At 37.1% G+C, this 144,179-nt stretch overlaps 1 protein-coding gene across 2 annotated transcripts; it reads right to left on the bottom strand.

Annotated features, from left to right (window-relative positions):
* Positions 1 to 27,006: 27,006 nt before the first annotated feature.
* Positions 27,007 to 120,045, bottom strand: LOC149939179 (ATP-binding cassette sub-family C member 1-like). Of its 2 annotated transcripts, XM_090179776.1 has the most exons (25): positions 119,945 to 120,045; positions 114,858 to 115,034; positions 112,743 to 112,859; positions 109,194 to 109,331; positions 106,432 to 106,569; positions 106,304 to 106,365; positions 81,950 to 82,093; positions 81,278 to 81,448; positions 79,171 to 79,345; positions 67,106 to 67,360; positions 60,291 to 60,494; positions 59,034 to 59,180; positions 58,870 to 58,972; positions 58,614 to 58,801; positions 57,069 to 57,245; positions 50,703 to 50,870; positions 49,395 to 49,606; positions 38,272 to 38,389; positions 34,690 to 34,889; positions 34,058 to 34,184; positions 32,026 to 32,127; positions 30,583 to 30,729; positions 29,799 to 30,124; positions 27,778 to 27,972; positions 27,007 to 27,201 (listed from the first exon to the last, which is right to left on the bottom strand). In XM_090179776.1, the coding sequence occupies exons 1-25, from the start codon at positions 119,972 to 119,974 to the stop codon at positions 27,066 to 27,068; spliced, it is 3,957 nt and encodes a 1,318-aa protein (XP_090035902.1). In that variant the 5' UTR covers positions 119,975 to 120,045; the 3' UTR covers positions 27,007 to 27,065. The 2 variants fall into 2 exon arrangements, with proteins under 2 accessions (XP_090035902.1, XP_090035903.1); XM_090179777.1 differs by lacking the exon at positions 32,026 to 32,127.
* Between the last annotated feature and the right edge of the window lie 24,134 nt (positions 120,046 to 144,179).

Genomic DNA, 144,179 nt, shown 5'->3' with positions numbered 1-144,179 from the left:
ATGCAGAAGTCTGGAGAAATATTATTTTTCAAATCTAGTCTGGACGAAGTGACTAAAATGCAGTGATGCAGTAGTCTGGACAAAAATTATTTTTAAAATCTAGTCTGGACGAAGTGACTAAAATGCAGTGATGCAGTAGTCTGGACAAATATTTTTTTCAAATCTAGTCTAGACGAAGTGACTAAAATGCAGTGATGCAGTAGTCTGGACAAATATTTATCAAATCTAGTCTGGAAGAAGTTACAAAATTGCAGTGATGCAGTCGTCTGGACAAATATTATTTTTCAAATCTAGTCTGGACAAAGTGACTTAAATGCAGTGATGCAGTATTCTGGACGAAGTGACTAAAAAGCAGTGATGCAGTAGTCTGGACAAATATTATTTTTCAAATCTAGTCTGGACGAACTGACTAAAATGCAGTGATGCAGTAGTCTGGACAAATATTATTTTTAAAATCTAGTCTGGACGAAGTGACTAAAATGCAGTGATGCAGTAGTCTGGACAGATGTTATTTTCCAAATCTAGTCTGGACGAAGTGACTAAAATGCAGTGATGCAGTAGTCTGGACAAATATTATTTTTCAAATCTAGTCGGGACGATGTGACTAAAATGCAGTGATGCAGTAGTCTGGACAAATACTAATTTTCAAATCTAGTCTGGATGTAGTGACTAAAATGCAGTGATGCAGTAGTCTGGACAAATATTTTTTTCAAATCTAGTCTGGACGAAGTTACAAAATTGCAGTGATGCAGTCGTCTGGACAAATATTATTTTTCAAATCTAGTCGGGACGATGTGACTCAAATGCAGTGATGCAGTAGTCTGGACAAATATTATTTTTCAAATCTAGTCTGGACAAAGTGACTAAAATGCAGTGATGCAGTATTCTGGACGAAGTGACTAAAAAGCAGTGATGCAGTAGTCTGGACAAATATTATTTTTCAAATCTAGTCGGGACGAACTGACTAAAATGCAGTGATGCAGTAGTCTGGACAAATACTATTTTCAAATCTTGTCTGGACGAAGTGACTAAAATGCAGTGATGCAGTAGTCTGGACAAATATTATTTTTCAAATCTAGTTTGGATGAAGTGACTAAAATGTAGTGAGGCAGTAGTCTGGACAAATATTTTTTTCAAATCTAGTCGGGACGATGTGACTAAAATGCAGTGATGCAGTAGTCTGGACAAATATTATTTTTCAAATCTAGTTTGGATGAAGTGACTAAAATGTAGTGATGCAGTAGACTGGACAAATATTTTTTTCAAATCTAGTCGGGACGATGTGACTAAAATGCAGTGATGCAGTAGTCTGGAGAAATATTATTTTTCAAATCTACTCGGGACGAACTAACTAAAATGCAGTGATGCAGTAGTCTGGACAAATACTATTTTTCAAATCTTGTCTGGATGAAGTGACTAAAATGTAGTGAGGCAGTAGTCTGGACAAATATTTTTTTCAAATCTAGTCGGGACGATGTGACTAAAATGCGCTGATGCAGTAGTCTGGAGAAATATTATTTTTCAAATCTAGTCTGGACGAAGTGACTAAAATGCAGTGATGCAGTAGTCTGGACAAAAATTATTTTTAAAATCTAGTCTGGACGAAGTGACTAAAATGCAGTAGTCAGGACAAATATTACTTTAAAATCTAGTCTGGAAGAAGTTACAAAATTGCAGTGATGCAGTCGTCTGGACAAATATTATTTTTCAAATCTAGTCTGGACGAAGTGACTAAAATGCAGTGATGCAGTAGTCTGGACAAAAATTATTTTTAAAATCTAGTCTGGACGAAGTGACTAAAATGCAGTAGTCAGGACAAATATTACTTTAAAATCTAGTCTGGAAGAAGTTACAAAATTGCAGTGATGCAGTCGTCTGGACAAATATTATTTTTCAAATCTAGTCCGGACGATGTGACTAAAATGCAGTGATGCAGTAGTCTGGACAAATATTATTTTTCAAATCTAGTCTGGACAAAGTGACTTAAATGCAGTGATGCAGTATTCTGGACGAAGTGACTAAAAAGCAGTGATGCAGTAGTCTGGACATATAATATTTTTCAAATCTAGTCTGGAAGAAGTGACGAAAATGCAGTGATGCAGTAGTGTGGACAAATATTATTTTTCAAATCTAGTCTGGACGAACTGACTAAAATGCAGTGATGCAGTAGTCTGGACAAATACTAATTTTCAAATCTAGTCTGGACGAAGTGACTAAAATGCAGTGATGCAGTAGTCTGGACAAATATTAATCAAATCTAGTCTGGAAGAAGTTACAAAATTGCAGTGATGCAGTCGTCTGGACAAATATTATTTTTCAAATCTAGTCTGGACAAAGTGACTAAAATGCAGTGATGCAGTATTCTGGACGAAGTGACTAAAAAGCAGTGATGCAGTAGTCTGGACATATAATATTTTTGAAATCCAGTCTGGAAGAAGTGACGAAAATGCAGTGATGCAGTAGTCTGGACAAATATTATTTTTCAAATCTAGTCGGGACGAACTGACTAAAATGCAGTGATGCAGTAGTCTGGACAAATACTATTTTTCAAATCTTGTCTGGACGAAGTGACTAAAATGCAGTGATGCAGTAGTCTGGACAAATATTATTTTTCAAATCTAGTCGGGACGATGTGACTAAAATGCAGTGATGCAGTAGTCTGGACAAATACTAATTTTCAAATCTAGTCTGGACGAAGTGACTAAAATGCAGTGATGCAGTAGTCTGGACAAATATTTATCAAATCTAGTCTGGAAGAAGTTACAAAATTGCAGTGATGCAGTCGTCTGGACAAATATTATTTTTCAAATCTAGTCGGGACGATGTGACTAAAATGCAGTGATGCAGTAGTCTGGACAAATATTATTTTTCAAATCTAGTCTGGACAAAGTGACTAAAATGCAGTGATGCAGTATTCTGGACGAAGTGACTAAAAAGCAGTGATGCAGTAGTCTGGACATATAATATTTTTCAAATCTAGTCTGGAAGAAGTGACGAAAATGCAGTGATGCAGTAGTCTGGACAAATATTATTTTTCAAATCTAGTCGGGACGAACTGACTAAAATGCAGTGATGCAGTAGTCTGGACAAATACTATTTTTCAAATCTTGTCTGGACGAAGTGACTAAAATTCAGTGATGCAGTAGTCTGGACAAATATTATTTTTCAAATCTAGTTTGGATGAAGTGACTTAAATGTAGTGATGCAGTAGTCTGGACATATAATATTTTTCAAATCTAGTCTGGAAGAAGTGACGAAAATGCAGTGATGCAGTAGTCTGGACAAATATTTTTTTCAAATCTAGTCGGGACGATGTGACTAAAATGCAGTTATGCAGTAGTCTGGAGAAATATTATTTTTCAAATCTAGTCTGGACGAAGTGACTAAAATGCAGTGATGCAGTAGTCTGGACAAAAATTATTTTTAAAATCTAGTCTGGACGAAGTGACTAAAATGCAGTAGTCAGGACAAATATTACTTTAAAATCTAGTCTGGACGAAGTGACTAAAATGCAGTGATGCAGTAGTCTGGACAAATATTATTTTTCAAATCTAGTCGGGACAATGTGACTAAAATGCAGTGATGCAGTAGTCTGGACAAATACTAATTTTCAAATCTAGTCTGGATGTAGTGACTAAAATGCAGTGATGCAGTAGTCTGGACAAATATTTTTTTCAAATCTAGTCTGGAGGAAGTGACTAAAATGCAGTGATGCAGTAGTCTGGACAAATATTTATCAAATCTAGTCTGGAAGAAGTTACAAAATTGCAGTGAAGCAGTCGTCTGGACAAATATTATTTTTCAAATCTAGTCTGGACAAAGTGACTAAAATGCAGTGATGCAGTATTCTGGACGAAGTGACTAAAAAGCAGTGATGCAGTAGTCTGGACATATAATATTTTTGAAATCCAGTCTGGAAGAAGTGACGAAAATGCAGTGATGCAGTAGTCTGGACAAATATTATTTTTCAAATCAAGTCGGGACGAACTGACTAAAATGCAGTGATGCAGTAGTCTGGACAAATACTATTTTTCAAATCTTGTCTGGACGAAGTGACTAAAATGCAGTGATGCAGTAGTCTGGACAAATATTATTTTTCAAATCTAGTCGGGACGATGTGACTAAAATGCAGTGATGCAGTAGTCTAGACAAATACTAATTTTCAAATCTAGTCTGGACGAAGTGACTAAAATGCAGTGATGCAGTAGTCTGGACAAATATTTATCAAATCTAGTCTGGAAGAAGTTACAAAATTGCAGTGATGCAGTCGTCTGGACAAATATTATTTTTCAAATCTAGTCGGGACAATGTGACTAAAATGCAGTGATGCAGTAGTCTGGACAAATATTATTTTTCAAATCTAGTCTGGACAAAGTGACTAAAATGCAGTGATGCAGTATTCTGGACGAAGTGACTAAAAAGCAGTGATGCAGTAGTCTGGACATATAATATTTTTCAAATCTAGTCTGGAAGAAGTGACGAAAATGCAGTGATGCAGTAGTCTGGACAAATATTATTTTTCAAATCTAGTCGGGACGAACTGACTAAAATGCAGTGATGCAGTAGTCTGGACAAATACTATTTTTCAAATCTTGTCTGGACGAAGTGACTAAAATTCAGTGATGCAGTAGTCTGGACAAATATTATTTTTCAAATCTAGTTTGGATGAAGTGACTAAAATGTAGTGATGCAGTAGTCTGGACATATAATATTTTTCAAATCTAGTCTGGAAGAAGTTACAAAATTGCAGTGATGCAGTCGTCTGGACAAATATTATTTTTCAAATCTAGTCGGGACGATGTGACTAAAATGCAGTGATGCAGTAGTCTGGACAAATATTATTTTTCAAATCTAGTCTGGACAAAGTGACTAAAATGCAGTGATGCAGTATTCTGGACGAAGTGACTAAAAAGCAGTGATGCAGTAGTCTGGACATATAATATTTTTCAAATCTAGTCTGGAAGAAGTGACGAAAATGCAGTGATGCAGTAGTCTGGACAAATATTATTTTTCAAATCTAGTCGGGACGAACTGACTAAAATGCAGTGATGCAGTAGTCTGGACAAATACTATTTTTCAAATCTTGTCTGGACGAAGTGACTAAAATTCAGTGATGCAGTAGTCTGGACAAATATTATTTTTCAAATCTAGTTTGGATGAAGTGACTTAAATGTAGTGATGCAGTAGTCTGGACATATAATATTTTTCAAATCTAGTCTGGAAGAAGTGACGAAAATGCAGTGATGCAGTAGTCTGGACAAATATTTTTTTCAAATCTAGTCGGGACGATGTGACTAAAATGCAGTTATGCAGTAGTCTGGAGAAATATTATTTTTCAAATCTAGTCTGGACGAAGTGACTAAAATGCAGTGATGCAGTAGTCTGGACAAAAATTATTTTTAAAATCTAGTCTGGACGAAGTGACTAAAATGCAGTAGTCAGGACAAATATTACTTTAAAATCTAGTCTGGACGAAGTGACTAAAATGCAGTGATGCAGTAGTCTGGACAAATATTATTTTTCAAATCTAGTCGGGACAATGTGACTAAAATGCAGTGATGCAGTAGTCTGGACAAATACTAATTTTCAAATCTAGTCTGGATGTAGTGACTAAAATGCAGTGATGCAGTAGTCTGGACAAATATTTTTTTCAAATCTAGTCTGGAGGAAGTGACTAAAATGCAGTGATGCAGTAGTCTGGACAAATATTTATCAAATCTAGTCTGGAAGAAGTTACAAAATTGCAGTGAAGCAGTCGTCTGGACAAATATTATTTTTCAAATCTAGTCTGGACAAAGTGACTAAAATGCAGTGATGCAGTATTCTGGACGAAGTGACTAAAAAGCAGTGATGCAGTAGTCTGGACATATAATATTTTTGAAATCCAGTCTGGAAGAAGTGACGAAAATGCAGTGATGCAGTAGTCTGGACAAATATTATTTTTCAAATCAAGTCGGGACGAACTGACTAAAATGCAGTGATGCAGTAGTCTGGACAAATACTATTTTTCAAATCTTGTCTGGACGAAGTGACTAAAATGCAGTGATGCAGTAGTCTGGACAAATATTATTTTTCAAATCTAGTCGGGACGATGTGACTAAAATGCAGTGATGCAGTAGTCTAGACAAATACTAATTTTCAAATCTAGTCTGGACGAAGTGACTAAAATGCAGTGATGCAGTAGTCTGGACAAATATTTATCAAATCTAGTCTGGAAGAAGTTACAAAATTGCAGTGATGCAGTCGTCTGGACAAATATTATTTTTCAAATCTAGTCGGGACGATGTGACTAAAATGCAGTGATGCAGTAGTCTGGACAAATATTATTTTTCAAATCTAGTCTGGACAAAGTGACTAAAATGCAGTGATGCAGTATTCTGGACGAAGTGACTAAAAAGCAGTGATGCAGTAGTCTGGACATATAATATTTTTCAAATCTAGTCTGGAAGAAGTGACGAAAATGCAGTGATGCAGTAGTCTGGACAAATATTATTTTTCAAATCTAGTCGGGACGAACTGACTAAAATGCAGTGATGCAGTAGTCTGGACAAATACTATTTTTCAAATCTTGTCTGGACGAAGTGACTAAAATTCAGTGATGCAGTAGTCTGGACAAATATTATTTTTCAAATCTAGTTTGGATGAAGTGACTAAAATGTAGTGATGCAGTAGTCTGGACATATAATATTTTTCAAATCTAGTCTGGAAGAAGTGACGAAAATGCAGTGATGCAGTAGTCTGGACAAATATTATTTTTCAAATCTAGTCGGGACGATGTGACTAAAATGCAGTTATGCAGTAGTCTGGATAAATATTATTTTTCAAATCTAGTCTGGACGAAGTGACTAAAATGCAGTGATGCAGTAGTCTGGACAAAAATTATTTTTAAAATCTAGTCTGGACGAAGTGACTAAAATGCAGTAGTCAGGACAAATATTACTTTAAAATCTAGTCTGGACGAAGTGACTAAAATGCAGTGATGCAGTAGTCTGGACAAATATTATTTTTCAAAACTAGTCGGGACAATGTGACTAAAATGCAGTGATGCAGTAGTCTGGACAAATACTAATTTTCAAATCTAGTCTGGATGTAGTGACTAAAATGCAGTGATGCAGTAGTCTGGACAAATATTTTTTTCAAATCTAGTCTGGACGAAGTGACTAAAATGCAGTGATGCAGTAGTCTGGACAAATATTTATCAAATCTAGTCTGGAAGAAGTTACAAAATTGCAGTGAAGCAGTCGTCTGGACAAATATTATTTTTCAAATCTAGTCGGGACGATGTGACTAAAATGCAGTGATGCAGTAGTCTGGACAAATATTATTTTTCAAATCTAGTCTGGACAAAGTGACTTAAATGCAGTGATGCAGTATTCTGGACGAAGTGACTAAAAAGCAGTGATGCAGTAGTCTGGACATATAATATTTTTCAAATCTAGTCTGGAAGAAGTGACGAAAATGCAGTGATGCAGTAGTCTGGACAAATATTATTTTTCAAATCTAGTCGGGACGAACTGACTAAAATGCAGTGATGCAGTAGTTTGGACAAATACTATTTTTCAAATCTTGCCTGGACGAAGTGACTAAAATGCAGTGATGCAGTAGTCTCGACAAATATTATTTTTCAAATCTAGTCTGGACGATGTGACTAAAATGTAGTGATGCAGTAGTCAGGACAAATATTTTTTTCAAATCTAGTCGGGACGATGTGACTAAAATGCAGTGATGCAGTAGTCTGGAGAAATATTATTTTTCAAATCTAGTCTGGACGAAGTGACTAAAATGCAGTGATGCAGTATCCTGGACAAAAATTATTTTTAAAATCTAGTCTGGACGAAGTGACTAAAATGCAGTGATGCAGCGCAGTAGTCTGGACAAATATTATTTTTCAAATCTACTCTGGACGAAGTGACTAAAATGCAGTGATGCAGTAGTCTGGATAAATATTATTTTTCAAATCTAGTCGGGACGATGTGACTAAAATGCAGTGATGCAGTAGTCTGGACAAATACTAATTTTCAAATTTAGTCTGGATGAAGTGACTAAAATGCAGTGATGCAGTAGTCTGGACAAATATTTTTTTCAAATCTAGTCTGGACGAAGTGACTAAAATGCAGTGATGCAGTAGTCTGGACAAATATTATTTTTCAAATCTTGTCTGGACGAAGTGACTAAAATGCAGTGATGCAGTAGTCTGGACAAATATTATTTTTAAAATCTAGTCTGGACGAAGTGACTAAAATGCAGTGATGCAGTAGTCTGGACATATATTATTTTTCAAATCTTGTCTGGACCAAGTGACTAAAATGCAGTGATGCAGTAGTCTGGACAGATGTTATTTTCCAAATCTAGTCTGGACGAAGTGACTAAAATGCAGTGATGCAGTAGTCTGGACAGATATTATTTTCCAAATCTAGTCTGGACGAAGTGACTAAAATTCAGTGATGCAGTAGTCTGGACAAATATTATTTTTCAAATCTAGTCGGGACGAAGTGACTAAAATGCAGTGATGCATTTATAAATGAATATACAGGGTGTTTTTTTGTTTGAAAAATTTACATTTTAACCGCTAGGTGCTATAAGAAAATTGTCAATTAGAAAATTGTAGAGCGTCACCGAAAACGTACCAAAAGCGTTGGCACGAAAAAAATAGACGTATTTTTCATGAGAAAAAACGACTTGAAAAAAAAAAGAGAAGTTGGGCAAGCTCAAATTAGTTTTTTTGGATTCCATTGGGAGAGTAGTGTAACTTTATGAAAGTCAGAAATTTGTTAATCTGGTGTTTAATGCAATTTAGCTAGCAGTAAAACTCGCATTTGGGAAATTTTATATAGGTATAAGTACTATCCTTACAGAGCAACGCTTCACCACGGTGTACGAGTTGGAGACGCTCAACAAAGGCTGGATTTTTGCGACCCACAATTCCTCCGCAACATAATATTCACGGATGAATCCTCGTTTGTAAAAGACGGTGTTGTTCCCGATGATACATTTCACCTCGAGTCGAATGCGACCAACCACATGCCCGTAAGACGAACCGTTACCGTGTTATGACCGAATTTGTACTGAATCGCGTGGTTTTTTCTCTAATATTAAAAAAAATCCCCAAATGTTAAATTTAGCAATCCGGTCAAGTTGGGTATCGTTTCTGTAGTATGATTTAACGTTGAGTCGAATGAGACACGCCGCGGATCGCTGGGACTAATAGTTTCGGAGGTATGACCAAAAGTACACTAAACAAAGGTTTTTTTTCGGAATTTCACTAAATGTTGAAAAATTATTTTTAACTAAGTAAAAATGTGTTCGATTGTTCCTGTTCGATTCGGCACAAAATAATACGTACGATCCGAAAGTATGGGCCAAATGGTTGATATAATTTTTCAACATTTAGTGAAATTCCGAAAAAAACCTTTGTTTAGTGTACTTTTGGTCATGCCTCCGAAACTATTAGTCCCAGCGATCCGCGGCATGTCTCATTCGACTCAACGTTAGATTATACTACAGAAACAATACCCAACTTGACCAGATTGTTAAATTTAACATTTGGGGATTTTTTTTAATATTAGAGAAAAAACCATGCGGTTCAGTATAAATTCGGTCATAACACGGTAACGGTTCATCTTACGGGCATGTGGTTGGTCGCATTCGACTCAGGGTGAAATGTACCATCGGGAACAACACCAAACACGGCTCAATTCGGTGAAAGCAAATTTTGGGGGGCAACTGCCCCCTCCTGCCCCCAACAACTGTGTTGTCTACCCCGCATCGCTGCGGACTCATCGGATCGTCAAAGTAGACTTCAAAATAGAATTTTTAGGCCACATTGCAAGTTGGGACGAATTTTGCCGGTGAGCTACCCTCTTTTACCCGTACTAATATCTGGGCCGTCGATTGAAATTTATAGTGAGGTTATTCACCTATTATTCCATGACGGTCGCTATGCAGCCGTCAGAAATTATGCTAGAGCTTCCGTTTGTAAATCAAACGTTAAAAGTTGTATCAAATGTCAATTTATTTCAGAGAAAAGGGCGAGCCGGTCTACTGTTGGAATCTCTGGCTGAAATTTTGATTTTTGATATAGTTCTTAACGTTAGATTTTCAAACGGAAGCCCGAGCATAAAAGTTGTCTGCTGTAAAGCGTCCGCCATGCAATAATTGAATAACTTCACTATAAATTGTAATGGACTGCTCACATCCTGGATGTATATTAGTTTAATGACTTCGGCAGCTTAATCTGAGCATAGCCAGAGTTCCTACACAGTGGGCATGATGAAATTAGTGCATGTATATAAACATTTTGATGGAGTAATCCAGTTCTTTGGGTCAATTATATATTTAGCTCTTTTAATTGGGCCACTTATTCAATCAACCCTTATAATTGAATATTTTAAACTACCAAGATATTTGGGTTAAATTAACAATTTAACCTTACAATTTGGGCTATTTTGAATATAACCATTTTTTGGGTTAATATTGTAATACCCAAGGTTTTGGGTAATTTTAGATTGACCCACATTTGGGTAATACTTTTTGCCCAATTTGGGTATTTTAAGGCTTGTCCAACTTCTTGGATAGGTGAAATAGTGACCATAGTTTTGGGTAAAATTTTACCCATATTTGGTACTATTTTACCCAACCTTTTTAAGAGTGTAGGTAAAATTTAATAGTGGGCTTCAGAAATGGATCAAAGGCCGTGAAAAGGTTATACACTCAAGTATGTACATAACAAATTAACCCGTAGGGTTAATGCCAGAGGCATATAAATATGGTAACTTGACCAAAATACTAAAATAGCATAATTACTAAAACAACATTAACAATGTTCTACGCCCGAAGGCCATTGAAAGTTTTTGGGTGCCCTATTATCGGCTTATAACCCGATTGCACACCGATAACCATAGTTATTGGTTAACGCGGAAGTAGTGACGAATCGCCATTATGAGTTAAAATTATACGCAAGTGATATAAAAGGCAGCGTCCAACGAGGTAGTCCGTCGAGAGGGAAGATCGTCGGCTCCTGTTATCGCGGACCGCACATAGTTAGGGTTGGCGTCGAGGAAAGGGGGCCACGACCTATTTCATCCGGGTCGGATATAGTGTCACTTGGACCCAATAACCTCTTGGCATCCATACTTAAATTGCCTAATAGGCCGAGTTGGGATGTACCAAGTCTAATGACCAAGGGGGCACATAGTCTTGATAACCCCGGGTCAGAGGTCGGGACACTTTCGCTGGAAGTCGTTAAGTCCCGCACACCACGTGCCAGATCCAAGGTCAGAGACCATAAATAACCACTTTAACTTTGACACATTCAATTTTTAAAAGCAATATAACAAAAAAAATACTTTAACATGAAAGCATCGATACCGATGCACACATTTCTGGTTTTATGGCATTTCTCAATTCTTGGAATAAGAGTTCGAAATTAATAATGAAAGTAAGGAACTTTATAGGACTAACATTTAGGAACGGGCGGCTTATGACAATGCCTCAAAAGAAAAAACCGGGGAAGGACTATCGGACCAAGGACAAAAACGGGGTAGGGGAATAAAGACTATGCGCACTAGTCTTCTAAACCAATTTAGGGACGACTCTGCTACAGCGCCTTCGCAGAACTCCAACTAAGAATATACAATTGTCAGAGCGAACGGCCAGCATTCAAACTCAGGAAAGGTATTTTAAACGAAATGTAAGGGGCGAGAAACGTGAGAGGAATAATTGTTACTAAGAAAACTTAACGAAAGAGCAATATATTCCAAAAATTAATAATTGGACATTACAATCTTCTACGTCAAAATCCTACTTCTGGTCTCTCTCAACTCATAAAACAAGCGACTCGCATCGTTCCGTTATTCCGCTTGGCTTATCGGACCATGATCTCATACTCTGCATTCGACGGGCGCCGAAGCGGACCAGACTCAAAAATTTCCGCTAACTCGAACTTATCGCAACTTTGATGCGGAATCTTTTACTACAACCCTGGCGGAGGCTTTAACAGAGTTACCTGATGGTTCGGTAGATGAGATGTGGCTCTTCATTCAGAGCTGCTTGACTTCCACCCTTGATCAATACGCCCCAACTATATCGCGACGTTGTACTCTGAATAATCCACCTAGGTTCACTTCAACAATCCGCAGACTGTCGTACCTTCGTGATCACCATAGATCGCGTCGTACTGGAATGAATTCGCAATTCGACAACGAACGATATCGAATGTATAGAAAAATGGTTAATAATCAACTCAACTCCTCTACAAAATCCTATATTAGATGCCAAGTAGAACGCTGCGAAGGAAACTCCCGTCTCTTATGGAAGACGTTCAAGAAACATCTTACAACTCCCCGATTGCCAATATCACAGTTTTTACCTCTCCGAGGGGACAAAGTCCCCTAGGAGGGGTTATACAACCACCATGTCTGTCTGTGGGTCTGTCAGGCCTGCGAACGCGTTCGCATTTTCGGTGCAAAGTGTAATCACTGCGTACGCAGTTTCTCAAAGGGTTGGCAAAACCACCGTGTGACGGTGAGCGTTAACGGATGCATTTGCGGTTTGGTTTGGATGGTGTTTTTTCGCTCACCGTCGTGACGGTTTGGTGTATTACGTTTTTGTAATGTTTATGCGTAGGTTGTGAGTGTTGAATTTGTTGTGTTTGTGTTCTGATGGTTGTGCATGTTGAGTCTGTTGTGTTTATATGGGCGTTTTCTCTCCAACTTCTTCTTAATGACTTTGGGACGGACCGAGTGCTGAGTGTAATGCTACCTCTCAACGTCCAATGGCAGGGTTTCCACCAGTTGTACACGGTATTCGTCTTAGTATCAATTTGCGATCGCATCGGGCGGGATTTGAACCCGAAACCTCCTGATTGACCGGCGGACGTTCTACCACAGAACCACCGACACTTGTTACGCCCTATTGAAAATTAGACCTTCAGCTTTATCGGAAGCGTATTTAATAGAGTACGAAATTTTGGTTTAATTGAAATAGAATTGAAATTGAAATTATTGCATCGAAGAAATTCTAATTTAGCGTTTCTCTATTGATTAAAAACAAATGCGCCACCCAGGTTTCGAACCCAGACCATTCGGCTTGGCAGTCGAGCGCTCTACCACAGAACCACCGATAGCTGCTTAGACTCACTGAAATTAAGACAGGCATCGTAAGCATAATAGGTAATAAAGTCTTTTTTTATTAATGAATTTATGAAGGCCTAATCTGGTTTTTTTTAAAGGTTTAATCTTGTTTTAGCGCAGTCAGCCGAGATTAGAGGGTTAAAGGGTAGACCCTGTGAGTGGTCCACTTTGTTAGTTTTTTTTGTTATTTAACGACCTATATATAGTTGTGTTAATTCAAAAGAGATAATTTAACGTTAATTGCATTAAGAGCTGGCGGTTAGTCAAGTGGCTCTCTGTGCTTTGTTGATGGTAAGGTTTTTGCTTCTTGTAAATATATTTGGTGTGGATATTTGGATATCTAAGATTTCTAACGCAGTCAATGATTTCTTGGGTGTGCGAGTCATTATATGATATTGGAAATTGGACGGCATTGGTCTTTTTCATGCGGTATGTGTCACAACGTCCACTGGAAGTTGAAATAAAATGAGCGTTAAAGATGCGGCAAGTATTTCGTAAGCGAGAAAAATACAAATACCATCTGTAGATGTTTCTTTCATTAAAATTTGCTTAGTATTATATTCAACTGATAAACATGTACTGTAAAAAGGGTTAAATTCAATTGTGCATTGTTTTAGTGAATCCAACTCGCTGTTCTAACTACTTAATTTATAATATTCTGAATAAATTAAACTCGATTGTTTCGTCTCAATTATTTAAATTAAAATTAAAATTTTATACCGGGCAGGGTTTGAACCGAGAATACGTTTTTCGTAAATAACTCTGAATTGCGGAGATATCTTTGGGGGTCGTATCGAGAAATTAATACCACTAGGGACCATACTTCCGATGAGAGGTATATTTTGACTGGCCAACTTGTTTATTGGAAATATTATTATAAATGAAACTCCTGACATTGCCTGAGCATTGAATCGACATTTCACCGAAACCAAGCCTTGGCCTAGCGTTCTTTCATGGCGAACCGTTGAAACTGATCATACCTTTCAACTATACAACCAGTAACGATTAAGCAGGTGTTTGCTTTATTGAACAAGCTTTCTCGAAATAAGAGCACTGGGTCGGATGGAATTTCATCAAAGCTGTTAAAGGGGACAGTCATTTAAATAACTGAACCTTTAACAAAATTAATTAACTTGAGTTTCTCGACTGGAGATTTTCCGTCCGACTAGAAAGTAGCCCGTATTTGTCCTCTGTACAAGTCTTTGGTACAAGAACTAAAGATTAAATACCCCCGTACCGTAAATTAATATTATGATGATACATTTTATCACGCTGCCTCGGAGCACCGTCTCCGATCGCTTCAAATTATTCAAAACAGAGCCACCAAAACTGTCCTTGGTGCTAGCCGGCGCGGCGGTCACCCGCTACGCAAGCTCGTAATACCGTGAAGTGGTAAACACTTCCCTTACAAAAAAAGTATTAAGAATTCTTAAGAAATTTCAAGGGGGTGTGAAGGAGCTTTTGGGAATTTAAACGTTGGGAAAAAATTTCTCAAGAGTTCATAAGAAAATTAAACGGAAGTTTTGGGAATATCCTTCTTGGGAAAATTAAGTAATTTTAGTATGAAGAATTCTTAAGGAAATTAAAGGGAAGTTATGAGAATATTCGCATTGGGAAAAATTGGTAATTTTGGTATTAATAATTCTTAAGGAAATTCAAGGGAAGTTTTGGGAATTACCGTCTTGGGGGGAAATAAGTAATTTTGGTAGTATTAATTATTAAGTTATAGGAATATCCAAGCACCTTGAAAAAGTAAGCATTTTGTGTTAAAAATAATAATTCCTACGAAATTAACCGCTTTTATAAAATTGGGTTGCAAATATAGTGTTTTACAGCTGCTGGTATAGATATTAAAATAGAAAGAATACAAAACTGCTTAAATTTAATTTTTTTATTTTTAAACATTCGTTTTTCGACAAGGAAATGACTTTTAGCTTAATCCAATAAATTCAAATTTTTGTTAAATAAGCTTAACATAAAAATTTCCATCTAGTTCTATGTTAATTTTAACAAATTGGCAAGCTTGCCAAAATCTACCTTTCCTCGGAAGAATTTGTCCTAGGGTATATTAACTACTGAACACGCTACTCAATGATATTCCGCCAACAAAAGGGTCCTCCAAAAAATATCCCGGTGCTATCCCAACCAGCAAATGGTTTTTTATTTTAATTATACATATTACAAATGTTATTGTATTAAACATATTTCCAATATCAATAGAACAAAAAACTAACTTTAGACCCAAAACTTTTTTAAATTGCAAAAGCAACAAAATGATAAATTGATAATACAAATTTAAAATTATTACAAGGCTCACGAAACGTAAAATATACGTGCAAGAAACGATTTCACAAATAAAACCAGCCCATTATATTATAGGTCTTAAACAATCAAATTTAAAGATATATCTCCCCAATTATTTACTAAAAACGTAATCCCGGTTCAATCCCGCCCGATATAAAATTTTAATTATAATTAAAATAATTGAGAAGAAACAACCGAGATTAATTTATTCAGAATATTATAAATTAAGTAGTTACAACAGTGAGTTAGACGTACTAAAACAATGCACAATTGAATTTAACCCTATTTACGGTACAAGTTTAGCAGTTAAATATAATACGAAACCAATTTTAATGAAAGAAATATCTACAGAGGGTATTTGTATTTTTCTCGCTTACGAAATATTAGCCGCATCGTTAACGCTCATTTCATTTCAACGTTCGCCCTTGATGAAGATACCGTAGAATATCGATATCTGCTAGTGGACGACTCGTAGATGTCCTGTTGACGTTGTGACACATACCGCATGAAAACGACCAATACCGTCCAATTTCCAATATCATATAATGACTCGCACACCCAGGAAATCAATTGACTGCATTAGGAATCGTAGATATCCAAATATCCACACCAACAAAAAATTTATTAACAAGAAGCGAAAAACTTACCATTCACAAAGCACAGAAAGCCACTTGACTAAACGTATTATCACGACCCTTCAACTTTCGGGAGTGATCATCTTGTTATTTTTCTGCTTTTTATCGTTTTTCCCTAAGTATAGCCATCTAGGGACCACTCATATATTGTTTTTTGTTTCATTTCGTTTCTCTGGCCTATTCTGGCAGCCCCGTAGCTTTTTTATTTATTTACCCACCCCGATAAGATAAGGGGTCATCTATTTATCTAGTATATAAAGCCAAGTCAGCTTTGGACAATTATCAGTTTTTCTTTAGTTTTGATTCAATCGTGTCTTTAAGGGTTTATTGATCAGGATGTGGTATACAGCATCCGGTGACGCGGTTCGACGTGAAGGTTAAAGTGCACGGTAATTGTGCGGGTATTTCGCGTCGGATTCGTGGTTGTTCGTGATAATTCTTGGTGAAGAGAATTATGTGCGGTTCGTTCCTTGGTTTAAGGACGGTTACTTGAAGAACGATAAGTACTTTTAAACTATATTGTTTCATTCTTTTGTTATTTATTTTGAAGTGTATTTTGTATAACTTAAACTTAAAGATTCGGCCAACCATAGCCAATCTACTTAATTAGCTACCAATCCAAAGTTACCCCTGCTATATTCATTGTACACCCCTAAGAGCCCATCATAGCCTATACGTAATTACTATCCTCAGATCATTACCAATATTTATATAATTACCATAATTGAATCTGTTGTTACTAAGTCCAATAATAAACCAAGAGTTCAATTTTTGCATAACTACCATTGATTTCATTTACCTACTCTGTGACAATACCGACTCTAAGGATCCCGAACAAATAAATTCGATGCATACGGCACGGGGAAATAAGTATTTAAATTTCCCTCGAGTTTAGTGCGTGGGTCAGATTCTCAAGGTTACAATTGGAACTTTTTGAATCTTCCCTCCTTACTGATCTCCAAGACTCTCCCTACCCCCCCTGAAAGTGTCGTAATAGTATATCAATAAATGACAGAAGACGGAATAGTTAGGATTCTTTCTAAATAAACACAAACGAACCCAATTGATGAACTGCATTAAACATCTTAATCAGCCGAGAAAACGTTTAAAATAAATTACGAAGTAATGACGACCGACTTGAAAACCAGAGCAACTCGATATTTTCTTCATAAATGAACTATTAAGCTTGAAAACAAATACGCTAAACACAATAGATAAGAATATACGACTGAAAAAACTAAATAAATTAAAAAAACCAACGGGTTCTACCCTTTATCTTATCTACTGACTGCGCTAAAACAAGATTTGACCTTTAAATTTTCATACGTAAACAATGTAGACTTTAAAAAAAAATAAACATCTACGTAAGGTGTTTATAATCTTCCCACCCAGACAAATATTACGTTTATTTTTATCCCGGTTTTACTAGTATTTAAACTTTAGAGATGTAAACGTCAATGGCTCATACCCACAGTAATAAACATTGTATTCACAGAAATATGTTATAAAAATTATAATAATAACCCAATCAAACAACAAGGTAAATCAAATACTTAGAAATCCAGAAAATGTCAATCCTTATACCCACGGTAAAGAAAATTTAAATAGAAAAAACCAAATACACCTTACCGTTAACAATTCCCGGCTTATAACGCACACAAAAAAACCTTAACTGAATAGTGAAGGCTAAACAACAGCACATATCTCAAAATATAAAACCAACGTAACCACATTAATGAAAATGTATCAGAGATTTAAAGCCGATAAGAAAACACGTAAAATAACTGCATTTTAGTCACTTCGTCCAGACTAGATTTGGAAAATAATATATGTCCAGACTACTGTATCACTGCATTTTAGTCACTTTGTCCAGACTAGATTTTAAAAATAATATTTGTCCAGACTACTGCATCACTGCATTTTAGTCACTTCGTCCAGACTAGATTTGAAAAATAATATTTGTCCAGACTACTGCATCACTGCATTTTAGTCACTTCGTCCAGACTAGATTTTAAAAATAATATTTGTCCAGACTACTGCATCACTGCAATTTAGTCACTTCGTCCAGACTAGATTTGAAAAATAATATTTGTCCAGACTACAGCATCACTGCATTTTAGTCACTTCGTCCAGACTAGATTTGAAAAATAATATTTGTCCAGACTACTGCATTACTGCATTTTAGTCTCTTCATCCAGACTAGATTTGAAAAATAATATTTATCCAGACTACTGCATCACTGCATTTTAGTCACTTCGTCCAGACTAGATTTTGAAAATAATATATGTCCAGACTACTGCATCACTGCATTTTAGTCACTTCGTCCAGACTACTGCATCACTGCATTTTAGTCACTTTGTCCAGACTAGATTTGAAAAATAATATTTGTCCAGACTACTGCATCACTGCATTTTAGTCACTTCGTCCAGACTAGATTTGAAAAATAATATTTGTCCAGACTACTGCATCACTGCATTTTAGTCACTTCGTCCAGACTAGATTTGAAAAATAATATTTGTCCAGACTACTGCATCACCGCAATTTAGTCACTTCGTCCAGACTAGATTTGAAAAATAATATTTGTCCAGACTACTGCATCACCGCATTTTAGTCACTTCGTCCAGACTAGATTTTAAAAATAATATTTGTCCAGACTACTGCATCACTGCATTTTAGTCACTTCGTCCAGACTAGATTTTAAAAATAATATTTGTCCAGACTACTGCATCACTGCATTTTAGTCACTTCGTCCAGACTAGATTTGAAAAATAATATTTGTCCAGACTACTGCATCACTGCATTTTATACACTTCGTCCAGACTAGATTTGAAAAATAATATTTGTCCAGACTACTGCATCACTGTATTTTAGTCACTTCGTCCAGACTACTGCATCACTGTATTTTAGTCACTTCGTCCAGACTACTGCATCACTGCATTTTAGTCACTTCGTCCAGACTACTGCATCACTGCATTTTAGTCACTTCGTCCAGACAAGATTTGAAAAATAGTATTTGTCCAGACTTCTGCATCACTGTATTTTAGTCACTTCGTCCAGACTACTGCATCACTGCATTTTAGTCACTTCGTCCAGACTACTGCATCACTGCATTTTAGTCACTTCGTCCAGACAAGATTTGAAAAATAGTATTTGTCCAGACTTCTGCATCACTGCATTTTAGTCACTTCGTCCAGAATATTGAACACCGTTTAGCATATGTGAACTTGTCCCCGTGACATAGTAATTTTACGTTTAGTAGGAAAGTAGATTACTACCATACACTGCAGTCCAGACTGTCCAGACTCAACTGCGTTTTAGTCACACCCATTAAATTTAGAGTTGCTGATTACGCTGTATTTGTTGCATTCTTTGTTCAGAATTCGTAGGCCATCATTGGTAGAAATGAATTTGTTTAAATCATCGGCGAAGGACATCACCGTTAGGGGGCGTGGTAAAAATGGCAGAATTAAAGAGTGATCACGTAGTTCTTGGCGAAGGTGGCAAAGAAATGGTTCCAGGGACAGATTAAATAGGAAGCTTGACAAAGGATCTCCTTGAATTTGGACGAGAGGGTATTGTTTACTTTTATTCGCGTTTCGGCATTCCTATAGACAGCTTGAACGAAGTTATTGATTTTTTCCCCGAAACCAAGATGGTTTAAAATTTCGAGGAGGTAAGTATGTTTGACTCTGTCGAACGCCTTAGCCTGATCCAACGATATTTTGGCGAGATGATCGCTGGAGTTGTAGCTGAAGTGGTGAATTACATCCCTGGTGACATTTATATTCGATGAAATGTTTCTTTCGGGAGTGCTTGACGTCTGATCAGGGTCAATAATTTTTTGTATTTTTTTCTGAATTCGGTTCGCCAGACATTTACATAAAATTATAAAATCAACGTTTAGTAAAGAATATAAATAAAACTTATTATTGTCCATGGTGCTTAATATGATATGAAATAAAATTTTGTTAAAATACGAATACTCATGGAGTTTGTTATTTCAAAATTTTAATAAAATTTTTTTCTTTATCAATTAGTAAAGAAATTGGCCTCCAGTTCTGTAATAATTTTGGGTCATCATTTTTGTATAAAAGAATGTTAATTGCTAAGGTAAAATAACTTAGTAAGGATTTGAGGTTTAAAATAATGGAGTTTATTTTAAAAACTACAGGACCAATAATCGGCCAGAAGTGTACATAAAACTCATTTGTCAACCCATCTTTTCCTGGGGATTTATTTTTTGCTAGGATTCCGATGACTTGGTCGACTTCAGATTTTAAAAAAAGCTATTGCATTCTTTGGTGTCTGCTTCCGCTAACTGCGGTAGAATACGTATATAGTCTTTGGGATCTTCGGTCGGTTCGTCTGCAAATAAAGTTTTATAGTATTTAACCACCTCTGTGAACAGTTCTTCTTGTGTGGCTGTTTCGTCCCCCTTTTCGGTTTTGACGCTTATTAAATTATTAATATTTCTATTGTTTTCTTCTTTTAACAATTCCTTCGATGGGTATTTCGTGGTTACCGCATTTAGGATCCTGGTTCTGGTGAGTATTCCATCCACTTTTTTATTTTCGATTTCTTCTAGTCTTTTAGGTAATTTTATTTTTATTTTCAGGTACATGTATATCAGTTTCACGCATTAATTTAGAGATAATCTCTCTCGCTTCATCAATTTGGTGGCCTCTCGATTTGTAGGTATATTCTTTGGTGGCGCATTTTATTTTGAATTTCGTTTTCTCCCACCAGGGTAGGAGATTTTATTCATCCTCGGGTAATTCTTGAACACAGTTTTCCCAGAGATACTTTAGTGTGTTTTCATAGTGAATGCCATTTAGTAGGCAGTTGTTAAAGCACCAGGTGTCGCTTATTTCACGATTTATAATAAAAGGGGCTACGGTTAATTTTAACATTATTGAGTTATGGTCGGAACTGCTTCCTCCGAAGACCATTTTCACGTTTTCCACCATTGGCCATATTGTAGGAAAGACATAAAAGCGATCGACTTGAATCCGAGCTTCTTTGCCATGTCATATCTTTACCGTCAGGGTTTAATGTTCGGCAGACATAGAGTAACTTGAATCTGTTTACCAGCTTGAATAAAGTTTATAAATATTGTAGATATAACAAGTTGGCGAGCCAAAATATACCTCTCCTCGGAAGAATGGTCCCTAGTGGTATTAATTTCTCGACACGACCCCCAAAGATATCTCCGCAATTCAGAGTTATTTACGAAAAACGTATTCTCGGTTCAAACCCTGCCCGGTATAAAATTTTAATTTTAATTTAAATAATTGAGACGAAACAATTGAGTTTAATTTATTCAGAATATTATAAATTAAGTAGTTACAACAGCGAGTTAGACTTACTAAAACAATGCACAATTGAATTTAACCCTTTTTACAGTACATGTTTATCAGTTGAATATAATACTAAGCAAATTTTAATGAAAGAAATATCTACATATGGTATTTGTATTTTTCTCGCTTACGAAATACTTGCCGCATCTTTAACGCTCATTTTATATCAACGCTCGTAGACTTCCAGTTGACATTGTGACACATACCGCATGAAAAAGACCAATGCCGTCCAATTTCCAATATCATATAATGACTCGCACACCCAGGAAATCATTGACTGCGTTAGAAATCGTAGATATCCAAATAACCACACCAAATATATTTACAAGAAGCAAAAACCTTACCATCAACAAAGCACAGAGAGCCACTTGACTAACCGCCAGCTCTTAAAGCAATTAACGTTAAATTATCTCCTTTGAACTAACACAACTATATATAGGTCGTTAAAAATACCCGTAAATAAATAACAAAAAAACTAACAAAGTGGACCACCCACAGGGTCTACCCTTTAACCCTCTTATCTCGGCTGACTGCGCTAAAACAAGATTTAACCTTTAAAAAAACCAGATTAGGCCTTCATAAATTCATTAATAAAAAAAGACTTTATTACCTATTATGCTTACGATGCGTGTCTTAATTTCAGTGAACCTAAGGAGCTATCGGTGGTTCTGTGGTAGAGCGCTCGACTGCCAAGCCGAGTGGTCTGGGTTCGAAACCTGGGTGGCGCATTTGTTTTTAATCAATAGAAAAACTCTAAATTAGAATTTCTTCGATGCAATAATTTCAATTTCAATTCTATTTTAATTAAACCAAAATTTCGTACTCTATTAAATACGCTTCCGATAAAGCTGAAGGTCTAATTTTCAATAGGGCGTAACAAGTGTCGGTGGTTCTGTGGTAGAACGTCCGCCTGTCAAGCAGGAGGTCTCAGGTTCAAATCCCGCCCGATGCGATCGCAAATTGATACTAAGACGAATACCGTGTACAACTGGTGGAAACCCTGCCATTGGACGTTGAGAGGTAGCATTACACTTAGCACTCGGTCCGTCCCAAAGTCATTAAGAAGAAGTTGGAGAGAAAACGCCCATATAAACACAACAGACTCAACGTGCACAACCATCAGAACACAAATACAACAAATTCAACACTCACAACCTACGTATAAACACTACAAAAACGTTATACACCAAACCGTCACGACGGTGAGCGAAAAAACACCATCCAAACCAAACCGCAAATGCATCCGTTAACGCTCACCGTCACACGGTGGTTTTGCCAACCCTTTGAGAAACTGCGTACGCAGTGATTACACTTTGCACCGAAAATGCGAACGCGTTCGCAGGCCTGACAGACCCACATACAGACATGGCGGTTGTATAACCCCTCCTAGGGGACTTTGTCCCCTCGGAGAGGTAAAAATTAAAATTTGTATTCACGAAATTTAAAATCGAGCATTTGATTAAAACTTAAGTTTTAAATTGTATATCAGTTGTATAATTTATAGCGAATTGTTTTGGTTGTTTTTTAAATTTCACTTTTTCCAGGAATTCTTGAAATTTGGATGGCGTTAGTGCATTTTGATCTTGATTTAAGCCTGTAATTAGGGTTTTTGGTTTTTTTACGGCGTCTTTATCTATATTAATAATTTCATGATCGGACGCTGGACGTTTATTATTTGTTGAGGTAGTTTGTCTATTTTGTATGGGGGTGTCTGTTCAATTTATACTGGTGTTCGGCGAGTTGGTTTTTCCAGAAGTTGATATAATTTTCTTTGCTTGGGTATTTTTTGGTGTAGAATAACAGCTATTTTCAGTAGGGCTAGAGTTTTTATTTTCGGTTTCTGGATTAGCGATGTCAGCGTACGTATTGGATTTATAGAAATCAATTTCTTCAGTATTGACTCTATTTTCTAGATTCTGGTTTTCTTTTTCCGAGTTTTCACGATCGTAGGCCTTCTTTTTATAACAATGATCGATGGTGTGACCATTTTTGTTACAGAAAGTGCACATTTTGCAATGCGCTTTTTCAAAAAGATAAAATGCGATTAGTTATTTAATCTAAAATTTATTTTTTCAGGTAACTCCCCTTCTAGTAGAACAAAGACTTGTCTCTTGTAATTAAATATTGAGTGGCCTAATAATTCTTCTTGTTCTTTAGTGATATTTACATAGACCGAGGTGATTTCCGAGGTTATTTTTCAGTATTTAGATATAAGAGATTTTAGATACTCATTAGTTACTTCAGGAAATACATTTGAAATAATATTTTTTTCGGAGGATTTGGTGGCTTTTTCTACATGTATTTGCATTTTTCTGATTTGAAGCCAGACATCGCTAGTTCTTCGGCCAACTCTGGGGTTCTTAGGTACGCCATAACGCGACCTTTCGAAATACGAGCGCAATGGATAGTATTGCACTTACCCACTACGGCGGTGATTGCTAACGCATATTCGACAGCAGTTACTTCAGGGAAAGCGTTGAAAACCACAGCGTGCTCCCTGGTTAACGCTGGTGGTCTCGGTCTTTGGTATTCGCCTTTGTCCGGTGGGTCTTTTCCTGGTCGGACATCTTCGTCCGCAACTTTCGAATAGGACATTTGTCCCCATTTAATAAAATTTAAAGTGAACTTTTAAAATTTAGATATAATTGCAACATCTTCCAATCTTTTCCTATATTTTACGATTGTAGACCATTGGACCGAAATCCCATTCGTCCGAATGTACCATTCAACCGAAAACCGCGTTTTGCGCGGTTTTCATTCAATATACATCATAGGTTACGTGAAGATAGTATATCTAATTTGGACTAAACTATGTCTTAAATATTTATTATTTCGTACCGACGTGTATTTTTAGACCTTTTTCCCTTGAAATTTGATATTTTCCGGGTTTAATTTTGGAAAATAACCTTGATAAGACCCACCGTGAAATAGTTGCCTACCATATCTAACCCAACCCAACCCAACCCAACCCAACCTGAACTAACCTAACCTAACCCAACCTGAACTAACCTAACCTAACCTAACCTAACCTGAAATAACCTACCCGAAGTGAAAACGAACCAGATTTAAATTTCCCATTCAACTGAATCCCGCCATGTTGGGCTATAAACGAAAATACTTTTCGGTTCAATGGGATTCGGTCAAACGGGATTCGGTCCAATAGTATACAACCATATTTTACTGATGATAAATGTCCAATATCTCTCTCATTAAGCACGTTATTAACTCCAACTTCGGCCCACTTCTGATGTATACTTTGTCCTACAACCCCAAATTTTGAAGAACTGAGTCTACGGAAATGCCCACGTTGCCTTTGCTGGCCATTTGCCCGTTCCTTTGTTATTTTCTCAACTGCTTTAGGTTCGTTCTTTGAATTTTCTGTAAAAATTTAAAAACTTTTCGATAAAATTTAAAAACCACTGGCTTTACACTCATCATATATGAAATGATTTAAATATCTAGGTGGCTTTTTGTAACAATTATCAGTTATTATCTGGTTTTTTTAGATAACAATTTGGTCTTTTATTTATTATATTGTGTAACTAAGCAGAGTTATTTCAAGAAAGCATAAGAATTCAATGAAAGAAAATGCGTAGACTAGGTTACTCCATTTAACAATCTTACATTAAGAAACCAGAGCCAGCATCTGGTCATTGGCTTCATTGGTCATAGTAACGAAATTTATCCCTAATCTAAACTAAAAAAATTTCATTGCGACCATTAACACAACTACTACCATTAATATTGATTACATTTTTTGGTGAGTGGCATGAAATGGGGTGTCATTAAAACTCCAAGGTCTTGATACTTTAGTAATGTTATAGAATTTCGAATGTTCCAGGAAAGATATTAGTTCCTGGTATTAACAACAAATATATTTTACCAACTGTTATAAATATCAATGCGACCAATACTGTTTTATTCCTCTAATTAATCCCTTTTAAGGTTATGAATGATTTCGTAAGAGACAAATAAAGACTTATTGAGCAACGGTTTCCGGAAATTTGAAAGTTGGTTTCTACCAATTCAGAAGGTTTTTGACTAATGGTAGATAACAAACTTGCCAAACCATATTTCCAACATAAACCCTTATTTTCGTTATCCACCAACTCAGGAGTTGCCGACAAAACATAATTTTGGTATCTCACATGCTTAGCTGTTTCGCAAATACGACAAAATATTGGTTTGGTAGAGAAACCTTCTTTTGGCTTCGGAATTCGCATCAATTACTGATAACGGTCAGTACAAACCAGTTCAACAAGAGGAGTTTCAATGTTTTAAGATATTAATATTAAAAGAAGTTTTGAAAGTCTAATTGGAGCGGCACACTCACACTAGTCTAAAATTTTAGGGCTGCATTCCAGAATTTACAAAGCCTTCAACCATGCAAGTATTTGGGTTTTTTTTGTCAAAATGTATATCAGATTCCTTCTTCGAACAAAAGAAGTCTTCAACTGGATACATATTATACTTGGGCACGTCTTTGATTGAATTTCAAATAATTACAGATTGAAAAAATAAACCTTCATTTACTGCCGCCAAACATCTATTGCGATTTAAATAAAAAGAGCAATTCCTACATTTGACTCTTAACCCTACACTGTAATAATAATAATAATCAGCTAAGCTAATAGCCAAGGAACCACACAGGCCTTCGAGAACTAGTCTTTTGCGAAGCCAATTACCTGTGACTGGGTTTAATTGCTTAGTAAGGTGGTGGAAAGTCCTTCAAGCCAAGTTACTATAATCGTTTACCACAACAAGTTTTTATAGAAAGGACAAACCGAAGAGCGCGGGAAAAAATCCCTCAAGCCAGCATAATGATATCTTACAAACTCAACGCATGGAAAATAATCATGAATCCATCTTTGACAGTAGTTTTTAGTTATCATTAAAATTAGTAATTAAAAACTTTTCTAACAAATATACATTTGTAATTAGAATATTAATTATTGTCGTTTAAGAAAAAAATATTATTTAGTTATGTAGATTTTTTTATAACAAAATTATAATAATATAATATAATAAAAATATTTATCATTATCACTGTACCTCAAATGAGTTTCGCTATTTTTAGTAAATTTTTAAGGGAAAAATGTTTGAATCCGTTTTAGCCTCAAAAACTGTTTCAGAGTGACCACTTAAATTTACTTATTAATAATACAAGTTTGATATGAACTTTTAAAAATTGTTTTTTTTTCTTAATTTTCTCTAAATAATTAAAAATGTGATGTTAACTGGGACACATATTAAAAATTGTTATTTTTATAGAAAATTATCAAGTCCCTTAAATAATGAAATTTTTTAGTCTCCGCCATATAAAATGAAAAAATTATTGGTCTGCTATTTTCGAAAACCTTCAGCGTTTTAAGCGAAATGCTGACCACTATCCGTAGCTTTGACTGTAGTAAAGTTATAACATATACCGATTTAGCACTACCAAACGCTGTACCCACTGAAATAGGTGTACAGAAATTTACCCGCTGGTTTCAGATATCCCTAACATCGAGTTACCGTTTCGAAGTTTAAATTTATTTGGGTTTACCTCACCTATTCGTTAAAATAAAATGGAGTCTCATATTTAAGCTCTACAATTATATAAATTAATTTTATTTAAAATTTAACTACACGTTCTTCAATTATTTCTCTTCGGCAATCTGATGGCTAATGAGTCCAGCTTCTCTGGCTAGTTCGTGAAAAAGCGAAGACGAATCTTGAATGAGAATTTCCGGTTTGTCAAATTCAGCAACAGACCCTTGATCGAACACGAGAACTCTAAACGAAAAGAACAAAAACAATCGACAATATTTAATTGTGGTTTTGACATTTCCAGATAAACAAAGATAAAATTTTATAAGCTCTTCCTTTTTAAGATTTTATTTAAAAATGTATTTATTCTGTTAAAAGTTTTCGGTTTGTACTTTATATCAACAACTTTTATTTTATAATCAAGAAAGATTTAAATAGAATTGAATTAAAACCTTTTTAAGTCTTCGAGCTTTGTAATAACGTTTAGCAAAATATTTGTAAAACACCCTACTCTGAACCTTATTCTAAAATCTTAAACTTTTAAAGTAAAAATATCCGTTTAGCGTTTTAATTAACGGTTTAAGGTTTTAAATCCGTGTGTAAATTGTAAATTAGTTATTTCATTTATGGTCATTGGAAACCTAGACACAAGTGGAAGTGCAAGTCATTGTCAAAACCACGAGCAGCTTTATGGTTTCATTGTCGGAAAACTTATATTGGCCTTAACGCTTCTTACCTAAGACTTCATCTGGTTGAAAAAACTTGGATATACTAATATAGCCTTGCCCGAAATTTCAACCCTTGGGCGATGAACCATTTTACCTGTCGTAATCCATAATGGTGTTAATGCGATGAGCAATTGTCAAGATGGTACAAGAAGCGAATTCTTTCCTGATGGTAGTCTGAATAAGTTCGTCAGTTTCCAAATCCACAGAAGCTGTAGCTTCGTCCAGAACTAAGATTTTCGCTTTCCTCAGCAGAGCCCTGGCCAAGCAAACCAATTGACGCTGACCGACACTAAATACAATATAAACAATCATCCAAAAGGTTCAATTGTTAAACGACCCAAGATGGCGTTGTGAAAACAACAGCTAAAAAGCAAGCTGACATGAAATCGTGGATAAAGAAAATAATGTTCTATAAATATGAAATACAATACAAATTATTCTGTCCAGCCTTCAGCGTGTTTGAAAATAAGCGTTTGGAATATTTCTTACATAAACGTGATAAACCTTTCTTCTATGTAGTTCATTCACTATTTAATATATTTAAGTCAATTTTAAGTTTGAACCAATCGAAATTATTTGCGTAACCCACAATAATGCTTCCCCAATTAAATTCGTCCTATAAAATACAATGGACTTTAAATAAATAAAAATATTCAAAGTCCCCTAGGAGGGGTTATACAATCACCGTGTTAATCGAAATCTCTGCTTTCGCAGTTGCTAGGACTGTCGAAGGGTTGGCAAAACTTTTAGGAATGACTGAGTGCATAGTGTTATGGCAACCTCTCAACGTTCAATGGCAGGGTATCCACCAATTGTACACGGTATTCGTCTTAGTATCAATTTGGCGAATGTCCTTTACGAAGTTATAACGTTAGGTACTATAATTTATTCTACATCATTTTAAATATTTTAAATTATATTAATCTTATATTTAATTAAATATTTATAAACTATATTAGTCTTATATTTAATTAAATATTTATAAATTATATTAATATTATATTTAATTAAATATTTATAAATTATATTAATATTATATTCAATTAATGTAAAATTTGATCGTGATTAAAAATTGAACTCGGGTCGCATTGTTAACATGCGGATAGTTCACCGCCGATCCATTGACTTCCTTAGGGAAAATATTATAGTAAAGGAACCATTATGATAAGGCAGCTAGGCTAATACCCAAGGCACCACCTTAGGCCTAAGTCATCCTGTGTTTATCGTATTAGTTGTCGAGGGTAATAGTTCATTTATGAAGAAAATATCGAGTTGTTTACATCGAGCTCTTACACTTATGTTGGTCTCGGTTTTAAAATGGATCATCATTACTTCGTAATTTATTTTAAACGTTTTCTCGACTGATTAAGATGTTTAATGCAGTTCATCAATTGGGTTCATTTGTTTTATTTATAAAGAGCCCTAACTACGGTCATTTATTGATATACGAGCTGTCGTCTAGTCAAGTGGCTTTCTGTGCTTTGTGAATGGTAAGTTTTTCGCTTCTTGTTAATACATTTTTTATTGGTGTGGATATTTGGATATCTACGATTCCTAATGCAGTCATTGATTTCCTGGGTGTGCGATTCATGATATTGGAAATTGGACGGTATTGGTCTTTTTCATGCGGTTTGTGTCACAACGTAAACAGAAGTCTACGAGTCGTCCACAACCCGATGTTGAATAAAGCTATTCTACGGTATCTTCATCAAGGGCGAGTGTTAGAGAGGTTAAAGTTCTATAACATTTTAAAATTCAATCTTGTTTCGAAAGTGTTTTTAGAAAGTATTTGTATTATATTGGAAACAAAACCTTTTAAAATAAATTCCATGCAGTAAAAACAAAACCCTTTACAGTGTCATATCCTTTACTTGAGGTGATGGCTCACAGAGTCTAATTTTCAAAATTATTTATATTCCATAAAATTAAATACTTATATAATCTTCGGTGATTTAGAAATAAAGGTGAGTTCTATTAAGTTCTGAAAATTTTCGCCGTCAATTGTATCGAAAATAAATAGCTTATATTAAAGTTAATTTAAGTAAGAAGTCATAAAAACCAAATTCTAAGGTAATAAGGTCGGAATCTGATATGCATTTTCATCTCTACACAAACCTCAAATTTGTTCCGCCTTCCTCGATATCGTGGAGCAATCCTTTGTCGAAAGCCTTGACGAAGAGTTTCAAGTGGGATTGTTCCAGGGCTCTCCAAACTTCTTCGTCACTGTGTTTCTCGAAGGGGTCCAAGTTCAAACGTAGAGTGCCGCAGAAGAGAACCGGGTCCTGAGGGATGATGCCGATCCGGGAGCGAAGGTCGTGAAGGCCCAGCTCCAGGACGTTCCTGCCGTCGATGAGAATCTCTCCACTCACGGGTTCAATCATGCGGAACAAGGCCAAAGCCAGGGTAGATTTTCCAGCGCCAGTTCTTCCAACTACTCCAACCTAACACGTAACAATGTGTGTTACGTAATTAAAATTATCAACTTATTTAATATATGACTTTATCAACTAATGATACTTAAGGAGGAAAATGTGTTTAAATATTCCTTTTTTAGTTTTTCTTTCAAAATTAATCCACAAGCCTTTTTTTTTTAAAAGAGCTTATCTAATCAAGCCGAGAAAAAATATTAATGCGATATAAAATATCGTACGAAATATTTTTATTTCCTAACTTTATCTAGTGCACTGAAAAGTATTTAGGGAATAAATTCTTAAACCAATGGTATTTGAATTATTCCGTTTATGATTCACGTTAAACCTTTCCGAAAAAAAACATTTCAACTTGGAAATATTATTTTGCCAAGTTTAAGACAGTCTCGAAGTAAAAGGTTTTCACCCAAGTAAAAGAACGATGGTAAACAATAAACGTAATATCAACAAAATAATAAATATCTAATTACCTTTTCCCTAGAATTGATAACGAACGATACATTCTTTAAAACCAAATCCAATTCCTTTCTATAGCGAGTAGAGTAGTTCCAAAAAACGATTTTCCCGTTTTGCGGCCAAGATTCATCAAGGAGAGATTCCGGCCTATCCCACTCTGCCTGCACACGAGAAACTATATCAATTTCTATTTAATATAATTTTTGATTTTGTCATAGCTACAAATGTAATGGTCTGATTGCGCAGTTCCCATTAGCACATATGCAGATGCGGTTTTCCATTTGCGCGTTTTCCATTTTTGCAGTTTTCCACTTGCGTAGATATTTTCCAATTGCACGGTTTTCCGTTTGCGCGGCTTGGTCCAATTGCGCAGTTCCCATTAGCTTTAATCAATCTTTATGGGGACCAACGAATTTCTCATTTCTGCCACCAGGTTTAACATAAAACTAGAAATAATTGGCGGTAGTGGCGTTAGAAAGCAGATGATTTTTCGATTCATTATATACTCCCTTTAAAGATTCAGACTTTTCACTTGGCTACGATACGTTAAATTAGGTTAATATAAAGGTGGACAATACTTGGTTCGTTTTGGCTAGGTTCTATCCTCTAGGTTGTGTTATATACGGCCCATTGTGATATTAAGTATTAAGTTAGGGTGGCACCGTGCGCCCCCAGCACTCTAACGAAGCGAGTGCCCGGCACCGTCATACTTAAGATTATCTCACATTTCAAGCGTAGTACAGGGTATAGTTCCTGTTGAGTTTAGGTTAGGTAAGGTAAGATGGATGCCGCAGGCCTTAGCTAGGCAGATACCATTTTTTACTCTTAGTGGAACGGCCGAGGTGATACGATTCGATGTTCGACTGGAAATATATTCCCAATATAGTAATTCGACGAACGATATTTCACCTGAGGAAAACATGAAAATCATTGGTACTTACAGCGCGACAGGACCTTAATCTTACGCTATCAGTTCAGGTGGATGCTAAATAAGGTTGTTAAAAAAACCGACAACAATCCTTTTATATGCAATATTTACGTCATGGCTTAATATACAATATACACGTCATGAGAAGCCGCGCAAATGGAAACCCGCGTTAATATTAATCTGCGCAAACGGTGAGCTGCGCAAATGATAAACTGCGATATTGAGAAACTGCGCAAATGCACTGCCGCGCAAATGGCCACTGCGCAAATAGGAAAAGCGCCCATGAGAATTTGCGCAAACGGAAACCGCGCAAATGGTAGCTGCACATAAGGACCCAAATCGCTAGAAACATGTGGAAGATCAAGCAGAACCTGGTTAAACAGTGTATCAAAGGGCGCTTTACTATCATTGTTCATGGCTTTAGTTCAAAAGTGTCTGTTCATGATAGGATTGTGTAAGGCAACCAAACTCAGGTTATCCTAGATCTTTTCCACCAAATAATAAATAAAGTGATGAAATTTGGCTTTACTTCTGGTTTTAATTGTGAATATTCAAATATTCTTTCAAGTGAAACAAATGAAGTATCCAATACAGGCACACTACTGAGCACATTAGGTATAGAAAACAGTATCTAAGAGAAAACAATATGCACTTAGTAGCAACAAAACACAATTTCTATTATCCGGACAATTTAATGTTACTAAAAATAATTATTATTAAATGTGATATTTTTAGATCAGCTTATCTACAATATTAATCTGACAACACGGATGTTAATTTTTCTCTGCAAATTATCATTTTATTTTGTCCTGTTGAGATTTAGACATCAGTCCTTAAATAGAAAATTTGTCGTTGATCATTACAAATTTAAGCACCGTTAAAAATTGATCACGAAATAATTACATCCATGCAATAATTAATTTTAAGGTTTCATTATCCATGATGAAAATCGCTCACTGATGAAAAATGGACCACAAAATGGACCCCGTAAGGGGTAATCTATACACTATTCCTAATAGCATATGTAACATTATTAGTCATAAGTATGCCACTAGCTCTATTTCTTCACTAACGGTTTGTTTCACAGATATAGCGTCATCCGTACCCTACGTAATATTTAACGTCATATTTGATGTAATATTTGACGTCATATTTGATGTAATATTTGACGTCATATTTGATGTAATATTTGACGTTATCGAATATCAAATGCTGATTATGCCGTCGCTCATTTAGCTCTACTTCTGATCAACCGACGGCCATTATTTAAGTAAACAAACCGATTTGAAAAACCAAGGCTTAGGAGCTAAAATGAACTACAATATACTGTCAAGTGCTGTTAATGCAATTAATGAAGTTTTCAGGTTCTAAAAAAAATTGCATTGTCAAATAAAAGAAGCAGGTATAGTGAATAAATAGTTGAAATTCAGGTTGAATCTACAAGGTTGGAGTCTGTGCAGATTCTTTTGAGCCTAGGACTAACTCTTCTTGGCTTGGTACAAGTTTTAAAAATGCTGGTGGCATATCCCACTTCGACGACTTGTTCCATTTTCGGAAAGTGATCTCTGACCCGAACCGTATGGGTCATTTTCCCCAACCTTTTCTTTTTTAAACTACTCATTATTTAACTTCATCCGCACAAACCGAACGAGTTTATGAATTTCAATATAGCTACATTGGGCTGACTAAAATTTCGACGCAAAAAATTCCATCTCAATTTAGAGGTCTTCCATTGGCTTCAATAAATATGTTAGTGGCCAATAGTGTGACTCCCAAAGTTACTAGGATGAATAAAAAGGATAAAATCTAACGTAGTCCACCTTTTTACTGGTTCGTGGTGAAACAAACCGTTAGTGAAGATTTTTGAATGGAATAAAGGTACAGTGGCATACTTATGAGTCATTATGTTACATATGCTAATAGTGGTGATAGCTAAGAAATCCTAATTTGCGTTTCATCATCTATTAGGTTTCGCTTCTCATTAATATTAGGCCTTTCTTCAGGCTTTGTGGTAATTAGTCCTAACCACAGGACCCCATGACGTCATAACTCTTATGATTTAAAGCATTTGACGTAATTCTTACCAAAAACGAGAATTAAATTAAATAATTGATTTCTTCTAAATTCTACAATATGCCGGTGAATTTTAATTTGATTTTAAATAAACAGCTATAAAACCTTGAATTTCAAATTCTCAGGTGGCTCTTAAGTTGAAATTAAGGTTCAACATCAAAATAGGTCTCATTAATATTGAATTTGTCCAAACAGAGATTACCCGAATTTCAAAGTTGAATTTATCCGCAAAAGGGGACGCTATTTTTGCGAACACGTAAGACAAGAGTGAAACACTTTTTTTTTATAACTTTTCACTGATCATATTTCGGTGGAAGAAGTATCTAATCTCAATATAGTGTAATTTTTGAGAAGATATACTAGATAACGAAGTGAACCTTTAATCTTAAATTAGGTGGACTTTTGCTTGCAATTGTTTTTAGGTTTAATTAAATGGTTCAAATTGGCCAATGGATACCGTGTAAATGTTTAATAGTTCAGTTTCTTACCACAGTAGTAGTGTACAGAATATATCCAAAGGTTCCCGGAGAAAGTGAATCTTTGGAAAACACTGCGCAGAGTGCAGCGACGAATTGAATTACACTTCCGAGTAGAAGCATTCTCACCGACAGCCACCTGTTTAAAAGAAATGCATTCATATAAAAATTTATTTCTCCTTTTTTTCGTTCGAGATTACAATGGCCAACGGGTAACAGATTTTGTATATTAATAAATAATAATTTTTACAAAAATATAATTTTTACAAAATATAATTTTTGCAAAAATATAATTTTTACAAAAATATAATTTTTACAAAAATATAATTTTTACAAAAATATAATTTTTACAAAAATATAATTTTTACAAAAATATAATTTTTATAATTCCGGAATTTTTTAAATTCCGTTTCAAATTTTCTAACGTAAAATATCACTTTAAGCAAAATTCGAACATCATGAATAGCATAAAACTGGGAAATTTAGTTTTTTTAATCTGTTTTTGTGGAATAATTTTTTTCTGTTGACGTATCAAAGTTTTACTTATTTTAAAGATTTCTTAAAATCTAGCTTTAACGTAATTCGCGTTTCAATTTCAGCTAGAGAGCAGTTTAATTTGGTGCATTATTACGTTTAAAACTTACCGCGACGCGTGTTGCAAATGGTAGTTAACAGATTCACTCTTGTTAATAAGTGCGAACGCTGTTTGCGTAAAAATATCGGTCACTCCTAAGGACCGAATGAGGGCTGATCCACTCAGAGAGTCCGAGAAATGCGTGAACAAAGGAGAAATTGAAGTCGCAGCCAGACTTTTCAGTTGACGATTAGATCTCAAATAAAATCTCTGTAACGAAGTATAAATATTATACTCAACGATACCATATAGCCCAGAAAATATTTCTGACTTTAGAGCGAAATCTTAATGCTATGAGGTAAATTTCAAACTGTTTCATTGATGTTTGGGAAATGACCTAAATGATTCATTTGGTGTAATATTGGCCCAGAAAATTAGGTAGATGTTTGATACTTTTAAAAAAATTTGTTAAAAAACCAATATTTATTTACGGCCTTGCATTTATAAATAAAAATAAAAAAATAAAAAGGTTAAGAAAGCGCTTATTTTCTGGGTAATCCATTTCTTAAATTTAACTGGAGGAACGCACTCTTTAAGCGAATTAAGATGAAATTTATCGAATATTTAAATTTGCAATAAAAGTTTTAATGAACTAGAAAAAATATCTCTCATAGGTGATAGTTTTGCAATAGCCAATTCTAAAGGTTTCGAATGGAATAAACAAGACTAATTAACCTTTTCTACCTTTTTTGCAAAATTCAAAAACAAAACAGATACAATTATGACCTGCAAGGCCGAATCTAAATCGAAGAACTCCAAGGATTAGTTATTGTTGTTGTTAACTTGATTGCATTTCTTTTATTCCTTCAAAATATAGTGACGTTAACATCAACTGAAACAAATTCAAAAGTATATTTTCTTGAAAAAGGGTTTAAGTATACTTTTAAAAACAGTCCTTTCTCGAATAATACATCTTGGTCTGCCTTATATATATATATATTTTTTTTAGTTGTCCAATAATAGGACAGCTTTTAAATATCGGAATATTAGTATTTAGTTCCATATAATTCTTTGTTAATTTTTATGTCTGTAACAGTAACGAACTCAAAGTAAATGTTTTTTAAATTAAATTTTTTAAATGAAATTATAAGCTTCCCAAAAATTCATTACATGCAATATCGATTTACCATATCCTTTTTCAAGCTTGGTACAAATTGAAAAAGCAAATGAAATTACAATACCATTCTTTCAAATTAAGATGGAAGTAAATGGTTTTGTGTTTCTGGGGAAATATAACAGATGGCGCTGAAACACGTCTCTTTCTGGTGTTGTCAAGACAAATATTTTTTATCAGTTTCACGTGATTAAGTTAAACGTATTCGCGCTGAAATATTGGCTCGCGGAATAAAACGATACTTTAGCGCGTTAGATTTGAATTTTGCTATTTTTTAAAGAGGTCGCTCACCAAGAACGTAGCGACTTCTCGCGTCAGTTACGCTAACTGCACAAAAATTTGGTTTTAATTGAATATAAAATTACTTCCTTGGGCTAGCGGTGAAATTTTCAATCGTAAACAAGATTTATGTCAAACCTATGGAGAGCACTTTTTATTTTAAAAATCGGTCCTCTATTTAAGATTTGTTCAAAGAATTCAGTTTCCAAATACTATAGTTTGTAAAATATTTAAAATAAATATTAAAAACAAATTCGAATCATTGACTAGTTAAGGTTTCTAACAAAATTTTGCAAAAAACGAGGTTTAATATTTAAATTATTGTAGAATTAGGGAGTGTCTAGAATTATATTGCTGACGTCCCCCTTAAAAGACTTTAGATTTATATTAATATGCATGTTAAAAAAAGTTCAAATAAATGAACAGGTGTTCTTAAATTCAAAACATTTTAATTGATTTAAAAATAATCGAACACAAAATTATGAAAAAGGGAATCGATGTAACTGTGATAGCCAAAAGTAATAACGGTACTTCAAAAACTATCGCAATTAATAAAGTAAGCAATTTCGTTGTGGCGAACAGGGAGAAAACAAGGTTATAAACCACAATTTGATCCGCTTCTTGAGTGTCTTTTGAGAATCGATTTATAATCCGTCCAACGGGTGTCGTGTCAAAAAATAACAAAGGAGATCGCAGCACATTCACTAACATCTTGGAATGAGTTTTGATAGAAGCCTTCAACATTCCTACAACTAAAAGTCCAAACGCGAGTAACATCAGCACTATATGCAGAACGGTGAAGCTGGCGAACCAAATTACTCTGCTATTCGTTTCGGACTGCGATTGGACGTTGGTTGCATTACTGTAAGGGTTAACTGACTCATCACTCCAAAGTAACAACCAATAATTTGTAAGAACAAAAACTGCTTGACAGAGAACGAAACTGGTTACAATTGTTAAACACCAACTGAATCCAAGTAATTTAGCACACATCAGAAAAACTGAAAGAAAAACCTGAGAAAACCACTTAAAATTAAATTGGGTAATATAAAAACATTGGGTCATTCTAAATGGTATTAAACCTATCATGCCACCGTGGGTCAGAGGATTCAATTTGAATTTTGTTCTTGTTTATTTGCTAATAAAACTACGATTAACAAATGTGTAGGTTAAAATATTAATAAATAAGGGTTCGTTAAGATTTTGTAGCTAACCCCGGGGATTTTGAAAAGACTAGGGCGACAATGAAACAAACTTTACTTCTTTTTGAGTGATTCTGATAACAATCTCACACTTTGAAAAAAAAAGGAAAAAGAATAGTGGGAGTTATTAAAATTAGGGTATTTTTGAATATTTCAATTTAATTAAGTATAAGATATTTGGCGGGGTTCGCACTTTGAACTATTAATCAATAACTGTAAATTGCGCAATTTCAAAAAAATATATAGTTTGAGACCTCTGCAATATAATATATATATTTTTTTTAATTTAGAAGCACAAAAATAAGGCCACTATCTAATATTTGGCATTTTAATTTACAAAGTGATACACTTTTAGGGCCACTGATATAAGTCACAAATTTAAATCTTCCAGAAGAACTGCAAAATCTTAGAAACTTAACGGACTGACCATTATATTAAAATATTATTTTCATAAATGTGATATGTAGCTAATAATCAATTTCACAATAAAACAAGAGATCATTTTCGGTGGGGTGGCGGAGTGGTTAGCACTTTAGCCTCGCAGCAAGAGGAGCAGGGTTCGATCCCAGCTAGTGGCACTGGGTGAAAATCCGGACCCACTCCTTCTGCTTAGAGTTTGTAAGTTCTCTCCCCACTGGTTTAAGGGGTTTTCCACCGAGATCTTCGGTTTCCCCTTCCCATAAAAACTTGCTGAGGTTAACGGTAATAGTTAGTGTAGGGAGCTGTTGGCTCGATCTCGTGGCATGCAGGGCTTTCCACCACCCTCCTACGCATTGTAACCCGGCCACCTGTTACTTGATCACGCACAAGGAACATTGCTTATGTGGTCGAAGGTGGTGCCTTGGGTATTAGCTGTATTTTAGGTCATGGTTTATTTCAAGTATAACGTGGAAATTCCTCAACGAGAAACATTTTTATTAAGAAGACATGTTTCAATTTTTATGAAAAAAACTTTATAAATCTTAAATGCACAATTATTAATCTGAAACTGGCTTACAGATTTGAAGATGTTCTTCTCTTTCACAATAATTTTTTTTCCATTTATTGTTTTGAGATCTCTTACTGTTGGTGGTTTTAACAAGGCTTTCAATTCATCGTTTCGAGGGTTTTGTTTCCTGTGCAAAAATATGTATGGTAACTGAATATTATTAAGCATAACCGCTATTTAAAATAATTTATGTGCCAGGTTAAAGGTGCATTCATTTATCTTTCCAAGAATTTACATTTAGATACTGGCCCAACTTAGGAATAAATGATATAATGGTATTTCTTTAATTTAATTATTTAATTTAAGCTTACTTGTATCATTATTAGTACCAGTTTTAGTAATGACTTTCAGTTCGATATTTTTAATTAAACAATTTTATGTTAATGTTTTTATAGGAGTGCTGTGTCTTTTAAGTTACGGATAACATAGCACGCAGCAATTCGGACGAGTAGAGGCCAACTAATAGAGTGGTGAAACCTCCTTATTGTGTTACTTACTTCAAATGATTTTTCCCAAGTAAAGTTTGATAAGGAAATATAAAAAAAAATATTTAATTTTTTTTTATTCGCGTAGATTTCAACGCCATATTGAAAAACGATCGATCGAAAATTACTTAAAATACCTGAATTTTATAAACATATTACCGTTTATTTAAATTTCTAAACGCATATTCATGTTTCTTTATCTCAGGAGAAATTCAAGTCTCTTTTTTTCGTTTAGTAAATCTCTAAAACTATAGGCGGTTAACATGGTATTCTTTAGAACTGAAATTGGTTCTACCAAGTGAGTAGAAGTTCTATTTAAGTGGTGAAAATGTATTTTATCTATGGAGTAACAAGCTTTTAAAAAATGGAGGCCAATTATCTCGAAAGGAACAATATTATGTTTTGAAAGACCTACTTTTAATATAATAGCCAATCGCAAAACTCTGGCCAGATACGACTTTCTGGCGGCACAAGATTTAACTATTAAGCCTGGTCTTCCCAAACAATTGAGTTGTTTTTACCTCTCCGAGGGGACTATAACCTCGGAGGGGTATTACAATCACCGTGTCTGTTTGTCTGGGCTGCGAAAGCGTTCGCAGTTCTTGGTATTTGGTAAAACTTTTTCTAAAACGCTTTTATTTCTAAAACCACGTATCTCTCTTTTTTGTGGTTTGCGTACATAGTTATGCGGTAACGTGGTTTTGGAAATACGGAAGCGCTTTTTTCATTACGTAAATTCGTGTATATTGTGTCTTGTGTTTCCTCGTGAATCGTCGTGTTGTGTCGTGTGTTTGTTCGCTGCCTACGTTAATCAAGGGCCGTGCACGACTCCCCTTTCCAATTTTTATTTGGTAATTTCATTCGCCGCATTCTATCACTATGAGCGCTGTTCGATTCGAAATTCTCTTTTTCGCGCCTTAAAAAAAGTTGTGACGTGACTGACGTCTGGGTTATCGTCAATTTTAAGGGTACGCTAGCGACCTGATGATGGTCGGAACTAACTCTTCATTATTCTTTAAGTAGGTAAACTATAATTTACTGTATTCTGATTCATATTAGCCGATTTATTATGTTGTGTAAATTTTAAATTATCTCTTGCATTCTTTACAAAAATTATCATTTGTGCATGCCCACTTGGATTTTCAAACCTATTAATTTTAAATATATAGATGATCCCTTAAATTTGGCTGGCGAGGAGAGCCATCTCACTTAGAGTTACCGAAAAAAAAACAAGAATTCGCGTTTCTTAAAGTATCCCCTCTCTCATATTGCGCGCACGGGCCTTACGTAACGTAGGCAGCGGTTCGTTCGTATCGTGTTTTTGAATGATATGTGTGTTTGTGTTTTTTATGTACTGGGTAACTACTCTCTAAGTGGTTATTGACTTTTGGGATGGAACGTGAGCTGAGGGTTACGGGAAAAGTCTCAATGTCCAAATGGCAGGGCTTCCACCAAATGTTAACGGTACTCGTCTTATTGTCTGTTTGCAGTTGTATCGTGCGAAATTCCACACCGAGCCCTTCTGCACGACAGGTGAGCGTTCTGCCACAGAACCATTGATACATGTTACGCTTCACTGAAATATAAAACTCAGCTTAAGCGGAAGCTTTAATTTATAGTTAATAGTCTTACAATTTTTTACGTTTGGAATTATGAATGTCAAATCTGGTTTAAGCGCGAAAAGAGGGTTAAAGGGTAAAAGCCGTAGGTGGTTTACATAGTTAGTTTTTTGTCTATTGGTATTTACTTTTCAAGTCAAATGGGTTATTTATGAATACAATTTCAAGTGGTATACAAGGCGCATTTTTCGTTTTGCTTACTTGACTCGTAACTTAGTAATTTATTTTAAGCGTTTTCTTATCAGCTTCAAATGTGTGATACATTTTCATTAATGTAGTTACGATGGTTTTATTTACATTGAGCTACGCACTGTCGTTTAGTTAATGGATTTTTGTGTGCGTTATAAGCCGGGAATGGTAAGGTGTTTTTGGTTTTTTATATTGCAATATTTATACCGTGGGTATTTGGATTGACTTTTCCTGAATTTGTTAGTTTTTTAATTGACGTTTCCTGAATTTGTAAGTATTTGAATTGACTTTTCCTGAATTTGTAAGTATTTGAATTACCTTTTTGTTTGATTGGGTTATTGTTATATATTTTTATTGCTTATTTCTACTAGTACAATTTTTATTACTGTAGGTATTTGCAAGAACTTTTTCTTGATTCCTAGGTATTTGAATTAACTAGTTGTTTGATTGGGTTATTATTATATATTTTTCTATTGGTAATTTTTCTTGCTTTATTTAGTTTATTGAAAGTGTTCATAATGTGAGGGAGAATTCATATCTACGATTTTTTATTTGCATTAATTTTTACCGGCTTCGTGCTGTTGTCGTGGTGAGTTCACGCAGTTTTTATTAGGGCTTTCAGTTATTAAGAATGGCCGGTAGGCCATTCTTATTTAAGGGGCCAGTGCGATTTCCTATGGCTAAAATTAATACAGCCAAGCGCAGGAGAATCAATAGCCAGGTCGCTAAAAATTTTAAGACTTTATTTTAAGCGATTTTCATGCACAAGATTCAGTATTAGGGAGGCTAGCGATAGCTACACGGCTTTGTTATTACTGTGAACTTAAAAAAAAAACACTTCATAATCGACATTACATGGTTTACTCGACAGTAGGTAAAAGCCTACCAATGGCTTTGCTTTATTAAACCATTTTTGACATGACAGCTTTACTTATCGGCTGGGAAGTTCATGAGAAACCATGTTCCAAAGTTTGAAAATAAAAGTTTTGGTCAGTGCCACCTTAAAAGTTTTAAATCTTTTCGTGTTAATAAACGTATTATTTGTAAATAACATTGGTAATGGTGCATTTAATTATTCATAAATAATTATTTAAAAAATAAAATAACCATAAGCTTGTTTAAATTAATTGTAAATTTGTAATACACATTTAAAAACTTAAGCCTTTGCACCCCTGTACGTAAACGGTAATAGCTAAAGTTTCTTTCATAATAATTAATCATTATAAATCAATTAGTTTTTACATATTTAATGTAAGCTATCACATAGTACTAACTATTATTACTAAACATATTTATTAAAGATAATGGTTCATTTGGTTGTGCTGCTTTTAATAATGTGTACATTGTTTATTAAAACAACCATAATCTTTTAAAATTAATTTTATTTCACTTTTAAAAACTTATGCAGAGCTGCAGTATCAAAAACTCTCAGTAAATTAATTATATAGTATCAATTATTATTATTATTAAGTATTTTTAATGATTGTTAACTATTGTCAATTATTTAGGGCTTTACCGATTAATAAAATTTTGAAATTGGCGCCTCAAAGATAAAAATTAGTATGACACATCTCATGGGGATGTTAATCACTTGATCAGTAGAGATGTGGGTTTAAGAAATATTTCGCTGGTCTTGGAAAAATTATCTTTACAAGCTTTTTGCCGCATCATTGTTATCAAATTTTACCAGCTTTCTTCCGCATCATTGTTATCGAAATAAACTATTGTACATAAATGTTAATTATTAGATAAGGGTTCTTGCAGGAGTATTCATTCTCTATTTTTAATCAATATTTCATTACGAAACTGATCTGTAACAATGTTTTCCCTTGTTCAGTTTTCATATTACATTATCACATTGAGTTCTAATGTCAAAATGCTATAAATACAAAATGTAAATGTCAAAATATTGTCTATTTAATAGAAAAACCTATCCAAGTAGCTTTGTATTTCAATTTCAATATTAATGACCTTATGGAAAAATAACCAACTACATTCCAAGGATTCAGTCTGTGAAATTCTACAATTGGCGATACCAGATGATCTAACGCCTCATAACGCTGGGTCAATTTTAATGGGGATGTAAAATAAAACGTTTCGCACTCGATTTAATAAAATCTTCCACCGGGAAATCAAGAGCAGTTTTCTCTGAGATTTGTGTCTTTCACTGGTATTCACGCTCTCGCAGCTGCTTCAAGATCATCCACGAATCATCGGATTCCAATAAATTTCTTTAACTAGTTGTCTGACAAAATTAACATATTTAACTTGCTCACTAAAGCCAGTTATACACGTATAGCTTCTTATCTAAACCCTAATGGACAATTAGAAGTCAATTTGACATAAATAATTATACGTTAAGTTGAGTATAATCTATTTCCAACTATTTTAAATACTATTAATTACCTTCAATAATATAGTAAATTATCCTACAGCAAAATACTGATCTGTTCTATAAATTTTAGGCAAAATATGCCCTGTGAGGTAGAGAAAAGGGAGAGCTATTAAATAAAAAATTATTTTATCATAGCAGTTGAAAGGTTGATTTAAGGGGGAATAGTTGAGATCTATGAAGGCGCAGATATTGGAAATGTTATAGGATAAAGAGTTTTGTTTTTGGAATTTTCAAAAGAGAAATATATTTTTAAAATAATTTCCATCAATTTTCCTCACCTTTAACATATTTTAAAACCCTTCCCTTAAATTTGAGCCTTGAAACTGTAACAGTAAACTGATAAAATTTTAAAATGTAAAGGATTACGTGTAAAATTACAGCATTTAATTTAGAGTGGTTTCACTCTGTACCTTTTTAAATGGCTGGCATTTTGTGAGGGATTTTGTCTCTATGGGAAAAAGCATGGGTGACTTTGTATCACGTGACACTGAAATCATTGTATATATCTTGGTATATAAACATATATAACAGAAACTAAATAGAAAAAAGTCATAAATAAAAGAGATTTGCAATAAATTTAATCAAGACTGTGTTCAAGTTAACAGATAAAATTTGGATGTAACTATAGCTTCTATTTTCACGATCAACAGATGCCATTCTCTTCCTATAGAGAGAGCCTGCCAGTGCAAAGAGAGCTGTGTGTCTTGCCCTTTGGCTTAGAAAATATGTTTTTCTTCCAGTAACAATAAATTCTAATATACCTTTCTAGAAAGAAACATGGCTGTTTTAATGTAACTCTTAAGTCATTTTTTATTACCAGCCCTTACTCGACTTGTGTGGAGCTTCAGATTTTCATTAGGCATGTCAAAACTATATAAAGCTCCGTGTTGTTATGTGTAATTCTACCATGGATTAATAAGGTTAATTAATTCATGATTCTACTTTAAACGAAAAGTTTAAAAACAATGGAGACTATGATAGATAGAATTTAGTAGATGTCTTATATAACATCAATGAAATTCATCAAGATAATTAGCTTACATAGAACGTTTCAAAAACCTTTATCCGTTTAATTTCTTTTATATTCATACAACATTTTTAATTTAACATATAAAAAAGCAAATTAATTAGGTGATAACTCATTACGAGTACTAATTTGTAAAATAAATCTGCACGAGCTAGTTACAACTACGTAGCAGACGTCTATCCAAAGAATATAAAGCCTTATTCTTTGGTCTATCCGATTGAAAATCCACGCCAGAAATAAGCTTTCCATTTGAAAAATATGATGCCGTATCAGGCAATGTAGCCTACCTCGTATTTTTGTCTTTTTCATTCTAGATCTTGATCATACAGCCCTTGTATTTTATCTATGGCTAACTGCGCGCGATTTTAAAAATTGGTTTAAATATTTCGATTAGAATAGAAAAAATTCAGAACTAAACACGCTTACTCCTTTACAATTTAATATTTTCTCAGTTTACTGTTACAGTTTCAAGGCTCAAATTTAAGGGAAGGATTTTAAAATATACTTAAGTGAGCAAAATTGATGGAAATTATTTAAAAAATATATTTCTAAACCTAAAACATTTTCAATATCTGCGCCTTCATAGATCTAAACTACTCCCCTTTAAAGGTTCAACTGCTTTAATAAAAGCAGTTTTTATTTAATAGTTTTTGTTTTCGCTTTAACTTTTGTTTTCCGTATATGTTTGATTGTTTAAGACCTATAATACAATGGGTTGGTTTCTGTCTTGAAAACAGTTTCTCGCAGGTATATATTTTACGTTTCGTGAACGTTCTAATAAATGTTAATTTTGTATTTTCTACTTCTATTTTTTGTTCCTTGGTTAATTTAATAACGTTTTTCGTCTAGGTTGGATTTTAGTTCTTTGATATTTGAAACTTGTTTAAGTCCGTGAGCCAGGTGCCTAAAATCGACCATTCGACAATAGATCTTCTGACCAAAGGAAAATATAATTTCTGTGTAAAGTAGTGTATCAGGAGTCAGGAACCGTTTGCCGGCGCCCTCTAGCACCCAGCTGTTAAAAAATGGCGCCCCATTAAAGATGGCGTCGGAAACATATCTTAAAACGGTCGTATCTCAGTCGCCTAATATTGCAGCTCAACGTGCAGTACCTTAAATTACAGATATTAATATATTCTTCAATTTATGTTTTGTACATATTTATCGTTTATAGATTAGTTTGTCTGTTAAATTCAAAAAACCACATTTTTACTCCGTTATACATCTACGTTTGGCTTCCCCAGTACTAAACAGCGCCACCTAGATTTTTAACACAATGTATTCTTTATCTAATTATCTTTATTTTAAGGTATTTCACTAGTCGCTATTGTACTTATTAGTGGTGCTACGATAATAAAAATCAAAGGGGGATGGCAGAATGTCGCTCTATTACTGCCAAATGACTCAGCTCAATAAAACATTTCCGGAATTGTTTGAACATTTTTACGACGGCGGATTTTCAGTTCAGCTTCGGCCAAACAACCCGTTGGCCCGAATCGCTATTGACCAGGCTACCGAAGAGAGAGTAAATAAAGATACTCAAACTGCTGGTGCAACTCCAGGTTTTAGTCTCAAACCTGGAACAGTTTCCCGTTATTACCTTACTGCCGAATTCAGAGCAGATGCGTTGAGACAGTTGAGAGAACAAATCTCTCTACAAGAACCAGGAATATCTCACCCAGATTTGGGAAAAAGTCGAATAAAAAGGGATGAAGAAGACGTTTCTTCTATCGTCGAGTTTCTAGAGAGTAACTAGACCAATCCTTTTGGCGGCGTTGCATGCGACATCGTAAGTCTTTCTACTGAGGCGGCAGCAACGAGTGAGGTTTCTAAAGACCTTATTTCCGCTGGGAGAAAAGACGACGAAGCTTACCAATTATTTTTGGAAAATCGATTGAAAACCAGAACCGGATTTCAGGACCCCATCAAAAAGGTAAATTTAAAAACATTCAGCTCGATGAAAAAGAACATTTTTAAGGGAAAAAATTAAGACATTGTTCTTAAATCTGACCATAGACAATATGGTTTTAATAGCTGATAACCGAAAACTTAATATGCAAGAAGTTTTTAGTCATCCGTTAGGCCCTTTGCCCTGGACTCTAGCAAATCCGGATGGCACTCTCAAAAAGACCAACAAAGCTGCTCTGGGGAAGTATCTAGAAGACAAAGTAGCTCCAGCTGAAGTAATACATTCATCGAATGCTTCACTAATTGATGCAATGGCCCTTATCCAGAAACTTCAAGGGGAGAACCATACGATCGAAGAGCTGTCCAACCACATTTTCCAACAGATTCTTCACGTTGCTAAAAACAGCAAACGGATAGACGTAGTATTCGACGTCTATAGAGAGCGTTCTATTAAGAACGCGGAGAGAGTAAATAGAGGATCTAGGGAGAGTTTGTCCTTCAGCCAAATTCGACCTAGTCACAAAATTAAAAACTGGAGGCGCCTTTTGTTATGTACCGAAACCTACAACAATTTAAGAAAATTTTTAACGGAAAGCTGGAAAGATCAAAATCGAAGAGAATTGCTCGGAGACGTGGTTATGTACGTCACATGCTTAGACAAATGCCTTAAAATAACAAAACACTATATAAAAGAGATCGAGGAACTGGGATGTAGTCACGAGGAAGCTGATACACGCCTTCTTTTACACGCTCAACACGCTTTCAAAAATTATTCAACTTTAATATGCATTTCCGATGATACCGACGTTCTGGTTTTATTTCTCACTTTCTCCTCTCAGATAAAATCAAACGTTTTTATCAGAAGAGGAACTCGGTCTCGCGTGAGAATGGTGGATATTACAAAGATATCCAACGCTATCGGAAATTGACTTGACGAATCTCTACTTGGTTTACATGGCTTTACTGGATGCGATACGGTAAGTTCAATGGCTGGTCAGGGGAAATTGAAAGCGCTCAAAATTATTTCCAAAAATGAGAAGCTAAGGTCTGTCGTTACTGGTCTTGGAGACAACTGGAACATTTCTGAAGAAACAGTAGCTGGATTAGAAGAGCTAACTTGTCAAGTGTGTTGTAGTAACACAAAAATAAAAAAAGTCAATACACTTCGATATCAAATCTTCAAAGCTAAAAAGGGTAACTTGGAATCGGGACAGCTGCCACCTTGTCTGGATACATTACAGCAACACACTCGTCGAGCAAATTATCAAGCTGGTATTTGGAAACGAAGCCTTGAAAATTTTCCTGATATTCCTAACCCGACAAATGGCCATGGTTGGATATGTGACGAAGAAGGAAATCTGGAAATAAATTGCATGACAGGTTTACCAGCCCCAGAGACGGTTTTAAGTCTTATGGCTTGCAAATGCTCCAGAATATGTAAACCAATGGAATGTACATGCATTTTAAACGGACTGAAGTGTACATCAGCGTGTAAATTGGCAAACTGTTCGAACGTGGTGGATGATGTTGAAGTCGATTTCATAGGTCATGAAGACAGTGACTCATGCAACAGCGATGAGGACTAATTAGATTGTACTTTAAATATTGTATACTGTATATTCATAAATTTAAAATATATAATATATTTAAAATTTCGTTCCTAAAATAGAGCGACATTCTGCCATCCCCCTTTGATTTTTATTATCGTATTGCCACTAATTAGTACACTAGCGACTAGTGAAATACCTTTAAATAAAGATAATTACATACAGAATACATTGTGTTCGTTAATAAAAATCTAGGTGGCGCTGTTTAGTACTGGGGAAGCCAAACGTAAATGTATAACGGAGTAAAAATGTGGTTTTTTGAATTTAACAGACAAACTAATCTATTAACGATAAAAATGTACAAACCATAAATTGAAGAATATATTAATATCTGTAATTTAAGGTACTGCACGTTGATCTGCAATATTAGGCGACTGAGATACGACCGTTTGAAGATATGTTTCCGACGCCATCTTTAATGGGGCGCCATTTTTAACAGCTGGGCGCTAGAGGGCGCCGGCAAATGGTTCCTGACTCCTGATACACTACTGTATACAGAAATATTATTTTCGTTTGGTCAGAAAATTTATTGTCGAATTTTCACCTGGCTCACGGACTGAAGTACCTATAATGTGAGAGAGTATATGTAATAAGACCATAAATTTATGGTATACCGAGACAATGTACCGTTTGACTGAATAGGATCAGGAAATAACGTTGTAGGTACATTTTCTGCAACCAAATGTTTGGAACATAGATACGTGTCACCAACAACCCTTTCCATAAGGTAATCGTCTCTCCCTAACCACTCTATCCACTTCTTGCATTTCTCAAAATTCCGTTTTGGTTTATGGAAAGTTAAAAAAGTAATTTCTTTCATATGAGGCTTATGGCTCCTACGTGTATCACTCCTACACATTTTATAAGCACACAATTTTCGCCTAATTGTGCTTTTTAAAATTTTTCGTGGGCTAGAAAATAAGGTTGATGTGTATTACCGGAATAAACCATCATTATAACTGAAAAAAGTAAATACTTACTTATTACATTTAAGTCACAAGTTCTTCACCAATCTATTGTTTTAAATTCAAAATATACTGTAACGGAAAAATTCAAACCACGCCCTTGACACCAAGTCACCCGCCAAATATTCTCAGTAGATGTCGCTTGAAATCAACTTCCGTATGGCCCAAAAAACATAAGTCACGAGAGGGGAGAAAAGGGGGAAGCTACGAAAGAAAGGGTTACAAAATGCAAACACGATCTCAGGGTGGAGATCTACGGGCTGAGGTACATACTTTAGTTAGTTAATCCATGGTCTAATAAGCCGTTTCTACAACGAGTCCTGACGCCATCGAACGCTATAGCTTCCGTACTCCAACTTTTCGTCCAAGTTATACAAATTAAATAAACCTCTTCTGTATAAATAAAACCATTTTGTTCAAATAAATTCCTGGATTCGATATTCTACCAGTCGGATATAGGAGCACGCTCTGAATATAGCGGGAAAAAGTTGAGTGCCGTGTCCAGTAGTTAATACGCTCAAGGGCAAACTCTTCCGAGGAAAGGTATATTTTGTCTTGCCAACTTGTTTTGCTTTACTAACATAAATGTAAATTACTGTTATATTTTAAAAGTAATTTAAGGAAGTTAAATTAAAATTACTCGTTTGAGCGTATTCATGCTGTATTTTTGTATTTCCTATTATAAGGCATAGTAACTTTTAGTCACTTTACTGATATATATTTTTTAACTCACATGGGCATTTTTAAAAAAAAGGTTCTCTTGGAAACGCTTAATAAATGTGGCTCCAATTTTGTGACTTTTTTAAGTTTCTGGGAGTTTATAGCCAAACTCAGTCTAACCTTACTGCTGCTAGACTAAAAACACCTAGATAACACAATTAAACGGTGTTTAAATTTTAATCATTTTCATTAAAGATGGAATGAATTTAAACTATACCATTTTGGCGTGTAGAAGGGTCGATCTTTTTCTGTCAGGGCCAAATTAAAGCTTTCTTCATTGGCAAATTCCACGAGGAAATCCTTGAAATCGCTTTCTTTGGAGAAAATGTTTTCATAGGTTCCACTTTCAGAGATCGTGCCGTCTTTGATGACGAACATCATGTCGACCTTCCAAAGAATCGAAACATCGTGCGTCACCAAAATTCTAGTCTGAAACAAAGCGAAAATACATTGTATTGCCTAGAAAAAGGTTGTTGTTCGCAACATTTATCTCCAGGGCTACCAATAGATATCAAGTTGTAGAGTCCAAAACTGTCGATTGCTAAGTGGCTAAAAGAACCATTTTTTTTTTCAAATTTCTGTAGCCCTAAAAGAAAATGTAGATTTTATGAACTTAAATATATTTAAAATTGATGGAGGTTAAGGGTTATCTAAGTAGTATTAACAACAGTTGATTATACAATAGTCTTAGACGTTATCGTATGAGTAAAGGAATTCAAAATTTTGGAAAATTACATATATCGGTCATTTAGTTTTTATCAAATAAATGCACAAATAACACGAATTTGAAATTAAAATAAGAACATGAAATTGAAATAAGAATTTGAAATTGAAATAAGAATTTGAAATTGAAATAAGAATTTGAAATTGAAATAAGAATTTGAAATTGAAATAAGAATTTGAAATTAAAATAAGAATTTGAAATTGAAATAAGAATTTGAAATTGAAATAAGAATTTGAAATTGAAGTAAGAATTTGAAATTAAAGTAAGAATAAGAATTTGAAATTGAAATAACAATTTGAAATTGAAATAAGAATTTGAAATTGAAATAAGAATTGGAAATTGAAATAAGAATTTGAAATTCAAATAAGAATTTGAAATTGAAATAAGAATTTGAAATTGAAATAAGAATTTGAAATTGAAGTAAGAATTTGAAATTGAAGTAAGAATAAGAATTTGAAATTAAAATAACAATTTGAAATTGAAATAAGAATTTGAAATTGAAATAAGAATTTGAAATTGAAATAAGAATTTGAAATTGAAATAACAATTTGAAATTGAAATAACAATTTGAAATTGAAATAAGAATTTGAAATTGAAATAAGAATTTGAAATTGAAATATAATATTAGTATTACGACGATTGAAATAGCATTTATTACCAAAGCACACTGAGAGTGACCAAAAAGTGAAGAAAACAAAATCATTACTCTTTGTCTACTTAGCACCGGCTACGGTGAAATCGAAATTTATTGTGCCGCCTTTCAAAGCAAAAATATGTGTCACCGGAAACAAGGTAGATCACCTTGTGTTTAAGCAGTCCATTTGGTCCAATCAGTCGGTTGAAGATGTGCTTTCCAGTATGAGCATCCACTGCACCCAGAGGATCGTCCAGAAGGTAAATGTCTCTGTCCAAATAAACAGCTCTGGCCAAACTGACCCGTTGCTTCTGACCGCCGCTCAAATTTATACCCTATGAGGAAAAAGTAAAAAGTAACCTTGAATCACTTTCAATAATTACTGCAACCGACAATTACATCAATTTTGCAGAGCTCCTTCGTCAAGAAAATTGGATCTATTCTATAGTCTTTACAAAGCTACTTTAATATTATTATTTTCAATATTCGTTAAATAACACTTGTAAAGTGGCTCTTTTCATTTTTTCTTCTTTAAAATATGTTCGTCAGACGTCTTTACAAAGATGAACACAATTACAATAAAGACTCTTTCGGGCGGTTGACAGTTTAAAACAAATTTCTTCATATAGAGTTAAGCTAATGAAATTATCGCTCACTTTAGTGCTTTCGAAATCACTAGAATCAAGATAATTTATGGACTTGGGCTTTTAAATTATTATTAATTTTTATTTCCCGAACCTTGATCACTGTTAGATCATAGAAAATTACGACGCGTTCTGAATAAATACGGCATTGTTAGTAGGTTTAGATCTATCTTATCAACTTTTAAGAACAATTAGGTTCAGATGTAGCTTCTCAACTTTTAAGAAAAATTAAGTTCAGTTCTATCTTCTCAACTTTTAAAAACAATTAGGTTTAGATTTATCTTCTCAACTTTTAAGAACAATTAGGTTCAGATCTATCTTCTCAACTTTTAAGAACAATTAGGTTCAGTTCTATCTTTTCAACTTTTAAGAACATAAAGTTTAGATCTATCTTCTCAACTTTTAAGAAATATTAGGTTCAGATCTATCTTCTCAACTTTTAAGAAAAACTAGGTTCCGATCTATCTTCTCAACTTTTAAGAAAAACTAGGTTCCGATCTATCTTCTCAACTTTTAAGAAAAACTAGGTTCAGATCTATCTTCTCAACTTTTAAGAAAAACTAGGTTCAGATCTATCTTCTCAACTTTTAAGAAAAACTAGGTTCAGATCTATCTTCTCAACTTTTAAGAAAAACTAGGTTCAGATCTATCTTCTCAACTTTTAAGAAAAACTAGGTTCAGATCTATCTTCTCAACTTTTAAGAAAAACTAGGTTCAGATCTATCTTCTCAACTTTTAAGAAAAATAGAACGGTTCGTGTTATAACACAAATTTCAACTTAACATTTCTGTAGGGTTAGAATTTTCAAAGCAAATGCAATATAACTATCAAAACATGTGTTTAAAATAAAAACATTAAAATATTGACATTAATTTGTTGAAAGAGTGATTAAAATGTAATTAATTAACTTCGATAACGCTTTATACTTCCGTAATGATATAGATGTATTAGCAGCAGATCAACCACTGACAGGGTCACCGGAACAAGTGGGACAAGGGGGCTTGAGCCTTCTCGCTCATGATACCTAAAGGTTATTGTTTCACATTTCATTACGAAAGTAAGGAATTGTAAATTTTAATTAAATATTTTAATATTTTTTATTAAGAAACCGTTATACTTATAACTGTGTCCAATTTTAATATGATTAAACAAATCGTAAATTATTGAAACAACATATGAGGTCACTTGACCATTAGCCGATCCAAAAGTGTCCGTTTTAAAGAACTGTCAGAAAACGTTTGTAGTTCCAAACTGTTCACCAACAATCATTTGCGCCTCCATCCTACTTCTATAGACCAATTTTTGGGCTTTTGATTTACATAGTCCAAAGAAAACAAATACGTTTACGATGAAGTCTGTTGTGTTTTTAGATCTCAGACTCTTAGGACTGCTTTTTTAAAGCAGTATTTACTAGTATCAAATGTTATAAGAGAAGTATTAAGAATATTCAAAGGCGGCTGTTGAACCGGGTGTCAATTAGATAGAAGTGTCGAAGAAAATACCTATACCACTTTAAAATCAAGAAATTCAAAAACAATAATTTTAAAACATTTCAAGAATACCCCTTTTGATTTTTGAAAATGCGTGTAACCCGCTTTTGCCTCTAGGGTTATACAGGATGTTCGAAATTGTGCAATCCGGCATTTTTAAACCAAAAACCATTTACTAAAATTATCTAAAATATTCAGGATTAACTATTCACGTTTGATAAAAAAATGTAACCAATATGTGCTAGTTCAAAAGATTCAATATGAAATTTGTAGAACATACTCTAAAACCTTATAGTAACGTTGGGTTGGTCGAAACAGGCTAATTTTTCACTAAGATACGACGTCTTGAATGAAAATAATTGGTAGCAGAAGGCAATAGCTATTTTATCAGAAAATTGTAAGCATAATGTTTTTCTCGTAAGAATAACTATTAATTATAAATGATAAATCATGTAACGATTTATTCTTTGGATCATGTCAGAAGTTACTAGACGGCCCGCTTTCTCAATTCGTGGTTGTTATTCTTCCTCACTTGCCACGAGTGTCTGGTATGCGTGGGCCTATAGGAAGCCTCAAAGGAAAACTTCACATGATGTTAGGTCATGTTAACGCGGAGGCCAACTTACAGGACCACTTCTTCAAATCCATTTATCTGGAAATCTGGCGTTTAGATAATTGTCAACATTCCGATAGGCGTTTGAAATCGGTGGACGGAATCTCGCCCAGTTCCTCCGCTAGCTTGTTTTGAAGGAACGATAAATAAGTTTGGCCATTTACGTGATTTGGAAGAAAGAATGGATCAATAAGACTATCGCCTACCAGACCTGCCAACATTAAATTACAATTTCTGCTGTTCACGTCATTTCATACGTGGTTGTTTTGGTGATTAAATGGCCCGTCCCTCAAAAATGAAAATTCGTCAGACACCAAGAGTCGACGATGAATAACAGAGGATTCGTCGGACATACCCATAATCCAGTTGCAGAACTCTAAGCGCCGTGTCATGTCTGCGTCATGTAGCGTTTGGAAGAGTAAGTATGAAAGATGTCAACGTGAAGATCTCTACAGATATGACTCGTTGCTAGACCCAGGTAAATACTTGCACGTCTGATGCTCGCACGGGAGTACGCAACGAAGTACGCAATAATAGTATATTATCAATATTGTGACGACCCTGTCCGCTAAACCTCGGGTGAATATTCCCTTACCAAAATCAAAGTTGTATTTTTTAGTATAAAAACAGACTGCTTTTAAGCTGCTACAGTCCCAAATACACCCGGGTTTCAGAGTAGATTCATTCATATTTGAAATGAAAATCGAGACTTATTTAAGATTGCTATATTTTGGTTTGTTTAAGTTTCAAACAAGTTACAAAAATTAAACTTGTCTAAGAATTTTTGAAACTGCCACAGTTTCAAATACATCCTTATTTTCGATTTATTTCAGCTCTGGGAGTCTTATTTTAGACTCCTAATAACGGTTAATTTAAGTTTAATTTAAGTCTGATATTCCTCCTCTAAATTAAGTCTTGTTTAAGATGAAAAAGAAGGCTTGTTTCAGAATAAATTTAAGCGTATATTACTAGGGTTATTTTAATTTTATTATTAGCTGCAAATATAATATTAATTTTAGTCTCAATTTTATGCAAAATAATGCATAAGATAGTCTCAATTTAAACTGCAAAAATAATGCATGTTAGTCTCAATTTAAACTGCAAACATAATGCATATTTTAGTCGTAACTTAAACTGCAAAAATAATGCATAAGATAGTCTCAATTTAAACTGCAAAAATAATGCATATTTTTATCTTAATTTAAACTGCAAAAATAATGCATTATTTAGTCTTAACTTCAACTGCAAAAATAATGCATATTTTAGTCTCAATTAAAACTGAAAAAATGACAGCAAATCTGGCTTTCATTTAAATAGTAATTTAATTCTAATCTCTTTCTAGATATAAGCTTGTTGACAGCTTTGAAGCACATCTCTTTCCAACAAAATTAGATACTCAATTAGAATATATATGACGGTGGACTTCGAGCCAACAAAACCACTTTTTCAAGGCGTTGATCTTCTCATTTGTCGAGAAAACTAAAGGAAACAATACTAATATTTCGGTTTCGAATTCCCAAGTATAAAATAAAAATCAATTGGATTTTTACCAAATTGTGTATGGGGCGCCGTTTATACGAAAGAACATTCAAATAATATTTTCTTGAAATTAATTGGTTTTCTAGGAAGGAACTAAGTTAGGCAATTTAGAGCTTACCAATAAGAAATTGTTAAGTCCAGTATGCAATTTTTTATAGGTTATTCAAAAACCGTTTCGGTTTTACAATTTTTGCGTTTAATTAATAAATCAAAAGTGGTTTAAATGTACCCACGAAACGGTAATTTTTACAGCGTAGTATGTATTTATATTTTAGTAACCGTGTTGTCAGTGGGTTTTGTACCTACCGGTGGGAGAACATGATTTATTTTGAGCGTTTAAATCCGGGAAAATTGAATCGTTATACACTTAGGAGAGGTTGCGGCGTTTGGAAGTGATTTAATAACAAAATAGGTTAGTGATATAATTACGTACTTCAAGAAAGCAATAATTTCAGTATCCATCATCAACCAGCCTAGAAAACATTCCGAAGTAATCCTATAACTTCCTGGAAATTAGTCCCTGGTTGATGATCAAGCACCACGTAATAATTATTTTTAGTTTTCCATAATAATTATATTAATATGAAGTTTAATCAAGACGCTTATTTTCCATAACAAATAATTTAAGATTTATATTTTTGGAACTTACGCGTAACAGTTGCGTAGTCTAAAATCTGCCTAGGAGGGGTTCATTCTATGTAAAGGTTCGGAGGGGTCGATAAGGGGGTGGACATTAAGTAAAGTCAAAGGTACGCCCAAAGGGGACGCGGAAGCCCCCTTGTCTACGCCACTAGAGCTTAACGGAAATGATAAGGCACAAAATGAAGAACAATTGCTGTTACTAACAAATTTTGTTGAAAGTGCTAAGAGAAACATTTTGATAAGTTAAATTCATTAATTGAGCGTCAAAGTTAGTTTATAAACAATGTACGCTGCTTTGGAATCGAGGTTTAAAAGTTTGTTCTATTTTTTCGCTGTCTTATAAGATATTAAACTGAACTTGTTTTTGAAATAATTAATTAAAGTTAAGAAATAAACAACACTGTTTACTATATTTTTTTTAAATAAACATTTTTAAGATTCGAACATTACTTGGATAGTTTTCTGACCAAATACCTATTCCTTACTTTTTTTGTAAGACAAATCTTAGTGAAAAATTAGCTTTTCTGACCGAACCAACGTTATAAATATGTTTTTTAAAGTATGCTCTACAAATTTTTAAATAAATGTTAAACAATCACTTATAAAAAAATTAGGATCGTTAATTTTTTTCTGAAATTACAGAACAACGCCTTCCCGACGTAAAAGTAAATCCTGAAAAATTCAGATTTCTATAGCAAATGGTGTTAGAGAAAAATTTCCGGATCACGCAATTTGGAACACCCCGTATTTTAAAGGATAGATGAAAGAGGAGCATTGTTTTCATTGAGTACAATCGCGTAAACTTGGTCGTTTGCACAAGTACACGCCGAAAAAGCCACAACTGCAGTATCTCTGCTCGTGTTATAACTTCGCACCGTGTCGGTTTCGTCTAACCACTGCATATCGTCGTAATCCATTCTGTGGTTTTGATAATGCCCAGTTAAAATCCAACGTCCGTCGACCAAAATAATAACATTAGTCGTGCCTCTAGTACGTCGGTATAGTTCCACTCAATTTATTTTGTAATTTAGTTGGTTAGATTTTATGGGGATTCGTTTGTTTTTGAATTAGTCTTAGCGGTGTAGTTTTAGATAGACAATTAAGCTGTATCACTACATGTTGCACGTTAATTGCTTTTTGGCAAAGAAATTAAAATAAAACTATTTGTTTCAGTAGTTAATACTTCGGGGACTGATATCTTAAAAATTAATAGGCTTATAACAAAAAAGTCTTCTGCACTCGAAAATCTAAATATGATATAGCATCATGAATGTATTATTGTGTTGATCATTCTTATTTAAACCATAGGTTTTTAAGGCTGGGAAGCTGGGATTAAAATGTGAAACAATCAATGTGATTCCGGAGGATATAAAGGGAAACCTCTCACCTGTCCCCCTCTGGGTTCGCTACTTATTTCGAAAATGTGTGCTAGCCTTGAGTCGACCCCCGGGTTCATAGAACTAGCGACAGCACTGACCATGGACGTATTTTTACACTGTCACAGATTGCCGCTTAAAGAAAGAAAATTAAGCTACTTTGGCCCTTCCCTCTTTGTGTAAGAGAAATGAAACCATCGTGTAAATTCGTTCGTGAAATGTCGCTTACTTTCTCGCCAATTTCTGTGTCATCAAAGGCTGGTAAGATGTCAATGTCCTCGTCCAAAGCGCACGCTTCTATGATCCTTTCGTACTTGGCTCTGTCCATTGCTTGATAGAAGATGACGTTGTTCTTGAGAGTCGTGTTTTGAATCCAAGCTTGTTGAGGAACGTAAGCCACCGAGCCCTAGTTCAAATAAATACATATTTAACATTAATATATATTAACATTTATAGCTACAGCATAGTTTTCGTAATTTAACATAATTTCTTACTTTAAAGAAAACGATTCAGAAAAAAACGATATATTTTACAAGCTTCGAAAATAAGAGTAATCAACCGAGGTCCTTTATTGTATGACCATAATTGTTCTACGTAAAACCGATTTTCCAAAGGTTTTTTTAAACCTTAGGGGCTCGTCATTAATCCCATAAATGGTTTAATCTGGTACCGTGATGGGTTCATTTTCAATTCCTTAAACGGTTCTCTCGAGTCCATAAAAGAACCATCTATCCAGAGATTGAAAAGCCGTGGTAATTGGAAGGTAAAAACAAACCTTATTTTGTCCATCTTAATTATATTAATTTTCTTTCCAATAGTAATACGAAATAAATCTGAATGTTAAAAGCAATAATTTTCTTAGAAATATAATCCAATCATTGATAGAAAAACTCCGCTTATAAACGTTATTCAATTTTGCATCATAATAATTATAATATTTAGGCACCACCTTAGGCTGAAGTCCGCTTCCATGCCTTAATTAAAATCGATTATAATGAATTAAAGTTAAATAGCTTTAGAGCCTTATGTAATTTATTATTGATTTATTCTCTACATCAAATGACCATCGGTTATCCCTTCCTTCCACCCAAGCACGAATACTTCCACCGCCTTCTGTGGCTCAATAAAGAAAGGAATGTACCCCAAAAAGTAGTGGGACTTTAACCAAAATTCCATAGAGACATTTTTAAATTCGCAGCTCCCCGACCCGCTTCCACGTTACCCTAATAATGAACAGAAGCGCCACTTCTCGTGTTTATAGAGTCAAGACCATGTCGATCGAACAAAGGTCAATTCAAAAGTCACTCTCGTATTCCCCCGCTTGTTCCTAATGTACAGTAACAATAATTACGGATCAAAATACGACTTAATAACCACGGATCATTATAGAAAAAGAGTTTGCATTCTGATTTCAAACCACTCCGGATGCCTTTCCTTCTTATTTCACCCCATCGCAGTGGCGTAGCCAGAAAATCGACAAAGTTGGGGGGGGGGTCGAAGTATGTGAATATTAAGAGGAGGTCGAGAAGAGGGTGGAAAATTAGTTCAGTCAAAGGTATGGGCCCGGAAACCCCCCTTGTCTACACCAATGCCCCGTAGCTCTGATTTGATAAACACCACGAATTTAACCGAGCCTCGATACATTCTTGTCATCGAATAAGGGTCAAAGGCAAGTTTAGCCCTAAAGGTTGTAACACCTTCAATAAAATTTCCATATAAGCCTAATTTGATGGATCCAATAAAGAATTTTAATATTGCGTATTTATAAATCAACCTGAACTATAACTTCTCCGTCTAATTTGTCCATTTCACCCAGAATGGCCGACACCAACGAAGACTTTCCGGACGCAACTTTGCCGACGACTGCCACCAGCGCTCCTTTGGGGATTTCCAAGTTAATATTTCTCAAGACGGGCTCGAGGTTTTTATCCCACGAAAAGACACCTTTCACAACTTCAACAACTAGAAACATAAAATTATGGGGTATTTGGTTATTAATTTATTTATTTTAATTATACGAGCACACGTACCCTTTTTTATGTCATCTCCATTGTGTATCCTCTCTTTTTGAACGTATGGCGTCAGCACTTCACCGCCGAGAACTTTATTGATTCGACCCAAAGAAACATATACCTTCGATAGTATTTCAGAGTTATTTTTGTAAAATGATTTTCTGTTCAAATGAAATATTCACCATTATTACAGCATTTATGACTTCTGGAATTGCGGATATAGGATAACTGATGATAGTGAAGAGACGCAAGGAAACAAACACGGTTGTTGGAGTAAACAGCTCCGATTCTTCCGAGTAAGCAAATGCCGCGAAACATAGGAACGAAACCTGTTTGTAAAATGTTAAGAAACCATAGTAAAAAAAAGAAACTATATTAATCGCTTGAGAAATAGAAAGCGCGAAAAGTATTTATTAAATGAAAAATAACAAACATTAGCCGATAATATTAAATTTAGACCTAAGTATATACTGTTGATATAAAATGTCGCCTTACATGGAACCTTATTCTGCTATTGGCTGGCGTGGGATGGAGGGCTAGCCACTATCCTCCTACGCATCGTAACTCAGCCACATTATTTCAAAAAAAGCATTAAAATGTGTTTCGTGATAATTACTTGTCGAATTGTGGTTCCTTAGCCTAGCTAAGTGGTTTTTATTATTATTGAATACATGACCTTCAGTAATGTTTAGGAGACTCATAAAATGTAATTGCTGGTTTAAAACACCTTGGTCAACTATGGCCATTAGGGTCGGTTTATCTAAGCTTTAATATTCTCAATTATTAGTATTTCTGTACAATACGTAAAGGACCGTTCTAAGGTTACTTTATGAAATTTTTTAACAGATATATTAAATTTATTTTAAATATCGTGCGAACCTCGTTGCCTTAACAATGACTATTCACAAAATAGTACAACTTCCCAAAAACCACCGTATTAGATAAATCGCGTTGTCGTTAAGAACAACAATAAATAAATATGTAATGTTAAAAAGCAATAATTGTCTAAAATAGCCAAATTTTAATACATTTTTCGTTTATGTATAGCCATCAAGTCCTCAGAGGAAATATGGATCAATTATCTATTTAACGCCGATTTAATGAATTGGTAAATCAATCATTTAGAGAAGGAGCTTCAACGAACCTCTAATTTAAAAACTTATGTCTGCCAAATTATTTTTGTTTACAGTCACCCGTTTTAAATGCAGCTTGAAACGCTCTGCACAAAGTCCAAATAGGTGATCTTTACCAAATTTTATTTTACTTGTACAATTTTCAAGGAAATAACATACCCACAGAAATTAAAAAAAATATTTAATAAAAATCCGCACTCTTTTAGAAAATCGACTTTTCGAACCATAGATTAGGTAATATGTTATTTAATATTAAGTAGAGAGCGATTAATATATAAATATGAAACCAGATTAAAAATTGTTTACCAAAGCTGGTGTGATAAAAAAGGTGGATATAAAGATTGCTTGAAGAAAGTTTATTTTCTTTAAATATATTATTTCTTGATCCCTCAGTGATTGAACCTGTTGCTGAAATGATTTTTCCCAGGCGTACAGTTTCAAGATTCGAATCCCACTCAAGACTTCGTTCATTAATTGAATACGTTTATCTGCACAAGCCATTATCTTTTGCTAAAAAGATGAATTAAAAATAATATGATTATACAAATAAAAAATTTCTATATTGAAAATCGATATTAAAAAACGTTTTTTTAAAGGTTCGACGAATAGGCATTCCAAAGAAAACCGACTAGCGAACAAAACAAATGTTAATACACTTACCTAGCCTAAAACGTCTAGGCTAGAAGGCCTAGAGACCGAAGTAACGCGTAAAGGTGGGCTGCATACATGGGCAAAACTCCAGAGGGGGCCTCCGGAGTTCTGAAGGGAATACGAAAAACCTCCGATATTGGCTGGAGTTTGGAGGGGAAAATTAATTGCAATAGTTATGAGAATTGAGGGTGGATGAATTATTCGGAGGGCATTAAAACGTGGGTCGCACTCCAGAAAAACGTTATGCAATATGTCATTAGTCCCTCAATCTTCCGAAGCAAAGGTGAACCCTCCATATGCAGATCCTCAGCCCTCTGGAGTACCTGTGTACCCTCCGTAGGCAGACCCTCAGCCCTCCGGAGCACCAGTTTAACCCCCCGTAGGTAGACCCTCAGCCCTCCGGAGTACCAGTGTACCCTCCGTTGGCAGACCCTCAGCCCTCCGGAGCATCAGTGTAAACCCTCGTAGGCAGACCCGCAGCCCTCCGGAGAAAAGGTGTGCCCTCCTTAATCGGACCCTCAGCCCCTCAGCCCTCCGGTGCATAGATGTGCCGTCCGTAATAAGATCCTAAACCTCCGAAGCTAGAACCTCAACCCCCCTTTAAAGGGTATATATTTATACAGAATACAGTGGCGAAGCGAGGCACCCGCCGGAGGACTCTGTGGGCCTCATTGAAATTAACGTTATGCCCTCCGACGTTCCTTCCGGAGTTTTGTCCACGTATGGGCACCCGTAGACCTCCACAACTGGGGTGAGCCTTGAAGTTCAGGGGGAGCTATTCATTTCAATTTATACAATATAATTTTAAAATAATACTTTTCAAGGCTAATACCCTAGGCACCACCACAGGCCCTAGTCAGCTTGCGACTTTTAATGCCTTATTTACCGGTGGCCGGGTTACAATGCGTAGGAAGGTGGTTGCATTAAGCCCTTCATGCCACGCAAGCTAGCCGACAGCTCCCTACACTAACTATTACCGTTATCCTCGGCAAGTTTTGATGGAAAGGGGAAACTGAAGATCTCGGGGAAACCCCTTTAACCAGTGGGGAGAGAACTGGCAATCTCTACGCAGAAGGAGTGGATTTTCAAAAAGTGCCACAAGCTGGGATCAAACCCAGATCCTCTTTCTTTAAGGAAAGAGTGCTTAACGCTCCGCCACCCCACCTATTATACAGGAGGCAACGCTTAGTGAGGTCCCTAGTGGGGGGGGGGGGGTAAATGCTGTCACTTCGCCCTTGCCAGAATATGTATACAATTAGTATTTTTCTTCATGAGCTTACTTCTTACAAAGAGAATACCCGAGGTGATAATCACCGATTTGGTTGAGACTAGCTGGGTATGTAGACCTTATTGTAACATGAAATTTCACCAATGTTCCCATTGAAAATAACATGAGAATCTGTTCATTTCTAAGGGTCCAAATTTTGATCAAATTGACCAAAATTCATCAAAATAACAAAAAATTAATTTCATTTGTCAATTTAGATCTAATTTTTTTGGTTTTGAATTTTTCATTTTTAAATTTTCACAGGGAGGACCCTAAGAAGTGCTCAAATTCCCATGTTATTTTTAATGGGAAAATTTACCTACTGTGTTGTCAAAAACATTTTCGGTTGCCATGGCAAAACTAATGCCCATTGCAATTTTCCCTTGAGGAAATTTCATGTTACCATAAGGTCTACATACCCACCTAGCCGTCCATTCCGAAGGCGTTGAAAGGGGTAGGAATTATTGGCAAAAGATAGTACAAGTTTAGTCAGAGTAAATTCATTGCGGATAACCTAACACGTTAGAAAAAAGGCGATTTGGGCGGATGTGTTTATTTTTCAGGTTGTCTGTTTTGTTTCAGAAACGACACTCGTCTATATTTATTGAGCATAAGCATTATTGAACATACAATCTTAAAAGCGCTTGCAACCTTGTTCGCACTATAAAAAAGTATCGACCCATTTGTGTAGTTCATACATATAAAGCGACAAACGACAATGACACTGTCACCGCTTTTGTGTAACCTTGACGAAGAATCTCTTTCAGGAGCCTAAAGCTAAGACCCATTGAAAATCAATACGTTACTAAAGGTGAAAAAGATGCTTAATTTGGCCAAATAATGAAAAATATTGATGACTTGGATATTTCAATCAAATTTATCGCTATCGACGTAGCCTGGCAGTCACACACGTTGGCTAACCTACGGAGGGAACGTCGAAGGGCTGGAAAGCATAACGCTAATTTCAATGAGGCCTACAAAGCCCTCCAGAGGTTTGCCCGAAGCGGAGGTCTCTACTATGCCTTTTGCAGAGGCGTAGTGAGGGAGGGGGGCAGGGGGGCACCCACCCAGGGCGCTGTTGGCCAGGGGGCACACAAGGGGCGCCCACAGTATTAAATCGTATATTGGATTATATACTAAAGTTATTGTTAGGGCAGGTGGGGGGCGCTAATTTTGGAGTTTTGGCCTGGGCACCAAATAACCTCACTACGCTACTGGCCTTTTGCACTCAGAATCTGGAACACAAGTACCACCCTATATCTTTTGCCCCTCCGTAGGCAGTGGCGTACCTAGGCTTGGGCGGTCCACCCCGGGCGGCATTTTCTAGGGGGCGGAATTATTCATTCAAGAAAAAAATGGCGTGTTTTTAGTAATGGTTAACGTCAGGGCCGGTTTGAACTTTTGTGGGGCTGTTGCAAAGTGCATTTGCAGGGCTCGAGTTCCCTTCTTTTAGCAGTTTTACCCAACTTAAACAACGTATTTATTTCGTTCAGTAATTAAGAGATAATGAAATGGTAAAATAAATTACTTTCAGTCTATTCCGCTTCCAAAATTAAGTATAATTCGGATTTAATTTCAATTTATTTTCAAAAATAAAAACTTCCGTGAAATCATCCGGAAAAATTCGGACCTAACCATAGAAATCAGAAGGTAGCTAGAACGATTTTTGCAATGGTATACCACGAGCCAATTTGAAACTGGCGGATTAGTTAGTAGCGCCGTCTTTTAACAATATTGTTTATTCAGCTATAGACAGAAAAACCTTAAAAATCTTCGATTCCGCTGGGGCCCCTAAAGTTCTTGAGCAGCGCGGGGCCGGTGCGACTACACCCTTTGCACCTGCTTCACGCATACGTGGGAAAACCTCCGGGGGGGACGTCGGACGACTGGGGGGCATAACGTTAATTTCAATGAGGCCCGGAAAGCCCTCCGGAGGTTGTCCCATGTATGGCCTCCCGCTGGCTACGGTTGAGGTTAAGTCTTTTCTCGTAGTGAGACTGTTGCTACTAGCTTCTTGTTCCTTTGGACAGAATGAATACGTATGCTTAGTATTTTTGATCTTTCGCTGTAACACAGGACTCATAAAAATTTTGGAAATTGGGAGGGGCGGAAAATTCTTGATCCGTCCCGGGCGACAAAGGGTCTAGGTATGCCACTGTCCGTAAGAAAATTGTTCCCTTCGTTGATCATCCTTCAGCGCATTGGTACCAAAAAAATTACCTCCTTCAAAAGTCCGAAACCAAAAGCCCCCTATATCGATTGCCCTTCGCCCTTGTAATACAATTTCATTACTGTCCTCTGTGCTTTCGCTCTTCGGAGTAACAGCGTCAAACGATGGAAAAGAAATGTTGCTTCAGAGAGCGGAGAAACAATGAGAGGAGGGAATACATTTGATTAGGATTATGGAGGGGTAAAAAGCTAGGCTCCGCTCCGGAGGGAGGAGGGTGAATTTGCCGGAGTTGAAATTTTAACTTCGGAAGAAGTAGGGGCGACTGCCAGAGCTGAGATTATCACTCCGGAGGGAGAAGGGGCAACCTCCGGAGTAGATACTATCACTCCGGAGGAAGGTGGGGCAACTGCCCGAGTTGAAATAAGCACTCCGGAGGGAGGAAGGTGCAACTTCCGGAGTAGATACTATTACTCCGGAGGAAGGTGGGGCAACTGCCAGAGTTGAAATTAGCACTCCGGAGGGAGGAGGGCGCAACTGCCAGAGTAGAGATTAGCACTCCGGAGGGAGGAGGGCGCAACTGCCAGAGTTGAGATTAGCACTCCGGAGGGAGGAGCGTGCAACTGCCAGAGATGAGATTAGCACTCCGGAGGGAGGAGGGCGCAACTGCCAGAGTTGAGATTAGCTCTCCGGAGGGAGGAGGGTGCAACTGCCAGAGCTGAGATTAGCACTCCGGAGGGAGGAGGGTGCAACTGCCAGAGTTGAGATTAGCTCTCCGGAGGGAGGAGGGTGCAACTGCCAGAGTTGAGATTAGCTCTCCGGAGGGAGGAGCGTGCAACTGCCAGAGATGAGATTAGCACTCCGGAGGGAGGAGGGCGCAACTGCCAGAGTTGAGATTAGCACTCCGGAGGGAGGAGCGTGCAACTGCCAGAGTTGAGATTAGCTCTCCGGAGGGAGGAGCGTGCAACTGCCAGAGTTGAGATTAGCTCTCCGGGGGGGGAGGGTGCAACTGCCAAAGTTGAGATTAGCTCTCCGGAGGGAGGAGGGTGCAACTGCCAGAGCTGAGATTATCACTCCGGAGGGAGGAGGGCGCAACTGCCAGAGCTGAGATTATCACTCCGGAGGGAGGAGGGTGCAACTGCCAAAGTTGAGATTAGCTCTCCGGAGGGAGGAGGGTGCAACTGCCAGAGTTGAGATTAGCTCTCCGGAGGTAGGAGCGTGCAACTTCCAGAGTTGAGATTAGCTCTCCGGAGGGAGGAGCGTGCAACTGCCAGAGTTGAGATTAGCTCTTCGGAGGGAGGAGGGTGCAACTGCCAGAGTTGAGATTAGCTCTCCGGAGGGAGGAGGGTGCAACTGACAGAGTTGAGATTAGCTCTCCGGGGGGAGGAGGGTGCAACTGCCAGAGTTGAGATTAGCTCTCCGGAGGGAGGAGGGTGCAACTGCCAGAGTTGAGATTAGCTCTCCGGAGGGAGGAGGGTGCAACTGCCAGAGTTGAGATTAGCTCTCCGGAGGGAGGAGGGTGCAACTGCCAGAGTTGAGATTAGCTCTCCGGAGGGAGGAGGGTGCAACTGCCAGAGTTGAGATTAGCTCTCCGGAGGGAGGAGGGTGCAACTGCCAGAGTTGAGATTAGCTCTCCGGAGGGAGGAGCGTGCAACTGCCAGAGTTGAGATTAGCTCTCTGTGGGGAGGAGGGTGCAACTGCCAGAGTTGAGATTAGCTCTCCGGAGGGAGGAGGGTGCAACTGCCAGAGTTGAGATTAGCTCTCCGGAGGGAGGAGGGTGCAACTGCCAGAGTTGAGATTAGCTCTCCGGAGGGAGGAGGGTGCAACTGCCAGAGTTGAGATTAGCTCTCCGGAGGGAGGAGGGTGCAACTGCCAGAGTTGATATTAGCTCTCCGGAGGGAGGAGGGTGCAACTGCCAGAGTTGAGATTAGCTCTCCGGAGGGAGGAGGGTGCAACTGCCAGAGTTGAGATTAGCTCTCCGGAGGGAGGAGGGTGCAACTGCCAGAGTTGAGATTAGCACTCCGAAGGGAGGAGGGTGCAACTGCCAGAGTTGAGATTAGCTCTCCGGAGGGAGGAGGGTGCAACTGCCAGAGTTGAGATTAGCACTCCGAAGGGAGGAGGGTGCAACTGCCAGAGTTGAGATTAGCACTCCGGATGGAGGAGGGTGCAACTGCCAGAGTTGAAATTAGCTCTCCGGAGGGAGGAGGGTGCAACTGCCAGAGTTGAAATTAGCTCTCCGGAGGGAGGAGGGTGCAACTGCCAGATTTGAGATTAGCTCTCCGGAGGGAGGAGGGTGCAACTGCCAGAGTTGAGATTAGCTCTCCGGAGGGAGGAGGGTGCAACTGCCAGAGTTGAGATTAGCTCAACGGAGGGAGGAGGGTGCAACTGCCAGAGTTGAGATTAGCTCTCCGGTGGGAGGAGGGTGCAACTGCCAGAGTTGAGATTAGCTCTCCGGAGGGAGGAGGGTGCAACTGCCAGAGTTGAGATTAGCACTCCGGAGGGAGGAGGGGCCACTGCCGGAGTGAAAATCTTTGCTAAAGTGGGCTGAGGGGTGGAGGGTGAAGGTCACCTATTTTTCCCACGTATGGTGGGCTGGCGAAGTGGTTAGCACCTTTTCTTCGCAGCAAGAGTAACCGGGTACGACCCTAGCTCGTGGCACTGAGTGAAGACTCAGTGCTTCTTCTTCTGCGTATAGAGTTAAGAAGAACACTCTTCGCTAGTTAAACGGATTTTTCCGCGTGTTTTTCGGTTTCCGCTTCTTTAAAAACTTGGTGAGACTAACGGTATATCCACCACTCTCTTACGCAGTTTAACCCTGCCACCTGATTTAATGGCCTTAAAATTCGCTAGATGATTTCTTGGTGCCTTGGGTTTTTATTATTCTCAAAATTTATCTAAGTTTTATTTACAAGTTCGTGATCTGTTTTATATCTTTATAATTAATGCCGTGCTAATTTTCAGATATCACTTATGAGGTTATTGTTGATTTTTCAATTTATAGAAATGTTATTTTTTTCTAATAATCTTTGACCCTACCTGCAGTTGCTTCTTGAATTTGGCGATCAGCAAATTAAAAGGCAGCGTAAGCGTCACGAAAGCGAGTGCCACTAAAGCCGACACTCCGAGTAGATTCCACAAAAGCACAGTTGCGATTATGATGATTAAAGGTGCCGTCACAAAGTAATAAGAGTAAAAAACAAAAAACCGGAAACTTTGCGAGTCGACTGCCATACAATTCAGAAGTTCTCCGGTGTTAATATTCCTTCTCCCAGTGCTTGAGAGCTTCAAAGCCTGCAAAGAATCGTTTCGATTAAATATACTTTAATTTCGTTTTATTAAGGAACACACTCCTAACGCATTCACATGTTTTTATATGATGTTTCTGAAACTAACTCGTGGCTTGCAAATACCGGTTATCCAATTTGCACGCTTACACCTACACTTGTATCCGAAATGCAAGAACAGTATAGTCAATTGGGCTTTGGAAATAGAAAAGATTCGCCACAAGAAAAACTCAATGGAATTGTGTATTACAAAATAATTTAAGTGTGACAATGTAATCGTTTTTCATATGAATGTTACGCGCGAAGTAAAATTTCGAGGGGGGGGGGAGGGTATGAAGCTCAAAAGTAGAAATAGTGTCGTCTGGGGGGAGCTCCGAGAACTAAGGAAGCACTGGTAAATGCTAGCAGGTTTGAACATTATTTCCCACTCGACGGATACGCTGCCGCCATCTATTTACGTTTTAATACACGAAAGTGCAAACCAGAAAGAGTACGCATCGTCCACCGTAGCCTTCTTTCTCGATTGTAGCAGTCAATAAATCTTCAGCAATGGAAAGTATAGGATTTTCTTAATTACGCGAAAACTGTCATAGTTAGGTATCTTATGTTAATTACGATGGTACGTTTCGAAAAATTGTTCTTATATTCTGCTGAATATTTATTCGCTAATATTAAAACGCTTTTGTTAAAGTATCAGTAATTACGTCGTAGGTTATATTATTTAACAATTTAATAAGATAATTTCTTTATCATGTAGCCTTATGCTTTATCACACATGCTTAAACATTTGTTACTTAAAGATTTGGTCAACTGAACGGCTTTTGTATTTTTTACACCACTCTCATATATACAGAGTGTTACGGAAAAGTATGACGCAAAATTAAGGCCGTGTTCTATGGGTCTTAATGGGTCGAAACTATTTTATGAACATGAGTCCTAAAATTTCGTTTCATGGTTTTAGGCCCACAAAATCCAGGCATCAAAGCAGAGATAAAGCCAGTAATGTGAGGTTCGGTATTCTGCTTTAATCGTTATTGTTTCCATTAATTATTCATTTGTGTTTTAACGGTGAAGCAATAAACAGAATAGCAAATGGCAAAAGTTCATTATTGAATCGAGTCTCAACGACACTGTTAAACATGGTCAGAATTTTTGGAAATACGCAACTTGTACTAGGTCAATGCGAATTCAAAGTATTTTCCGAAGTGGATGCTGGGATAGTGCTTTTTATTTTGGAAAGCGCACAAAAGAGAGATACGAGAGTTAAAGAAACTGATGAATACACAAAATGGTACTGATTCAGTTAATTTTGCGTAAAGCCGGACCCTTAATCCTAGACGGAAGAAAAATTACACTAACAATACTACACCGAACGTTGTCGCTTAAGCTGTACTCAATGAGACCTAATACTAGTTGTGTAGCCCTTATCTAACTTTATCGTTATTGCAATTTCGTTTTTTGATTTTTTTGGAATTCAGCGAGGCCATTTTGACTTCGTTCTTTACTATTATATATAGGGTGCTTTTTATACAACAAAATAAAGAGCTCTATCAAAAATTCATTGTTTTGAATCCAAATTTAAGTAATTAAGGTGCATTTTACTGATTCCGAGTACCTTATGTACGAGTGGGCTTAGAGAAGTAGTGTAGAAGCCCTAAGATTGTACCGAGTAGAGTTCCCTCAAAGACCGTTACCAGATCTACGCACATTGGCCGCTGTTGACAGAGTCTTGAGAGAATATGGACAAATTCAACCATGACAAACTCAAGAGATAATGCAAAACGTACCAGAAGACCTTGAGTATAAGGTACTTACACCAATTTGATTCAACTACTTTTTGTTTAAAAAATGTTATTCGATATGATTCGTTTAAGATTTTAGTTAAGTAAGTTGATTTATTAAATTGAATTTAAATCCTAATTATTTCAGGGTCTTTCCATTGTGGGAAACGATCCTGGAACAAGAACACGGCGAGCTGGGAAACGATTGGGTGTAAATCACGGTTTGTTTTGGTGAATTCGGCATGGTCATTAATTTCACTCGTATCACCTTCAAAAGTTTCAAGATCTGAATGACGCAGACTTTTTTAGGCGATTTGACTTTTCTAAGTGGTTTGTTTAAATACTATGCATTCACCAGTCGAGAATTCTGTTAACATCTGAAGAAATTAATTTTTCCTTTGATGGCATACTCAACTTGCATTACACTCACCTGTTGAGTTAAGATAATCCCCACGGGCAGGCCCGGACTGGCCATAGGGCAGATCGGGCAAATGCCCGATGGGCCGGTGTGGTCAAAGGGCCGTGAGGCCATCTAGCCAGCATGACAATGTAGTGTTTTTGTGGGAAGTAGGGGCCAACGTTTCTAAAATGCCCGGGCCGGTTTTAGGTCCCAGTCCGGACCTGCCCACGGGACTAGTGTTAGATATCAACTAGTGTCATTTAGCCTTAAGGTCGGGTGTGGTATTGTTGGTGACTGATTTGGTGTTATTTTTTTCCTTCCGCCTAAGTTGATTGGTCAGGCACATTTAAAATTTCTTCAAAAAAATTTACTCGAGCTACTCGGAGACTAGTCGTTAGAAACGAGAAGGTGTTATTTTAGACTAATTTTACAAGTCTTAAGTTCGGCATGTTGACGACAACGCATACTTGATGGCTCTGAAACTATCCGCAACACAGTTGGAATAGTTAAATGTAGAGTTGGAAAAACGTTTTTACAACGAGCTCGTCCCTGTTTAAGTGCCGAAGGTTGCCATTTTGAACAATTTTTGAAATGATTTAAATTAAACAGACATTTTCGATTTTAACTTAATTCTAAGTAATTAACATGTATGTCGATTCTTTGAAAACTTCATTTAAGTGCTATTAAAACCATTGAGGGACTTATGACCCTTATGGTCATTATCGTTTCACTATTAAAATAACGAATAATCACTTAATGGAAGCAATTGTATGGATCCACAATAACCATTTCACGTATTCAACACTAACAAGTACCATTCCGTGTCTTCAACAGTAAAAATACCAGAAGCTGTTAAAGATTACTATAAAAGCCTTTTTATGTAAATGTTAAAAAAACCATCCACGTTACTATTTTATTCAAGGTTATGTCAGATAAGAATCTGCCTTTTTTATTGTTAAGTATCCAGTATATACTCGCCTGGAGCTCATTTAACTGTGTCACTTAGCTCCAGTTCCCTAAGCAGTTCATTCAAAGTCGTCATAGCATGTTTCGTTATTAGTTCATTTAACATGTTGCTTTAATAAATAAATTACTTTCTTATTTTATTTATTGCTTCAAGTCATTTCATCACTCTGCTGGTTATTGACATTCAAAACCTAAATAGAAGCACTATCTTGGCATACATCGGGTAAAATACATTTAATTGTCATACACCTCTTATAAGTTGCTTTAAAAAAAGTCTTACTATGTTTAGCAGTTCCGATTAAACTCGATTCTTTGAAATTATGGAACTTGGCATTTATAAAATCATTGGAGGATTTAGCACACTTCTGCTAGTTCACAAATTAACTTTTGTCATTTACTATTGGAAACAATTGGTTTCAAGGCAGAGCAACGAACTTCACATTACTGTTTCGTTGTTTTGGGACCCGGTTTTTGTGGTCCCAAAACTCTGAAAACAAGCATTTCCGGACCCATGTTCTTCGGTCATTTTGGACCAAAAGAACCAGCCCTCAAATGAAGGTTTTACTTATCGGTAACACCTGTATAGGTTCAAAATCTCTAAGTCCGGGGTAAAGTAAGCCACTATTTTCCTCGCAATTAGTTTCGATAACAGCGTTACGATGGACGTGTGTTTTATTTGCGAGAAACATTTAGAAAATAAAACACCAACGAACGTTACAAAAAGGAAACACAGTTTTTTAAAAGCTGGTTTATCACGTCAAAATTCCAAATAGGAGAAAACACAACATCGTGATAGCATAACATATGATAACACTACTGTTGGCTTAAATACGTCAACCAAAACGTTAATGCGAAAGAGGATTCGGAAGATGATGCAGATAATCCAACAACCAGCAACACTAAGACATCGTCAATGAACTTAAAACAAAAGAAGGAAACAATATAGTGCAGATGAAATATTCGATAACGCATTACAAAAGTGCACAGATCGCAATGAAAAATGGGGATTTTATGTCCACCGAAGAATATGTTTAAAGTCAGATCTGGTTACGGCGGAAGCAAGAAACCGTTTGACTTGTAGCAGGGATTTTCGAAGTACTACCACTTCAAAGGATCGTCACAGGCAGGCTAAGATAGGAACGGAAGAAGCATTCCAAATAATCTGCTCTAATAAAGTAAATAGTAAATTTCCTGTAAGTTTTCCATTTGAAAGTTAACAAGTCCATTAAAATCATATTTGGAAAAAAACTTTGGCGTATGGTAAATAATTTGGAAATAAGATTGAATATCGGGAGCAAAATTGTAATAACATCAGGGAGAGAAAAAATAACATTATTTGCTTCAAAGGCACAATGGAAAACATAACAATTAACATATGTTATGGCAGAGTTTCATATGAACACTTGTCAAATTTGGATCTAATAGCGGATATTTATATTCTGTTTTAGGAACGGAAGAACATAAAGTACCACAAGAGGCACAACCATATGTCATTCACGCATCAAAACTCTTGAACCGGTCGAAGCTCGTAGCCAAGCCTGTCAAAATATTATTTTTTTTTTCGCGAAGGAAAAAGTATAATTGCAATACCGCGTAAAAAATCAGTCAACAGATGTGCAGTTTGATATGGTATTAGCCTGGCTGTGATAAAAAACAAAAAATAAAAATAAACCCGTGTCAACATAGGAAACTTTCTTCGCTGCTGCAATATCGACGGGACTCTAGAACTCTGTCAAAGTTTCATATGAACACTTGTCAAATTTGGATCTAATAGCGGATATTTATATTCTGTTTTAGGTGAGTTATATCTCATTTCCTTTCAATAATAAAACTCTGCCAGAAGTAGAAGTTGAGTTAGAAGTGTACTGAAAATTAGGCTAAAATAATAATTCATAAGTAGACACGTTAAACAAAAAAAACTATCATGACCGAAATGAACGGCAAGGAAAATCGGATATTACTTGAATTACAAAAAATGAATGAAAAAATGAATGAAAAAATGGACAAGCAAAATCTAAAGATGATAAATATAAGTTTGTTAATGTTATCCAAATCTCAATTGGTAATTTTAACTACAAGTACGACTTTCAAGAACAAAAGATAGTAGAATTGTAATTATTTTTTTTTCTTTCTCTCTTTTTTTCAAACTTAATTCACCTTAAAATTTGATAGTAATGTTAAAAATTTTATATCATAATATTAAAAGTGCTTCGGCAAATTTAAATTATTTGTTTGTAACGCGGTGTTAGAATATCATAATATTGGCATTTATTTATTAACATAAACTTGGTTTAAAGGTCAATACCACACTTTCTTAAATAACTATAATTTTGTCGGGATTGGTAGAGGGGTGAGAATGTTGGAAGGGGTGGGTTTTTACATTAAAAAAGGTATTAATTTTCAAATTATTAACATGTTCACGAATATTTTAAACGGAATTGAATCATTTGGTATTAAAGTTGAGGATTACTATATGGGCGCGATATATAGGACAGGGGAATATAAAAAGAATTTATAAAGAAATTTGAAGGAGTGATCAAAGAACTAGGTTCACTTAGTGATAATAAATTAATTGTCGGGGATTTTAACATAGCTATACACAATAATATAGATAATGCAGCCAAGAACGCCATTTTAGATTTAACAACCAGTTATGGACTAACGCAACATGTTCATGATACAACGCGCGCTGCCTCAGGGACCTTAATAGATCACTGCTACGCGAATTTTGACATTTAAGTTGAGGTAATTAAAAACTGGGATATAACGGACCATAACCCGCTAGTACTGGATATCACGCCAATTAGTCTAACTCCGGAATTTCATATGTCAAGAGTCTATTCGAAAGAGACATTAAGAAAATTTGAGCAAGATATAAGTACCTCTAGCTGGGAGGAAATATATGATTCAGACCACGTAGAATCTAGCTTTAACCTATTTATTAAAAAAAATATTACGTCCCATGAAAAGTGCTGTCCAATGCGTTACAGGAAAACTGTTCACGGTAAGAAAAATTTCAATACGTCGCACTGGATAAACGATGATATAAAGCACAATATCAAAATTAAAAACCAACTTAAAAAAGATCAATTAGAATCCCCAGTGAGGAAAACATCAGGAATTATCAAAACCATAGGAACCATTGCAATAATATTATAAGGAACGAAAAAAATAAATTTCTAAGAACCCTGCTAGAGGCACAACCAAACCTAAAACAAACATGGAATGTGATTAATAACTTTTTGGGGAAAACAAAAAAACCCTCCTCCTCAGCCCCGATACCAATCTCGTCTGAAGATTTAAACTCTTTTTTTACATCTATACCTAAAAAGCAAGCAAGTGGAAAATATCTCGAGTATGTTACTAGAATCACGAACTCAATGGTTTTATTAGCAACAAACGATATTGAAGTTTCAAGAGTAATAAAAAGTTTAAAAATAGACGCAACCCCAGGGGCAGACGGGATTTCACCTAGATTAATAAAGAATATTTTAAATATATTGTTAAACCTCTTACTCACATAATACATCTATCGTTTAAAATGGGAATTTATCCCAGGGAATTAAAAAAAGGACTGATCACACCTATCTATAAACAGGGTGATCCCAACTACCCCAATAATTATAGAACGATTTTGCTATTATCAGTATTTGCGAAAATATTTGATCAAATCTATTTTTTAAGACTGAGCAGCTTCTGTGAAAAATACAAAATTATATCTCCAAATCAATTCGGCATTAAAAAAAATTGTAGTGTTGAAAATGCAGTATAGAGTATATAAAAAAATAATAGATGGCCTTGACAAAAGTCACTATGTAATCGGTATTTTTTTAGATCTGAAAAAAAGCCTTTGATTATGTAAATCAATCTAGATTATTATTTAAACTGTATAGACTTGGGATTAGAGGAGTAGCATATGACTGGATAAGGTCCTATTTAAATGATAGAGTTTGTCAAACTAAAGTTAATAACACCTTCTCTGGTGAAAATAACAGTGGTCGTGGGGTCCCCCGGGATCAACCATGTCGCCTCTCCTCTTCAATCTTTACATAAACGATATAACAAACGTCTTGGATGGTGATTATAAAACATTGTACGCGGATGATAATGCAATTGTTGACTCCGAAGAATATGTTTAAAGACATATCTGGTTACGGCGGAAGCAAGAAACCGTTTGACTTGTCGCAGGGTTTTTATAAGTACTACCACTTCAAAGGATCGCCACAGACCAGCTTAAATAGGAACGGAAGAAGCATTCCAAATAATCTGCTCTAATTAAGTAAATAGTAAAGTTCGCTGTAAGTTTTCCATTTCGAAGTTAACAAGTCCGTTAATATCATTTTTAAAAAAAGAACATTATTTTCTTCAAATGCACAATGGAAAACATAATAACTAAAATATGTTATGAGAAAACAGAAGCCGACGCGACGTCAAGGAAAGAAAAATTCGAATTGTGAGAATCAGATGGAAGATTCCTTAAGAAGATTTTCGATTACAGGGTTTCGAAAGTAATTGCTATCCGAAAAATTAAGGAATAATATGTGGAGGGGTCGATGATTTTCCAGAAACGCTTATTGCGTTTTTCGGTAAAATTACCTGTGAATTTGACAATATACAAACCAAAAAAATCTTAAGAATTAGCAAACGCTCTTTTAAGTTTCATTCGGTCCAGGTCATACGTTTCACCAGTTCTTTGTGCATTTGCCATCCACTTACACCGGAAATATGACTCGAAACACCTATAGGATGTACTATCCAAGCTTGGTTTAAGCCCAGGTAGCACGAGCACGTGTATATTAGGATGATATTTAGTTGTTTCAACTTGTAAAGTTGTATTTTAAACACTTTTTCAATTAAGTGTTCCACTACACTTGTTTTCTTTGTATAAATATATAATATAATATGTATCATTAGATTGGTGTACCATTAGTATATATTTTACTAATTTGGAATGGTGTTCAGCTACACGTTGGCCTCATGTATATTTTGGTGAATAAATCACTAAATTGGTAAACAGGTAGATATTTCATGTATAAATATTAGATAAATTACTAGGTGAGAATGGTGGTCTGCTTTAAATGTGAATGATTGACAGGTAATGGACCTCATTATTTTTCACATGATTGTGCTCGTCACAACTCGTTGAACACGCAGCGCGCGCGTGGGGGGAGAAACGCCCCCCTCCCGATACGCATCTACGCATGAGGGGGGAACGTGAGTGCGCCCCTAACTACTGGCTTATATCTACAGGAAGGGTTTTGAAAAAAAGTCAAAATGAACAATCGAAAACTATCGTAACTTTTGACTATTGCCGTATCCAGGAATGTGTTACAAGTTCAAGTGCAAAGGGCCCATAAGCCAAGGGGTAACATAAATAGGCCTTCAAAACAAACAACAAGTATTTGTTATTTTGTTGCGATCAGATCTGGGGCTCAGATCTTGCTGTCAAAACTAATCGTTAAATCGTTATGGTACATCATGAAAATGTTTGTAACAATGATAAAAATTTAAGATTTGCAGAATGTAGTGTGACATCTAGCATTTTTCATTAACAAATAAATGTGGTCGTGCATTCATCACAAATCTTCACGGGACGTCGGTAGTTTTTATATAATCCTTATTGTATTTCAATTTACGATAAATAGTTTTAGCGAAATAGGTAATAAACTAGTTTTATCAAAAGCGGCACCAGGAGAATAAGAGGCGTAGTCTCTTTTTTATATTTTTAAAATTGATCAAAGTGTTTATGGGTTTTGCTTGGTAGCTAAAGCCGTAAACAAAAACAAAAAGAAATCGTATCGGTACTGCCTTTAGCACCCCAGCTACCACCATTTTTCCATATTTATACGCTACAGTTGCCAGATAACGGTGTACATTGTACCGCAGTATTTCAAATGGCAATGGGCCAACTGCGCAGTTCCCATTTGCGCAATTCCATTACCACATATTCAATTTCGCGGTTTTCCATTTGCGCAGTATCCCATTTCCGCAGCTTTCCATTAACGCGTTTTTCATATGGGCAGTTTTCCACTTGCACAGATAGTTTTCATTTGCGCGGTGTACCATTTGCGCAGATATTTTCCATTTGCACGGTTTCTCAATGGCGCGGTTTTCCATTTGCGCAGGTTTTCAATTCCGCGGCTCCTCACGACATCAATATTCTATATTAAGCCTTTTTAACTTGAACGAGGTTTTTTTCTGCCAGATTACTTTTAACATAACTTTGTTTACCATCCACCTGCGCTGCTGGTGTATTTTTAACTGCCGGTCGCGCTATAAATACCAATAATTTTAAGTTTTTCTTAGTTGAAATATCTTCAGTCATAAAGCGAACCGTAGCTCCTCAGAATTTGGGCTAAGATAATCATGTAATATCTGAATCTCTACGAAAACGTTTTCTTTGATTGTTAAAGAACACAGGCTTAGGCAACACAATTTTTTTACTAGTTTTAGCTTACTTTGGCGTAGGTTCAGCTTATAAAGAATTTTTCGTTTTAAAATTTAACAATCTTAGAGATTGCCTGCCACAAAATATTGCTTAGTGCCAGCCACAAAAATGACCTTTTCCAAAATATTGCAATTTAATTTTAGTCCCTGCCACTAGAAATACTTCTTTTAATGGCATTGCGTGTTTCTTAGCGGTCAAACAGGTTATTTAAGTGGTAAAAGTGCTTGTTTAGGTTAGGTTAGAATAATTTTGGTTAGGTTAATATCGGGTTGGACAATTCTTGATGCGTAAGACTTGGTACTGTTCTCTAGGTGGCATTATAGACGGCCCATCGCTTATTTTGGAATGGGGTTGGGGTGGCGCCGCACGCCCCCCGTGCAGCGAGTGTGCCATCAGGCGCCAATACTTAGAATACGTCAACTCGAAGCTAAAGACATAGTACAGGTTAGAGTCGAGGCTATAGTTCTAGAACAAGTCAGTAAACAGTTATTACACTACGATCTTAACCTAAAGCCTGAGAAGCTACGAGTCGCTGTTTGATGGCGATATATTTTCAAGCAACTGATTCAACAAATGATATTTCAACTAAGCAAAACATGGGAAATCGGCGCAAACGAGAAACTGCGCAAACGGAAAACCACGAAAACGGGAAAACCGCGGAAACGGGATAAACTGCGCAAATGGCAATTCCGCAAAGAGGGAAACGTGCAAATGGAAAAGTGCGTAAACAGAAACTGCGCAGGTGGGAAGTACGCAAATGAAAACTGCGCAATTGAACCCAATCCATCTTGATACCAATTTGTTAAATTAAAAACACAATCGGAATAACTAGGATTTTTATAAATATTTTTTTCTTAAACCAAATCGTTTACTTCAAGTATATCAGCTTCTAAAGCTGTATGCCAATTCCATATAATTTATTACCATGGACTATTAAGGAGCTTCGTTTAAGGTTCATTCAAGAAATTATTTAGTTATTGTTAAAGATAATAACTATTTTGAGAAAATTCGCGGGCGTCATGGTCTACTTGGCTACGGAAATAGTGCAGAAAAGTTGAACCGCCATTGTCTCGTTCTCTAATCACGTCGCAAGACATCAGTTACCACGAGATACCGGGTTGATTTGGTTTTTAAAGGGAAGGAGCTTTCCTGTTCGAGCATAAGGGGGCGGAGTCGGGATCAACGCTAGAAATCGTCTCAATTCAACAAACAGTTATTATCCGTTACAATTAATAAATACATTATTTTTTCACCAGTGGTCAATAGAGTAATTTAGGAAATCTCCTTTTGGACAACTCGAGGATGCTATTAATTATTTTGAACTGTTTCTAATCTAAATATATCGACGTTAAAAATATACAAATATATACCAAGCAAAAGACATTCTGCTGGTCATTTATACTTTTGAATAATTTTTTTGTCAAGTCTAAATAGTACTGTCGCTCTAAGAATTTTTCTTGGTTTATCAGCTAGGCTAATCAGATAGGCTAATACCCAAGGCACCACCATAGGCCTAAGTCATCAAGCGACTTTTGAAGCCATTAATTCAGGTGGCCGGGTTACAATGCGTAGGAGGGTGGTGGCAAGCCCTGTCTCGAGTGAGAAGTTTTAATAAGATACATCTTAAAAACAAATATTAAAGGTCAAGTACAAGGTAAGAACTCTTCACCAATTTTACAATATTATCTTTTAAATATAACATTGGTAAAAAATGTGAATTATGATGAATTAATAAATTGTATGTGAAATTATGTCGTATTTTTCATTATGTTCCCCTCGGCCAGCGAATTCAGTACAAAAACCAAGCTTTACACAGGACCAATTTAAATAATTATTACAACCTCATATTAAGTGATATCGCTTTTGCTACATTCGACTTAAGTGTTACATACATCATTGTGTGTTGAGATCTTATTTAGAACGAAGGAAGAAAATATTTTATTATATTTAAATACAGTTGTAACTTTGCATAATCCTAATGAAGTTATTTTCAAGGACAGAAAAGAAACTATTAATCGACCTAAACGATTTCAGATTTTTATGTAAAACTTCAATAAAGACCAATTACAATAGAAAAATGTTTTGAAATATTTAAAAAAATCGGCTGCAAATTAGAAAACTTGACTACTACAACTGCATCGCGCTTTCCGAATTGCCTAAGTCACAATATTTGGAACTCAAAGTTAAACTTAAATTGAAATTCCAGTAAATGTTAAACCTACTTTTTTGTAGATGGCAGTCGTAATGGATGAACGCAGACGAGACGACAAGTCAACACAAAGTTTAATACGAAATTCGGTCAATATAAGCCTCATGACCTCCGAAAGAAAAAGGAGAATTGCGTAGAACACACCTTTCCAGATTGGTTCCTCGCTCGACGCGTACTCCATTAAATATCTATTTAGAAAAAATAAATATGTTGCGAATAAGAATTAGTTAAATCCGAAATTTTAGCCAAGATCTTTAAAGGAGCGCTTATTTGTTCGCGCAACATAAAAAAATCTAGCTCTTTAGCGACATGAGTCAAGTCTTTGAAAACTGCCTAAAAATGTTTATAATCTAAACTCTCAAATGTTTTCTTGCGTTCACTTTGTACGATCAATTTCTGATGGATTTAACATTAAATAAGGCATATTTTATTAAAGCATACAAATCTTATTATAACCTTTTTCTTAAAATATTTTAAACTGACTTAAAAACAGGATTAGAAAAAAAAATCATTTAATCGTAATTCTAATCAAAAATCGAATTAGTTAGTGTAGTTAGAAGATTCGTGTACCTTAACGCTAAGGTTAAGGTTGGAAAAAGATTGAAATTTGCAAACTTTTACCAGCTATGCATTAGCTACATTTTTTTAAAACAATACTAAACATGCATTTAAATTTCATACTGTGGCCTCTAGATATTTGCTTAGTTATCTTCTTCTTTAAAATTCGATTTATTTATAAAACAATGGTTAATAATGTAACTAAAGTGTCAACAAAAATTAATGGGCATTTGTTTTAATTTTCTACTAATCATTCTTAATAATAATTGTTTTAGTTAGTTTACATTAAGTAAAGTGATAAAAATGTCTATTTTGAACTAAAAAATGACATTGTAATTTCAGACTCTGCTTTAGAGTTTGCCATTGAAATCTTTTCTCAACCGCCTTTTGTTAAAAAAATCTAAAACATAAAATATTTTCTTCACTTTCAAACAAACACAAAAAATATTTGGAATCTAGAATAAAAAGTTATATAGAAAATATCTGGATCGATCAAATTGTGACTACCTGTAACAAATATAATGGAAAATTTTAGAATATAAATCGCAAGACACTACTACGTAGGAAAACAACAATAACACTGACTGAAGCAAAAAAAGGGAAATTTTTAAAAGAAGCCACTAACTAATTGGGGCTTTAAATCGAGTGACAGGTTATTGTCCTTTGCCCTTCTTTTTACTTGGACAATGAAAAAACAAACCCCTTTAGAACTTGTTAGTGAGCCATCTATTCTTCAAAATTTCACTCCTTAAAAATAAATTTCAACCAGTATAAAAAATAAGGAAAAAGAAAAACTAATTTCTTCCGTCATAATGATGAAAGCCTAGGATGAGTAATTGCTTTGCGAGGGAACCCTCTTTGGCAACATTTAGTTAGTAGTTACGACACGTATTCCTCGACTCTCTAGAAGAAGGAACCACATATGGACTGCATTGTAAAGGATTATATATAATTAGTGAATAAGTAGATTAGTCCATTATGAAAAGGGATAATAAAGCTAAACCCTAAACAAATTTAAAGAAATTTAAAAACTTACTAGTAGCTCGTACCGATAGGTCTTCCGATCAAAAAAACGTGGAACTCGGACCAAATAGATCTTCGAGTGAAAAACTAAATTAAATTAAATTAAAAAGCCAGAAATTCCAACGGTAGACCGGTTTCTTCATTGTAAAGGATTATATATAATTAGTGAATAAGTAGATAAGTCCATTATGAAAATGGATAATAAAGCTATACCCTAAACAATTTGTTCGCTCGAAGACCTATCGGTACGAGCTACTAGTAAGTTTTTAAATTTCTTCAAATTGTTTAGGGTTAAGCTTCATTATCCCTTTTCATAATGGACTAATCTATTTATTGACTAATTATATATAATCCTTATCTAGAAGAAGGCCTACCTAATGATTCAGGCTCAGAATGAGGGTAAAATTAAACCAGGTATAGATTTGAACTATTGCCTAAAATGGCCTTAGGTAACATAGATCAGTACTTACTTGTTAAAAAAACCATAAAGGCAGTTTCAACGCGAAAAATAAAAAGGTATTTCAAAACACAATACTTACGCCATTAAAATTGGAGCCGCGAAATTGAATAGTTCGGAAATTATTTGAATAGTACAGGGGAATATGAGCTCTGGCCCAAAGATTTTGATGAGCATAGTTGTTAGGTTTCCTCGGCCTTCTCGCGATTGATCCTCATAAACTAGAAGATTTTTTTCAAATTTACCACTTTCCCTGAAAATAGTTTTGCAAAAATTTAAATCAATTTAAGCAAATGTAGAGAACAAAAATTACAATTTTGATAGTTGTAAAGGATGAAAAAAGTAGAAACACTATTATCTCAATTTTTATTTCATAAAATAAAATAATTTTCAAAGTTTTTACCGTGTGTGATTTTCATAATTTTATTTACTTTTGTTCAATCTTTAATTTTTTTAATTTGACGCTTAGTCTGAAGACGGTGAACGTGTTAAATTCGATAGACTATGATTTTAACAGGGCCGCGCGTGACCCGTTGCAAATATACGGCTGATATTTTCAAATCTCAACCAATCTCATTGAATAATCGAAATTGGATGGGCTGCTAAAACGATCTCGATCGTACCATCCACAACAGTTAAGCCGTTACTTGCTTTATTTAATTTATACCCTTACCCAGATATTATTCCGTGTATGATACTGATATTCGAAAAGAGAAAACGTGTACTTTAATCCACAGATTCCTTTTACATTTACCTTTCTTTATTTCGATTTTCTTGCGATTGTATTGGGATGGTGAATTTATCTAGATGTTTATGAGTTTCTGCAGCCTGTAAATCAGGTCTCAAATCATAAATGTCGGAATCTTTTAACGGCTGTTTGTATCCTTTAAGAAGCAATCTAATAAAGACAAGGACTTTCTTGTTAATAAATAATTCGGAATTTTTAATGAAATACTCAATATAACGGCGTTGCGGAATGCTAGCAAAATAAAGTTGGTTCGATTCCAACTTTTTTCTGGGAAAAAACACTTTCGAAAACTCTTTCATCGTTCGGTTTTCCTCCTTGAAAGTTTTATTTTATTGTGTTCATATAAATGTTTTTGTGTAAGCAATTATAGTAAGTTTAGGGAAATCAAAGCCTATTTAAAAAAAATTTCAACTACCCAAGATCAACCAAAATTTGGATTATAAATTAGAAAGTGTTACTTTTGCACAAATTAAGTTGAAAAAATTAATTTTACCATAATGCCTCAGCGACTGAAAATTTCTGGTAAGTATTCAATATTATAAGTAACTAGATAAGCATTGTAACCTGACTACCTTATTTAAAGTCATTAGACTTGGGCCTAAGGTTGTGACTTGGGTTGTCAATGATTTATTTTTAAATAGGATGTCCGTCATAAGATCACGCAAATGGTAATACTTTGTGATAGGTACAATAACATTAAAATATCTAGTCTGTAAGAAACATTTGAATATAACACAAAAAATAACTGGATCAAAGAAAAATACGGTCTTTAAAATCTTTTTGACATTGAGGGTTCTATAAAATTTATGACACTTATTTAAAACTCTTTGTAGATTATGTACTTATGCCTGCTGATAAAATTGGATATTCTTTAGTAAAAGTTTCGGAAATTGTTAAATGAGCTGTTAGCGAAGTGAGCCAGTTTCAGGCGATACAACAAAAACAAGGCAAGTTTTTAGGTGACATAACCTTCGAAAAAACATCGTTACGTGGATGGTTTTTACCTCTCCGAGGGGACAAAGTCCCCTAGGAGGGGTTATACAATCACCGTGTATGTCTGTTTGTGGGTCAGACTGTCAGGCCTGCGAACGCGTTCGCATTTTCGGGGCAAAGGATAATCACTGCGTACGCAGTTTCTCGAAGGGTTGGCAAAACCACCGTGTGACGGTGAGCGTTAACGGATTGATTTGCGGTTAGGTTTGGTTTCGTTGGTCTTTTTTTCGTCAACGCTCACCGTCGCGACAGTTTTAACTCAGTTTGATTGGATATTTCGTTATTGTAATGTTTATGTGAAGGTTGTGAATGTTAAGTTCGTGTGATGACGGTTGTGGGTGTTGAGTTCGTGTTATGACGGTTGTGGGTGTTGAGTTTGTTGTGTTTGTGTGATGATGGTTGTGGATGTTGAATCTGTTGTGTTTGCACGGGCGTTTTCTCTCCAACTTCTTCTTAATGACTTTGGGACGGACCGAGTGCTAGGCAACCCCTCAACGTCCAATGGCAGGGTTTCCACCAGTTGTACACGGTATTCGTCTTAGTATCAATTTGCGATTTATTGGCGGAGGCCGGGAATCGAACCCGGGTCTGCCTCGTGCAAGAGATTTACTTTAACCACTCAGCCACCAACACTTGTTAAGTTACGGTGTTTTTCTTCTATAATTTATTCTACATCATTTTAAATATTTGTAAATTATATTAATCTCATATTTAATTAAATATTTATAAATTATATTAATATTATATTTAATTAAATATTTAAAGATTATATTAATCTTATATTTAATTAATTATTTTAGTATCTTAATGTAAAATTTGATCGTGATCAGGAATTGAACTCTGGTCGCATTGTAACATTGCGGATAGTTCACCGCCGAGCCATTGACTTCCTTAGGGAAAATATTAAAGTATTAGAGATTTACTTTAACCACTCAGCCACCAACGCTTGTTAAGTTACGGTGTTTTTCTTCTATAATTTATTCTACATCATTTTAAATATTTGTAAATTATATTATTCTTATATTTAATTAAATATTTATAAATTATATTAATATTATATTTCATTAAATATTTATAGATTATATTAATCTTATATTTAATTAAATATTTATAAATTATATTAATATTATATTTAATTAAATATTTATAGATTATATTAATCTTATATTTAATTAATTATTTTAGTATCTTAATGTAAAATTTGATCGTGATCAGGAATTGAACTCTGGTCGCATTGTAACGATGCGGATAGTTCACCGCCGAGCCATTGACTTCCTTAGTAAAGGAACCATTATGATAAGGCGGGTTTTTTTTTACTAAACGGATTAATACAATATCTGTATAAATTGTTTATTGAACTTTGTTTGTTTATTCTTTGGTACGGTTTTTTGTTTTGTTTTAAATTTTTGTTAAATTCTTAACAAAATTTCGTTTAAACACAAAAAGTAGTTCATTGTTACCTTTTAATAACGCTTAGAAAAAGGATAATTATTCATACCTCCCGCGGAAACTATATCAAAGTAATAATATAGCGCCACCGTGTGGAGAACTATCAATCAAACCGGGTAAAAAATGTAATCTCTTCAATTTTTCGTACTTTAGTCTAATCTCGACGGGTCAAAAAAACGCAAAATAAACGTATATAAGGCCGTTGCCGTCAATATAGATGATATAGTCTTTCTTAGTTCTTGGCTGTCAGACGAACTACTACAGGACGGGGTCCTGGTGTCGGTCAAAAGTTATGAGGTAACTTTGCGGTTTTAATTAGTATGTTCGGTCTTCGGTCAAGAAAAGAGATAAATTGTGTTTCGCGTTTGGAACGTGATTGAATGGACTTAAGTGTATGAACAGTGCGTGTTTATGACTGAAAGTGTTAAAGTAATTGTGAACTAACTCAAGTCAGCTGTAAGATAAAATTGATTGTTATTATTTTTTGAATTGGAATAACCTAATTATACCCTTGAAATTATCAACTCAACCTGTGAGGCTAATTAAGTAGATTGGAAGTAATTAGTAGCGAACAGCTCTCAGCTGTTAATTAAGACAGTTTATAGTTTTTTAGTTTGAATTTAGTTAAAATTACTGAGTATAATTTATGATATTTACTTAAGTGTAAGTGTGTTTTGGTTTATTTTTCAATCACAATGAACTAAGACAAATCTAGTCTTAGACACTTGAGTACCAGTTCTGTAAAATTACGTAGAATTGTTGAGTTATTGATGAAAGTTAAATCTAGAACGTTCCATAGACTGTTCTGAATAAAAATAAACATTTATAATTTTGCATAATTCTGGTTGCCATTTTATTTTCTAATCACTCGCCTACAACATTACAGTTCTGGCAATCCCGAATCAAATAAAATTTCGATATAACGGCGACGGGAAATTATTCTCGTAACTTTATCGCGCGGCCTTAGGGAATATTCTTTTAACAAAATTTCGATAATCTATCGTTTAATTAAAATAGGCCCGAGTCCGTTAAAATTATAAACCAAAGAGCGAACGGTCGTTATAATACCCTGTTTAGATATTTCTTTCATTAAAATTTGCTTCGTATTATATTCAACTGATAAACTTGTACTGTAAAAAGGGTTTAATTCAATTGTGCTTTGTTATAGTACGTCTAACTCACTGTTGTAACTACTTAACTTATGATATTCTGAATAAATTAAAATTGGTCGTTTCGTCTCAATTATTTTAATTATAATTAAAATTTTATACCGGGCGGGATAGAACTGGGCTAACATTTTTAACAAATAACTCTAAATTGCGGAGATATATATTTAAGGGTTATCTCGAGAAATTAATAAAACTAGGGACAATTCTTCCGAGGAGAGGTATATTTTGGCTTGCAGAATTGTTTATCAAACAATCATTAAAAAGATTTTCACGTAATCATCAACACTCGCCCTCGATAAAAACATTTTCGTATGCTATGAGGTTCAACTTCTTCATGGCTTCCAGCTCGTCGGACATCGCTTTCTTCCATTCTTCTTACTAAGGATTGAACGAGCTTCCTTGGCAGATTGTGGTAATGCAACACAAATCAGGAATACTCTTTAAGCGATACGACGGATTTAGGAGTCACGTCATTAGGCGATTCGACGGATCTGGGAGTAACGTCATCAGGCGATTCGACGGATCTGGGAGTTACGTCATCATGCGATTCAACGGATCTGTGAATCACGTCATCAGGCGATTCGACGGATCTGGGAGTAACGTCATCAGGCGATTCGACGGATCTGGGAGTTACGTCATCATGCGATTCAACGGATCTGTGAATCACGTCATCAGGCGATTCGACGGATCTGGGAGTAACGTCATCAGGCGATTCGACGGATCTGGGTATCACGTCATCATGTTACTCGACGGATCTGTGAATCACGTCATCAGGCGATTCGACGGATCTGGGAGTCACGTCATTATGTGGTTCGACGGATCTGGGTATCACTTCATTATACGATTCGACGGACTCTGGGAATCACGTCATCATGCGATTCGACGGATCTGGGTATCACTTCATTATACGATTCGACGGACTCTGGGAATCACGTCATCATGCAATTCGACGGATCTGGGGGTCACGTCATCATGCGATTCGACGGATTTGGGTATCACGTCATCATGCGATTCGACGGATCTGGGAGTCACGTCATCATGTTACTCGACGGATCTGGGAATCACGTCATCATACGATTCGACGGATCTGGGAGTCACGTCATCATGCGATTCGACGGATCTGGGAGTCACGTCATCATGTGATTCAACGGATCTGGGAGTCAAGTCATCATGCGATTCAACGGATCTGGGAGCCACGTCATCTTGCGATTCGACGGATCTGGGAGTTACGTCATCATGTTACTCGATGGATCTGGGAATCACGTCATCATGCGATTCGACGGATCTTGAAATCACGTCATCATGCGATTCGACGGATCTGGGAATCACGTCAACATGCGATTCGACGGATCTGGTAATCACGTCATCATGCGATTCGACGGATCTGGGTATCACGTCATCATGCGATTCGACGGATCTAGGTATCACGTCATCACGCGATTCGACGGATCTGGGAGTTACGTCATCATGTTACTCGATGGATCTGGGAATCACGTCATCATGTGATTCAACGGATCTGGGAGTCAAGTCATCATGCGATTCAACGGATCTGGGAAACACGTCATCTTGCGATTCGACGGATCTGGGAGTCACGTCATCATGCGATTCAACGGATCTAGGTATCACGTCATCATGCGATTCAACGGATCTAGGTATCACGTCATCATGCGATTCGACGGATTTGGGTATCACGTCATCATGCGATTCGACGGATCTGGGAGTCACGTCATCATGCGATTCGACGGATCTGGGAATCACGTCATCATGTTACTCGACGGATCTGGGAATCACGTCATCATGTTACTCGACGGATCTGGGAATCACGTCATCATGCGATTCGATTGATCTGGAAATCACGTCATCATGCGATTTAACGGATCTGGGAATCACGTCATCATGCGATTCGACGGATCTGGGTATCACGTAATCATGCGATTCGACGGATCTGGGTATCACGTCATCATGCGATTCGACGGATCTGGGTATCACGTCATCATGCGATTCAACGGATCTGGGAATCACGTCATCATGCGATTCGACGGATCTGGGTATCACGTCATCATGCGATTCAACGGATCTGGGAATCACGTCATCATGCGATTCAACGGATCTGGGAATTACGTCATCATGCGATTCGACGGATCTGGGAGTCACGTCATCATGCGATTCGACGGATCTGGGAGTCACGTCATCATGCGATTCGACGGATCTGGGAATCACGTCATCATGTTACTCGACGGATCTGGGAATCACGTCATCATACGATTCGACGGATCTGGGAGTCACGTCATCATGCGATTCGACGGATCTGGGAGTCACGTCATCATGTGATTCAACGGATCTGGGAGTCAAGTCATCATGCGATTCAACGGATCTGGGAGTCACGTCATCTTGCGATTCGACGGATCTGGGAGTTACGTCATCATGTTACTCGATGGATCTGGGAATCACGTCATCATGCGATTCGACAGATCTGGAAATCACGTCATCATGCGATTCGACGGATCTGGGAATCACGTCAACATGCGATTCGACGGATCTGGGAATCACGTCATCATGCGATTCGACGGATCCGGGTATCACGTCATCATGCGATTCGACGGATCTAGGTATCACGTCATCATGCGATTCGACGGATCTAGGTATCACGTCATCATGCGATTCGACGGATTTGGGTATCACGTCATCATGCGATTCGACGGATCTGGGAGTTACGTCATCATGTTACTCGATGGATCTGGGAATCACGTCATCATGTTACTCGACGGATCTGGGAATCACGTCATCATGTGATTCAACGGATCTGGGAGTCAAGTCATCATGCGATTCAACGGATCTGGGAGTCACGTCATCTTGCGATTCGACGGATCTGGGAGTCACGTCATCATGCGATTCAACGGATCTAGGTATCACGTCATCATGCGATTCGACGGATCTAGGTATCACGTCATCATGCGATTCGACGGATTTGGGTATCACTTCATCATGCGATTCGACGGATCTGGGAGTCACGTCATCATGCGATTCGACGGATCTGGGAATCACGTCATCATGTTACTCGACGGATCTGGGAATCACGTCATCATGCGATTCGATGGATCTGGAAATCACGTCATCATGCGATTCGACGGATCTGGGAATCACGTCATCATGCGATTTGACGGATCTGGGAATCACGTCATCATGCGATTCGACGGATCTGGGTATCACGTAATCATGCAATTCGACGGATCTGGGAATCACGTCATCGTGCGATTCGACGGATCTGGGAATCACGTCATCATGCGATTCGACGGATCTGGGAATCACGTCATCATGTTACTCGACGGATCTGGGAATCACGTCATCATACGATTCGACGGATCTAGGAGTCACGTCATCATGCGATTCGACGGATCTGGGAGTCACGTCATCATGCGATTCAACGGATCTGGGAGTCAAGTCATCATGCGATTCAACGGATCTGGGAGTCACGTCATCTTGCGATTCGACGGATCTGGGAATCACGTCATCATGCGATTCGACGCATCTGGAAATCACTTCATCATGCGATTCGACGGATCTGGGAATCACGTCATCATGCGGTTCGACGAATCTGGGAATCACGTCATCGTGCGATTCGACGGATCTGGGTATCACGTCATCATGCGATTCGACGGATCTGGGTATCACGTCATCATGCGATTCGACGGATCTGGGTATCACGTCATCATGCGATTCAACGGATCTGGGAATTACGTCATCATGCTATTCGATGGATCTGGGAGTCACGTCATCATGCGATTCGACGGATCTAGGTATCACGTCATCATGCGATTCGACGGATCTGGGAATCACGTCATCATGCGATTCGACGGATCTAGGTATAACGTCATCATGCGATTCGACGGATCTAGGTATCACGTCATCATGCGATTCGACGGATCTGGGAGTCACGTCATCATGTTACTCGACGGATCTGGGAATCACGTCATCATTCGATTCGACGGATCTGGGAGTCACGTCATCATGCGATTCGACGGATCTGGGAGTCACGTCATCATGCGATTCAACGGATCTAGGAGTCAAGTCATCATGCGATTCAACCGATCTGGGAGCACGTCATCATGCGATTCGACGGATCTGGGAATCACGTCATCATGCGATTCGATGGATCTGGGAAACACGTCATGATGCGATTCGACGGATCTGGGTATCACGTCATCATTCGATTTGACGGATCTGGGAATCACGTCATCATCCGATTCAACGGATCTGTCAGTTACGTCATAATGCGATTCAACGGATCTGGGAGTCACGTCATCATGCGACTCGACGGATCTGGGAATCACGTCATCATGCGATTTGATGGATCTGGGAATCACGTCATCATCCGATTCAACGGATCTGTCAGTTACGTCATCATGCGATTCAACGGATCTGGGAATCACGTAATCATGCGATTCGACGAATCTGGGAATCACGTCATCATGCGATTCGACGGATCTGGGAATCACGTCATCATGCGATTCGACGGATCTGGGAATCGCGTCATCGTGCGATTCGACGGATCTGGGAAACACGTCATCATGCGATTCGATGGATCTGGGAATCACGTCATCATCCGATTCAACGGATCTGTCAGTTACGTTATCATGCGATTCAACGGATCTGGGAGTCACGTCATCATGCGATTCAACGGATCTGGGAGTTACGTCATCATGTTACTCGATGGATCTGGGAATCACGTCATCATGCGTTTCGATGGATCTGGGAGTCACGTCATCATGCGATTCGACGGATCTGGGACTCACGTCATCATGCGATTCGACGGATCTGGGAATAACGTCATCGTGCGATTCGACGGATCTGGGAATCACGTCATCATGCGATTTGACGGATCTGGGAATCACGTCATCATCCGATTCAACGGATCTGTCAGTTACGTCATCATGCGATTCGACGGATCTGGGAATCACGTCATCATGCGATTTGACGGATCTGGGTATCACGTCATCATGCGATTTGACGGATCTGGGAATAACGTCATCGTGTGATTCGACGGATCTGGGAATCACGTCATCATGTTATTCGACGGATCTGGGAATCACGTCATCATGCGATTCAACGGATCTGGGTATCACGTCATCATGCGATTCGACAGATCTGGGAATCACGTCATCATGTTACTCGACGGATCTGGGAATCACGTCATCATGCGATTCGACGGATCTGGGTATCACGTCATCATGCGATTCGACGGATCTGGGTATCACGTTATCATGCGATTCGACGGATCTGGGAGTAACGTCATCATGTTACTCGATGGATCTGGGAATCACGTCATCATGCGATTCGACGGATCTGGGAGTCACGTCATCATGCGATTCAACGGATCTAGGAGTCAAGTCATCATGCGATTCAACCGATCTGGGAGCACGTCATCATGCGATTCGACGGATCTGGGAATCACGTCATCATGCGATTCGATGGATCTGGGAAACACGTCATGATGCGATTCGACGGATCTGGGTATCACGTCATCATTCGATTTGACGGATCTGGGAATCACGTCATCATCCGATTCAACGGATCTGTCAGTTACGTCATAATGCGATTCAACGGATCTGGGAGTCACGTCATCATGCGACTCGACGGATCTGGGAATCACGTCATCATGCGATTTGATGGATCTGGGAATCACGTCATCATCCGATTCAACGGATCTGTCAGTTACGTCATCATGCGATTCAACGGATCTGGGAATCACGTAATCATGCGATTCGACGAATCTGGGAATCACGTCATCATGCGATTCGACGGATCTGGGAATCACGTCATCATGCGATTCGACGGATCTGGGAATCGCGTCATCGTGCGATTCGACGGATCTGGGAAACACGTCATCATGCGATTCGATGGATCTGGGAATCACGTCATCATCCGATTCAACGGATCTGTCAGTTACGTTATCATGCGATTCAACGGATCTGGGAGTCACGTCATCATGCGATTCAACGGATCTGGGAGTTACGTCATCATGTTACTCGATGGATCTGGGAATCACGTCATCATGCGTTTCGATGGATCTGGGAGTCACGTCATCATGCGATTCGACGGATCTGGGACTCACGTCATCATGCGATTCGACGGATCTGGGAATAACGTCATCGTGCGATTCGACGGATCTGGGAATCACGTCATCATGCGATTTGACGGATCTGGGAATCACGTCATCATCCGATTCAACGGATCTGTCAGTTACGTCATCATGCGATTCGACGGATCTGGGAATCACGTCATCATGCGATTTGACGGATCTGGGAGTCACGTCATCATGCGATTCAACGGATCTAGGAGTCAAGTCATCATGCGATTCAACCGATCTGGGAGCACGTCATCATGCGATTCGACGGATCTGGGAATCACGTCATCATGCGATTCGATGGATCTGGGAAACACGTCATGATGCGATTCGACGGATCTGGGTATCACGTCATCATTCGATTTGACGGATCTGGGAATCACGTCATCATCCGATTCAACGGATCTGTCAGTTACGTCATAATGCGATTCAACGGATCTGGGAGTCACGTCATCATGCGACTCGACGGATCTGGGAATCACGTCATCATGCGATTTGATGGATCTGGGAATCACGTCATCATCCGATTCAACGGATCTGTCAGTTACGTCATCATGCGATTCAACGGATCTGGGAATCACGTAATCATGCGATTCGACGAATCTGGGAATCACGTCATCATGCGATTCGACGGATCTGGGAATCACGTCATCATGCGATTCGACGGATCTGGGAATCGCGTCATCGTGCGATTCGACGGATCTGGGAAACACGTCATCATGCGATTCGATGGATCTGGGAATCACGTCATCATCCGATTCAACGGATCTGTCAGTTACGTTATCATGCGATTCAACGGATCTGGGAGTCACGTCATCATGCGATTCAACGGATCTGGGAGTTACGTCATCATGTTACTCGATGGATCTGGGAATCACGTCATCATGCGTTTCGATGGATCTGGGAGTCACGTCATCATGCGATTCGACGGATCTGGGACTCACGTCATCATGCGATTCGACGGATCTGGGAATAACGTCATCGTGCGATTCGACGGATCTGGGAATCACGTCATCATGCGATTTGACGGATCTGGGAATCACGTCATCATCCGATTCAACGGATCTGTCAGTTACGTCATCATGCGATTCGACGGATCTGGGAATCACGTCATCATGCGATTTGACGGATCTGGGTATCACGTCATCATGCGATTTGACGGATCTGGGAATAACGTCATCGTGTGATTCGACGGATCTGGGAATCACGTCATCATGTTATTCGACGGATCTGGGAATCACGTCATCATGCGATTCAACGGATCTGGGTATCACGTCATCATGCGATTCGACAGATCTGGGAATCACGTCATCATGTTACTCGACGGATCTGGGAATCACGTCATCATGCGATTCGACGGATCTGGGTATCACGTCATCATGCGATTCGACGGATCTGGGTATCACGTTATCATGCGATTCGACGGATCTGGGAGTAACGTCATCATGCGATTCAAAGGATCTGGGAGTTACGTCATCATGCGATTCGATGGATCTGGGAGTCACGTCATCATGCGATTCGACGGATCTAGGTATCACGTCATAATGCGATTCGACGGATCAGGGAATCACGTCATCATGCGATTCGACGGATCTGGGTATCACGTCATCATGCGATTCGACGGATCTGGGTATCACGTCATCATGCGATTCGACGGATCAGGGAATCACGTCATCATGCGATTCGACGGATCTGGGAGTTACGTCATCATGTTACTCGATGGATCTGGGAAGCACGTCATCATGTTACTCGACGGATCTGGGAATCACGTCATCATGTGATTCAACGGATCTGGGAGTCAAGTCATCATGCGATTCAACGGATCTGGGAGTCACGTCATCTTGCGATTCGACGGATCTGGGAGTCACGTCATCATGCGATTCAACGGATCTAGGTATCACGTCATCATGCGATTCAACGGATCTAGGTATCACGTCATCATGCGATTCGACGGATTTGGGTATCTCGTCATCATGCGATTCGACGGATCTGGGAGTCACGTCATCATGCGATTCGACGGATCTGGGAATCACGTCATCATGTTACTCGACGGATCTGGGAATCACGTCATCATGCGATTCGATGGATCTGGAAATAACGTCATCATGCGATTTAACGGATCTGGGAATCACGTCATCATGCGATTCGACGGATCTGGGTATCACGTAATCATGCGATTCGACGGATCTGGGAATCACGTCATCGTGCGATTCGACGGATCTGGGAATCACGTCATCTTGCGATTCAGCGGATCTGGGAATCACGTCATCATGTTACTCGACGGATATGGGAATCACGTCATCATACGATTCGACGGATCTGGGTATCACGTCATCATGCGATTCGACGGATCTGGGTATCACGTCATCATGCGATTCAACGGATCTGGGAATCACGTCATCATGCGATTCAACGGATCTGGGAATTACGTCATCATGCGATTCGACGGATCTGGGAGTCACGTCATCATGCGATTCGACGGATCTGGGAGTCACGTCATCATGCGATTCGACGGATCTGGGAATCACGTCATCATGTTACTCGACGGATCTGGAAATCACGTCATCATACGATTCGACGGATCTGGGAGTCACGTCATCATGCGATTCGACGGATCTGGGAATCACGTCATCATGTTACTCGACGGATCTGGAAATCACGTCATCATACGATTCGACGGATCTGGGAGTCACGTCATCATGCGATTCGACGGATCTGGGAGTCACGTCATCTTGCGATTCGACGGATCTGGGAGTTACGTCATCATGTTACTTGATGGATCTGGGAATCACGTCATCATGCGATTCGACGGCTCTGGAAATCACGTCATCATGCGATTCGACGGATCTGGGAAACACGTCATCATGCGATTTGACGGATCCGGGTATCACGTCATCATGCGATTCGACGGATCTGGGAATCACGTCATCATGCGATTTGACGGATCCGGGTATCACGTCATCATGCGATTCGACGGATCTAGGTATCACGTCATCATGCGATTCGACGGATTTGGGTATCACGTCATCATGTTACTCGACGGATCTGGGAATCACGTCATCATGCGATTCAACGGATCTGGGAGTCACGTCATCTTGCGATTCGACGGATCTGGGAGTCACGTCATCATGCGATTCAACGGATCTAGGTATCACGTCATCGTGCGATTCGACGGATCTAGGTATGACGTCATCATGCGATTCGACGGATTTGGGTATCACTTCATCATGCGATTCGACGGATCTGGGAGTCACGTCATCATGCGATTCGACGGATCTGGGAATCACGTCATCATGTTACTCGACGGATCTGGGAATCACGTCATCATGCGATTCGATGGATCTGGAAATCACGTCATCATGCGATTCGACGGATCTGGGAATCACGTCATCATACGATTCGACGGATCTGGGTATCACGTCATCATGCGATTCGACGGATCTGGGTATCACGTCATCATGCGATTCAACGGATCTGGGAATCACGTCATCATGTTACTCGACGGATCTGGAAATCACGTCATCATACGATTCGACGGATCTGGGAGTCACGTCATCATGCGATTCGACGGATCTGGGAATCACGTCATCATGTTACTCGACGGATCTGGAAATCACGTCATCATGCGATTCGACGGATCTGGGAATCACGTCATCATGCGATTTGACGGATCTGGGAATCACGTCATCATGCGATTCGACGGATCTGGGTATCACGTAATCATGCGATTCGACGGATCTGGGAATCACGTCATCGTGCGATTCGACGGATCTGGGAATCACGTCATCATGCGATTCGACGGATCTGGGAATCACGTCATCATGTTACTCGACGGATCTGGGAATCACGTCATCATACGATTCGACGGATCTAGGAGTCACGTCATCATGCGAATCGACGGATCTGGGTATCACGTAATCATGCGATTCGACGGATCTGGGAATCACGTCATCGTGCGATTCGACGGATCTGGGAATCACGTCAACATGCGATTCGACGGATCTGGGAATCACGTCATCGTGCGATTCGACGGATCTGGGAATCACGTCATCATGCGATTCGACGGATCTGGGAATCACGTCATCATGTTACTCGACGGATCTGGGAATCACGTCATCATACGATTCGACGGATCTGGGAGTCACGTCATCATGCGATTTGACGGATCTGAGAGTCACGTTATCATGCGATTCGACAGATCTGGGAGTCACGTCATCATGCGATTCAACGGATCTGGGAGTCAAGTCATCATGCGATTCAACGGATCTGGGAGTCACGTCATCTTGCGATTCGACGGATCTGGGAATCACGTCATCATGCGATTCGACGCATCTGGAAATCACGTCAGCATGCGATTCGACGGATCTGGGAATCACGTCATCATGCGGTTCGACGAATCTGGGAATCACGTCATCGTGCGATTCGACGGATCTGGGTATCACGTCATCATGCGATTCGACGGATCTGGGTATCACGCCATCATGCGATTCGACGGATCTGGGTATCACGTCATCATGCGATTCAACGGATCTGGGAATTACGTCATCATGCTATTCGATGGATCTGGGAGTCACGTCATCATGCGATTCGACGGATCTAGGTATCACGTCATCATGCGATTCGACGGATCTGGGAATCACGTCATCATGCGATTCGACGGATCTAGGTATAACGTCATCATGCGATTCGACGGATCTAGGTATCACGTCATCATGCGATTCGACGGATTTGGGAGTCACGTCATCATGCGATTCGACGGATCTGGGAGTCACGTCATCATGTTACTCGACGGATCTGGGAATCACGTCATCATTCGATTCGACGGATCTGGGAGTCACGTCATCATGCGATTCGACGGATCTGGGAGTCACGTCATCATGCAATTCAACGGATCTGGGAGTCAAGTCATCATGCGATTCAACCGATCTGGGAGCACGTCATCATGCGATTCGACGGATCTGGGAATCACGTCATCATGCGATTCGACGGATCTGGGAAACACGTCATGATGCGACTCGACGGATCTGGGTATCACGTCATCATTCGATTTGACGGATCTGGGAATCACGTCATCATCCGATTCAACGGATCTGTCAGTTACGTCATCATGCGATTCAACGGATCTGGGAATCACGTCATCATGCGACTCGACGGATCTGGGAATCACGTCATCATGCGATTCGACGGATCTGGGAATCACGTCATCATCCGATTCAACGGATCTGTCAGTTACGTCATCATGCGATTCAACGGATCTGGGAATCACGTAATAATGCGATTCGACGGATTTGGGAATCACGTCATCATGCGATTCGACGGATCTGGGAAGCACGTCATCATGCGATTCGACGGATCTGGGAATCACGTCATCGTGCTATTCGACGGATCTGGGAATCACGTCATCATGCGATTCGACGGATCTGGGAATCACGTCATCATGTTACTCGACGGATCTGGGAATCACGTCATCATACGATTCGACGGATCTGGGAGTCACGTCATCATGCGATTCGACGGATCTGAGAGTCACGTCATCATGCGATTCGACAGATCTGGGAGTCACGTCATCATGCGATTCAACGGATCTGGGAGTCAAGTCATCATGCGATTCGACGGATCTGGGAATCACGTCATCATACGATTCGACGGATCTGGGAATCACGTCATCATACGATTCGACGGATCTGGGTATCACGTCATCATGCGATTCGACGGATCTGGGTATCACGTCATCATGCGATTCAACGGATCTGGGAATCACGTCATCATGTTACTCGACGGATCTGGAAATCACGTCATCATACGATTCGACGGATCTGGGAGTCACGTCATCATGCGATTCGACGGATCTGGGAATCACGTCATCATGTTACTCGACGGATCTGGAAATCACGTCATCATGCGATTCGACGGATCTGGGAATCACGTCATCATGCGATTTGACGGATCTGGGAATCACGTCATCATGCGATTCGACGGATCTGGGTATCACGTAATCATGCGATTCGACGGATCTGGGAATCACGTCATCGTGCGATTCGACGGATCTGGGAATCACGTCATCATGCGATTCGACGGATCTGGGAATCACGTCATCATGTTACTCGACGGATCTGGGAATCACGTCATCATACGATTCGACGGATCTAGGAGTCACGTCATCATGCGAATCGACGGATCTGGGTATCACGTAATCATGCGATTCGACGGATCTGGGAATCACGTCATCGTGCGATTCGACGGATCTGGGAATCACGTCAACATGCGATTCGACGGATCTGGGAATCACGTCATCGTGCGATTCGACGGATCTGGGAATCACGTCATCATGCGATTCGACGGATCTGGGAATCACGTCATCATGTTACTCGACGGATCTGGGAATCACGTCATCATACGATTCGACGGATCTGGGAGTCACGTCATCATGCGATTTGACGGATCTGAGAGTCACGTTATCATGCGATTCGACAGATCTGGGAGTCACGTCATCATGCGATTCAACGGATCTGGGAGTCAAGTCATCATGCGATTCAACGGATCTGGGAGTCACGTCATCTTGCGATTCGACGGATCTGGGAATCACGTCATCATGCGATTCGACGCATCTGGAAATCACGTCAGCATGCGATTCGACGGATCTGGGAATCACGTCATCATGCGGTTCGACGAATCTGGGAATCACGTCATCGTGCGATTCGACGGATCTGGGTATCACGTCATCATGCGATTCGACGGATCTGGGTATCACGCCATCATGCGATTCGACGGATCTGGGTATCACGTCATCATGCGATTCAACGGATCTGGGAATTACGTCATCATGCTATTCGATGGATCTGGGAGTCACGTCATCATGCGATTCGACGGATCTAGGTATCACGTCATCATGCGATTCGACGGATCTGGGAATCACGTCATCATGCGATTCGACGGATCTAGGTATAACGTCATCATGCGATTCGACGGATCTAGGTATCACGTCATCATGCGATTCGACGGATTTGGGAGTCACGTCATCATGCGATTCGACGGATCTGGGAGTCACGTCATCATGTTACTCGACGGATCTGGGAATCACGTCATCATTCGATTCGACGGATCTGGGAGTCACGTCATCATGCGATTCGACGGATCTGGGAGTCACGTCATCATGCAATTCAACGGATCTGGGAGTCAAGTCATCATGCGATTCAACCGATCTGGGAGCACGTCATCATGCGATTCGACGGATCTGGGAATCACGTCATCATGCGATTCGACGGATCTGGGAAACACGTCATGATGCGACTCGACGGATCTGGGTATCACGTCATCATTCGATTTGACGGATCTGGGAATCACGTCATCATCCGATTCAACGGATCTGTCAGTTACGTCATCATGCGATTCAACGGATCTGGGAATCACGTCATCATGCGACTCGACGGATCTGGGAATCACGTCATCATGCGATTCGACGGATCTGGGAATCACGTCATCATCCGATTCAACGGATCTGTCAGTTACGTCATCATGCGATTCAACGGATCTGGGAATCACGTAATAATGCGATTCGACGGATTTGGGAATCACGTCATCATGCGATTCGACGGATCTGGGAAGCACGTCATCATGCGATTCGACGGATCTGGGAATCACGTCATCGTGCTATTCGACGGATCTGGGAATCACGTCATCATGCGATTCGACGGATCTGGGAATCACGTCATCATGTTACTCGACGGATCTGGGAATCACGTCATCATACGATTCGACGGATCTGGGAGTCACGTCATCATGCGATTCGACGGATCTGAGAGTCACGTCATCATGCGATTCGACAGATCTGGGAGTCACGTCATCATGCGATTCAACGGATCTGGGAGTCAAGTCATCATGCGATTCAACGGATTTGGGAGTCACGTCATCTTGCGATTCGACGGATCTGGGAATCACGTCATCATGCGATTCGACGCATCTGGAAATCACGTCAGCATGCGATTCGACGGATCTGGGAATCACGTCATCATGCGGTTCGACGAATCTGGGAATCACGTCATCGTGCGATTCGACGGATCTGGGTATCACGTCATCATGCGATTCGACGGATCTGGGTATCACGTCATCATGCGATTCGACGGATCTGGGTATCACGTCATCATGCGATTCAACGGATCTGGGAATTACGTCATCATGTTACTCGACGGATCTGGGAATCACGTCATCATACGATTCGACGGATCTGGGAGTCACGTCATCATGCGATTCGACGGATCTGAGAGTCACGTCATCATGCGATTCGACAGATCTGGGAGTCACGTCATCATGCGATTCAACGGATCTGGGAGTCAAGTCATCATGCGATTCAACGGATTTGGGAGTCACGTCATCTTGCGATTCGACGGATCTGGGAATCACGTCATCATGCGATTCGACGCATCTGGAAATCACGTCAGCATGCGATTCGACGGATCTGGGAATCACGTCATCATGCGGTTCGACGAATCTGGGAATCACGTCATCGTGCGATTCGACGGATCTGGGTATCACGTCATCATGCGATTCGACGGATCTGGGTATCACGTCATCATGCGATTCGACGGATCTGGGTATCACGTCATCATGCGATTCAACGGATCTGGGAATTACTGCATCATGCTATTCGATGGATCTGGGAGTCACGTCATCATGCGATTCGACGGATCTAGGTATCACGTCATCATGCGATTCGACGGATCTGGGAATCACGTCATCATGCGATTCGACGGATCTAGGTATAACGTCATCATGCGATTCGACGGATCTAGGTATCACGTCATCATGCGATTCGACGGATTTGGGAGTCACGTCATCATGCGATTCGACGGATCTGGGAGTCACGTAATCATGTTACTCGACGGATCTGGGAATCACGTCATCATTCGATTCGACGGATCTGGGAGTCACGTCATCATGCGATTCGACGGATCTGGGAGTCACGTCATCATGCAATTCAACGGATCTGGGAGTCAAGTCATCATGCGATTCAACCGATCTGGGAGCACGTCATCATGCGATTCGACGGATCTGGGAATCACGTCATCATGCGATTCGACGGATCTGGGAAACACGTCATGATGCGACTCGACGGATCTGGGTATCACGTCATCATTCGATTTGACGGATCTGGGAATCACGTCATCATCCGATTCAACGGATCTGTCAGTTACGTCATCATGCGATTCAACGGATCTGGGAGTCACGTCATCATGCGACTCGACGGATCTGGGAATCACGTCATCATGCGATTCGACGGATCTGGGAATCACGTCATCATCCGATTCAACGGATCTGTCAGTTACGTCATCATGCGATTCAACGGATCTGGGAATCACGTAATAATGCGATTCGACGGATTTGGGAGTCACGTCATCATGCGATTCGACGGATCTGGGAGTCACGTAATCATGTTACTCGACGGATCTGGGAATCACGTCATCATTCGATTCGACGGATCTGGGAGTCACGTCATCATGCGATTCGACGGATCTGGGAGTCACGTCATCATGCAATTCAACGGATCTGGGAGTCAAGTCATCATGCGATTCAACCGATCTGGGAGCACGTCATCATGCGATTCGACGGATCTGGGAATCACGTCATCATGCGATTCGACGGATCTGGGAAACACGTCATGATGCGACTCGACGGATCTGGGTATCACGTCATCATTCGATTTGACGGATCTGGGAATCACGTCATCATCCGATTCAACGGATCTGTCAGTTACGTCATCATGCGATTCAACGGATCTGGGAGTCACGTCATCATGCGACTCGACGGATCTGGGAATCACGTCATCATGCGATTCGACGGATCTGGGAATCACGTCATCATCCGATTCAACGGATCTGTCAGTTACGTCATCATGCGATTCAACGGATCTGGGAATCACGTAATAATGCGATTCGACGGATTTGGGAATCACGTCATCATGCGATTCGACGGATCTGGGAATCACGTCATCATGCGATTCGACGGATCTGGGAATCGCGTCATCGTGCGATTCGACGGATCTGGGAATCACGTCATCATGCGATTGGATGGATCTGGGAATCACGTCATCATCCGATTCAACGGATCTGTCAGTTACGTTATCATGCGATTCAACGGATCTGGGAGTCACGTCATCATGCGATTCAACGGATCTGGGAGTTACGTCATCATGTTACTCGATGGATCTGGGAATCACGTCATCATGCGTTTCGATGGATCTGGGAGTCACGTCATCATGCGATTCGACGGATCTGGGACTCACGTCATCATGCGATTCGACGGATCTGGGACTCACGTCATCATGCGATTCGACGGATCTGGGACTCACGTCATCATGCGATTCGACGGATCTGGGAATAACGTCATCGTGCGATTCGACGGATCTGGGAATAACGTCATCGTGCGATTCGACGGATCTGGGAATCACGTCATCATGCGATTTGATGGATCTGGGAATCACGTCATCATCCGATTCAACGGATCTGTCAGTTACGTCATCATGCGATTCGACGGATCTGGGAATCACGTCATCATGCGATTTGACGGATCTGGGTATCACGTCATCATGCGATTCGACGGATCTGGGTATCACGTCATCATGCGATTCGACGGATCTGGGTATCACGTTATCATGCGATTCGACGGATCTAGGAGTAACGTCATCATGCGATTCAAAGGATCTGGGAGTTACGTCATCATGCGATTCGATGGATCTGGGAGTCACGTCATCATGCGATTCGACGGATCTAGGTATCACGTCATAATGCGATTCGATGGATCAGGGAATCACGTCATCATGCGATTCGACGGATCAGGGAATCACGTCATCATGCGATTCGACGGATCTGGGTATCACGTCATCATGCGATTCGACGGATCTGGGAGACACATCATCATGTGATTTGGCGGATCTGGGAGACACATCATCATGTGATTTGGCGGATCTGGAAGTCACGTCATCATGCGATTCGACGGATCTGGGAGACACATCATCATGTGATTTGACGGATCTGGAAATTACGTCATCGTCACCTGCATCTTATTCCGAGATAGAACCGTTTGATTCCGGACCATGGGAATTCGTCAACTGCTCGCCCTGGCTGCAAACATCATCTTCTGCTAAACCAGGAAACCATATGTCCATGACGCGTTCAACCGGATTGAACTGTACCCCGCGAGACCGTAAGACGTCGTTGAGTTCAGCAACATAGATCCGATATTTTCAAATCCAACGAGTACTCCTTTGTACGCCTTCTTTCCCAATTTCTTCCTCTTAACCTTTGGAATATGTACGTGACATTCTGCTCCAAATATTTGGAGAAGCTTTATGGATGGATTCGGCCTCCCAGTCCATGGTGTCTTTTTTGCATACGTGTTTGTGCCGTTTGGGTTAGAATGTGCGTTGTGATATTCACCGCTTCAGCCCATAACTTCGGTGGGAGATCTGTATTGGCATGCAACATCACTCGGTCGAATTCCATGACCGTGCGATTTTAAAGATCGGCTACTCCGTTCTTTTCAGGTGAGTAAGGCATTGTCTTTCGATGATTTAGGCGCTCTTGTGTTGTCAGTTGTCGAAACCCCTCGTTAACGAGCAGCTCTCGGATGATGTGATCGTGTTTGAGGTAGTCTTTGAATCGGTCGGTGATTTCTGACTTCTTCTCCAGAAAATATACGACTCTCAGGCCTTAATATGCATCCTTGAACCACAAATAGTAGCGCTTTCCCTGCATGGATGGTGTCGTAAACGAACCCGAAAGAAGTTAATAGATACGCTCTCCTGGCTTCGTAAATTTTTCTGTCCGGCTGCCGAATCTCTTCCTTGCGAACTCTCCATAGACACAGCCTTCGAAGCATTGGTTGGTTTTGACTCGACAACCTCGTAGCCAAGTCTCCTCAGCATAGCGGCTACGTGACGCTTGTCTTAGTGACCCATACGTTGGTGGCAGACTTGGAGAAATCTGCCTTCCTTTGGTTCTTCGGATCTGCGGCGAGGCATGCCGCGTTCCGCTGTTTTATTGTGATATCGAGCCGGCTAGACGCAAAACTTGTTTCCCTTCTGCTTTTCGTATAAGTCGCAAGACGTTGCTGTAAATTGGAATTCCAAGTTCTTGTTCCTCGTAACTGCGCTCTTAAAAAAAAAACATTACAGGCGAAACTTTTTTTGTGCCAGACATTGTGAATGACTTCTCAGCGTCTTTGCTTCCCGGCGCGGAAAAGAACAGCCAGGTTGCTTCTCCATCTGCAGTCTTCACAGCTCTATTTCAAGCCTGGACATTCGCTGGTGTATCAAAATTGTGGAATCGTATGTAGTTTGTCGCATGCTGCGTGGCCCCGGAGTCGAAATACCAATATTTTTTTGGGGTTGAGTGGGCTGCTGCCTTTACTGATGCATTCTCCGTCATCTTTACTCTTCGAGGCCTGCTTTGGTTTCGGACAGTCTTTAGCGATGTGATCATGCTTAGAGCAATTTAAACATTTCAGATTGTTGCGTCGGTTCTTTCTTTTCTTGTCATTCTCGGTCTCCGACGTCTTTAGTACGTTGTTGAAACCCCTTTGGACGCGTCTGGTAAAAAGTCCGGATGACTCTCCAATGACGTTGCCATCTTAGGTAGCACGGCCAAACAGCAGTCTTTCGATATCAGTTACCCTCTGCTTTTCTTCGGGCAAGGTGTCCCACAGCATTCCAAAATCCCGAAACTCATCTTGTGGCACCGACTCAAAGATACAAGCTAAGAGAATCGACTAAACTAATGATACATCATTTTATTTCTTCGCCTTCCTAAGTTTATCGGCCCACAACGCCTGCATGGACGATAGATGCGAGGCCATGTCGAGCTCTGCATCCTTTGTTACGCATCAGCTGGGCTTAAAGTTTCCACAGTCTGTTCGAAGTCAATTGATAAAATATTTTGAGGATTTTTCCACACATCTCCATGGGTTCATCACAGCTCGTGATCATGGCCCACGAGGGGTCGGGGTGTGCAATAACTGGTGGCCTTACTGGGGAGTCGGGGTCCAGCTCTTGTAACCCAGCCCGGGTGGTGGCGCACTGGGAGATGTTAGCTCCTTCCAAATGGTCCTATCTCCACCTCCGACTTCGGTCCGGTGTGGGCTGGTAAGTGGGCTTCGGCCCAGGCTAACGGAGAGGGGCCAGGCAAACTGGTCGTCTTGGCGGATTGCGTTGCCTGCTGTGGGGCTGCGGGCCTCCGTATGAGGGCACGGCGCCCATCTCCCAGCCTTTTGGGGTTCCACCGGGATTTCCGGTTCCAGCTGTGCCGGGTTATGCGGTCTGCCGTGTGCCCGCCGTTCCCCTTTAGGCGCTCTTTCCAAAGGGCTTGGCTCTCTACCTTTCTAGGTAGGGTGTCGGCTGGCGTTGCCAGAGCATCCGCTCTTATTCCCACTGCTGTGTGCGAAGTGGTGCGTTCGTGGGCCCATTGCTGCACCTTCTGCTGGGTTGAGCGGCTTGCGTCGAAGGTGCGACCATCAGTAGTAGGGTTCTGCTACCCATGCTGGTTTTGTCACCTGTCCGGGCGTGTGGACGATGGCGTAGGGCATTTGATGATGGACCGCCGGTGGTGTGGTTTCAATCTTACCAGTACACCGGGATATAAATCTGATGCATGTCCAGCTCGTGATCATGTTGTGGACATTGCTGGACATCACTGACCATATGAGCTTTTACTCATTGCTACTCAAAGAACATGAATTTCTACCCACACCCAACTTTTAGTTCTGGGGAAATATTGAAAAATTTACTGAAGTCCGTCCGCAACATTGACGACCTACGACAACGCATTATTGATCGCTGTTAAACTATTCACGACCGAAACGGGTTTAGATGACGCAACGGTGCCGAACCGTATAAGGGGTCTTTTTACGGCAAGCATCTGCTTAAGTTTCTAACCAGCTAGCTTCCACATTGCCTTAAAGTTGACCTCCGACGAGTAGTTCCGCCTGCCACCGTTAGGGAGCGCAAACATAGTTTTCGCTCGTAAATTCGTAACACGTCTCGAATTTTTAAGCGGGTTCAAGTACAATTTGCGTGTGCCCCAGGTGATCATTTTATATAATTCAGCTAAATTGGTACTTATAGCATTTGAAGAAAAAAAACTTTCTTTCAATTGACGTGGTCACTATTCTTATTGTTAATACACATATAATACTTCTTTCTATTAAAAATTAATTTTTGATACTTGTGATCGTTTTCTTATCTTTTTCAATTAAAAACCAAATGCTAAGTAAATTGAAACAATTGGGTCCAATAGAAACTGAACATTGGTGCGTTTCGACGTTTTGGAGGCTGATTTACGACGGCCAATTACGCGGATACGGTTTAATTTAGGAAAACGTTTCTTCGGACCTTTTTCAGTCCTTGTTTCCCAAAGAACCCGCCTTTAAATTTGTGCCAGATTTCTCTGAAACACCCTGTATATACTATAACACAAAAACAAGGCAGATTCTTATCTGACATAACCTTGGGAAAAATATCGTTACGTGGATGGTTTTTTTTTAAATATACATAAAAAAGTCTTTTATCGTTAACTTTAACACAAATAGTTCGGTTTCCTAAAAAGGGGAAAAAAATAAAAACTAAAAGGCACTTACTCGTTCATCCACGAAAAAAGTAGACTTGAAAAGAACGACGCTTCGTTTTCGGGCGATTCATTCTGATCAGTAAAATCAGGATTAAAAACGAACAGTTTCCACAAATTAATGGGTATTTATAAACTCACCAATGATAATGAATCGTGTTCATTTGGTATTCGATAAACTGAATTCCTATCCGAAACAAACGATAATGCGAACATCAGAAACGACAATGGATATTCGATCATAAATAAAGTAAAAGAAACTGGATGCTCTAGAAATTGCTGCGAGGAAACATTTAAGAGATTTTTCAAACATAGAGCGGAAACCTTTATTTAGCTAATTAACATTTTCAGTTTAAAACCTAAAAATGATGAACTATGTTGCAGTCATGTAGCACTGACTATTAAGGTTAAAGCGTTAGAGACAAATAAGGTTAAAGCCTTATAGACAATTAATAGCTCTTAGAAAAAGTACAATATAACAGCATTACTGGATAATCACAAACGTGTATCTGCTGCAAAAAATTACTTATTTTTCTACATTACTAATTTTGTTTTTCCAAAACAAAAAGATTTTAATCATCCTTTAGCTCAGCGGTTCCCAATTTTATTTTGCTATGGAACCCTAAATTATCCACCGAATTCAGGCGGAACCCGAACTCATTTTTTTTACTCATCTTAAACTCTTGACACAAACAACGATGGCCACGCTGCGAATTCTCGGAACCCCTGTGACCCTTTTACGGAACCCCAGGGTTCCGCGGAACCCCTTTTGGGAACCGCTGCTTTAGCTTTTCAAAGTTAAGCTTCAAGATTCAAAAAAATTTAAATTCCAAAATTATGACAAAAAGAGTTCAAAAAAGAAGGAGTGGAGCTTAACAATAATAGAATTTCCAACATAGTTTCTAGGGCTTTCGGCGGTTTCGTAGTCATTCATTTTGGGTGGCCCAATTTTTATTTTTAAAGGCTTTATACGCACATTTTTCTCATAAGAAATAGGAAGTGGTTTGCAGTGCCGCATACCTCTTAATATCAATTGATATATTGTAATTAATGATATGGTTAAGCTTAAATTTTTAACTTTGAAGTGTCTTTAAAACCCATTTCGAGTGGCAAATACCCTTAATTCACGAAAGAGTGGTCTTTTTTCTAAAGCATGAAGCGACATCCAATTTCGGACGTTCTAATTTTGAACTCAATGGATTCAGCTTCATTCACTTCTATTTGTCAAACCCCGGCTTCTAACAAACAGCATAAATCCCATTATTTCTAAAAAATAAATCAGCCTAATATAGCCGGTTGAAATATATTTGCCTAGGCCTTTTGCAATAGCCTGAAAGTAAGAAACGCAAACTGAGCGTCAGCTTTTCAAACTTTTCTCTCTTGTCTGAGGAATCGTTTTGGGTTAAGTAATATATTTAACCCCTTGATTTCTATCACTCAAATTAATTTTCTCGGCAATAAATGACGGATGAACGATTTAAGTTTACAGCCTTTCAGACTTGGCGTTTTTAGAAATGTTTTTATAAATTCTGGAAATTATTGAAATTCTCGGAAAAACGATCCTGCAGATGTTTGTTTTGTAGGAAACAATTTACATTTTTAACTGAAAAAAATATTTTGCTTCCACTTTCTCTGAAGGAAATGATAGCTTTTATCGCGAGGCGTGCTTAGCAGCATTTCCTCAAATTGTCATTAACTTAATGATGATTTTTAAGAGTGCCTATTAATTAATGTTATATCATCACATACTTTTTCATACGAATTTAAAAATATGCTTTTTTTTTCGCCCATTAAATGAGGCATAGAATAAATCTTTATGAGGCCTACAGTAATTAGACTAAAATCTAAAACAATATATATAAACCTGTCCAAAATCTCATTCCACCCCCCTTTTATATATTTGAAAGGTTTGCCAATATCATTGTATAAAGAATCCTTAATTTGGAAATGTAGTAGTAGAACAACCAAAAAAGCAATTATATAATTTAAATTATCACTTTTGTGTCTCCTTTTTTAACAAAAATAAAAAATTCAAAGAAATATAAATTTTTAGGGGGCTGTTCGCCAATCATAAATTTTACGTTTTTGAAACCCCTCGGAAGAAGGATTAACCGTTGCTAGAACCCCCACCACCTTGATTATGCAGGGCCGTGTGAGCAAATTTCCGGGCCCTAGCTATGGTTGTTGAACCGGTCCCTCATACTTCTTTTTGTTTCATTTCTGAGTATAGGTTTGAATTATGGTAGTAATACTTTAATAGAATTATGGTTAAAATACTAAAAAGAATTTTACTCTGTTACTCTTTGATATTTAAAAATTATTTAATTATTTTACCGTTTTAAACAATAAAATAAATTTCTTTTCATTCTAAATTTTGTTTCAACAAAATGGTCAATTATACGGTCATTATATATGACGTTGTTGAACAATTCATTTTCTTATTTATGTGTGTCGGACGGACAATATCTGTAATTGGGAAATTATATTTATTTGCATCTCTTTGGTATCGATTCTATCGAGCTCGTTAACCAAATACCTGCGCACGTAATGAATTTTAAGATAACACAGGACCCATGAGTAGATAAGTGTAAAAAATGTTTGTTCTTGGTCATTTGTTTAGATTAATGCATTATATGTACTATGTTTAAATATACTCTGCATATTGAGCCATAGCTCTTATCGATATGCAGAACTGAAAATACACTTAAAATTCGAAACCTGTCCGTTCGTACAATATGAGTGGCATCCCCTCCCCCTGTAACATTGAGTTACTTTTGTACAAACGCACACCCTTTTAAAATTCAGAGTAACTTTCACTTGTTCGGCCAATTTAACATTAAAGGAGGAATTTTGTTTGTCAACAAAAGTAGCCATCAAAGTCGTTTTAATATTAACATATTTACCTTTTGATGAAAGGACATGATATACGATCTTAAAGTGACAACGCCTGTAATAGCCAAAAGACACCAAAACACGAACTGAACTCCAGAACGTCGAGTACCATAACTTTTTCCCATGACAAACAAGGTGAGATTTAAAACCTTTAAATAATTTAAAATATTTGTCAATAGCAGAAGCAGACCATTGTCTTCCTTCAAACACGATTACACACTGTAGTTACGTAACAAAATCGGAATCAAAATCAGCATGTTAATTTTTAACAGATACATCTATAGTTTGCAGTCTAATTTTTGAATTAGTATTGCACATTACTACAGTGACTCAAATATTAAGACGAAATCGCAGAATTTGTAAATTAACATGTTAACTGTGGGCGGTAAGAATTTTGCAAGGCATTTTTTTTTTTAGAAAAGAGAAACGCTTCGCATGTTTTTTCCTTTCATTCGTTTCGACAAAACGTAAATTAGTATGTTATATAGATGGCGCCACAATGAATTGTGAAGCAAAGTTCCGTTCGTTCCTAGCCAGGAGTTGATGTTAACAATAGGTTCTTGCAATATTTCCATCCACTACCGTTCGAGTGAAAAATAAATTTCAGCCTTTGCATTGGCTACAGAGTTTATGAGGACTAGATGTGGGTAATGGGAGGAAGTATCAAAAAAGTGAGAAATCGCGTGCTATCAGAGTTTCGCCCTATTTCACTTGTTGAGCCCGCGTACGGTTACAGTGATTTAAGGTCCTTGTGTTCATGCGTGATAAGGCGGTTTGCGTCGTCTGCTGTAATATATGAACTAAGGGTCCTAGGTTGGGTTTTAGTTCATGAAGTCGCTAAAAAGGAATTATTTTAATGGTTAGTTAATTATTCTGGTGTGGATTTAGGTAAGGTGATAGAATTGATAGAAGAGAGTATTAAAAATTATCAGTTTAAAGAAAATTTATGCACTAAAATTAAAATTGCATAATGAATTTTTGGATAATTCTTCCACTAAACAAAGGGAATACCTTGGCATTCAGGCATTATTAGAAGGCCGAGAAGTATTTTTTTAATATTTTTGATAAAATATCTCATAACCAGTGAAATACATATTTTGGGAGTAATAACTTAAGACAACGCCGAAAGTTTAAGATATCAAATGTTGAAAAAAAAACCCTTAATTGACTGGTACAACAGCATTGGTGGTGATTTCCCATGTTTCACCGTTTGTAAAATTTTTGACAATGTGACTGACCCAATCGAATGCCTTCCAGTTATTCATACTAACGGGAAAATTACTGATAGTCTAATCAAGGACTATCGCCCTCATTGTTAAACTGTGGTTGTTAAGCAAGAAGAGATACTTCCTAGGTAGACAAATTTGAACGGCATGATTGGAGGAGGATGTCTAGGAGAAACCTGGAAGGTCTCCCAAAAACGGATCATTTTCAAAACATATGAGATGAAGAAACAGCTTACACCAAACGAACTGCGCAAATCCAAAATTTTGTTTTGGTATACGATGAATTATCGCATGAGCCGATTAAAAAAAATCCGTATGAGAGACCAGAGAGGACTGTTTTTACCAAAACCAGAATTCCAATCCTGTTTATAGGCCCTAAATTTTCGAATGAGGAAGGTGTTAACGCTTAATGGGATTAAAGTCTACGGCAGAAACCTGGCAAAAGTAAGTTCATTTAATAATTGTAAATAAAAATGTACACGTGGCTAAGGGTGATCCGCTTTTGAAATATCCTATTTTATACCCTCCAAACTTTTCAATACTTATTATGAGGCTAAAAAGAAGGTTGATGGAGATCCAACCGTTGAAGAAGGTTCTTGAAAGCGTGTGCTATAATGCATACCAAACCACTTAGAAATGTTTTACCGTGAATGACAAAGAAAAATGGTGCATGCTACAACAAACGAAACCATTACAGCCTGGGACGCGGAAACATCAGAGAAGGGAAATAAAACACTGAAAAGTTGCGCCAGCCTACGTGACAAGTTGTTTGCCGTCTCAAATATAAAAAGTGGTAAAGGGGGAGAAAAAGTCACGACACCCAAAATCAGCCATAAAAACAATGGCCAAAGAAATATGTCTGGCCCCAAGAAAAGTCAAGATCTGATAAGGCACCCAGATGGACCCGTGAGCGGGGTAACAAGATTTCAGCATAAGCTAAAGCCACCCAGATGGACCAGCGAGCATAAGCTATATAATTTACTTTGGATTATATGTAAAATGTTTTCATAGTAATCCATGAAATAAGATGCTTAAATTCGTTCACAGCGAAAAAAAAACTAAGACACAAGCCCAATTGGTAGGGTAATTTTACATTTGATTTTCGCTTAAAGTGTTGGTTGCACGAAATTTTAGCTATGGCTAATTAATGGTTATTAGAAAGAGAAAACTTTTTATAGCAAGTACAGAAAATTTCATCAAAATCGGTTAAGTGGTCTTTGAATTATTATAAAAAGAAGTCGAAATGGTGGAAATCGAGTTTTTCGGCGAATTTCCAGACTTCTCGGCACCCATGACGTCAGAAAATGCGAAGCGTATAATTGGCTAATTGTCTGTAATACATTTCTTTACATCTGGGATTAAAAGCAGGATGATTTAACACCCAGGAAAAGGTCCTACGCAGTAGTAATTGAAATAGGCATACACAACCCTACGTAGTAGAAAAACGATATGAAACCGAAGGCTCCTTGTAAATTCTTATTAAAACGTCGGGTGGCGCGCGCAGCGTAGCGCGCACGTAAAAAAATATTTTTTATTTCGATAATAAGCCTAATATTATGATTAAAAACCTCTGGTTGGAAAACTTCTACAAGTAAACAGAATCCCTCCACTTCAGTTCCTTCTATTTTAGGAATAAAACTACAGCTTTGATTTGCCCCAAATTGCTCGTGCTACGGAGGAGAAAATTCGCCGAAAATATCAGGATTTTGGGGAGCGAAAAAGGTCAGTTTCGGACTCAAAGTTAATACACTTAGGCTTGGAAATTTGTTTCGACAATGACATTTTTGGAAAGAGAACGTCCTGGGCTTCAAAACAAGCCCGCATTCATTCGTTTTTATAACTATCGATTTTTCGTGCAACCAACACTTTAAGCTTCTGAAATTCTGATCCCGGGCTTAAAAAGTGAATATTGTTAAATTTTTTTGATGGATCAATAATTTCAACATTTCTGTCCCCTGATTTAACAAAAAAGATAGGTAATTGCAGCTAGATATCTAAAAAAAGTCAAAAAAATTATTTGTAAGATGAAATTCATACTATAAACATGATGTCCTTAGCCTCCGCTACGACCCTCATATACGGAACTATATTATTATGAGAAAACGTAGCGCTTTTACCCAAAGATGGCGTCATTTCGAAGAAAAGGGGAATCTTTACAAAATTAAGCTAAAATAAATTTAAAATCGCTTCTAAAATTAAAATAATTCTATCAATTTTGATTTCGGAAACCTCCCAAAGAAACCGAAAACAGAGTTCCTGCCTTAAATAACATTGTCTCGTCCTAAAACCCGACAAAGAAGAAGGATTATAAAATTATTTAAATTGTAAACTCACAAAGGTGACGAATTTCACTAGTGCTGCCAGAAATTCATCGGATAAGAACACTTGTCCGCTGTTCAGATTTTGAATTATGTTTAATAATGATATTAAAACGAGCCCCGTTGTTAATACCTAGAAATGTTAGCAAATTTTTAATGACATCCAAAACGTAAACATAACTTAATTATATTAAATAGAATAACTTAAACAGTACAACTACAAATAATGTTTTAAAGTTTTATCCGCTACGCCAGGCAATAATGTGTTGAAATGGTGGTTACCCAGCGTTTCTCTAGCTGTTAGTACAAAGATAACAAGTTCGCCAAGAAGGCGATCATATTATTTCGTGCCCGTATTCCATTTAAGCAGGTAGCAGAAAATCATGAATTGGTAATAAACCTTAAATTTGAGTGAAATATTACTTCTGGCCATATACGACGTGCCACACTTATTTATTACTTCTGACCATACACGTTTTCGATAAAAAAGTGCCACACTTATTTATTACTTCTGACCATACACTGCTTCGATAAGAAAGTGCCACTTTTATTTATTAATTCTGACCATACACGGCTTCGATAAGAAAGTGCCACACTTATTTATTACTTCTGACCATACACGGCTTCGATAAGAAAGTGCCACTTTTATTTATTAATTCTGACCATACACGGCTTCGATAAGAAAGTGCCACACTTATTTATTACTTCTGACCATACACGGCTTCGATAAGAAAGTGCCACTTTTATTTATTAATTCTGACCATACACGGCTTCGATAAGAAAGTGCCATACTTATTTAGTACTTCTGACCATACACGGCTTCGATAAGAAAGTGCCACTTTTATTAATTAATTCTGACCATACACGGGTTCGATAAGAAAGTGCCACACTTATTTATTACTTCTGGGCATACACGGCTTCGATAAGAAAGTGCCACTTTTATTTATTAATTCTGACCATACACGGCTTCGATAAGAAAGTGCCACACTTATTTAGTACTTCTGACAATACACGGCTTCGATTAGAAAGTGCCACTTTTATTTATTAATTCTGACCATACACGGTTTCGATAAGAAAGTGCCACACTTATTTATTACTTCTGACCATACACGGCTTCGATAAGAAAGTGCCACACTTATTTATTACTTCTGACCATACAGGGCTTCGATAAGAAAGTGCCACACTTATTTATTACTTCTGACCATACACGGCTTCGATAAGAAAGTGCCACACTTATTTATTACTTCTGGGCATACACGGCTTCGATAAGAAAGTGCCACTTTTATTTATTAATTCTGACCATACACGGCTTCGATAAGAAAGTGCCACACTTATTTATTACTTCTGACCATACACGGCTTCGATAAGAAAGTGCCACACTTATTTATTATTTTTGGGCAAACACGGCTTCGATAAGTAAGTGCCCCACTTATTTATTACTTCTGGGCATACACGGCTTCGATAAGAAAGTGTCACCCTTTATATTACTTCTGACCATACACGACTTGGATAAGAAAGTGCCACACTTATTTATTACTTCTGACCATACACGACTTGGATAAGAAAGTGCCACACTTATTTATTACTTCTGACCATACATGGTTTCGATAAGAAAGTGCCACTTTACAAGATGAAGATTTATTTCAATACGTAATTTTCTAACAGCATCTGCATAAGTTATCATGACAATTGATCTTTAAGGTGCTTATGTTCTAATCCTATCTCATTTTTGTTTTATTTTATTAAATTAGTTTTTGAAATAATAACGAGCTGTTGAGCTCAAATAACTTATTTTTAACAAATAGTTTTAAACACTTAGCTTTACCCAATATATACATACTAATACAAACCCACACACACTAAAAAGGGCCCATAATATTCTTTATCGGCTCTAATAACGTTATTAAATAATAAAGTGGCAAAGCAAAGTCTCGCAGATCCTATTGATATGAGGAAATGGAAAACAGAGAGGTTTATATTTTCAATCAGCAGATGTGTGAGTGCACTAGGATTTAAATCAAAAGATGAATTTAAGTGGCATTTCACATTTCAATGAACCCCAAAAGAAATATAACTGTTACTGTTTAGTGTACTGGCCTAATGTGTAATAAAATAATGTTTGAGATCTCACGGCTTTGGCGATGGTGAGTTTGGACCATGGAATGTGACATTTATTGGATTTCTTGAACGAGTGAATCTCCGAGAAGAAAAACAACCAGAGGAATCCACATGGAATCCACACGAGCACCGTATTCTGAAAACACGGAGTGAAATCCGGGTTGGATGTGTACCAAGTTAGGTTGGAGTCCTATATCAGAACGAAAGAAACCATTCATCAAATTAAAATGTGTATCATTTAAAAATGTTATGCCACAGACACTTATTGAAAAGATTTTTATAAGATGTGAATATGTTTTAATTTAACAATCTAAAGAACGGGGCCAAAAATCCAGACAAATTCGGGTATCCTTCTTGTCTCTACACCAGTGGCATTGGGTTTCCATTTTACTGTCGGCTAGCAGTCGACTCAGTCACGTAGGAGTCAAAGTTGGCAATGAGTCGGCGAAAGTCTGTAGAAAGTCAAGCAAGCGAAATTCAACCCTAAAATAACTACTCAGATAGTTGTCGACTGAGATACGGTTCGACGCTTTACCGACTTCGAGCCGACTCATAAAATACTACTCATTCTGTAAATGGCTGAGAAACGGTTTAAGAGCTCTGTTGACTACCAACCGACTGAAACTATCTATGAAAATTGCTATCATTACGGAGTACGGACTACCACTATGGTGACTACTATGACTACTACTATTACTTCTAAATACGACTTAATTCTACTGTAAATCAGGTGGAGTGAATAAAATCTAGGTTTCAATGCTTGAGTTCTACGTTTATTTAAAAATCAGGACCCCCTAATAACCCCGACACTATACACGCGCTACTATAACAGAATGAATATACTACGACTAAATTTCATAATTAAATGAGATAAAGCCAGATTGGATGCCAGATCAGATTACTACTAAGATTCAATTACATTACAATTAAATTACTATTGTACTATTTTAAAATACGATGCCATTTGCCACCCTTATACTTTAGGTACTTATCGTTTATTCCGCACATGACTCACGACACACGCCTCGGGGAAGAGGGAAGAACGTAGGGTTGATGAATAGTTGGCTGGCGCCAAAAGGAAGAATTAGAATGAGATAAGTGGTTCCGTGTTGGCATGGTGACGATTTCGATGAGGTACCGGTTTTTTTTATTTCAACTTTTAAGTTATTTTTATGGAGCATTGGAATCAACTACTGAGCCGGTCATCGGCTAAGTCCTTCTTCCTTATTTTCTCGAAAAGTTCCTGGTTTTACCCAAGAGTTCAATCCGGTTACTTTCCGTCGCCCCAATGAGTGACCAGGGGTGGGGTTAATCCGCAATTATATAAATAAATTGTTAATTAATAATTGTTAAATATATAAAGAGACTACGGTAACAAAAAATTAACACATAAAGCAGCGTTCAGACTATGTGAAAATGTTACGTTAGCGTCGGTCGTGTCGTTTCGGTTATGGTGGTCGCGTCGGTTCGTTCATTTCACAGTTCAGAAAGGAACCAACCTTGCACGGAGATTAACATAAAAGGTGATTGTTCATTCAATCAGAGCTTAGTAATAACGGCGGAAAAATTGAAAAAAAATTTATCCACCTCTGATTGGTTATAGTATTTCGATGGTTCTAAAGGTCGCCACTACCTAGAGTCAGCGCTGATGAGGCATAAGGCTAATTGTCTGCTATGAACCTTTTGAGCTTTAAACCGAGACGCCATCTAGGCAGTCCGCAACGAAATGAAAAAATGTAAACGACACGCGCGAAAATTTAAAGTCTCGGTTGAGAAGTCTGAACGGTGCGGTGTAAGAAATCGTATGAACCGACACGATCGACGCAAACGTAATATTTTCACATAGTCTGAACGCTGATTTTCACATAGTAATTACGTCACGCTTGAAACCTATCGGAAGCATTATTTAAAATGGCATGTTTAAATCATCGGAAAAATATAACGGGTGACGTTAGCGAGATGCATGCCACCGAGTGAATATATCAACACTTCAACTAGTAGATTTTAATTGCTTTCTGTTAAACAGAGTGAGATAAAATAAGAGGTGCCATATTTTTGGAGGCGGGATGCTAAATAAAGGGGGCACAGTTCAGTTTCCTCTTTTTAAAATACGTCTTTACAGGTAGTATTTTTTGAGACGGCTCAGAGTCGAAAAGGTCTTATTACAGTACATCAGCCGACCACGAAGTGGGTAATCGTTTTCGAGTCAATTCGGAGTCGTGGAGGCCTCTTAACTGACTCACGTCTGACCACTAAATGGACGGTCATTTTTCAATTGGCTAACAGTCGGTCCGTATGCTTTGCGATTATCCAATGGACAGTCAGTGGCTTGGACATCGAATCCAATGGCCCGACTTATGAGAATCGCACGCCAGCCGACTGTGTTTTGTTACTGGGGTAGTCACTACCCTGTCTTTCAAAGCTAATCGCACAACCTTATAGTTTTGGTTTCAAGAACATACCAATGGTTGAAATAATTTCCCTAGTGTTTTTAAAAGTGCAACTAAATCTGCACTAATAAGAATAATTTACGATTAACAAGTGACACGAGCATAAAGCGTTTCAGTAAAGGCTATTGACTTCTAGCTCATAACTATAGTTTTCTCCTTGTACGATAGGTGTAAGGTCTCACGATCTTGGGGACCAGAGAAAGTGACCTTCCTTTTTATTAATATGGAACCCGTCGAATCAGTCTGTTTCGATGGTTTTTAACCTTGAATCGAAAAGCAATCGAATCAAGTAAAATAATAAAATTTCCATCGCTATTGTAATCAAGAGTTTATAGAAAAATATGGGCCACCAAAGCCAAAATGTAGCGGACATCAAAGGCTTTTGTCGACTTGCAGAGAGGGCACCGCACACCATGTTATTTACGATATCTACCGAATCTATAAAAATAGGTCCAATTTAATAAATAATATAATAAAAGTTCATAACGCGTTGACCTAAAAGGAAAAAGTCTGTCTGGCATACAAAGATAAACTGGAATTTCTCACATCTAAGGAAATTTTGATCCTTAAAAACGGTAAAAAAGGAAAAGGAAAATCCAAACAAAATTAAGCTAAATCTAGGGAAACTCGAGGAGAAATATTATTTTAATCGAAGCTAATATAAAAATGGCAAACCTTCATTAAATTGACTTTTTATGAATAGTCAATTAATCCAATAATAATATTTTGTCGGATTCGCTTTAGCTGGCACCTATGCAATTTTTTATGGAAATTTGGAAAGTCGTCTGCTAAATAACTGGCCCCCAGGAACTAGTTCGAACGACTTTTCCCCGCTCCATCCCTAGTACAAACTGAGTTTTGTACTGTTAAATTGTTCCTAGTTTTTATTCATTGCGAGATGAAAATAAAAGTATTATTTTCCAGGACATTTTTTATTTTCGTTTCAGAACGTACCAAGTAATTGTTTTACGCAAATGTCATCAAAACTAGGGAAAAGTATATAATACTTGTGCACCTAACGGTACATTTGAGGTTATCCTTTCCGCATTTGCCGGTGGTGCAGTTAAATGTTTTGCAAATCATAACAAAGCGGGAAAAATATATCGATGTGGTTCCATATCAGGTTTTAAGTAGTACTATGACACGTATCACCAAAAAACAATTCATAACTTTACCACCTTTACCACCCGAGCTACACGCGATTTACCATTTTTTATTCGTAAAGTTGTGGAGATACGGTGCAACGTAGACAATATGATTTTAAAAACACAAATAAACGAAGATGCGCGCGTCCTCGCAATAAGTGGGATTTGGCTTAAAAAAACTTTTTTCCCGTGACATTTTTTGAAAAAAAAAATAGGTAGTCGAGAGTATAGTTCAAGGAACGTTTATACTAATTGTCAGGGCTGTATTCCAGTTCCGAAAAAATCGGTTGTTTTTTGTAACCATGCGCTTTCATTATAGAGGGTTTTTCTTAAGTTCTTCGTTTTTTTCTTCCATAAAAATTGCTGAGGGGTGAATTAATAGTAAGTAATTCGCTCGGCATGAAGGTCACCATCCTCCTATGCAGTATAAATTGGCCACAGTTCTTTATTTCTTTAGTTATTTATTTGCTCAACAAAAGGTCAGAGACCCATCACGTCAAGACAATGAGAAATGAGATATGTACAGTCAATAAGCAAAAACAATATACATACAACGAAAAATGTAATAAAATTGTGAAATAAAATAGCTTGAGAGATTATGGACACTTAGTCATAGAGTTCGAGATAGTTCGCCAACTTCTTCCGGAATTGAGTTTGCACGGGAATGCCCTTAAGATGATCTGGTAAGGAATTCCAGTCCCGAATGGACGAGGGAAGGAATGAGTGCTTGCGGCACGCAATTCGGAGGCACCACAGACACCGTGCGGAGAGCGCGGGGCTTACGAAACCACTGAGAGGCCACCGCAAGGGCACCTCCGTAGCGGTGAACGACTGAGATTACCAGAACTAGGCGCCTAAAACGGCGGCGCGAAGCGAGCGAGTTCCATTTGAAATTAGTTAGAACTTTTGTCATAGAAGTGTCCCACGAAAAGCCTACGCTCGCCGTGAAACGAAGAGTACGACGCTGGATAGACTGAATAGAATGGATCCCGCTTGCCGAGTTTGGGGCCCAGACCGCCGAGCAGTACCCCAGGATAGGAAGGACATAAGTTTTTATACTCAGAGTCTTATTGGCAAAAGAGAAATGGGTCAGATGGCGCTTAACGAAGCCCAGCGCGCGAGCGGCTTGGGAGGTGACCCGTGCAACGTGGGTAGCCCACTCCAGGGTGTCGGTGATGGTGACATTAATTAATGGCATCAAAAGACGCTATATGACTGGCACCTAAGGTGTTGCCTTTGGTATTAGCCTAGCTTATTTGTTTTATATTTCAAATACAAAATTGATATATTTATTTCAATATTATATTTAATGTATATTATCTGAGCCACATGATATAATTCGATCTGCTGGTGGAGATTTGAAAATTACCAAATCCAGAATTATACCCGGTATATACTGAGCTAATCCCATTTCTGAACATTACATACGGATAACAATGAATAAGATAAATAAGCATTATATGGACTGATTTCCAAGGACAATAATTGGATAAAGACTAACTTACCCAAAATTTATTTCCACAAAATGTTTCCATAACTTTAATTTAAAATATTCTAGTTCAGCGCAAATATTTCCTAAGAAGTTGTTGAATCTAAACTATAGAAAAGCATTATTCCTAATATTATTGTATAAAATGTTTAACACTTCATCTCTCAACGGTAAATGTTTTCGCCGAGAAGTTAATTACAGATAAAATATATCTATACGAAGGAAAAAACTCCGTAGATGTATATTTACATCGGCAATATAGGTCTGATAAGCTCGCACAGTTTTCAACCGCAGTAGAGTTTGAAGCCGAAGAACATTTCAAGTACGATCATTTTCCGTCAGTCAAATGCCGATAACTAAATTTTAAACAAAGAAAAGATAGATATAAGGGCTATTAAAAAGGACCCCAAAAACACTCAATTTGTAATGTAAGATAATTAAATGGGGTAACCTTGATTTTTTCTATCAGAATATTGGGCTTAGTTTATAATGAAAGCCCTGGAGCGCAAATCGTGATTGCCAAGAAAATATTCAAACAAAAAAGTAACTAGACGAATAAAACATTGTTCTTTCACTGTGGTTGACACATTTCTAAATAAACTCAAAAAACTAATAGTGTTTCTGCAAACTATCTTCAATCTGTTTTTACACACTTAAAAAAATTGGTTAAAAAATTTTAGGTTGATTATGTTTTAATCCAAAAATTGTTAAAAGTGACTAATTTTGGGTTAGTGTTTTATTATATTTTGTTATCGGTCAAAATACTGGGTCAAAAGGTCTAACGCAAAATTGGGTCATGTTTTAAACCCATTCTGGGTTGTTATCAACCAATTTTAGCTTACATGTTCTTTCAACTTACAACTGGGTTACAAAATTCGCGCGAAAATTAATTATGACGTCACTTTCGTAATGAAGCTTCAGTATCTGTCAGTAAATTCAGTTGCAAGACGCCATATTTTATGGGCAAATGCGGTGGCGGTCCGAGTGAGTGATTTCGGATTTTATTCTTTATTATTTTTTCAATTATATGGTGAAGATAATTGTTTTAACAAGTATATTGTGCAGCATCTTCATAATACATATTGAGGGTAATAGTACAATCAGTAAAGTATGCACTATCCCAACTGGTAGGGATATTTCAGCCTTTGCTTGCATTTTTCGTTCTTGTTGGCGAAAAGAACCAGTTCAACCAAGGTTCTTTCCCCATTAAGCCTATACAAGCATGCTTCAAAGTGTATATGACAAAGTATTTTATTGGGTTTAGGCTAAGTCATGTTGATTAAGTTTTGAATAAAAAAAATGGTAATTATAAGTAGACCTATGCACAATTGCTCCAAATACGCCTAGTTCATGGAATTATATATATGGCATTGTTAATATTATCGAAAATGATTCTCCACAATAACCAAATTTACATAAAAATCATAGATGAAATATATTATACACCCATTGTGAAAAATGGCATTTTTGCAGTTGCTAATACTTATTTTTTTTAAGCTCGGTAGCGAATGGGGCAAACTATCTGATGGTTTTCAAGAAAAATAGAAGTATGGACACTATATCGAACAAAAAAACACATTTACTACTTGGTAGTAAGTAATTTCTACTACAAAAATATTTCATAGAATATTTATTTGTGTATGTCCTCTTTGAGATAAAGTGCCCAAGTATTGAAACCCAAAACAGATTTCGAGACAATCTAATTACTCATGCATATTCAAATACAATTTCTATTAAACCTGATAGACTTTGTCATATAATAATGTTTTTCCAAATTTATTAGATCACTAAGTAGAATTTTGGGAAAAATATGAAGGTCAGTAACGTGTGCTATTGAAAAAAATCCCCTTTCGCATAACTGTATTTACAGACATTGGGTCAATTAAAATATAATACTAATGCCAAGTCATTTTACAAGTTGCACTTTTTAAGTTCAACATTCAAATGTGTAATTTAAGGCACGCCAAACAAGAAACTTGGGAGAAACGTTTTTTCGTCTTGTGAGAAAATGTTTCGTCTTGGGAGAAACGTTTTACTTTTTTTTGGTCTTGGGATAATTTGTTTTCGTCTTGGGAGAAACGTTTTTTTCGTCTTGTGTGAAACGTTTTCCTTTATTCGTCTTGGGATAAACTTTTTTCGTCTTGGGAGAAACGTTTTACTTTTGTTTGGTCTTGAGATAATTTTTTTTCGTCTTTAGAGAAACTTTTTACTTTTTTTGGTCTTGGGATAATTTGTTTTCGTCTTGGGAGAAACGTTTTTTTCGTCTTGTGTGAAACGTTTTCCTTTATTCGTCTTGGGATAAACTTTTTTCGTCTTGGGAGAAACGTTTTACTTTTGTTTGGTCTTGAGATAATTTTTTTTCGTCTTGGGAGAAACTTTTTACTTTTTTTGGTCTTGGGATAATTTGTTTTCGTCTTGGGAGAAACGTTTTTTTCGTCTTGTGTGAAACGTTTTCCTTTATTCGTCTTGGGATAAACTTTTTTCGTCTTGAAGAAACGTTTTACTTTTGTTTGGTCTTGAGATAATTTTTTTTCGTCTTGGGAGAAACTTTTTACTTTTTTTTGGTCTTGGGATAATTTCTTTTCGTCTTGGGAGAAACGTTTTTTTCGTCTTGTGTGAAACGTTTTCCTGTATTCGTCTTGGGATAAACTTTTTTCGTCTTGGGATAAACTTTTTTCGTCTTGGGAGAAACGTTTTACTTTTGTTTGGTCTTGAGATAATTTTTTTTCGTCTTGGGAGAAACTTTTTACTTTTTTTTGGTCTTGGGATAATTTGTTTTCGTCTTGGGAGAAACGTTTTTTTCGTCTTGTGTGAAACGTTTTCCTTTATTCGTCTTGGGATAAACTTTTTTCGTCTTGGGAGAAATGTTTTACTTTTGTTTGGTCTTGAGATAATTTTTTTTCGTCTTGGGAGAAACTTTTTACTTTTTTTTTGGTCTTGGGATAATTTGTTTTCGTCTTGGGAGAAACGTTTTTTTCGTCTTGTGTGAAACGTTTTCCTTTATTCGTCTTGGGATAAACTTTTTTCGTCTTGGGATAAACTTTTTTCGTCTTGGGAGAAACGTTTTACTTTTGTTTGGTCTTGAGATAATTTTTTTTCGTCTTGGGAGAAACTTTTTACTTTTTTTGGTCTTGGGATAATTTGTTTTCGTCTTGGGAGAAACGTTTTTTTCGTCTTGTGTGAAACGTTTTCCTTTATTCGTCTTGGGATAAACTTTTTTCGTCTTGGGAGAAACGTTTTACTTTTGTTTGGTCTTGAGATAATTTTTTTTCGTCTTGGGAGAAACTTTTTACTTTTTTTTGGTCTTGGGATAATTTGTTTTCGTCTTGGGAGAAACGTTTTTTTCGTCTTGTGTGAAACGTTTTCCTTTATTCGTCTTGGGATAAACTTTTTTCGTCTTGGGAGAAACGTTTTACTTTTGTTTGGTCTTGAGATAATTTTTTTTCGTCTTGGGAGAAACTTTTTACTTTTTTTTGGTCTTGGGATAATTTGTTTTCGTCTTGGGAGAAACGTTTTTTTCGTCTTGTGTGAAACGTTTTCCTTTATTCGTCTTGGGATACACTTTTTTCGTCTTGGGAGAAACGTTTTACTTTTGTTTGGTCTTGAGATAATTTTTTTTCGTCTTGGGAGAAACTTTTTACTTTTTTTGGTCTTGGGATAATTTGTTTTCGTCTTGGGAGAAACGTTTTTTTCGTCTTGTGTGAAACGTTTTCCTTTATTCGTCTTGGGATAAACTTTTTTCGTCTTGGGAGAAACGTTTTACTTTTGTTTGGTCTTGAGATAATTTTTTTTCGTCTTGGGAGAAACTTTTTACTTTTTTTTGGTCTTGGGATAATTTGTTTTCGTCTTGGGAGAAACGTTTTTTTCGTCTTGTGTGAAACGTTTTCCTTTATTCGTCTTGGGATAAACTTTTTTCGTCTTGGGATAAACTTTTTTCGTCTTGGGATAAACGTTTTACTTTTGTTTGGTCTTGAGATAATTTTTTTTCGTCTTGGGAGAAACTTTTTACTTTTTTTGGTCTTGGGATAATTTGTTTTCGTCTTGGGAGAAACGTTTTTTTCGTCTTGTGTGAAACGTTTTCCTTTATTCGTCTTGGGATAAACTTTTTTCGTCTTGGGAGAAACTTTTTACTTTTTTTTGGTCTTGGGATAATTTGTTTTCGTCTTGGGAGAAACGTTTTTTTCGTCTTGTGTGAAACGTTTTCCTTTATTCGTCTTGGGATAAACTTTTTTGGTCTTGGGAGAAACGTTTTACTTTTGTTTGGTCTTGAGATAATTTTTTTTCGTCTTGGGAGAAACTTTTTACTTTTTTTTGGTCTTGGGATAATTTGTTTTCGTCTTGGGAGAAACGTTTTTTTCGTCTTGTGTGAAACGTTTTCCTTTATTCGTCTTGGGATAAACTTTTTTCGTCTTGGGATAAACTTTTTTCGTCTTGGGATAAACTTTTTTCGTCTTGGGAGAAACGTTTTACTTTTGTTTGGTCTTGAGATAATTTTTTTTCGTCTTGGGAGAAACGTTTTACTTTTTTTGGTCTTGGGATAATTTGTTTTCGTCTTGGGAGAAACGTTTTTTTCGTCTTGTGTGAAACGTTTTCCTTTATTCGTCTTGGGATAAACTTTTTTCGTCTTGGGAGAAACGTTTTACTTTTGTTTGGTCTTGAGATAATTTTTTTTCGTCTTGGGAGAAACTTTTTACTTTTTTTTGGTCTTGGGATAATTTGTTTTCGTCTTGGGAGAAACGTTTTTTTCGTCTTGTGTGAAACGTTTTCCTTTATTCGTCTTGGGATAAACTTTTTTCGTCTTGGGATAAACTTTTTTCGTCTTGGGAGAAACGTTTTACTTTTGTTTGGTCTTGAGATAATTTTTTTTTCGTCTTGGGAGAAACTTTTTACTTTTTTTTGGTCTTGGGATAATTTGTTTTCGTCTTGGGAGAAACGTTTTTTTCGTCTTGTGTGAAACGTTTTCCTTTATTCGTCTTGGGATAAACTTTTTTCGTCTTGGGATAAACTTTTTTCGTCTTGGGATAAACGTTTTACTTTTGTTTGGTCTTGAGATAATTTTTTTTCGTCTTGGGAGAAACTTTTTACTTTTTTTGGTCTTGGGATAATTTGTTTTCGTCTTGGGAGAAACGTTTTTTTCGTCTTGTGTGAAACGTTTTCCTTTATTCGTCTTGGGATAAACTTTTTTCGTCTTGGGAGAAACTTTTTACTTTTTTTTGGTCTTGGGATAGTTTGTTTTCGTCTTGGGAGAAACGTTTTTTTCGTCTTGTGTGAAACGTTTTCCTTTATTCGTCTTGGGATAAACTTTTTTGGTCTTGGGAGAAACGTTTTACTTTTGTTTGGTCTTGAGATAATTTTTTTTCGTCTTGGGAGAAACTTTTTACTTTTTTTTGGTCTTGGGATAATTTGTTTTCGTCTTGGGAGAAACGTTTTTTTCGTCTTGTGTGAAACGTTTTCCTTTATTCGTCTTGGGATAAACTTTTTTCGTCTTGGGATAAACTTTTTTCGTCTTGGGATAAACTTTTTTCGTCTTGGGAGAAACGTTTTACTTTTGTTTGGTCTTGAGATAATTTTTTTTCGTCTTGGGAGAAACGTTTTACTTTTTTTTGGTCTTGGGATAATTTGTTTTCATCTTGGGAGAAACGTTTTTTTCGTCTTGTGTGAAACGTTTTCCTTTATTCGTCTTGGGATAAACTTTTTTCGTCTTGGGAGAAACGTTTTACTTTTGTTTGGTCTTGAGATAATTTTTTTTCGTCTTGGGAGAAACTTTTTACTTTTTTTTGGTCTTGGGATAATTTGTTTTCGTCTTGGGAGAAACGTTTTTTTCGTCTTGTGTGAAACGTTTTCCTTTATTCGTCTTGGGATAAACTTTTTTCGTCTTGGGATAAACTTTTTTCGTCTTGGGAGAAACGTTTTACTTTTGTTTGGTCTTGAGATAATTTTTTTTCGTCTTGGGAGAAACTTTTTACTTTTTTTGGTCTTGGGATAATTTGTTTTCGTCTTGGGAGAAACGTTTTTTTCGTCTTGTGTGAAACGTTTTCCTTTATTCGTCTTGGGATAAACTTTTTTCGTCTTGGGAGAAACGTTTTACTTTTGTTTGGTCTTGAGATAATTTTTTTTCGTCTTGGGAGAAACTTTTTACTTTTTTTTGGTCTTGGGATAATTTGTTTTCGTCTTGGGAGAAACGTTTTTTTCGTCTTGTGTGAAACGTTTTCCTTTATTCGTCTTGGGATAAACTTTTTTCGTCTTGGGATAAACTTTTTTCGTCTTGGGAGAAACGTTTTACTTTTGTTTGGTCTTGAGATAATTTTTTTTCGTCTTGGGAGAAACTTTTTACTTTTTTTGGTCTTGGGATAATTTGTTTTCGTCTTGGGAGAAACGTTTTTTTCGTCTTGTGTGAAACGTTTTCCTTTATTCGTCTTGGGATAAACTTTTTTCGTCTTGGGAGAAACGTTTTACTTTTGTTTGGTCTTGAGATAATTTTTTTTCGTCTTGGGAGAAACTTTTTACTTTTTTTTGGTCTTGGGATAATTTGTTTTCGTCTTGGGAGAAACGTTTTTTTTCGTCTTGTGTGAAACGTTTTCCTTTATTCGTCTTGGGATAAACTTTTTTCGTCTTGGGATAAACTTTTTTCGTCTTGGGATAAACTTTTTTCGTCTTGGGAGAAACGTTTTACTTTTGTTTGGTCTTGAGATAATTTTTTTTCGTCTTGGGAGAAACGTTTTACTTTTTTTGGTCTTGGGATAATTTGTTTTCGTCTTGGGAGAAACGTTTTTTTCGTCTTGTGTGAAACGTTTTCCTTTATTCGTCTTGGGATAAACTTTTTTCGTCTTGGGAGAAACGTTTTACTTTTGTTTGGTCTTGAGATAATTTTTTTTCGTCTTGGGAGAAACTTTTTACTTTTTTTTGGTCTTGGGATAATTTGCTTTCGTCTTGGGAGAAACGTTTTTTTCGTCTTGTGTGAAACGTTTTCCTTTATTCATCTTGGGATAAACTTTTTTCGTCTTGGGATAAACTTTTTTCGTCTTGGGAGAAACGTTTTACTTTTGTTTGGTCTTGAGATAATTTTTTTTCGTCTTGGGAGAAACTTTTTACTTTTTTTGGTCTTGGGATAATTTGTTTTCGTCTTGGGAGAAACGTTTTTTTCGTCTTGTGTGAAACGTTTTCCTTTATTCGTCTTGGGATAAACTTTTTTCGTCTTGGGAGAAACGTTTTACTTTTGTTTGGTCTTGAGATAATTTTTTTTCGTCTTGGGAGAAACTTTTTACTTTTTTTGGTCTTGGGATAATTTGTTTTCGTCTTGGGAGAAACGTTTTTTTCGTCTTGTGTGAAACGTTTTCCTTTATTCGTCTTGGGATAAACTTTTTTCGTCTTGGGAGAAACGTTTTACTTTTGTTTGGTCTTGAGATAATTTTTTTTCGTCTTGGGAGAAACTTTTTACTTTTTTTTGGTCTTGGGATAATTTGTTTTCGTCTTGGGAGAAACGTTTTTTTCGTCTTGTGTGAAACGTTTTCCTTTATTCGTCTTGGGATAAACTTTTTTCGTCTTGGGAGAAACGTTTTACTTTTGTTTGGTCTTGAGATAATTTTTTTTCGTCTTGGGAGAAACTTTTTACTTTTTTTGGTCTTGGGATAATTTGTTTTCGTCTTGGGAGAAACGTTTTTTTCGTCTTGTGTGAAACGTTTTCCTTTATTCGTCTTGGGATAAACTTTTTTCGTCTTGGGATAAACTTTTTTCGTCTTGGGAGAAACGTTTTGCTTTTGTTTGGTCTTGAGATAATTTTTTTTCGTCTTGGGAGAAACTTTTTACTTTTTTTGGTCTTGGGATAATTTGTTTTCGTCTTAGGAGAAACGTTTTTTTCGTCTTGTGTGAAACGTTTTCCTTTATTCGTCTTGGGATAAACTTTTTTCGTCTTGGGAGAAACGTTTTACTTTTGTTTGGTCTTGAGATAATTTTTTTTCGTCTTGGGAGAAACTTTTTACTTTTTTTTGGTCTTGGGATAATTTGTTTTCGTCTTGGGAGAAACGTTTTTTTCGTCTTGTGTGAAACGTTTTCCTTTATTCGTCTTGGGATAAACTTTTTTCGTCTTGGGATAAACTTTTTTCGTCTTGGGAGAAACGTTTTACTTTTGTTTGGTCTTGAGATAATTTTTTTTCGTCTTGGGAGAAACTTTTTACTTTTTTTGGTCTTGGGATAATTTGTTTTCGTCTTGGGAGAAACGTTTTTTTCGTCTTGTGTGAAACGTTTTCCTTTATTCGTCTTGGGATAAACTTTTTTCGTCTTGGGAGAAACGTTTTACTTTTGTTTGGTCTTGAGATAATTTTTTTTCGTCTTGGGAGAAACTTTTTACTTTTTTTTGGTCTTGGGATAATTTGTTTTCGTCTTGGGAGAAACGTTTTTTTCGTCTTGTGTGAAACGTTTTCCTTTATTCGTCTTGGGATAAACTTTTTTCGTCTTGGGAGAAACGTTTTACTTTTGTTTGGTCTTGAGATAATTTTTTTTCGTCTTGGGAGAAACTTTTTACTTTTTTTTGGTCTTGGGATAATTTGTTTTCGTCTTGGGAGAAACGTTTTTTTCGTCTTGTGTGAAACGTTTTCCTTTATTCGTCTTGGGATAAACTTTTTTTGTCTTGGGAGAAACGTTTTACTTTTGTTTGGTCTTGAGATAATTTTTTTTCGTCTTGGGAGAAACTTTTTACTTTTTTTGGTCTTGGGATAATTTGTTTTCGTCTTGGGAGAAACGTTTTTTTCGTCTTGTGTGAAACGTTTTCCTTTATTCGTCTTGGGATAAACTTTTTTCGTCTTGGGAGAAACGTTTTACTTTTGTTTGGTCTTGAGATAATTTTTTTTCGTCTTGGGAGAAACTTTTTACTTTTTTTGGTCTTGGGATAATTTGTTTTCGTCTTGGGAGAAACGTTTTTTTCGTCTTGTGTGAAACGTTTTCCTTTATTCGTCTTGGGATAAACTTTTTTCGTCTTGGGAGAAACGTTTTACTTTTGTTTGGTCTTGAGATAATTTTTTTTCGTCTTGGGAGAAACTTTTTACTTTTTTTTGGTCTTGGGATAATTTGTTTTCGTCTTGGGAGAAACGTTTTTTTCGTCTTGTGTGAAACGTTTTCCTTTATTCGTCTTGGGATAAACTTTTTTCGTCTTGGGAGAAACGTTTTACTTTTGTTTGGTCTTGAGATAATTTTTTTTCGTCTTGGGAGAAACTTTTTACTTTTTTTGGTCTTGGGATAATTTGTTTTCGTCTTGGGAGAAACGTTTTTTTCGTCTTGTGTGAAACGTTTTCCTTTATTCGTCTTGGGATAAACTTTTTTCGTCTTGGGATAAACTTTTTTCGTCTTGGGAGAAACGTTTTGCTTTTGTTTGGTCTTGAGATAATTTTTTTTCGTCTTGGGAGAAACTTTTTACTTTTTTTGGTCTTGGGATAATTTGTTTTCGTCTTAGGAGAAACGTTTTTTTCGTCTTGTGTGAAACGTTTTCCTTTATTCGTCTTGGGATAAACTTTTTTCGTCTTGGGAGAAACGTTTTACTTTTGTTTGGTCTTGAGATAATTTTTTTTCGTCTTGGGAGAAACTTTTTACTTTTTTTTGGTCTTGGGATAATTTGTTTTCGTCTTGGGAGAAACGTTTTTTTCGTCTTGTGTGAAACGTTTTCCTTTATTCGTCTTGGGATAAACTTTTTTCGTCTTGGGATAAACTTTTTTCGTCTTGGGAGAAACGTTTTACTTTTGTTTGGTCTTGAGATAATTTTTTTTCGTCTTGGGAGAAACTTTTTACTTTTTTTGGTCTTGGGATAATTTGTTTTCGTCTTGGGAGAAACGTTTTTTTCGTCTTGTGTGAAACGTTTTCCTTTATTCGTCTTGGGATAAACTTTTTTCGTCTTGGGAGAAACGTTTTACTTTTGTTTGGTCTTGAGATAATTTTTTTTCGTCTTGGGAGAAACTTTTTACTTTTTTTTGGTCTTGGGATAATTTGTTTTCGTCTTGGGAGAAACGTTTTTTTCGTCTTGTGTGAAACGTTTTCCTTTATTCGTCTTGGGATAAACTTTTTTCGTCTTGGGAGAAACGTTTTACTTTTGTTTGGTCTTGAGATAATTTTTTTTCGTCTTGGGAGAAACTTTTTACTTTTTTTTGGTCTTGGGATAATTTGTTTTCGTCTTGGGAGAAACGTTTTTTTCGTCTTGTGTGAAACGTTTTCCTTTATTCGTCTTGGGATAAACTTTTTTCGTCTTGGGAGAAACGTTTTACTTTTGTTTGGTCTTGAGATAATTTTTTTTCGTCTTGGGAGAAACTTTTTACTTTTTTTTGGTCTTGGGATAATTTGTTTTCGTCTTGGGAGAAACGTTTTTTTCGTCTTGTGTGAAACGTTTTCCTTTATTCGTCTTGGGATAAACTTTTTTCGTCTTGGGAGAAACGTTTTACTTTTGTTTGGTCTTGAGATAATTTTTTTTCGTCTTGGGAGAAACTTTTTACTTTTTAAGGTCTTGGGATAATTTGTTTTCGTCTTGGGAGAAACGTTTTTTTCGTCTTGTGTGAAACGTTTTCCTTTATTCGTCTTGGGATAAACTTTTTTCGTCTTGGGAGAAACGTTTTACTTTTGTTTGGTCTTGAGATAATTTTTTTTCGTCTTGGGAGAAACTTTTTACTTTTTTTTGGTCTTGGGATAATTTGTTTTCGTCTTGGGAGAAACGTTTTTTTCGTCTTGTGTGAAACGTTTTCCTTTATTCGTCTTGGGATAAACTTTTTTCGTCTTGGGAGAAACGTTTTACTTTTGTTTGGTCTTGAGATAATTTTTTTTCGTCTTGGGAGAAACTTTTTACTTTTTTTGGTCTTGGGATAATTTGTTTTCGTCTTGGGAGAAACGTTTTTTTCGTCTTGTGTGAAACGTTTTCCTTTATTCGTCTTGGGATAAACTTTTTTCGTCTTGGGAGAAACGTTTTACTTTTGTTTGGTCTTGAGATAATTTTTTTTCGTCTTGGGAGAAACTTTTTACTTTTTTTTGGTCTTGGGATAATTTGTTTTCGTCTTGGGAGAAACGTTTTTTTCGTCTTGTGTGAAACGTTTTCCTTTATTCGTCTTGGGATAAACTTTTTTCGTCTTGGGAGAAACGTTTTACTTTTGTTTGGTCTTGAGATAATTTTTTTTCGTCTTGGGAGAAACTTTTTACTTTTTTTTGGTCTTGGGATAATTTGTTTTCGTCTTGGGAGAAACGTTTTTTTCGTCTTGTGTGAAACGTTTTCCTTTATTCGTCTTGGGATAAACTTTTTTCGTCTTGGGATAAACTTTTTTCGTCTTGGGAGAAACGTTTTACTTTTGTTTGGTCTTGAGATAATTTTTTTCGTCTTGGGAGAAACTTTTTACTTTTTTTGGTCTTGGGATAATTTGTTTTCGTCTTAGGAGAAACGTTTTTTTCGTCTTGTGTGAAACGTTTTCCTTTATTCGTCTTGGGATAAACTTTTTTCGTCTTGGGAGAAACGTTTTACTTTTGTTTGGTCTTGAGATAATTTTTTTTCGTCTTGGGAGAAACTTTTTACTTTTTTTTGGTCTTGGGATAATTTGTTTTCGTCTTGGGAGAAACGTTTTTTTCGTCTTGTGTGAAACGTTTTCCTTTATTCGTCTTGGGATAAACTTTTTTCGTCTTGGGATAAACTTTTTTCGTCTTGGGAGAAACGTTTTACTTTTGTTTGGTCTTGAGATAATTTTTTTTCGTCTTGGGAGAAACTTTTTACTTTTTTTGGTCTTGGGATAATTTGTTTTCGTCTTGGGAGAAACGTTTTTTTCGTCTTGTGTGAAACGTTTTCCTTTATTCGTCTTGGGATAAACTTTTTTCGTCTTGGGAGAAACGTTTTACTTTTGTTTGGTCTTGAGATAATTTTTTTCGTCGTGGGAGAAACTTTTTACTTTTTTTTGGTCTTGGGATAATTTGTTTTCGTCTTGGGAGAAACGTTTTTTTCGTCTTGTGTGAAACGTTTTCCTTTATTCGTCTTGGGATAAACTTTTTTCGTCTTGGGAGAAACGTTTTACTTTTGTTTGGTCTTGAGATAATTTTTTTTCGTCTTGGGAGAAACTTTTTACTTTTTTTGGTCTTGGGATAATTTGTTTTCGTCTTGGGAGAAACGTTTTTTTCGTCTTGTGTGAAACGTTTTCCTTTATTCGTCTTGGGATAAACTTTTTTCGTCTTGGGAGAAACGTTTTACTTTTGTTTGGTCTTGAGATAATTTTTGTTCGTCTTGGGAGAAACTTTTTACTTTTTTTGGTCTTGGGATAATTTGTTTTCGTCTTGGGAGAAACGTTTTTTTCGTCTTGTGTGAAACGTTTTCCTTTATTCGTCTTGGGATAAACTTTTTTCGTCTTGGGAGAAACTTTTTACTTTTGTTTGGTCTTGAGATAATTTTTTTTCGTCTTGGGAGAAACTTTTTACTTTTTTTTGGTCTTGGGATAATTTGTTTTCGTCTTGGGAGAAACGTTTTTTTCGTCTTGTGTGAAACGTTTTCCTTTATTCGTCTTGGGATAAACTTTTTTCGTCTTGGGAGAAACGTTTTACTTTTGTTTGGTCTTGAGATAATTTTTTTTCGTCTTGGGAGAAACTTTTACTTTTTTTGGTCTTGGGATAATTTGTTTTCGTCTTGGGAGAAACGTTTTTTTTCGTCTTGTGTGAAACGTTTTCCTTTATTCGTCTTGGGATAAACTTTTTTCGTCTTGGGAGAAACGTTTTACTTTTGTTTGGTCTTGAGATAATTTGTTTTCGTCTTGGGAGAAACGTTTTTTTCGTCTTGTGTGAAACGTTTTCCTTTATTCGTCTTGGGATAAACTTTTTTCGTCTTGGGAGAAACGTTTTACTTTTGTTTGGTCTTGAGATAATTTTTTTTCGTCTTGGGAGAAACTTTTTACTTTTTTTTGGTCTTGGGATAATTTGTTTTCGTCTTAGGAGAAACGTTTTTTTCGTCTTGTGTGAAACGTTTTCCTTTATTCGTCTTGGGATAAACTTTTTTCGTCTTGGGAGAAACGTTTTACTTTTGTTTGGTCTTGAGATAATTTTTTTTCGTCTTGGGAGAAACTTTTTACTTTTTTTTGGTCTTGGGATAATTTGTTTTCGTCTTGGGAGAAACGTTTTTTTCGTCTTGTGTGAAACGTTTTCCTTTATTCGTCTTGGGATAAACTTTTTTCGTCTTGGGATAAACTTTTTTCGTCTTGGGAGAAACGTTTTACTTTTGTTTGGTCTTGAGATAATTTTTTTTCGTCTTGGGAGAAACTTTTTACTTTTTTTGGTCTTGGGATAATTTGTTTTCGTCTTGGGAGAAACGTTTTTTTCGTCTTGTGTGAAACGTTTTCCTTTATTCGTCTTGGGATAAACTTTTTTCGTCTTGGGAGAAACGTTTTACTTTTGTTTGGTCTTGAGATAATTTTTTTTCGTCTTGGGAGAAACTTTTTACTTTTTTTTGGTCTTGGGATAATTTGTTTTCGTCTTGGGAGAAACGTTTTTTTCGTCTTGTGTGAAACGTTTTCCTTTATTCGTCTTGGGATAAACTTTTTTCGTCTTGGGAGAAACGTTTTACTTTTGTTTGGTCTTGAGATAATTTTTTTTCGTCTTGGGAGAAACTTTTTACTTTTTTTGGTCTTGGGATAATTTGTTTTCGTCTTGGGAGAAACGTTTTTTTCGTCTTGTGTGAAACGTTTTCCTTTATTCGTCTTGGGATAAACTTTTTTCGTCTTGGGAGAAACGTTTTACTTTTGTTTGGTCTTGAGATAATTTTTTTTCGTCTTGGGAGAAACTTTTTACTTTTTTTGGTCTTGGGATAATTTGTTTTCGTCTTGGGAGAAACGTTTTTTTCGTCTTGTGTGAAACGTTTTCCTTTATTCGTCTTGGGATAAACTTTTTTCGTCTTGGGATAAACTTTTTTCGTCTTGGGAGAAACGTTTTACTTTTGTTTGGTCTTGAGATAATTTTTTTCGTCTTGGGAGAAACTTTTTACTTTTTTTGGTCTTGGGATAATTTGTTTTCGTCTTGGGAGAAACGTTTTTTTCGTCTTGTGTGAAACGTTTTCCTTTATTCGTCTTGGGATAAACTTTTTTCGTCTTGGGAGAAACGTTTTACTTTTGTTTGGTCTTGAGATAATTTTTTTTCGTCTTGGGAGAAACTTTTTACTTTTTTTTGGTCTTGGGATAATTTGTTTTCGTCTTGGGAGAAACTTTTTTTCGTCTTGTGTGAAACGTTTTCCTTTATTCGTCTTGGGATAAACTTTTTTCGTCTTGGGATAAACTTTTTTCGTCTTGGGAGAAACGTTTTACTTTTGTTTGGTCTTGAGATAATTTTTTTTCGTCTTGGGAGAAACTTTTTACTTTTTTTGGTCTTGGGATAATTTGTTTTCGTCTTGGGAGAAACGTTTTTTTCGTCTTGTGTGAAACGTTTTCCTTTATTCGTCTTGGGATAAACTTTTTTCGTCTTGGGAGAAACGTTTTACTTTTGTTTGGTCTTGAGATAATTTTTTTTCGTCTTGGGAGAAACTTTTTACTTTTTTTTGGTCTTGGGATAATTTGTTTTCGTCTTGGGAGAAACGTTTTTTTCGTCTTGTGTGAAACGTTTTCCTTTATTCGTCTTGGGATAAACTTTTTTCGTCTTGGGATAAACTTTTTTCGTCTTGGGAGAAACGTTTTACTTTTGTTTGGTCTTGAGATAATTTTTTTTCGTCTTGGGAGAAACTTTTTACTTTTTTTGGTCTTGGGATAATTTGTTTTCGTCTTAGGAGAAACGTTTTTTTCGTCTTGTGTGAAACGTTTTCCTTTATTCGTCTTGGGAGAAACGTTTTACTTTTGTTTGGACTTGAGATAATTTTTTTTCGTCTTGGGAGAAACTTTTTACTTTTTTTGGTCTTGGGATAATTTGTTTTCGTCTTGGGAGAAACGTTTTTTACGTCTTGTGTGAAACGTTTTCCTTTATTCGTCTTGGGATAAACTTTTTTCGTCTTGGGAGAAACGTTTTACTTTTGTTTGGTCTTGAGATAATTTTTTTTCGTCTTGGGAGAAACTTTTTACTTTTTTTGGTCTTGGGATAATTTGTTTTCGTCTTGGGAGAAACGTTTTTTTCGTCTTGTGTGAAACGTTTTCCTTTATTCGTCTTGGGATAAACTTTTTTCGTCTTGGGAGAAACGTTTTACTTTTGTTTGGTCTTGAGATAATTTTTTTTCGTCTTGGGAGAAACTTTTTACTTTTTTTTGGTCTTGGGATAATTTGTTTTCGTCTTGGGAGAAACGTTTTTTTCGTCTTGTGTGAAACGTTTTCCTTTATTCGTCTTGGGATAAACTTTTTTCGTCTTGGGAGAAACGTTTTACTTTTGTTTGGTCTTGAGATAATTTGTTTTCGTCTTGGGAGAAACGTTTTTTTCGTCTTGTGTGAAACGTTTTCCTTTATTCGTCTTGGGATAAACTTTTTTCGTCTTGGGATAAACTTTTTTCGTCTTGGGAGAAACGTTTTACTTTTGTTTGGTCTTGAGATAATTTTTTTCGTCTTGGGAGAAACTTTTTACTTTTTTTGGTCTTGGGATAATTTGTTTTCGTCTTAGGAGAAACGTTTTTTTCGTCTTGTGTGAAACGTTTTCCTTTATTCGTCTTGGGATAAACTTTTTTCGTCTTGCGAGAAACGTTTTACTTTTGTTTGGTCTTGAGATAATTTTTTTTCGTCTTGGGAGAAACTTTTTACTTTTTTTTGGTCTTGGGATAATTTGTTTTCGTCTTGGGAGAAACGTTTTTTTCGTCTTGTGTGAAACGTTTTCCTTTATTCGTCTTGGGATAAACTTTTTTCGTCTTGGGATAAACTTTTTTCGTCTTGGGAGAAACGTTTTACTTTTGTTTGGTCTTGAGATAATTTTTTTTCGTCTTGGGAGAAACTTTTTACTTTTTTTGGTCTTGGGATAATTTGTTTTCGTCTTGGGAGAAACGTTTTTTTCGTCTTGTGTGAAACGTTTTCCTTTATTCGTCTTGGGATAAACTTTTTTCGTCTTGGGAGAAACGTTTTACTTTTGTTTGGTCTTGAGATAATTTTTTTCGTCGTGGGAGAAACTTTTTACTTTTTTTTGGTCTTGGGATAATTTGTTTTCGTCTTGGGAGAAACGTTTTTTTCGTCTTGTGTGAAACGTTTTCCTTTATTCGTCTTGGGATAAACTTTTTTCGTCTTGGGAGAAACGTTTTACTTTTGTTTGGTCTTGAGATAATTTTTTTTCGTCTTGGGAGAAACTTTTTACTTTTTTTGGTCTTGGGATAATTTGTTTTCGTCTTGGGAGAAACGTTTTTTTCGTCTTGTGTGAAACGTTTTCCTTTATTCGTCTTGGGATAAACTTTTTTCGTCTTGGGAGAAACGTTTTACTTTTGTTTGGTCTTGAGATAATTTTTGTTCGTCTTGGGAGAAACTTTTTACTTTTTTTGGTCTTGGGATAATTTGTTTTCGTCTTGGGAGAAACGTTTTTTTCGTCTTGTGTGAAACGTTTTCCTTTATTCGTCTTGGGATAAACTTTTTTCGTCTTGGGAGAAACTTTTTACTTTTGTTTGGTCTTGAGATAATTTTTTTTCGTCTTGGGAGAAACTTTTTACTTTTTTTTGGTCTTGGGATAATTTGTTTTCGTCTTGGGAGAAACGTTTTTTTCGTCTTGTGTGAAACGTTTTCCTTTATTCGTCTTGGGATAAACTTTTTTCGTCTTGGGAGAAACGTTTTACTTTTGTTTGGTCTTGAGATAATTTTTTTTCGTCTTGGGAGAAACTTTTACTTTTTTTGGTCTTGGGATAATTTGTTTTCGTCTTGGGAGAAACGTTTTTTTTCGTCTTGTGTGAAACGTTTTCCTTTATTCGTCTTGGGATAAACTTTTTTCGTCTTGGGAGAAACGTTTTACTTTTGTTTGGTCTTGAGATAATTTGTTTTCGTCTTGGGAGAAACGTTTTTTTCGTCTTGTGTGAAACGTTTTCCTTTATTCGTCTTGGGATAAACTTTTTTCGTCTTGGGAGAAACGTTTTACTTTTGTTTGGTCTTGAGATAATTTTTTTTCGTCTTGGGAGAAACTTTTTACTTTTTTTTGGTCTTGGGATAATTTGTTTTCGTCTTAGGAGAAACGTTTTTTTCGTCTTGTGTGAAACGTTTTCCTTTATTCGTCTTGGGATAAACTTTTTTCGTCTTGGGAGAAACGTTTTACTTTTGTTTGGTCTTGAGATAATTTTTTTTCGTCTTGGGAGAAACTTTTTACTTTTTTTTGGTCTTGGGATAATTTGTTTTCGTCTTGGGAGAAACGTTTTTTTCGTCTTGTGTGAAACGTTTTCCTTTATTCGTCTTGGGATAAACTTTTTTCGTCTTGGGATAAACTTTTTTCGTCTTGGGAGAAACGTTTTACTTTTGTTTGGTCTTGAGATAATTTTTTTTCGTCTTGGGAGAAACTTTTTACTTTTTTTGGTCTTGGGATAATTTGTTTTCGTCTTGGGAGAAACGTTTTTTTCGTCTTGTGTGAAACGTTTTCCTTTATTCGTCTTGGGATAAACTTTTTTCGTCTTGGGAGAAACGTTTTACTTTTGTTTGGTCTTGAGATAATTTTTTTTCGTCTTGGGAGAAACTTTTTACTTTTTTTTGGTCTTGGGATAATTTGTTTTCGTCTTGGGAGAAACGTTTTTTTCGTCTTGTGTGAAACGTTTTCCTTTATTCGTCTTGGGATAAACTTTTTTCGTCTTGGGAGAAACGTTTTACTTTTGTTTGGTCTTGAGATAATTTTTTTTCGTCTTGGGAGAAACTTTTTACTTTTTTTGGTCTTGGGATAATTTGTTTTCGTCTTGGGAGAAACGTTTTTTTCGTCTTGTGTGAAACGTTTTCCTTTATTCGTCTTGGGATAAACTTTTTTCGTCTTGGGAGAAACGTTTTACTTTTGTTTGGTCTTGAGATAATTTTTTTTCGTCTTGGGAGAAACTTTTTACTTTTTTTGGTCTTGGGATAATTTGTTTTCGTCTTGGGAGAAACGTTTTTTTCGTCTTGTGTGAAACGTTTTCCTTTATTCGTCTTGGGATAAACTTTTTTCGTCTTGGGATAAACTTTTTTCGTCTTGGGAGAAACGTTTTACTTTTGTTTGGTCTTGAGATAATTTTTTTCGTCTTGGGAGAAACTTTTTACTTTTTTTGGTCTTGGGATAATTTGTTTTCGTCTTGGGAGAAACGTTTTTTTCGTCTTGTGTGAAACGTTTTCCTTTATTCGTCTTGGGATAAACTTTTTTCGTCTTGGGAGAAACGTTTTACTTTTGTTTGGTCTTGAGATAATTTTTTTTCGTCTTGGGAGAAACTTTTTACTTTTTTTTGGTCTTGGGATAATTTGTTTTCGTCTTGGGAGAAACTTTTTTTCGTCTTGTGTGAAACGTTTTCCTTTATTCGTCTTGGGATAAACTTTTTTCGTCTTGGGATAACCTTTTTTCGTCTTGGGAGAAACGTTTTACTTTTGTTTGGTCTTGAGATAATTTTTTTTCGTCTTGGGAGAAACTTTTTACTTTTTTTGGTCTTGGGATAATTTGTTTTCGTCTTGGGAGAAACGTTTTTTTCGTCTTGTGTGAAACGTTTTCCTTTATTCGTCTTGGGATAAACTTTTTTCGTCTTGGGAGAAACGTTTTACTTTTGTTTGGTCTTGAGATAATTTTTTTTCGTCTTGGGAGAAACTTTTTACTTTTTTTTGGTCTTGGGATAATTTGTTTTCGTCTTGGGAGAAACGTTTTTTTCGTCTTGTGTGAAACGTTTTCCTTTATTCGTCTTGGGATAAACTTTTTTCGTCTTGGGATAAACTTTTTTCGTCTTGGGAGAAACGTTTTACTTTTGTTTGGTCTTGAGATAATTTTTTTTCGTCTTGGGAGAAACTTTTTACTTTTTTTGGTCTTGGGATAATTTGTTTTCGTCTTAGGAGAAACGTTTTTTTCGTCTTGTGTGAAACGTTTTCCTTTATTCGTCTTGGGAGAAACGTTTTACTTTTGTTTGGACTTGAGATAATTTTTTTTCGTCTTGGGAGAAACTTTTTACTTTTTTTGGTCTTGGGATAATTTGTTTTCGTCTTGGGAGAAACGTTTTTTACGTCTTGTGTGAAACGTTTTCCTTTATTCGTCTTGGGATAAACTTTTTTCGTCTTGGGAGAAACGTTTTACTTTTGTTTGGTCTTGAGATAATTTTTTTTCGTCTTGGGAGAAACTTTTTACTTTTTTTGGTCTTGGGATAATTTGTTTTCGTCTTGGGAGAAACGTTTTTTTCGTCTTGTGTGAAACGTTTTCCTTTATTCGTCTTGGGATAAACTTTTTTCGTCTTGGGAGAAACGTTTTACTTTTGTTTGGTCTTGAGATAATTTTTTTTCGTCTTGGGAGAAACTTTTTACTTTTTTTGGTCTTGGGATAATTTGTTTTCGTCTTGGGAGAAACGTTTTTTTCGTCTTGTGTGAAACGTTTTCCTTTATTCGTCTTGGGATAAACTTTTTTCGTCTTGGGAGAAACGTTTTACTTTTGTTTGGTCTTGAGATAATTTTTTTTCGTCTTGGGAGAAACTTTTTACTTTTTTTTGGTCTTGGGATAATTTGTTTTCGTCTTGGGAGAAACGTTTTTTTCGTCTTGTGTGAAACGTTTTCCTTTATTCGTCTTGGGATAAACTTTTTTCGTCTTGGGATAAACTTTTTTCGTCTTGGGAGAAACGTTTTACTTTTGTTTGGTCTTGAGATAATTTTTTTTCGTCTTGGGAGAAACTTTTTACTTTTTTTTTGGTCTTGGGATAATTTGTTTTCGTCTTGGGAGAAACGTTTTTTACGTCTTGTGTGAAACGTTTTCCTTTATTCGTCTTGGGATAAACTTTTTCGTCTTGGGAGAAACGTTTTACTTTTGTTTGGTCTTGAGATAATTTTTTTTCGTCTTGGGGGAAACTTTTTACTTTTTTTTGGTCTTGGGATAATTTGTTTTCGTCTTGGGAGAAACGTTTTTTTCGTCTTGTGTGAAACGTTTTCCTTTATTCGTCTTGTGTGAAACGTTTTCCTTTATTCGTCTTGGGATAAACTTTATTCGTCTTGGGAGAAACGTTTTACTTTTGTTTGGTCTTGAGATAATTTTTTTTCGTCTTGGGAGAAACTTTTTACTTTTTTTGGTCTTGGGATAATTTGTTTGGGTCTTGGGAGAAACGTTTTTTTCGTCTTGTGTGAAACGTTTTCCTTTATTCGTCTTGGGATAAACTTTTTTCGTCTTGGGAGAAACGTTTTACTTTTGTTTGGTCTTGAGATAATTTTTTTTCGTCTTGGGAGAAACTTTTTACTTTTTTTGGTCTTGGGATAATTTGTTTTCGTCTTGGGAGAAACGTTTTTTTCGTCTTGTGTGAAACGTTTTCCTTTATTCGTCTTGGGATAAACTTTTTTCGTCTTGGGAGAAACGTTTTACTTTTGTTTGGTCTTGAGATAATTTTTTTTCGTCTTGGGAGAAACTTTTTACTTTTTTTGGTCTTGGGATAATTTGTTTTCGTCTTGGGAGAAACGTTTTTTTCGTCTTGTGTGAAACGTTTTCCTTTATTCGTCTTGGGATAAACTTTTTTCGTCTTGGGAGAAACGTTTTACTTTTGTTTGGTCTTGAGATAATTTTTTTTCGTCTTGGGAGAAACTTTTTACTTTTTTTTGGTCTTGGGATAATTTGTTTTCGTCTTGGGAGAAACGTTTTTTTCGTCTTGTGTGAAACGTTTTGCTTTATTCGTCTTGGGATAAACTTTTTTCGTCTTGGGAGAAACGTTTTACTTTTGTTTGGTCTTGAGATAATTTTTTTTCGTCTTGGGAGAAACTTTTTACTTTTTTTGGTCTTGGGATAATTTGTTTCCGTCTTGGGAGAAACGTTTTTTTCGTCTTGTGTGAAACGTTTTCCTTTATTCGTCTTGGGATAAACTTTTTTCGTCTTGGGAGAAACGTTTTACTTTTGTTTGGTCTTGAGATAATTTGTTTTCGTCTTGGGAGAAACTTTTTACTTTTTTTTGGTCTTGGGATAATTTGTTTTCGTCTTGGGAGAAACGTTTTTTTCGTCTTGTGTGAAACGTTTTCCTTTATTCGTCTTGGGATAAACTTTTTTCGTCTTGGGAGAAACGTTTTACTTTTGTTTGGTCTTGAGATAATTTTTTTTTCGTCTTGGGAGAAACTTTTTACTTTTTTTTGGTCTTGGGATAATTTGTTTTCGTCTTGGGAGAAACGTTTTTTTCGTCTTGTGTGAAACGTTTTCCTTTATTCGTCTTGGGATAAACTTTTTTCGTCTTGGGATAAACTTTTTTCGTCTTGGGAGAAACGTTTTACTTTTGTTTGGTCTTGAGATAATTTTTTTTCGTCTTGGGAGAAACTTTTTACTTTTTTTGGTCTTGGGATAATTTGTTTTCGTCTTGGGAGAAACGTTTTTTTCGTCTTGTGTGAAACGTTTTCCTTTATTCGTCTTGGGATAAACTTTTTTCGTCTTGGGAGAAACGTTTTACTTTTGTTTGGTCTTGAGATAATTTTTTTTCGTCTTGGGAGAAACTTTTTACTTTTTTTTGGTCTTGGGATAATTTGTTTTCGTCTTGGGAGAAACGTTTTTTTCGTCTTGTGTGAAACGTTTTCCTTTATTCGTCTCGGGATAAACTTTTTTCGTCTTGGGATAAACTTTTTTCGTCTTGGGAGAAACGTTTTACTTTTGTTTGGTCTTGAGATAATTTTTTTTCGTCTTGGGAGAAACTTTTTACTTTTTTTGGTCTTGGGATAATTTGTTTTCGTCTTGGGAGAAACGTTTTTTTCGTCTTGTGTGAAACGTTTTCCTTTATTCGTCTTGGGATAAACTTTTTTCGTCTTGGGAGAAACGTTTTACTTTTGTTTGGTCTTGAGATAATTTTTTTTCGTCTTGGGAGAAACTTTTTACTTTTTTTTGGTCTTGGGATAATTTGTTTTCGTCTGGGGAGAAACGTTTTTTTCGTCTTGTGTGAAACGTTTTCCTTTATTCGTCTTGGGATAAACTTTTTTCGTCTTGGGATAAACTTTTTTCGTCTTGGGAGAAACGTTTTACTTTTGTTTGGTCTTGAGATAATTTTTTTTCGTCTTGGGAGAAACTTTTTACTTTTTTTGGTCTTGGGATAATTTGTTTTCGTCTTGGGAGAAACGTTTTTTTCGTCTTGTGTGAAACGTTTTCCTTTATTCGTCTTGGGATAAACTTTTTTCGTCTTGGGAGAAACGTTTTACTTTTGTTTGGTCTTGAGATAATTTTTTTTCGTCTTGGGAGAAACTTTTTACTTTTTTTTGGTCTTGGGATAATTTGTTTTCGTCTTGGGAGAAACGTTTTTTTCGTCTTGTGTGAAACGTTTTCCTTTATTCGTCTTGGGATAAACTTTTTTCGTCTTGGGATACACTTTTTTCGTCTTGGGAGAAACGTTTTACTTTTGTTTGGTCTTGAGATAATTTTTTTTCGTCTTGGGAGAAACTTTTTACTTTTTTTGGTCTTGGGATAATTTGTTTTCGTCTTGGGAGAAACGTTTTTTTCGTCTTGTGTGAAACGTTTTCCTTTATTCGTCTTGGGATAAACTTTTTTCGTCTTGGGAGAAACGTTTTACTTTTGTTTGGTCTTGAGATAATTTTTTTTCGTCTTGGGAGAAACTTTTTACTTTTTTTTGGTCTTGGGATAATTTGTTTTCGTCTTGGGAGAAACTTTTTTTCGTCTTGTGTGAAACGTTTTCCTTTATTCGTCTTGGGATAAACTTTTTTCGTCTTGGGAGAAACGTTTTACTTTTGTTTGGTCTTGAGATAATTTTTTTTCGTCTTGGGAGAAACTTTTTACTTTTTTTTGGTCTTGGGATAATTTGTTTTCGTCTTGGGAGAAACGTTTTTTTCGTCTTGTGTGAAACGTTTTCCTTTATTCGTCTTGGGATAAACTTTTTTCGTCTTGGGAGAAACGTTTTACTTTTGTTTGGTCTTGAGATAATTTTTTTTCGTCTTGGGAGAAACTTTTTACTTTTTTTTGGTCTTGGGATAATTTGTTTTCGTCTTGGGAGAAACGTTTTTTTCGTCTTGTGTGAAACGTTTTCCTTTATTCGTCTTGGGATAAACTTTTTTCGTCTTGGGAGAAACGTTTTACTTTTGTTTGGTCTTGAGATAATTTTTTTTCGTCTTGGGAGAAACTTTTTACTTTTTTTGGTCTTGGGATAATTTGTTTTCGTCTTGGGAGAAACGTTTTTTTCGTCTTGTGTGAAACGTTTTCCTTTATTCGTCTTGGGATAAACTTTTTTCGTCTTGGGAGAAACGTTTTATTTTTGTTTGGTCTTGAGATAATTTTTTTTCGTCTTGGGAGAAACTTTTTACTTTTTTTGGTCTTGGGATAATTTGTTTTCGTCTTGGGAGAAACGTTTTTTTCGTCTTGTGTGAAACGTTTTCCTTTATTCGTCTTGGGATAAACTTTTTTCGTCTTGGGATAAACTTTTTTCGTCTTGGGAGAAACGTTTTACTTTTGTTTGGTCTTGAGATAATTTTTTTTCGTCTTGGGAGAAACTTTTTACTTTTTTTGGTCTTGGGATAATTTGTTTTCGTCTTGGGAGAAACGTTTTTTTCGTCTTGTGTGAAACGTTTTCCTTTATTCGTCTTGGGATAAACTTTTTTCGTCTTGGGAGAAACGTTTTACTTTTGTTTGGTCTTGAGATAATTTTTTTTCGTCTTGGGAGAAACTTTTTACTTTTTTTTGGTCTTGGGATGATTTGTTTTCGTCTTGGGAGAAACGTTTTTTTCGTCTTGTGTGAAACGTTTTCCTTTATTCGTCTTGGGATAAACTTTTTTCGTCTTGGGAGAAACATTTTACTTTTGTTTGGTCTTGAGATAATTTTTTTTCGTCTTGGGAGAAACTTTTTACTTTTTTTTGGTCTTGGGATAATTTGTTTTCGTCTTGGGAGAAACGTTTTTTTCGTCTTGTGTGAAACGTTTTCCTTTATTCGTCTTGGGATAAACTTTTTTCGTCTTGGGATAAACTTTTTTCGTCTTGGGAGAAACGTTTTACTTTTGTTTGGTCTTGAGATAATTTTTTTTCGTCTTGGGAGAAACTTTTTACTTGTTTTGGTCTTGGGATAATTTGTTTTCGTCTTGGGAGAAACGTTTTTTCCGTCTTGTGTGAAACGTTTTCCTTTATTCGTCTTGGGATAAACCTTTTTCGTCTTGGGAGAAACGTTTTACTTTTGTTTGGTCTTGAGATAATTTTTTTTCGTCTTGGGAGAAACTTTTTACTTTTTTTTGGTCTTGGGATAATTT

Source organism: Leiobunum rupestre, chromosome 6 (genome assembly GCF_980474605.1).
Source record: "Leiobunum rupestre chromosome 6, qqLeiRupe1.1.hap1, whole genome shotgun sequence".
In the NCBI taxonomy this organism is placed as follows: domain Eukaryota; kingdom Metazoa; phylum Arthropoda; class Arachnida; order Opiliones; family Sclerosomatidae; genus Leiobunum; species Leiobunum rupestre.
Note: the sequence above shows the minus strand (reverse complement) of the source record. Positions and strands in the feature narration are given on the sequence as shown.

Excerpts from the sequence above, each read along its gene's own strand:
- LOC149939179 (XM_090179776.1), bottom strand. The coding sequence starts at position 119,974 with ATGGAAACATTTTGTGGAAATAAATTTTGG. Across the intron at positions 57,246-58,613 it reads ACGGAGAAGTTATAGTTCAG|GGCTCGGTGGCTTACGTTCC; the intron begins GTTGATTTATAA and ends TATTTGAACTAG. Across the intron at positions 27,973-29,798 it reads GAAGGCGGAACAAATTTGAG|TGTCGGTCAGCGTCAATTGG; the intron begins GTTTGTGTAGAG and ends TATTGTATTTAG.